General features: G+C 49.3%; 3 protein-coding genes across 7 annotated transcripts in view; all 3 read left to right on the plus strand.

The window, feature by feature from the left end:
* Positions 1–7,411, plus strand: part of LOC144932666 (TBC1 domain family member 9-like) — a 29,384-nt gene extending 21,973 nt beyond the window's left edge. Inside the window, exons 20-24 of one of the 4 annotated variants that reach the window (XM_078856974.1) lie at positions 446–538; positions 3,379–3,462; positions 5,440–5,523; positions 5,757–5,869; positions 6,384–7,411. In XM_078856974.1, the coding sequence (XP_078713100.1) occupies positions 446–538; positions 3,379–3,462; positions 5,440–5,523; positions 5,757–5,869; positions 6,384–7,364 (1,355 nt within the window). In that variant the 3' untranslated portion in view covers positions 7,365–7,411. The remainder of the gene's footprint in view (positions 1–445; positions 539–3,378; positions 3,463–5,439; positions 5,524–5,756; positions 5,870–6,383) is intronic. The other 3 variants (XM_078856975.1, XM_078856976.1, XM_078856977.1) reach the window with 3 other exon arrangements.
* Positions 7,412–17,875: 10,464 nt separating this feature from the next.
* LOC144932668 (cell adhesion molecule DSCAM-like) lies at positions 17,876–97,487 on the plus strand. 2 transcript variants are annotated; one of them, XM_078856978.1, is made up of 40 exons: positions 17,876–18,394; positions 22,862–22,912; positions 32,894–32,948; positions 36,454–36,996; positions 38,701–38,847; positions 47,929–48,075; positions 51,273–51,427; positions 52,406–52,535; positions 53,343–53,504; positions 54,034–54,152; positions 54,901–55,021; positions 55,339–55,512; positions 58,766–58,915; positions 66,817–67,089; positions 68,269–68,577; positions 69,114–69,233; positions 70,561–70,685; positions 71,541–71,595; positions 72,458–72,657; positions 73,392–73,488; positions 74,011–74,139; positions 75,109–75,276; positions 80,531–80,601; positions 81,429–81,597; positions 81,875–82,069; positions 83,201–83,347; positions 84,569–84,724; positions 84,844–84,983; positions 85,929–86,082; positions 86,451–86,568; positions 87,832–87,995; positions 89,128–89,226; positions 89,533–89,721; positions 89,874–90,395; positions 90,864–91,058; positions 91,867–92,040; positions 93,844–93,873; positions 95,766–95,881; positions 95,988–96,116; positions 97,403–97,487. In XM_078856978.1, exons 2-40 carry the CDS (start codon positions 22,901–22,903, stop codon positions 97,406–97,408), a joined length of 6,165 nt encoding a protein of 2,054 aa, XP_078713104.1. In that variant the 5' UTR covers positions 17,876–18,394; positions 22,862–22,900; the 3' UTR covers positions 97,409–97,487. The 2 variants fall into 2 exon arrangements, with proteins under 2 accessions (XP_078713104.1, XP_078713106.1); XM_078856980.1 differs by lacking the exon at positions 93,844–93,873.
* A 113-nt stretch (positions 97,488–97,600) lies between these two features.
* On the plus strand, positions 97,601–110,959 carry LOC144932669 (uncharacterized). The gene is made up of 6 exons (XM_078856981.1): positions 97,601–97,831; positions 98,397–98,603; positions 99,788–99,981; positions 106,649–106,746; positions 107,594–107,775; positions 109,330–110,959. The coding sequence occupies exons 1-6, from the start codon at positions 97,813–97,815 to the stop codon at positions 109,695–109,697; spliced, it is 1,068 nt and encodes a 355-aa protein (XP_078713107.1). The 5' UTR covers positions 97,601–97,812; the 3' UTR covers positions 109,698–110,959.
* The last annotated feature ends 33,220 nt before the right edge of the window (positions 110,960–144,179 follow it).

Genomic DNA, 144,179 nt, shown 5'->3' on the forward strand with positions numbered 1-144,179 from the left:
ACCAATCAGGAGACAGATAGCCGGGCGTAGTGCTGGCCACCTATCCCCTCGTGTGCTGTGCCGTGCCAACCTTTGTAGGTGCTCGCTTAACAGCATTTGCTGTGGCGAGATGTTAAATACCTCGCCTGGTATACAGGAGGACGTGTGTTCGATCCCAACCCTGATGACACCTGCTGTATATTTGGAGTCTGCGTCTCTCTGTCGTGATCGCGTAGATTTTTCTCTAGGTCCTCCGGTTTTTCCCTCCACATTTAGAATCAACTTGCGTTCAGTGTATTTGGTTGGTATAAATTTCCACTTGATAAGCCCCTTTATTAAGCCAAAAAATTGCTTTATAGCTCAGTGGGCCTTACTTGGTAACATAAAATTATTTTAAATACTTGTAGTTTAACTTGCCACAAAATCTGTGAATGCTATATGGGGGATCTTTGTCTTTGTTGTGCAGCTCTCAGTCCCTCGGAGCACGAGGAGACAGAGTCAGCGCTGGAAGCCACGCGATTCTTCTATGAGGACATCACGCCATGCACCCCACAGCACGGTAGGAGCGTCGGCCTGCTCGCGGTGGGGCCGGGAGGGTCTGTGTGTGTGCGGTTGTGTATATGGTTGTGTGTGTGTGTCATTGTTATGGTTTTTTGTGTGTATAGTTCGTTTTGTGCGTGTCTGTGGAGCAGTGGTACAAGGATTAGCACAGGGGTTGGCATTCTGGGGTTCCGGAGCCGCATGCGGCTCTCCAAGGACTGCTTCATGACCTTATTCATTAAGGACCGTCTTGTATTCACGTGCATTGCGGATATTGAAATAGTGAGTTTTATACAGAATTTGAAAAAATGGCTCTTGCTATTTTGGTTGCCGACCCGTGGATTAGCACATCGTGTAACTTTTCCCTGCCATGCTCAGAAGTGGCACATGATTTCCACACCTGTTCTGGGCCTCCTTTAGGTCAACTCAGCCATAAATTTATATATTAATAATATACAAACATCAGCACCAGGGAGACAAAGGTGACTTAACATGGTCGTAGAGGGGTAGCGGTGACAGCACTCGGTCCCCGTGGTGGTGGTGGTTGTGGTGGCCTTTGAGAAGCTGACAGTCGTGGGTAGTTGGTGTGGTCTTTGTGGTGGGTGGCGGTGGTCATTGTAATGGTGATTGTGGTGGTGACAGTTGTGGTGGTCTTTGTGGTGGTGGTGGTCAATCATTCAATAAAACCTTTATTTCTATAGCACTATTTTGTGCAAAAGATGCAATTCAAAGTGCTGTACAGATAAAATGAAACATTGTTAAAATATTAAAGCGCAAGAACAATAAAATAAATTTCCATACAAACAAAATTCCATTATAATAAATTCTTATCGAAGGCATATAAAAAAAAAATAAGTAAAAGAAAGTTTAAAAAGGTAAGTTTTTAGATTTAACTTAAAATTGCTTAATGATTGCAAAGCCCTCAGATCCGCTGGCAGGCTGTTCCACAGGCGAGGACCATGCACACTGAAGAAGGCCGCTTCTCCCTGAGTTTTGGTCCTGGCCCTTGGGACGACTAAAAGATCGGAACCAGAGGATCTGAGGGATCTTGTTGGTTCAAAGTCACGTGATAATGGTGATAATAGTGACCTCTCGTTTGAGCTCATCAGTGAGCTATACCCACTCACAGACTTGCAGTAGCCTACAGTATCACATTGGCCCTGAGTAGCGGTTATTATTGAGCCATTGCCTGGTTACGCTCAACGCCCAGTGTGCTTCTCCCATACACTTACCACTGCGACCTACACCACGACCACAGTACAGGTATTAATAGTATCTCGATGACAGCGCCTAGTCCAACACAATCTAGCCAGGTTAAGAAAGGCAGCCTTTGCGTGTAACACATCATCATCAGCCAATCCATTGTTGGATGAAGGGCTCGGCAAGCCATCGCCATCTCTCACGGTTCTGCGATGTTAAAATCCGTTTAGCACCACCAGCACATGAGCGGCATTGATCGCTCCCATCTCCTCGGTGGACATCCACACATGGGTTGCATTCCCTCCTTTGGCTGTCACTCCATCGTTAGTTACGACCATCGGCAATTGTCCCTTCTAGCGACGTGTCCTTCCCATCATATGCTGCTCTCATTGCTGTTGTGCTGTCCTGTTGCAGTGTAAGGTACCGTGCACCGGTGTGTGTTGTGCTGTACGGTGCTCAGCTGTGGCATGTAATGAATGTAATGAATTAATTAGCCGAAAACATCGTAATCTATGCTGCTCTTTGCTTGCGGATTGTGAAGCGATGTGTGTTGCATTTGCGCAAATTATGCTATACAGTGGAACCTCGGTATACGTCGTTAATTCGTTCCAGAAGGTAGGACTTGTACCGAAAATGACGTATACCAAACGAATCTTTCCCATAAGAAATAAAGGGAAAGGAAATCATCCGTTCCAGAGGGAAAGAAATTATATTTTATATGGCATATTATACATTAATGGGATTGTATAAAATAATTTAGACACTACTTATTACTAAAATGCCTACAGAAGCCACGTGACCGCGCTGCTGCCAGCTGCGCTGGTCACGTGGCGTGCCTCAACCCCGCACGTCGCGCGCGCCTCGACCCGGGGCTCCACCCTCCATGGGGGCAGCCCCCCACGCCCCCCGCCCCTCTCCCCCACGCCACCCCGCCCCTCTCCCCACGCCACCCCGCCCCTCTCGCTTTGTTTTGGGTACTGTACGCGGTGACTCATCCCGACCCATACAAGTTCTAGCAAGCGCGTCGTATCCCAAGCAAGACGTCGTATCCAAAGACATTTTTTCTCGAAAAAACACGACGTATACCAAATTCGACGTATTCCAAAGCGGTTGTATACCGAGGTTCCACTGTATAAAGATTCAATATAATTTTTGTGGCGTGGCATGTGCCTGTATCGAGCAGAGTTGTGCCGTAGTGTGCTGCTGCATGCTAGCTTTCACGCTAACAGAGAATTGTGCACCGTTTTTTTCCCATAAGCATGTGTGCCTTCCTGTGTCTCTCTGCTGTTCTCGCTTCCTCTTGGTCCCCTTCTTCTGAGTGCATGCGTTTCTGCCTTTGTCGCACTCTCGTCGCTTCACTTTTGCCTCCCTCTTCCATTATCCGTCCTGCCTTTTCTATCCCTTGTTTCTGTTCTCTCTCCCACTCTTTCCTACACGCTATCTCAACTCCTCTCTTGAAGACGAATCCCTTTTTCTGCCTTTCCATCTCTTTTCCCGATCCGCAATCCCTGACTGTGCTGCTCTCCTCCCTCCTCTTCCTCTCTTCTTCGCTCCCTGTCTATTGCCCTGTCTTACTCTCGTCTCTCTCTCCCTTCCCCCCGCACCCCCTCCCTCCCCCCCATCCGCCGCCGCCTTACCCCATTTTCCCCGCACGCCCAGTGGGAGTGCCCAAGCGGGCGGGCGACGCTTACAGCGACCTCGACATTAACACCCCCGAGCACAGGGCACTGTGGCACTCTCGTGGTAACGCAGCCGCCACCGCACGCCCGTACCCCACAAACCCCCCCCCTCTCCACGTCACCTGACACTGGGCCCACCTTCCCCGTACCTGACCCCTGACCCTAACCCAGGGGTGGGGAACCTGCTTCCCACGAGGGCCCACGACCTCACTTCGCGTGAGGTCTACCACTTTGAAACGGCCCGCAAACAATAATATTTATCCATCGCTTGGAGGCATCTTAGCGGCACTAATCGGGGTACTGGAGGGGAATATTTTCAATCTGGCGACAACGTGATTCTGATTTTAGTGTGCTCAGTCACCCTTTGTTGTTTTTCTGGTCATGCTGAGAACACAGTGCATACAGTCCTAGCCTGATCAATGTTTAGTGTCAACCGATGTGTGGCCCGGCAATGGTATTTGAAAGTCCCATGGGACCCTCGCTAAGGAAAAGGTTCCTCACCCCTCCCTCAATAACCCCCCTCCTCCCAGCAACCCTTGATCCCCTCCAGCCGACACCGAGCACCCTCCGCCCAACCCCAGCTGCCGCATTATAACCTCCTCGAGACGATCACCTAATGAAAACACTAACGCTTGAGTGGGGACAGCTCACTAACTCACTAACGTAACGCCCTAACCAAGGAGCACCGAGGCTGTTGAGAGGTCATGCCGACCAGCTGAACCGGATAATGGGTAACATGGAACAAAATTATAGCTCTTACTGAACCAGTTGGCAGCTATTAACCAGATAACCAGCTACTACAATAGGACAGCTCTTAACTAGATGACCTTCTTCGACTAAACATATGTTAATCAAATGACACTCTCTGCATTGACCGGGCGACCGTTTCAAGTGAATCTAATGACAGATCCCACTGAACCGGATTATTAGCTCCAACTGAACCAGATGAGCATCCTTTATTTAACTGGATGAGCACCTCTGGTGAACTTAATGGAACGTTTTGCTGGACCAAATGATTGGCTCTTAGCAGATTACAGTTTCTACTGAACCAGACAACTGGCTCTTACTGAACTGGATGGCAGTGTACACTGAACCAGATGACTATCTTTTGATGAAACCGATAACTAGCCCTCGGCACTCGCTAAATGCTCTGGATAACTTAATCGCTGCTCCGTAGTTACCTCCTAATGAACTTCTGAGTCACCCCGATGCTTACCCGTACCTCGCTTGCATCGGTTCACTCGCTCGCTACTGCTGCTATTGCTGTTGCTCTGTGTGTGTGTGCGCGCGTGTCTCTCCGTGCATGTACATACAAGCATAGGGCACCCGGTAACACACTCCTGTGGGCTCTATGCGAATGCCTCTTCACGCGCTCCGATTCCGTGTAACACGCCAGTCTGTCACTTTGCTAGAATCGTTTATATCTCACTGTGTGCATGCGTGTGTGTAAATGTACCTGTTAATCGTTGTGTGTCCCCATTGGTGTCACCCCTGTGTGTGCAATGCACCTGCCTACCCACCTGTATGAGTACCTGCATACATGTGTATCCACCGACCAATGTGCATTTGTACATTTGTGCATTTGTCCTTGTGTGTGTTTGTACCTGTGTGTCTGCATCTGTACATGTATGTACCTGCATACCCTTGCCTAATGCCTGTGTGTCTGTGTGTATGTGCGTATACCTGTGTGCTTGTGTGTGCGATATACTTTTGTACTTGCCTGCCCTTGTGTTCATGTGGTCATGTACCTATGTGTTCGTGTACTCGTGTACATGTGTGTTTTTGTGCTCGTGTACCCTCATGTTCTCGTGCCCATGTACCTGCGTGCCCGTTTACCCACGTGTTTGTCTATCCGTGTGTCTGACTACCTATGGACCTCTGTGTCGTCTGCATACTCACCCATCTGTGTACTCGCGTGTCTGCATATCCGTTTGTTTATATGTCTGTGTACCCGCGTGTCTGTGTACCCGTGTGTCTGTCCCTCCATGTATCCATGTACCCGCGTGTCCGTGCACCATGTACGCGGATGCCCGCACCCCAGGGATGGTGAGCGACGTGGACGACGCTCACCTGGCAGAGTTGACTGAGGGCTCCTTGAGTGTGGACAACACACGCATAGACAAAGGTGCATCATCATCATAGTCCTCATCATCGTTCTTGTCCTCATCTTCATCATCCTCATCATTAGCTTCATCATTACCTTTATCATCCTCAGCATCTTCATCATAATCTTTTAAAGTCATCACCTTTTTTATCATCATGTTCTTCATCATTATTGTCATATCACCCTTTATTGTCATCATCATCATCGCTATTCCTTTGTGCGAGGCCGCACGCCGGCCTCCGTCTAACGTGCAGTCACCGACACAGGTGGAGCAGAGGCCAGGGACTACCGCTACTACCTGCGCAAGTGGGCCCAGGAGACAGAGCTCAAGAAGGAGAGCATCAAGGACTTGCCCAAGATGAACCAGGTGCGTTGTCGCCTGCAGCGTGTGTGTCTGTCAGGCGTGTAACAGTGCAGCGACTGTACACGTCGATTATTCTGCGCACGATAACGCGTGTCAAAAACCTGCAGGTAAACATACATTATTTTCAATACATATACGTTGTATGCATGGCAAAAATTTATCTGTGAATTTAATAGCAAATGTGAATTTTAACAATTCCTCTCCAGCGGAGTGAATCGATACATTGCGTGTATTCAGGTGTTCGTGTCCATGTACAAATTAGGAATGCGTTCCCGATTTTCTTACTAATCTGAAAATCTTGCAAATTGGGTCAAGATATATCAAAAATTCCAGATGATCCAAAAAAAACGAATTGTTTTGGAATGTTCTGAAAATCCCAGCCTTAACAGGTGCACGGGGAACCGCACTTTAAGAGCGACACACACACATGCGCGCGCGCGTACTAGTACACACAATCACAAACACTCACTCCTCCTCTCACCTTCTTGGCCGCCTTAACATCCCCACCCAACCACAGGAGCAGTTCATCCTGCTGTGCAAGTCCCTGTACTCGCTGTTCGCGGAGCATCCACACGAGCAGCAGCTCTACCACTCCATCGCCACGGTGGCCAGCCTGCTGCTGGAGCTCGGCGAGGTCGGCAAGCGCTTCAGCCAGCACCGCAACCGCACCGCCGGCAACGCAGCCACCGCCAGCAACGCTGCCTCCTCCGGAAATGCCGCCGCCGAGATGAACCTCACGGCGAACAGCACAGACGACAGTATCGACCGGATGGTGGACGAAATGGCGGAGGAAGTGGCCTCGGCGTCAGACGTTGCGATCGGGGGCGGCCAGGAAGAGGCTCCGACGATGCCGCGCAAGGACGAGCGCGACCGTGCGTCGCTCAACAACCTCGTCGTGTCGGACGACGAGTTCAACTCCAAGGATGACACGTCGGTGTCGTCCTACTCTGTCGTGAGCGCCGGCTCCATCCCCTGCTCAGACGACGGCTGCTCCTCTGACGACGGCGCCGTCGTGCTGGCGGCACCTACCGCCGGGGGCTCGCGCCGGTCCAGCGGTAACGGCGGGGGTGAGGCTGCGACCGACGGCTCCTGCCCTCTTCGAGCCGCTCCTGCAGCTGCAGGCGCTTCATCGTCGTTGGCGGCAACGGCAGCGCCGACGCCGCCGCGGCGGTCGCCGGCTCGCGGGCGCCCCGACCGCGAGTGGGCCGTGAGCTTCGAGCAGTTCCTGGCGTCGTCACTCACGGAGGCGGCGCTGGTGTCGTTCTTTGAGGAAACGCCTCCGCCCAGCAGCCTCATGGAGCGCGTGCGGTCCGCCAAGACGGGCCGTGCCATCCCCGAGTGCCCCTCGCCATCCCCGACCACTGCCGTCGACGCCGTGAGGTTTCCCGGGGATGGCCGGGCCATGTCGCCAGGGCAGGGAGAGTCCGGTGACGGCAAAACGCCAGGTCGCGGAAGCCCCGGTGTTGCCGATCCCTTCGCTGCCAGCCTAGCGGTTTAGAAGTTTGGGTAAGCTAGAGGAGGGGGGACAAGTGAGAGGAGATTGTATACGGGGAGGAGGGGGGGTGTTAAGGGGGGGGAGGGGGGTGGTCAGAATGTAAAAGGCAGAGTTGGGAGATGAATATAGGAACTTGAATCAATCAGGGCTTCAGTTTGGCCTCCATTTCATTCCAGTGTTGGTGAAGTCCTGTCCAGCATTCCCTTCATGCCAAGGTCGTAGGATAGGTCTGTGTAGCATTGTCTTGAGGCAAGGGGTGGGACCGCAGCAGAAAGTGTGAGAAGGGTTGATCATTGTATCGTGAATGGCGGGATGTAATGAATGTTAGGTTTGCTGCAAAACTTTGTACGTTTCTCTGTTAGTGGTCATAGCCTTTGAAACGGAAGATTCTCTGGATACCAAATGTTAATCTCCTTGTTGCAAGTTGCGCTGTACCCTGGAATTTTTTTTCTCCAGATGCCGTTATACCATAAGTATTTTCAGATGCGAGAAGTTCTTTCAGATTCCGATTGTTGTTTTGAATCCTGTAAATTACTCAAGATTCTGCAACGTGCTCTATATTCCGAATTAATTTCCTGAGAATCTCCGAAGTTACTTCAGATCCCGGAATGCAAATGTGTCTCTTATAATCTGCGCTGTGCAACTGCCTTGCCGATGCCCTCCTGCTGACCAACCAACATTCATCGAGTTCAGGAGGCAAGTCCAATTATGCAACATTGATTGGCTTTTGGAGACTGGTCCGATTGGATATCTTTGATCTGCAATATCAACTTCTTATTAGAGCTTTTTACTCAGCATTCAAATAGATTTGAGTGCTCATAATTGCATTCAATCATGTGTGTAAGAATCGATTATGTACCATTTTCGGTAATATATGCTAATTATATGCTCATGTTAAATTTAGGCTAACAGAAAGTGATTTTTTTTGCAAAATTAGACAAACTGAGTTGGTAAAAAGTAGACGGAAATGTAATTCTTTAATCGAATCATGAAATCGCTGGGAGAATGAACTGTGACTCGCCTACAGTTCACAATGTCCAATCTGAGATCATTATCTGATCTCGGAGATCGATCAAGTGAGAGAGTTTGAGAGTTTGATCTGATTCACAGGGTTCAATTCGATTCAATTGCACAGTGACTTTTCCTTTCGTGTTTCTTGTCTCGTAAAACTGCACGCTGCGGCGATCATTGTTTTTGTTTTATTTTAGCTGAGCTTTTTGGTAATCAGCTAATTGCTTAATCACAATTAACTATCGGTTAAAGAAAACAAGTAATCCCATTCGTATAGAAATTGTGTTTTTTTATTTCACCTGAGATAACGTGTACAGATATAATCGTAAATATTAACAGTGATGTGAAGCGTACAAATTGTCTCCACGTAGAGACTATGATGATATTGTTAATTGCACCATGACAAAATGCTGTTTGCTCAAGTGAGGTGAGGGGGTTGAATTCCTCCCAGCTCCGCGCGTTCCAGCCCCCGCCCCCGTCGTCAACAGAAGACTCGCGTTCATCGGTGGACCGATAAACCTCACGCAGCTCGGTGGAGTTTACCCACCACTTCTGCGTCCCGTGCCGGTTCACGGTTAGATGGCCCACGGTCCGATTTCCGCTACGGCCACAAGCTCCACGTAAAATGAAGAGGGAAGTGTTGATTTGATGATCATATCATCATCACCAATTCAAGCATGCCTTCATCTGTAAAGTGCCACTGGAACTGTCATCAAGTTTCCAAATTCAACACTAAAATTTGTTAGAGTAACTGTTACCATGACATTGCAGTCAAACGGGTAAACTTTCACATGTTAATACTTGTCAGTGGGAATGCAAACCGTTAACTAAAGAACATTTAGTCGCAATTGAAATTTTTTTTTTCATCTGTTAGTTTCTGAAAACTTCCCAATTCCAGTTTATTGGCTCCTTTAGGTGGGTGAGCACCTCCTGATGGGAAGCGAATCCATGGTGGCGTGTGTGCTTCTCTCGCGGTAACCGCGCACACGCAGTGATGTTACACGAAGATCGACGCTGCTGGACACACAACGTGTTGTGTGTTCCTTTTATGTCCCAAGCACTAACCACAAACCTTACCCCAACTATCTTTCTTGCTCTATAATGAACACTAGCTGCTCTACCATCGCAACACGCACCACTCTCCTTCAGTTCAGATTCTAATGTAAACACAGGTCCTGTTCACAATTCTAATCAATCCTATTTTTAACACGAATAGCCACATTCCTAGCCCTATTAAAGCCCTCACATTTACACTAACCACATTTAGACCTATAACCCTAAACCTAAAGAGGAATTCTAAACCTTAAGTAAAAATTTCGTACGAGTATAATTCAAGCATTACCTTTCACCATAATCACAACTGCCACCTTCTTTGCCTTATTCCCAGAACTGGTTACAACCTTAGCCATAAACCTATCCATAAGCCTGCAACATCAAGCCATTACATTTTTCATTTAATCAGGCAAAGCACCTGACACCACTCATTGTTCAGAGAAACGGTCACTGCAACACGAGCAACACCTTTTTAAGCAAATTATACAAACCGCTTTGAACACGTTTTCTGAACAATACGGCACCTTGATGTATTTTTTTGCAACTTTGTAAGCGAGATTAATTGTTTTTTCTCCTCATCCCCACACAGGTGGTTTTCTCAAATGGTGCATCAAACGGCTTTGTTTCTTTCCCATGCACAGTGGCACCGCGGTTCTGTGCCTCTGCCTTAGCGTCTGATTTAGGAGCTGACTCCAGCACTCAAACTACTCAAAGTAAACTTCTGCTGCGCAAAATCAAACTGAGTCAAGGCCGACGATGCTGCCTTCCCTTACCCTATTTCTGTGACCAGTTCCAATTTGGCCAGACCCTTCCCAGTGCCAATGCTGCATTGAGGCCCCAACATTACAAGCGGTGTTAGAATCTCTGCAGAATCTAGCTGGGAGTGTGAAACCCATGGCCTGTGGGCCGGCCACATCTTGTGGTGAGGTTTATACCGGCGCACAAGCGACAGGGTGTGCGAATACTCGTCAAACTACTCGGTGTGCTCTGTTGGCCTCGGACATAAGATCACCCAAATTCCTCTGCAAAGGTTAACACCAGAAAAGAAAAAGCAATCCCACAGCTGAAAAGCCAAACATTACACTTTGGAGGAGGGAAATCAAATGTTGCCCTACACCTAACCAAGTAGATAACCTCCCACTAACTGGTACTGTACTGGTACTTTCATGTCTCTAAAAACCCTTCCCCTAACCTATCCTGTGCACATTTTGTTATTTGTGGGTCAGTCACTGGGTTGCGGTGGGCAAGATGAGAGAGGTGCTGAGATGGTGGACTGATACAGAGGCTCCTTTGACTCCAGTTCCAGTTGTGGTCTCTGCTCCTGCTGTGTCTCTGTCTTGTTTTAAGCCAGTTGTGGTCTCTGCTCCTGCTGTGTCTGTGTTGTTTTGAGCCAGTTGTAACTCCATCTTTAAATTCCGTCCAATTTTTGCTCTGTCCATTTTCCACCTCCGGTTCCAATTGTGATTCTTGCTCTGACTTCAAATGCAGCCCAGCTCGAGCAGTGCCTAATGTTTCAATCTGGTTTTAGTCCAGTTATAGCTTTGGCCCTCTGGCTCTGATCTTTTTGCGATCGTGGTTTGGTTCTAGACTGGTTCTAGTCCAGATCTGGCTGCACCTTTGCTCAAAGAAAACGTTTGTGGAAACATAATTTGTGTCTCATGTGCTACACGACGAATGTGGCTGCTGCACGTGGCATTCAGCCTTGAGTAAATGACGCACAAGAGGGATTCATGTTATGGCCCAAGGTTCGGAGTCGGACTTAAAGCACCTTTAGGATTCTTAAGGTTAAGGTTCAGTGTTATTGCCTGGGCTAGGAGTGCCATACTGAAGCAACATTTGGGATTCTGAGGGTTCATTGCTAATGCCTGGAAATAGGTCAGCCGAGACTAGCACCCTCAGATTTCTTATGGCCTGTTGTTAAGATTAGGGTGCCCTTAGGTTCCCGAGGGGTCAGACAACCTCTTGCATTGGGATTGTTCATTCGGGCATGTCACGACCGCTACACCTTCGTGTAGATGCACCTTTAAACATCGTACCTTATTAATCATTACGGTTCTTTGTACATCATATTAATGTCGGCATCTTGTTATTCATAGCAAATGGCACATGAACGGTAATTAAACTCTTAAAATTATATCTAAAGAGTACAATTCCTGGTCTGCCTTTGTTTTGTGTGGTGGGAGACTGTAAAGGCTGCATGCGTGTGTATGGTTGGTTGAAAGAGGGGTGGACGAACCTGAAATTTGGACTGATGAGGAATAGGTGCATCTGGAGCCAAGTGAAAGAGAAGCAGGAAGACCTGGAGCTGAGTGGATAGTTGAGGAAGAAGGCCTGCAACTGAGTGGACGGATGAGTAGCAGGACTTTGAAGCCCCCTTCTTGTGGGGAGGAGGTTCATTAAGAGCTCCCATCTTTATGTATCAGGAGTTGTACTCCCATCAACAACACCAGGAGGTCGAGGAGCAAGGCTTACAACGATTGACAGCATCAAGCGGTTAAAAACAACCAGGACACCTTGCCAAGAGGGTTGCTTTATTGTCATTGTATTTGTAATCATATGTCCTACATTGATGTAACGACGGCTGAATAAAGATGTGGCTTGGTGAGAACTTGTCAACTGAGATATCATAAGACTCCAAGCCCCATCTTCATGTGGCGTCTTCCTCGCTTCGGCATCATCTGACGCTTCGAGATCACCTGGAAGAATTGGACGTCGCACAGCGATTCGCTGTCGTTTGCAGTATCTTTGGTGACTGACTCGGTGAACAACCCTTTACAAAGCGGGAAGGTCCACGGTTCAGTGTTGGATGAGAGATTTTAATTGAAGCAACTTATAAAGTAGTCTAGGGCAGTGGTTCTAAACCTTTTTTGGCTAATTTACCCCTTGTTGACCCAACATGGTTCTGAGAAATAAACGTATGAATAATGAACATCAATATATTAACCAATTGGCCTTTTGTGAGGTATCCTAACTAGTAACTGCTAGTGAATAGAGACAAATTCAACAAACGTTCTGCATGCGTTGCGTCATTTGTTCACACTCGCTGGTTACTCTTGGAAAACACACGGTTCACAATCATTGAGTTTAGAAATATCTTTTGTATTCTAGGTTACCATATGGATTTACATTTTATCATAGTTATTTTCTATTGGCAGATTCACACATGATTATTCACCAATGACTCGTGTATGATATAATTTCACATTTATAAATCACCTCGCGTACCCCCTGGGACATTGCTACGTGTACCCCCAGAGGTCTGCGTACGCCTGGTTGGGAACCACTGCTCTAGGAACTCGTCTTCTGGGGCTCTTCCCCATTGTGACATTGAGAGGCCCTGTTAACTGAAGAATTCCAAAGAATGTTACTTAACATCAGTTCTAAATCTTCCTGGACCAGTGGGCCACTGTCAACCCTCGAAAGACTGTCGCAGACCACCACGCACGGATACATTAAAATATAAATTACATTGATTTGTGTTTTTTTGCAAATAAATTCCCAAGTTTTTCGGACCACTTCCCATGGCCTTGTGCACCACGAGTCAGTCCTCCAAATACCACAAGTTTCAAACCACTGATTTACATAATAAAATTACTCTGACATTAAAACTGAGGTTATTTGAGTTTGTATGAGTTTATTTTTAACGATGGTGCGAGGATGTGTTGTACTCAATGAGTGCTCACCGATGTTTATTTGTCTGGGTGCCAGGTGAGGAGGTTTCTCAGGAATGTGGAGTTCCTTTTGAAGTTCCATATGCACTGCCTGGAGCTTAGCAGCGAACAGAGGCTCGTCACTGTCCCAAACACCGCGCAGAGCCCCCCCCCAATATCACTCTAGTACTGGTCAGAGCCCCCCCCAATATCACTCTAGCACTGGGCAGAGCTCCCCCCAATATCACTCTAGCACTGGGTAGAGCCCCCCCCAATATCACTCTAGCACTGGGCAGAGCCCCCCCCCCAATATCTAGCACTGGGCAGAGCCCCCCACCCCCAATATCACTCTAGCACTGGGTAGAGCCCCCCCCAATATCACTCTAGCACTGGGCAGAGCCCCCCCCCCCAATATCTAGCACTGGGCAGAGCCCCCCACCCCCAATATCACTCTAGCACTGTGCAGAGCCCCCCCCCCCCCAATATCACTCTAGCACTGCGCAGAGCCCCCCCCCCCCCCAATATCACTCTAGCACTGGGCAGAGCCCCCCCCCCCAATATCTCCCTAGCACTGTGCAGAGCCCCCTACTCCATCACCAACCCCAGCACCTTGCTATAGAGATCCGGATTATTTAGTATTTACAACTCGCCTTTTGCCCGTCCAAGGACTGGTGTATTGCAGTAAATCTGAAACTTGCAAGCGAAAATCAGACCACGACGTGATATATTCATCGCATCAATTCGTGTGCAGTTTGTAAGGGCGCGGTGACACGGACTTATTTCATGTAAAGGTTATAATCTCTTGTTCATCATGACGTCCTTTTTACTTTGATGTCTCAACAGCGCTACGGAGATCACGTGAAGTGAGGGTTCTGCCTTTGTAGTGAGGGTTGTGAGTTGACGCCGAGGAGGGGGGAGGAGGCGCCTCGCCCCCACCATGTGGAGTGACGGCATCATCTAATTATTATTCATGAGGGGGGAGGTGTCCATTTGGAAGACGTCACCTGCTAATAATGTACCTCTATAATGAGCCAAGAATGTCAGTGTGTCTCGCGCGTGACGTCACTCCACGTCGACCAGCCCCCCTCATTAATAATCATGAGCAGGTGACGTCACTCCACATTGAACTGCCCCCCTCATTATTAATCATGAGCAAGTGACGTCACTCCACGTTGAACAGCCCCCCTCATTAATACTCATGAGCAGGTGACGTCACTCCACATTGAACTGCCCCCCTCATTATTAATCATGAGCAGGTGACGTCACTCCACGTTGAACAGCCCCCCTCATTAATAATCATGAGCAGGTGACGTCACTCGACATTTAACAGCCCCCCTCATTAATAATCATGAGTAGGTGACGTCACTCCACGTCGGCCAGCCCCCCTCATTAATAATCATGAGCAGGTGACGTCTCTCACAAAGACGTCACCTCTTCATGATCATTAATGAGGGGGGTGCTACATGTGGAGTGACGTCACTCGATCATGATCATTAATGAGGGGGGCTGGCCGAAGTGGAGTGACGTCACGCCCGGGACACACAGACATTCTTGGCTCATTGCAGTAGTAAACTCGTCATGGCTCCATCGTGCTCAGGGTTATCACTCGCGCTTTACCAATCACCAGTGGACTTTTTGCTGGTTTCATGATCCCATTGTTTGTTCTGACAACCTCGTTCACTTTAGTTGTTTTTTTGTTAATCATTATTTATTTCTTCATTCTAGTCTTCGTGATTTCACAGCGGTTCTATGCAGAGCCGGCCCAGCCACTAAGCGACCCTTGCAATTGCAAAGGGCCCCGTGGCCAGCAGAGGGCCCCCTAGAGTCACTGCTAGCTAGTGGGTGAAAACAATCATACATCAAAGGGGCCTCCAACCAAATTTTGCTTAGGGCCCCCAAAGGTCCAGGGCCGGTTCTGGTTCTATGCATTTCCATCTTTTTTGGTTGTTGTTGGGCATCTCCATCCTCTCTCACCCTGACCCCTGTGTATCTGCACTGTGAGTTTTGTGGTTGAGGAAATTTGGCCCTCGACTTAATTTTACTTTGCCCCCCCCCCCACTTCCAATGCACTGCCCCATTACCAACACATTCCTGCGGAGGGAGCTGGTAGGTCAATGGTCAAGGTCAACGGCGGCGTGGTGTATTCCGCAAATATGCCCGACTGTGAGGGCGGGCACAAGCCGGCGTGAGTAGGTTAAACGTTGAGTTTTATAAGGGCACCACGGGGTGACCAGCCCCTCCACACCCAGCCCCACCCCACCCAGCCCCTCCCCACCCTCCCCTCTCCACCCAGCCCCACCCCTCCCATTTTTGGATGCACGACGGACGGACGGACACAATAATCCGTTGTGGGCTGGTGTAAACCAGGAGGTTCCTACCAGTAACATTCTCGTTATTCTAACGTCACTGTGTATCGTGATGACATGCATTGCTTTGCTTGTCAAGGAAATTAGAACACTGCGCAGAATCAGTCTAAATGTGTTTTTTTGTTCCCTCCTGAACGATTTTAGTTTTTTGTGGGTTTTTTAGATTTTTTTTATTTTAACTGTCTTGGCACTAATAGCAGTGTCGTTCACAAATTATTTGGTGATAATTCGTTTCGGGCAATGACCCTTCTTCATAGCACGTGTGTTATGAAGAAAGGACATTGCCAGAAACGTTGTCCTACATTTCTATTTTAGGCAGTTATTGAAAAATGTTTGTCGTATTTTGGGTCATATATAGTGGTGGGATTGTTGGTGATATGACGTCACCGCACGGGAGCATCGGCCACTTTCCTCCTGACGTCACGCGCGCTTTCCGATGTCAACCATTTTTTTTCAGTTACGCAATGTCGTCGCAATCTGGATCGGTTGGGTTATGACGTCATTTGCGTGTCCCCCTGACGTCACCACGAGATACGGGAGCGTCACGATCCGGGTTGCAATGACGTCAGTGTTCACTCGGCACGACGGGTTCGCCGGGAATCGATTCGTAGAGTTCAAGAATCGATTTAAAATCGGGCGATCGCAATGTTAATGGTTTTATTACAGCGCTGTATTTCCAAAATAAAATATCGATATTTAAATATAATAGAAATAGATTTTAAAAATATACATAAATTACACTTTTAAGGCGTTGCCATTTATTTAACAACACGTTAATAAAATATCAATGCAGTCATGTTTACAATTGACGGAAAAATAACAGTATCATTTTAAACAAATATATAATAGCTGATATTAAATTACACGGCACGACTTCTATCCGGTTAATATCATGAATCCTACAATGCTGTCAATATTTAAAAACAATACACCAAACGAGTCGCACTACCTGCCCACGAACAATTGGCCATTTCGTCGTTAACGATGCACGTGCAGCGGCTCTCTTGCCAATCCACTGCTGGATGAAGGGGCCCACGCACTCCTTAGCAGGTTACTTCACCACCGCCGGTCAGTGCCGGTGGCGAAGCATGGACATTTGGGAAGCACCGGCGTTGCAACGATCACATCGGTGGCTTTTTCCTGCCTTTTTTGTTTAAAATTCAAGGTGGTCGCCCACCCCAAACGCTGTCCAGGTCAAAAAAAATATCTGGCCCAGATTGAGGTCCTGGGTGATTTGGTTATAGGCAACACGAATGACTGACAGGGTTGGAAATTCCACGTTCAAGTGGCTGGGACGAGTCCATCCGTAATAACGAAAACTGTTGGGACCTTCCACAAAATTGACCAAATTTTTATCATCCCCCCCTCCACACACCAAAGTCAGAGTGATGATCATTCGGTAGTCTGTAAATACAGACACTTGTATTAATTTATAATAGCACTGTACTGTAATTTAATTGCAAAATCAATACTTTATAATGGAATTACAATTAGAATTCTGGGCAATTATAATAATACATAAATCAGGTCTTAGGTCTATGTGGCGGTCAGCACAGGGCAGGGCAAACACATCGATTGTTGTACTGTACTCCTATGCTCCCCCCCCTACACTCACCAACCCGCACTGACCAGCGGGGTGAAGTATGGTCAGAAATCCTCTCCGGGACTCCGTATGGCGTAGATTCACTCAGCAGAAGGTTTGTGCAAATGTGACTGGATACAATCACATTTGCTAATCGATAGTTCAAAGTTCATGTAGCATTCTATTTAGGGAGTGCGTGCTATCTTGGTGTGGTCTGGGACTGTTGATGTTTTTGCTGCCTTGCCCAAGGCTTGATGAATGGGACTCATAACTATTCATATTTCGTAACTTGATTACCATTTTCTCTATTTTGCACTCCGATCATTGTGGTTATTATTTCATGTTGTAACTTCTATTAAACATCTATTAAAAAGAGTTTCGTGGCTCAGGATTTTCCAGTCTAAATATTCTGATGCTGAAAGGGCATTGGCAAAAGGGAGCTGTCCAATCTACCCATCTTAAGCGCATATTCCCACGTATTCCACCCCAGCAGTATTCATTCTACGACGGAAATCATGTGCTATGTTAGAAGGGCCATTGCCCGAAACGTCTCCTATTAAGGGCCACAGCGCTGGGTTATTATTTTACTCCTTGTGCACCAAGAAGCAGCAGCATCAGCATCACCAAATGCGTTAAATTATCCAGGAAATCGATCCATTTAACAGAGAGCACGCATCGAAATCGACGCAAACGCACTGGGGAATATCGCCTAAATTTGAATCGATTCCAATGACCGAGCAGTATAATGAGAATCGGTAGTCGACGTTAGTGCGCCACCTCGTGGTGTAGTATGAACAAGGATTTGGCGGCGTGGTGGTGGTGGTAGGGGGGGGGGGATTACCATTGGGGAGGGGGTGGGTGGTGGTGGTGAAGATCCCGGTCAGCAGAGAGAGAGAGATCATCACAGAGGGACGGAAGACACGTCCAAGCTAGCTTCTATTTTATATAAACACCCCCTCCTCCTCCTCTTCCATCACCAACATCGTCGTCTTCGTCGTCGTCACCATCGGAAGAGCAACAAACATTTGAGTGGCTTGAGACACACGGGGCGATGATGCAGCGAGGGGGTGGTGGGATTCGGTCGCGTTTTGTAAATCCTGGCCAGGCAGGTTTTTAATACGAAAAATAAATTATTACGTGAAAGTGGAGAGAGAGAGAAAAAAAAACAATCGTGGGTTTGTCGGCAGCCAAGAGAGAGGGGAGGGCGAAAAAAAAAATTTGTAAACGTTACAAATAAATGTAAGCAATTATTTATATATTTGAAATAAATCCAAATGAATTTCCTATATCTATATATGAACGATTACACAGAGACGAGGGAGTGAGGAGGAAGGAAGCCACCAGCGAGAAGGCGACGTTTTTTTATACAAGGTCGGTGTGGATGTGTCAACATCACACGTGTCTGTGTGTGTGTGTGCCACATACAATCTGTGTGTGATGTGTCACTCTGTGTTCATGCAGTGTGTGGCATTGTGTGTTAATTCGGCGTGTGATGCATCATTGTGTGTGTCAATTCAGCGTGTGATTAATCATTGTGTGTCAATTCAGCGTGTGATTAATCATTGTGTGTGTGTGTGTCAATTCAGTTCGATGTATCAATGTGTGCCACTGTGTCAATTTGTGTGTGATGTTTCATTGTGTCAATCGAGCGTGAGATGTGTCATTGTGTCAATACAGTGTGCTGTATCACCGTGTGCCACTGTTATTTCAGCGTGTGATGTATTGCTGTGTCACCGTGAGTGTCAATTCGATGTGTCATGTATCTGTGTGCCAATTCAGTATATGATGTACCATTGCGTGTCAATGCAGTGTAATGTATAATTTTGAGTCAGTTCATCTGTGTGATGTATCGTGGTGTATGTGTCTGTTCAGTGTGATTTACCATTGTGTCAATTCAATGTGATGTATCAGTGTGTCAATTCAATGTGATGCATCATTGTATGTCAATTCAATGTGTGATGTATTAGTGTGTCAATTCAATGTGATGTATCATTGTGTCAATTCAATGTGATGTATCAGTGTGTCAATTGAATGTGATGTATCAGTGTGTCAATTTAATGTGATGTATCAGTGTGTCAATTTAATGTGATGTATCAGTGTGTCAATTCAATGTGATGTATCATTGTGTGTCAATTCAATGTGATGTATCAGTGTGTCAATTCAATGTGATGTATCACTGTGTGTCAATTCAATGTGATATATCAGTGTGTCAATTCAATGTGTGATGTATTAGTGTGTCAATTCAATGTGATGTATCATTGTGTCAATTCAATGTGATATATCAGTGTGTCAATTCAATGTGATGTATCAGTGTGTCAATTGAATGTGATGTATCAGTGTGTCAATTCAATGTGATGTATGATTGTGTGTCAATTCAATGTGATGTATCAGTGTGTCAATTCAATGTGATGTATCATTGTGTGTCAATTCAATGTGATGTATCAGTGTGTCAATTCAATGTGATGTATCAGTGTGTCAATTCAATGTGATGTATCATTGTGTCAATTCAATGTGATGTTTCATTGTGTGTCAATTCAATGTGATGTTTCATTGTGTGTCAATTCAATGTGATGTATCATTGTGTGTCAATTAAATGTGATGTATCAGTGTGTCAATTCAATGTGATGTATCAGTGTGTCAATTCAATGTGATGTTTCATTGCGTGTCAATTCAATGTGATGTATCAGTGTGTCAATTCAGTGTGATGCATCATTGTGTGTCAATTCAATGTGATGTATCAGTGTGCCAATTCAATGTGATGTATCAGTGTGTCAATTCAATGTGATGTATCAGTGTGTCAATTCAATGTGTGATGTATCATTGTGTCAATTCAATGTGATATATCAGTGTGTCAATTCAATGTGATGTATCAGTGTGTCAATTAAATGTGATGTATCATTGTGTCAATTCAGTGTGATGTATCATTGTGTGTCAATTCAATGTGATGTATCAGTGTGTCAATTCAATGTGATGTATCAGTGTGTCAATTCAATGTGATGTATCATTGTGTCAATTCAATGTGATGTTTCATTGTGTGTCAATTCAATGTGATGTTTCATTGTGTGTCAATTCAATGTGATGTATCATTGTGTGTCAATTAAATGTGATGTATCAGTGTGTCAATTCAATGTGATGTATCAGTGTGTCAATTCAATGTGATGTTTCATTGCGTGTCAATTCAATGTGATGTATCAGTGTGTCAATTCAGTGTGATGCATCATTGTGTGTCAATTCAATGTGATGTATCAGTGTGCCAATTCAATGTGATGTATCAGTGTGTCAATTCAATGTGATGTATCAGTGTGTCAATTCAATGTGTGATGTATCATTGTGTCAATTCAATGTGATATATCAGTGTGTCAATTCAATGTGATGTATCAGTGTGTCAATTAAATGTGATGTATCATTGTGTCAATTCAGTGTGATGTATCATTGTGTGTCAATTCAATGTGATGTATCATTGTGTCAATTCTATGTGATGCATCATTGTGTCAATTCAATGTGATGTATCATTGTGTGTCAATTCAATGTATCAGTGTGTCAATTCAATGTGATGTATCAGTGTCAATTCAATGTGATGTATCATTGCGTATCAATTCAACGTGATGTATCATTGTGTGTCAATTAAGTGTGATGTATCAGTGTGTCAATTCAATGTGATGTATCATTGTGTCAATTCAATGTGATGTATCATTGTGTGTCAATTCAATGTGATGTATCATTGTGTGTCAATTAAGTGTGATGTATCAGTCTGCCAATTCAATGTGATGTATCATTGTGTGTCAATTCAATGTGATGTATCATTGTGTGTCAATTCAATGTGATGTATCATTGTGTGTCAATTCAATGTGATGTATCAGTGTGTCAATTCAATGTGATGTATCATTGTGTGTGTCAATTAAATGTGATGTATCAGTGTGTAAATTCAATGTGATGTATCATTGTGTGTTAATTCAATGTGATGCATCATTATATCGGTGTGTGATGTAGCATTATGTCAATGCAGTGTATCATTGTGTCCGTCCAGTGTTATGTACCATTGTATCTGTGTGTCAGTTCAGTGCGTGGTGTATCATTCTGTAAGTGCCAAATCAGCAATGGGACATGGAGACGCCCTTATCCAGCAGTGGATTGATCATGGCTGATGATGTGCTCTTATCACTTGTCAATGAATAGTGTGATTTATCACTGTACGTTTCGTGGTATCACGTCATCAAGTCAGTGCGCAAGCTATATGTGTGTAATTGTTACAGTGTGCCAATGTATCACACGTGTGTGTGTGGTGCACGTGTGTGTGATGCACGTGTGTGTGATACACGTGTGTGTGTGATGCACGTGTGTGTGTGTGATGCGTGTGTGTGATGCACATGTGTGATGCACGTGTGTGATGTGTGTGTGATGCACGTGTGTGTGATGCACGTGTGTGTGATGCGTGTGTGTGGTGCACGTGTGTGTGATGCACGTGTGTGTGTGATGCACGTGTGTGTGTTGCACATGTGTGTGATGCGTGTGTGTGTGATGCACGTGTGTGATGCACGTGTGTGTGTTGCACGTGTGTGTGATGCACGTGTGTGTGATGCACGTGTGTGTAATGCGTGTGTGTGATGCGTGTGTGTGATGCACGTGTGTGTGAGATGCACGTGTGTGTGATGCACGTGTGTGTGAGATGCACGTATGTGTGATGCGTGTGTGTGAGATGCACGTGTGTGTGATGCACGTGTGTGTGATCCACGTGTGTGAGATGCACGTGTGTGTGATGCGTGTGTGTATGAGATGCGTGTGTGTGAGATGCACGTGTGTGTGGTGCACGTGTGTGTGATGCACGTGTGTGTGGTGCACGTGTGTGAGATGCACGTGTGTGTGTGAGATGCACGTGTGTGTGATGCACGTGTGTGTGGTGCACGTGTGTGTGATGCACGTGTGTGTGGTGCACGTGTGTGAGATGCACGTGTGTGTGATGCACGTGTGTGTGATGCGTGTGTGTGATGCACGTGTGTGTGATGCACGTGTGTGAGATGTGTGTGAGATGCACGTGTGTGTGATGCACGTGTGTGAGATGCACGTGTGTGTGATGCACGTGTGTGGTGCACGTGTGTGTGATGCACGTGTGTGAGATGCGTGTGCCACATGCTCGTGTCATGCCATCGTGGTCAACTCGGAATCTATCCACTGCTGGATGAAGGCCTCTCACGATGTTTTATCGATCCATTTCCATGGCTCCGTCTCCACGTCTGAACCGTGGACCATTATCAACCAATCCAGCCATGCCGTGCCCTGTATCTATCTGTGTATGTAATTTTGTCTTTGTGTCGTGTGCGTACAGTGTGTGTGTGGTGTATCATGTTGTGTGTGCTCAGTGTGTCTATCACGTATGTATCAGTGTGCCATGTGCCATTTCCGTGCTTGTGTGTGTCCTGTATGCATCTCCAGTATACGTCAGGTCTCGTCATGCATGATCAAATGTGCCTGCTTGTATGTCATGTTGAATCTGTGTATTACTGTAATGCATCTTTGCGTGCATAAAATAATAATTGATACGTTCGTGTGTAATTCACAAGTGGGCAATTAGGTGTATGTATTTGATGTATACGTCTCATCAATGTATGTACGTATCCTTGTGTATCAGACCTGCAATTCACGTTGAATCTGTATGCAGTGCATCTGTGCGAGTGTTTAAATTATGCTTCATATGCGGTATGCATCAAGGATCTTTGAGTCGCCGTGTATGTGTAGAAGATACGTTCGCATGCGTTCCATGGAAAGTATACAATTGAGTAAAAACGTGCTTAATTTTGCATGCATCTGTGTGTGTTGTGTTTGCATCTGTGCGTGTATCAGTGCGTGTGTGTGTGCGTACATCAGGGTGCTACAGGGAAAATGTACATACAGGTATGTATTTGTGTGCATATGTCCAAATTCGGAAATGTGTCAACGCAATATTGCGTGCGTGCGTGTGTGCAATTAATTTCAGTAATAAGTGCACGTCTATGCTATGAGCATATATACTTCACGGTATACGTAACATCCTGTAAGTACGTACTAATTTAAAGTAATCACGATGGCTATGCTGTACAGTGCAAACTTAATTGCAGCATAGTGTTGCATATTAAAATGCATTGCAATCATACAGTATGCAATTGCATAATACACATCACTATAAACTGTTGAGCACAATTCAGTAAATAGGTACGCTATGTATTATGAGTACGACGGTATCCCCCGCACGGTGTATGTGCACGTGCAGTATACCGTCACTTGCAAATATACCGTCACGTGCCACGCGTCACGTGACCACGCGTCAAATGATCACGTGCTCTCGTTGTGTGCACGTGGCACGCAGTAGGACACGATGCGATGTGAAATTGTGTACGCACGTGCCGTTTGTGATTGCTTTTCTAGGTATGTAACGCGGTCTTGTGTGCATGTGCTGCTCCATTGTGTACAGTGTTTGTCACACAGGCAACACATTGCGTGTGTGGTCATTTTTAGTCCCAAAAACATATCCCCTGTGTCGTCTTTAACAGTCTGTTTGGGGCAAGTGTTGTCAGCGAGCACTTATTTTAATTATACAGTATACACACACGTGCAATTCTAAGTTTATATACTGTGTACACCATAAAGACCCAATAATATGGATTCCTGCAGTCCTGAAAGCTTTAAGTCGAGACTCTGTACACCGTATGTGTACAGCAGTGGATTATGAAAAGGGCCCTCTGTACAAAGATACCCCAAATAGCCTTAACAGACTGTAGGGGCAAGTGCTGTTAGCGAGCACCTATGAAGGCCAGAACGGTACACGAACGAGGGGGTGGGTGGGCCAGCACCACGCCCGACCGCCTTTGTCTCCCCAGTGGTGTTTACACCGCACCAGGTACTCATTTAAGGCTGAGTCGACCTAGGGGAGGCCCAGGACCGGTTCAGATAATCGTCACTGGTGTTAGCCGTGAGCGTGAATCGAACCCGGGTCGCCAGGTTCATAGCGCAGCGCGCTAACCGCTACACTACCGCTCCCCATACACATACATGTGTACACATACATGTGAACACATGTTTAGACAGCTCTGATGTGTAAAAATATATAACACCATGTACAACATCACACTTCTTGGGCATACAGTAACGATCTTTTTTATTATGCTGATAACATCGTCTTTCGTATTTAAATAAAAAAAACCAGCATAGTCATTTGTATTAATTAGGTGTATACCCATGCCCTGTTGCTGCTGACGCAGCACATTGTTAATGGACACCCGTGGTATCCAACTCACTGCATACACACAATTGCACTGCATCATTGCGTGGGTATCCTCCCATCGTCGTCTTCCAAGACGTGGCACATCGTGGAAGATTTGGCCTCCAGAGCCCCCTCTAAAGGGAGGTGCTTCCACCACCAGCAGCGGTATCACCAAGTGATTGTTCAAGGCTTGCGCCTTTTTATTTCCTTCACAAACACATGTAGCACGCATGTACACTCGCCACAACACACGTGTCTCTGTGCCACATGCAGTGGAGGATTGGTGTGTTGGGTGTTTGCTCATGGTGGCAGAGGTGATGCAGTTTTGCCTTGTGGTAGCGACTGTGGTAATGGCAGTTCAAATTTGTGGGCTGTGATGGTGGTACTGTCATGTGGTTGCGGTGAGTGCCGTGGGTTTTTGGTGGCCGTGGGGGTGGTAATTGTGGTAATGGTAGTTCCTGTATAATTGTGGTGATGGGTAGGTGATCATTGTGATGGTGGTGGTGGCTGCAGTGCCGGCTGACTTTGCCATGTGGGGTAGCTGTGGTTGTCATGGTGACTGGTGGTAATGGGACAGTGTGTGGTGGGTTAAGAGTCATACAGTATTTGGGGTTGAGATTTTTTAAAGAACGTAATGATGGGTAGTTGTGTGTTTATGTCGATGGATATGATGATGTTGCTGTGTTCTTTGCTGCGAGAAGTGGGTAGGATTTGTGCTGTGATGGGTTGTGAGAGTGATGTGTTGGCATGGATTATAACAACGAAGGGCCCGGTCATTGTGGTGGTTGTAGAGAAGATTGTGTGGTGGTGATGGGATGTAGTGGTCCGAGGTTATTATGTTTATGGGTGAATGTGGTGGTTAGTGATGGGTTGTAGTGGTTATTTGTAAATGCAGTGGTCTTATAGTGATGGGTTTTAGTGATGATGGCTTATACTATCTCTTTTTACAGCTCCAGTGCTATGTTAGTTACGTGGATTTTTTTACAGTGTCTAAACACGCTGGTGAGTGTATATTGGTGAAGGTGGGCCCAGGACCGGTTCATAAATGGCTCGCCACTGATGATAGCTATTGCAGGTTCCCTTGATGGCTTACACATATTGGTGAATACAGTAGAGTAATTGTAGTACTGACCGATGGGTTAATATTCGTGGGTTGTGGGTGATTGTGGTTGGTGATGGGATTTGATTAGTGATGAGTAAATGTGATTGTTTCTGATGGATTAAATTCATGATGGGTAATTGTAGTGGTTATGTAGTGATGGGTTGTAGTGGTGATGGCATGGGTTTATAGTGGTGACGGGTTATATTTGGCAATGGGTAAATGTGGTGGTTATGTAGTGATGGGTTTTGGTGATGTCATGGGTTGTAGTGGTGATGGCTTATGTTTGGCAATGGGTAAATGTGGTTATGTAGTGATGGGTTGTAGTGGTGATGGCATGGGTTTGTAATTGTGATGGGCCATTGTGGTAGATATGGCTTCAGTCTCAAATGTAGGTCACGTGAACCCCCCATCTGTGAGCCTGCATGGGGTTTTGTGTTGAAATTCATTGTGTGCGCGCACACGTGTGTGTTAAGTGTGTGTATGTATAGATGTGTGTATGTGGGGAGTGGTAGTGTATCAGTTAGCGTGCTGCACTACGAACCAAGGGACCTGAGTTTGATTCCAGCTCACTGTCACCACCAGTGATAGCAATTATCTGAACCGATCCTGGGCCTCCCCTAGGCCAACTCAGCCTTAAATGAGTACCTGGTGTAGTGTGTAAACATCGTCTCTGGGGAGACAAAGGCGGCCGGGCGTGGTGTTGTGCACCCACCCCCTCGTGTGCCGTGCCAGCCTTCATAGTTGCTCGCTAACAGCAATTGCCCCAACAATCTGTCAAGGCTATACGGGGGATATTTGTCTTTATACATGTATTTAAAATCCATGTGTGTCTATTGTACGTGACATGTGTTGGTGCAGATTGAACCCACATTTTTGGTATACGCAATACAAACTGAGTTTAAAATGATCGTTTGACTCAGTCTATAATCAAGTCTAGAGTGTATAAAATGGGTATAACTTTTTAGAAAAGCAGTTAGTGGTCAGGAGGCTGATTGATTACAAGGTAATGTAGAATTTTCACCACTGGTTCATAGCGGTCAATTCAGTTATCGGAATCTTTATTTAGACTGGAGGAATTGTGGCAGGTCAGCAAGTTACAACAACAAACAATACAAAATAGAGAAAAGGTAAGCGAGCCACGAGTATATCAGTATAAATTGCAGAAGTACATAAATTCCTGACGATTTTCAACACTAAATGCAAGCTTGGGCAAGGCAGCAAAACAACAAAAACAGTCCCAGACCACACCAAGACAGCATCCGGTCCTTCAATAAAATTTTGCATCAAAATGTAACTATCGATACATGGGTAAGGATCAAAGTTCCAAATCACATGAGCAAATGTGGTTATATCCAGCATCAATCGTGCATAGACCAGAAAATCAGATGTCACCGGTTTGATTCGATCTCTCAGCGCAGCAGGTGAACTAATGGAAGGTATTTTTTTTAAATCCCCCTGCTTCTGTCCACACAGAAGTATAAATGAGCAATGCCATAGTCTGATCTATGTATGTACGGTATGTTGAACTTCCTTCGCACCGTACCTACACCACGCGATCTGCAGTTTGCGTGGTGTGGGGTCAAGTGTGGGTACTCATTCCTATGCCAAGACGTCTTGCCGGCATGGAAGAATAGACCATCTAACCTTCTAGACTCGAGGGGGTTTCTCTGGAGCGCCATCAAGTGCCACGGTCGCATGATGTTAACTACCTCTCCTGGTATACAGGAGCCTCCACATTTAGAATCAATATGCGGTTAGAGTATTTGGCTGATATACATTTCCACGTGATAAGCCACTTCGTTGAGCTATCATTCGTGGTCAGGTCGCTTCTGAAAATAAAGCTATACTGTCTAGCTCTGAGGGCCTTACCTGGTACAATAAAATTAGTTTATTTTTCAGTAGGGCCCTTGCACCAGCAGTGGCGTGAACAAGTACTTGGAGGGTTGCATCTTTAATTTGCGTGTCCTTATGTGGAGTGAATTGTATCCTAATTCACAATTGTCCTTATTTAGTACGTACAGTATAGGCATCTCAGTACAATATAAACATCTAATTCTTGACTTAAAGCTTTCGTGACTGCAGGAATTCATATTCTTTGGGTCTTTCGGTAAAGCCTCTTTTTTCACCTGAAAACGATTGCTTGTGTTGTGATCGAAACGTCGTGATATTGTTATTATTTTGATGATTTTTTTTCTTTCCACGTGGCTTTACTGAAAGACCCAAAAAATATCTAATTCTTGGTCTCCTTTATTGGGTAACCATCTGTCAAGTACAGGTACTGAACGACAAGACGTGTATAATAATAGCCTTTTGTCCACCCATTTCTGGATGAGGGCCTCCCCATACTTTACCACGCTGGTCAGTGTGGGTTGGTGAACGCTTGGGAGAACACGTGGGACGCATAGGGGTAGAGTACAACAATGGAATGTGCGTGCACTGCCCTTTGCTGCCCACCACGTGGCCCCTGTATATGTGTTACGCACGGTACAATATTTAAATTGAGTACATGTGTATCCGTCATGTCTAGGACAAACTTCATTTATCTGCGATTGTATCCGCGAATCTATTTAATTTTCTCACAAATCACAAAACATGATGGATAACAGGATACATTTAGCCACGTGACTCCCATTTGTCCGTGAACATTTCGCAGATAATAGGGTAAGGGGAGTTGTCCTGTATTGTCTACGTTTGCACGGATTTATTTTGTAATTAATTGTTGTACTGTACCCTGAACCATATTTTCCCTCATTCCAGATCTCTCTTGCAAAACACTCTGGTGTATCGTGGGAACCCAGATAGTCGAATACAGCAAAATATATATTGGACCACAGTATTGTAGTGCATACATTAAAATAGACCCTGTATTAAATAAATCACCAAAACTCTGGACCGCGCTTGCCATTCTCAAGTATCTTCACGCTTAAACAAATGCTGCTGACAAACATATACGAGTGGAACGCCAGACAACCACCTCATCCAGCAGTGGATTGACATTCTATAAATTAGTACAGTATTGTTCAACATATTCGTATTACAACGTAGGCACATTATCAACGAACGAATAGTATAGGCCTCTGCCCTATCAATTGCTATGGGTAATTGTGATGGTTAGATCATGGGTTTACTTGGTTATGTATGGGTATTATAGTGGTTTTGTAGTGATGGGTTGTTGGTGGTCATGGCATAGGTTGTTCATGGTGATGGTTGTTTTTGGCAATGTGTGAATAGGTGGTTATGTAGTGATTCGTTGCAGTGGTGTTGGATTTCATTGATGATAATTGTGGTTATGTAGTGATGGGTTGTAGTGGTGATGGTGTTTATCAATTGCTAAACCTACTCGCTTTGCATATGGGTGAGAGCCAATGTCTCGCATAGCAAAATGGCTCATCAACCATAACGGTGCACTTGTGTGGTGCATGTGGCTATGGATGTATTTGTCTAATTGTAGAAGTGTGGAGTGAGTGTGAATGTGTGTTTACGGGGATGTCTTTGTCTCTATACGGGTATGAGTGCAGTGGCTTAATTCGAACTGTCACATGGATTGCCGCACGGTATGAACTGCTGTAGCTACATGCTATGCATATGAATCCATGTGCAATACTGGACAACTATAAATTATTGTGCATCATTTATAGTGCAATGCCCGTGTCTAGCACGCACATTGTGCACTTGTACCATTGGAACCTCATTTGCCAGTAAAAAATATAATTGTTTTTTTACCCTTCTATCTGGCAACAAAACTGACACCTTTTTTTTACAAGGAGTCATGTTTACATAGACCACAATACCTGCAGTCATAATGCAAACAAAAAAACATAACTCTGATAATGTGCACTGTCCTTGAAGTTGATTGGTCCACACCCGAGACAGCTTTCCTTAGAGCCTAGTCTCACATGTAAAAAAAGGTGTCAGTGTTGTTGCCAGATAGAAGGGTAAAAAAACAATTATCATATTTTTTACTGGCAAATGAGGTTCCAATAGTGTAAATGCTTACCCCGAGCTCTCATACTCTGATGGTGCATTGTCTTTGAGTTGTGCGCCTTTTGGCGTCATCTGGTCCAACCCATGTGAGACTAGGCTCTAAGGAAAGCTGTCTCGGGTGTGGACCAATCAACTTCAAGGACAGTGCACATTATCAGAGTTATGTTTTTTGTTTGCATTATGACTGCAGGTATTGTGGTCTATGTAAACATGACTCCTTGTAAAAAAAAGGTGTCAGTTTTGTTGCCAGATAGAAGGGTAAAAAAACAATTATCATTGTGCACTTGTGTTCACGATTTACACGCTCTGGATTTCATCGTGAAGGTTGTCTTGGTAATACTGAAATAACTTTAATGTTCAACCAGCATTTATGTTACGCTGTTAATTTTACACTGCACTAATAGTATGCCTGACCCTCAGTTTAAAAAAAACAATAGATGGGGGTTTTAATTGGCTGCATTTATCTCAACTAAAGGGCCCTCTTTTCACACGTGCATGTTCTTAATTCTCAAAATACGTATTTCATAATTTTGTTCGAACCCATAGCACACGTGCAGTCGGGGGGATATTTCATAATGTGTGTGTGTAGGTAGGTGTTCTCTGCGTGACTGGCGTCTCTTAACTCATCTGATGCCACAAATAAAGCGTCCGTCACATTGCGTGGTGTTCGCAAGTAATTGCTATCCAACACCATAGCACGGATGTGCATAAGGGATTCCATTTCATAGTCACGATAATCCGCTTTTAAAATGTTGAACCCTCTATTGTAGACGAGGCAAATATTGCATTTGGATTTCCTAAGGTTGCGTGGTTGAGACCTTTACAGACATCGCAAATTTGCGAAATTTGCCCTTAAATCCGTGATTAATTTGTTACTGAAGTAATGGTATTGCGTACAGATGAAAATAGTAGCTCCTGATCAAACGTGCATCGTCAATTTAATGTACAGTTTTAGAATATTGTACAGTACTGTGATGCAGATAAAAAAAATTGTCATACAGGATTAATACATTTTGCAGTACACATAATACAGCTAAGAATCATTCTAAGATTGACAATCATAACAGAAATCATATAAAAAAAATGATTGTATTCCTGTGTTAAAATACAGTGGTATAATATATTACTACATTGTCCAGTATTGTATGAATACTGCTGTGTTAATACAACGCGAATAAAACATTGTAATGGAAAAAGTACGGTACCTAGGTTTAAGTTCTCTACTAGAAGTAATGAAAGCATTGCATATCTTACAGTATCACAGTACTGCATTGGTAGAGTTATATTAATTACATCAATTATATGCTGTAATATACAACAATAATTAAGGAAACTCCTAACACGGCATTGGAAAATGAAATGATACAATCTCAGACAAGGATAGAGTAAAATTTAAAAGCATTTGACAAATCCTACTTAGATTATTATGATGTTTGTATGCATTACTGGAACATACACCTTAAAAAAAATACTTTAATTAGAGTACATTTAGATTGTCATCCCTGTCAAAGCACTGCTGCTTAGAGGGTCCCTCCTGCCTTGATAACGTTATGCTACAGAGTACAGTACCTGTAATTATTATTTTGAATACTGCACAGTACTGTTATTCATAAAATCTGCATACATTAACACCAAAGATGAATGTACTCTATATAGGGCGCATTAATCCCAGTTGGTAGTCATCTCCACTACCCATCATCGTTCTTCCAGGCTGAATAAAATTATATACCACTTCGTGGAAAGTTCAACGTGGAAACACTGGTGCCCGCCAAAGAAATGTGGAATTGTCACTGCAGTAACCAGCGTTGTCATCTACAACGTAGATGCAATTAAACGTCAGGGCAATTTAGCATCGTGCCTTTAGCAAGCCCTCTCATGCAGGGTTGGGGTGAAGTGTTATCCAAATCGTAGGCCTATTAAAAAAATGTCTGGCTCCTATCCCTTTTGTCTGAGGAGGCTACTGTCCCCGCAAATACAGAGTAAGAAAAGCAGGAACAACTATCCCTGCAGATGTATGTATGTTGAACTTCTTTTGCACCGTATGTAGTCAATCGTGCTCATCGGAGATGTGGTAATAAATGCAGTTTTAGGTACTACTGTCCCTAACCTTTAACCCTAACTATAAACCATAACAACTAGACCCTTAACCGTGAGCCTTTAGCCCATACCTAAACCATAATTCTAACTCCAAGCCCTTTATCCCATTTCTAAACCATCACCCTAAGTTCCCCTTAACCTGGAATCCTAATGCTTACCCCACAACCTTAATACCTAAACCCTAACGCTCATCCTTACCGCCATAAAACCCTAACCCTAGCACCAGAAATAGAGAACGACATCCCTTCATGTTTCATCAGCTGAAGCTACAGAAGCAGAAATTGGAAAGGACCGCTAACGGCTAAGCACAACCCAAGGAGAAGGTCTGTGATTGTACGAAAGTCTGGTCTATGATTAGATACACATCTGCGGGGACGGTAGTTACCAGAGGCTCAGTTTCCTTTCCTGCATTAGCGGTGATGAGTAGTCACGTCCATCTCTATATCCAGTACAAATGTGGTCATAATAATGCAGTGTTCAATATAATCATAAAAATGCAGTGTACCAAAGCTACACAAGTCTGTAAGCACAGGCGCTTTCTCACATTTATGGGTTTACCATGTGTCGTTTAGCACCGCAATTGTTTGGAAGATGCTTGTACCACTTGCTGAACAAATCAAAATAACTTTCTTGTGCTCTGCGACACTGACTCATTCCTCCCGTCTTGTTTGTGCATCCAGATCTTCAGTGTGCTATCGCATGAATCCCCCTGTGGTCATACACTTTGAAAGACTTTGTGCTCTAAATTATAATTATATACTGAAACTTTTAAAATTCAAGACTTAAGTCTTTGCACTGGGGATTTCCATTCATTTACTTGTATATCCTGAGTAAACTTGGAAAAAGGAAGTTAACTTCATTGGCCACGTCTACACAAGCTTGGGCCTGTTGGACAATTAGGCTAACTCAAGCCTACCTGGAGCCACTACTTATGAATCCTTCATTCAGCTACTACTTGTGTTCATAGCTGGCAAACATTCTGCTCAGAGATGGTGATTGTTGCTCACTCCATGCATTTTTTCACTTCAAATTCCTCCACTTCAAAGTCTTCCTGATCATTCAATCCCTCCTCTCTCACCTCCATTCCCTTTACAAACCTAGTTTTACCCTGATCAACTCTATCTTTCTCGCCTCGCTATATGCTGTGAAGAATGGACATTGCCCAAAACGTTGCATATTATCGATATTTTATTTATGTTAAGGCAGTGTCATTGACGTATGTGTTGAGATAGTTTTCGTTTGTTAATTAAACGTGTGCTCCACTGCCAATGAAGCATCACCAAATAGATTGTTTTGTTTTTATTTGAATCACTGCGTCACTCTTTCATCATCATCATCCTCATAACTCATGTGCACTCTTCCACAATTCCTTCCGTAATTTCTCTTTGTTCTCCCTCCCCTGTCTCCCCCCCACCCCGGCCCCTCTGGCCCTTGTTGGCCCATGCAATGACAGGTGACGGCCATGCTTCCCCTCGTGTGCACTCTGCTCCTCGCGCCGGCCGTCATTGGTGAGAGAGCAGCCCACACCGCGACACGGGATGTACACACACGTGTGTGTAAACAAAGACAAAGGTCCCCCCTGTTGCCTTCAACAGGCTGTTGGGACAAGTGCTGTTAGCGAGCACGGCACACGAGGGGGTGGGTGGCCAGCACCACGCCCGGCCGCCTTTGTCCCCCCAGTGCTGAAGTATATACACTGCACCGGGTACTCATTTGAGGCTGAGTCAACCTAGGGGAGGCCCATGACCAGTTCAGATAATCATCACTGGTGTTGGCCGTGAGCGGGAATCCAACTTGGGTCACCAGGTTCGTGTCGCAACGTGCTATCCGTTACTGCATCGCTTACCAGCATATACAAGGTTCACGTTTTTCAAATAATCCAAAGAGATAACAAATATTTTTAATATGATTTTCATATTTAAAGTTGCAATCCTCTAACGGTACAGTTTTCCATGATTACCAACTATCGGGTGCATGTAGTGTGCCGTGACTTAGCGCACCTTTGGGCGTCACGAATTAAAGTTTAGAAAAACTGATCTGCAGTCTGCTACACTTAATCACCATCAGCAATGCAGACGTCAGCAGACTTAGCGACTGCAAATTGTAATGATATGGGTGAAAAATAATCCTATTTCAGGCATAAATAAGCAAACTCCTCCTTGACTTTTTCAGCTTCAGGCAGAGTCCTTCCTGCTGCATTCATTGATGACTGCAATGCAAAGGGAACTGGCAATAATGCAGCAGTGCCAAGCGCTGGTCAGACATATTCTCCTCAAAGCTTCTAAGACTTCATCGTCACTACCACGAAACTTGTGGAAGAGTTTATTTGGCACCTCTCGTTATAAACTGTAGTTGCCCGAACATATAAACTGCCACACATGGACATATGCATGTAAGCACGTGTATTCTAGATTTGAAGTTTTCGTGACTGCAAGGATCCATACTCTTTGGTTTTTTCGGTAAAGTCACTCTTAACACACTTAAGCGGTTTGTGCTTTCGCTACGTTGTCCCCACCTGAAGAAGGACGCTTGTGTTGCGCCCGAAACGTCGTGATTTAATTTATTTTAATTTTTAATCTACGTGACTTTACCGAAAAAACCAAAGAGTATAAGCACGTGTACACAAAGGAACACGTTTATAGAAACAGTGACATACACACATTGACATGAGTGCACACAATAACGAGTAGACAAATATGCCCACGCACATGGATACAATTGATAGTATATTGGCAGAAATGTCTTAAATAGCAAAACCACAGGAATCTCAGCATGATTTGCATGTCCAGATGGCATCACCATTCCTTGCACACATCCTGCACACAGCCTTGTGATGACCACCAGCTTAAAATTGCTGAGATTGTGTTTTTATTGAATTTAAGCAGCAGAAGTACAATGAGACAACCCTAGACTGGTTATACTCTTATTATGGCTCATATGTACGAGGCAGCCACCAAATTAAAGCCCCTCTTCGAGAGGCAAGTCAACATGTGCACACAGTTAAAATAATAATAACAGTAATACTTTACAGTCCTTTGTCAACCCAGCAAACTTACACATGCACAAACAGATCTAGATAACAAATAGACGTTTGCATACATGCAAGTTCAGAAAAAAACATTTAGATATTTGACATTTGTTTATGACCAAGTATGGGGTCCCCATTGACACGAGGATTCTTATTTACTTATTTACAAAGGAGATCTTCGATTAAATAAATATAGCGCAAAAGAGCAAGCAGACATGCGATAAAGGAACACATGCAGAAATGTAAAAACACATTTGTGTTGCCATGACGCTAACTGGGTGTTCGATTACGAGCGAAGGAAATGTAACTCGGCCTTTTTCATAAAAAAAAAATATTCTCAAAAAATGTAGCAACTTACCCATTTTCTAAAACTGAATTGTTTCTTTTTAGCAGCCACTACTTGCATTGTGTGCTGTGATGTGTTATTTATGGTTATATCTGATTGGATGGGATCCGTAACATGGAGCTGTTCACTTCACATTTTAACGTAAAATGTATTCACTTTACAATATATATTTTTATTGAACCCATTTTAACAATCACAGCAGAGGATGCGCGTTCATGTGGGAAGGATTAGTCACTTTAGAATATTTTACTTATTTATTCACGAAAGCCACACTGAGTTGTATGACTCTTTTTCAGGAGGGCCTAGTATTGACTTTTTATTTTAAGATGTTTTTTTAGCCAATTAATACCGAGTGTTTATACACGTGGGAGAAAACCGGAGGTCCAGGAGAAAACCCACGCGCATGAGGAGGCAACACTCCATCCCCATACAGATGGAAACAGATGGCGATTAGGCCACTTGGTGTACTGCCTTCTCCTGGTGAGCCAGGGTATAGCTCATCGACGCCCACGGGAAGAGAGTTTCACATCGTTTGTGTGCGATCCACCAACCCTTGCTGCCGCCATAGTGCTGGATTACAGGCGACGTGCATAACCACTGCCACCCGGCTTGTGTCCTTAATGAGTGTATTCAGCAAAATATTAACACATAAATGAGTATCCTGTTTGCAACTGCATACATTTTATTTGAAGGTCATATTCATATTCTTTGGTTTTTCGGTAAAGTCACGTAGGTAAGACGGAAGCTTCTGTTACCTCCGAAACGTCGTGATTTAATTGAGTTGTTTTTTTTTTCATTACATTTTTTACCTACGTGATTTTACCGAAAAAAACAAAGAGTATGAATCCTTGCAGTCACGAAAGCTTCAAATCTAGGTGATATTCATGTCTATACAGACTATCTATTTTCCAAAGAGTTTTTCAATTCACAACACTTATTAATACAAAACAAAGTTAAGTGTGACCCCAGTCATGAAATACACTTCTGTGATTGTGATGATGGTATGTTAATACCTGCAAATATCACCAGTCCTGTTATGCTATATTGGATATTATACCTACAAGCAGTTGCTCCACATGCTTTTTTGGGCTTTTACTCTCCAATTTGGACAGTATGTGACTAAAATGTAAGTTACGAGTAATTTCCATAAATGCAATGTTACTGTGAATGACTGCACAAAAGCCTGGGACTACAGTACTGTACAAAAAGCTGGATCTTACAAACACGATAAAGTTTCCCAATGAAAATCTTTCAAAAACTTTATTTATTTCAAAAATATATATCATATTTATCCCAGAAAAAGTGAAAACTACATACTATATATTAGCGGTACACTTTACTGAGCTCCTCCTCATGGGCCGCAAGGGTTACGTGACTGCTCCTTTCCCACATACGCGCAATACAAGCTCAAGTTGTTCTGCAAAATTGCTCTGCGTATGATTTCTCATTTCATTAAAATGTCATGCATAATTCACATTTATATTTAATGTGAAAATTTCCCAGTTTACAACTTTTTTAGGGTGCTGCCCGCAGGTATGTATCCACCAGCACTGACGCGATCACACGTGTGCATGTGCGACCCCATGACGCATTCCCTGCCCGTCTCTATTCCCTCACCTCCCACTCCCATCGGCGCCAGCGTCCGACACGAGCGTCCGGTCAACGTTGTTCTTCGAGGATGAACTCGCGTCTCCATCGGCGTCCTCCCCGTGGTCCCTACCGGGTCGCGCCGCCTCCCTGGTGTTCTCGTCGGCGACCGGTGCGTCCGTGACATGCCCTGCCAACGGAGCCCCGCTCGCCGAGCGCCGCTGGTTCACGTACCGCTCGTCCGGCGGTGGTGGCGGGGGGGGCGGCGGCGGTGATGAGGATGGGGACGATGGCGATGATGACGGAGATAGCGATGGGGACGATGTTGACGGAGATAAAGACACTGGTGGTGCCGGCGGTGGCGTCGGTGCAGGAGGCGGTGGGGATGGAACGATGGGAGTCAGCAGTGTCGATAGGAAGGCGGTGGCACTGGATGACGTGCCGGGCCTGCGCAGGGTCCACCCCAACGGCACGCTGATGATGAGTTCATTTGCGGCGGCGGCGTACACGGCACGTGCGCACCGCTCCACCTGCTACTGCACGGCGCAGAACCCGGCGGGGCGCGTGCGCAGCAGAGACCTCGCCATCACCGCCGGTAAACTCCGTGCCGCAGAGCAGGCCGGGAGATGTGAGAGTGGAGTGTGGGTGATAGCGTGATAGTACAGCAGAGTGGGTATGCAAGTAGTGTCCAGGGTGTGAGTAGATGAGAGTGTGGTTGATGTGTGAAACCTTGGATTTGTCATTCTCACTTCTCAATTCAATGCAACATCTCCTGCATCTGCCTTCATATCCCAACTGGACTGTTGCATGTCTTTTCTCTACAGCCTCCACAAGGCCCTCATCTAAAAACTCTGGGTGATCCAAAATTCTATTGCCAGACTTCTAACCGTCACTGTAAATAGAATCACGTGACCCCAATACTTCATGGCCAACACTGGCTCCAAATCCAATCCAGGATAGATTTTGAGGTCCTGCCTCCCTCTCTCCTCTCATCTCACTAATTCTCCTCTGCTGCCTGACTAGTCTGGAATTTCCTTCCCCAAGCCATCTGTGCTGTTGACTTCCTGCCTCTGTTATAGTCCAAATTCAAGACCTTCATTTGTCCTATATATCTGTGACTGACAGCATCTGTAAAAAAAAAATATGCCCACTAAGTCTGTGCAACATCATCACATGTATTCACTATATACATCCACAGTTGTATTGCATTATATATACTTGAGCGGGGGATGTGAGTAGAATAGATTTGGGGCTAGCAGTTAAGTTGGGGCTTGCAAGGGGTGAATGTAGAGGAGGTATAAGCACAGCAGAGTGGATGTAGGGAGGGCTGTTTAATTCAGTGTTCTCCATTCCCTTTTGCCCTCGTAATCACTTGAAGCCAAGTGGATACGCTATATCTGAATGCAGTAATCGCGGCTCATGTTAATATAGGGATCATGTTGATCGAATTCTAATGTGGATCGAACTCGACCTAAATCTACCTAAATCCCGCTGCTCGCCCATCTAGGTGAGGTTGTGACCCCTCGCTCAGCTGCTCGCTCTGCCTTCCTGTGGCTGGTCGTCTCCGCGCCCTTGACTACCAACCCTGGGCACTGCTTCTCCTCCATTGTTATTGTCCTCGCAGTCACTGTTGAGTTCTCAATTCTCCATCTCCAATACTTGTAGTCCCCTCTCTGTGTCCCTCTTCCTGTCTCCTCTGAGCTCACTCTCTCATGTCCGCGTGTTCTCATGGTTACTCTCGTCAAGGTGTCCTACGTCTTCTAATGCCCTTGTGTACCTATGTTTCAATGTTTCCCATGCCCTCTTTGTCTCCGCGACTTGTTGGTGTCACTTTCTCCCATGACTCCAATGTTCCCGTGACTCCTGTTTTCTGTTTCTGCTCTTTCATCAGTCTCCCTTGGACTGCTGTGTTCCCCGTGTCTCTTGACACCCCACGTCCACGTCTCCCATGTCCCCTGCGGGCCCATGACTCCCTGCGTCTCCTGCGTCTCCTGTTTTCCCCTTGTGCTCAATACCTTCTATGTCCCCACGTCCCACTGACTCTCACATTCCCCACGTCTCAATGAAACCTGTGTCCTCACAAATATCGATCGCTCACGTCCTCATATCTCCCTTGCCAATTCATTTCTCCCTGTGTCTCCCATGTCTCCTGTGCGTCGTCCCGTTCCCCATGACCCCTTTGGCCCATGACTCCCACGTCTCCGTGAATCTCGAGTCCCCGTGACCCACGTGTCCCCGTGACCCACGTGTCCCCGTGTCCCCGTGACCCACGTGTCCCCGTGTCCCCGTGTCGTCTCAGTGCTGCGGGAGCCGTACACGGTTCGTCTCGAGGACCAGAAGGCGATGCGTGGATCGACGGCCGTGTTCCGCTGTGTGGTGCCGTCCTACGTGACGTCGTACGTGACGGTGACAGCGTGGGAGCGCGATACCGTCCCCATAGCGCCCGGTACGGGGACCCACGCGCGCTCACTCATACGCTCAACACGTACAAGTAGAGAGATGCCAACTTGCATACGGACACTGCGCCCTACAGCGCGTGGCGCTATGGCAGTATAATCTGCAAGAGCAATTGCTCTTGGTGAGCACCGATAGTGTGGGGTTGAGCCTGGATAGTGCCTGATGTGCTACCACCATGCACAGCAGCTCGTTATAGGCCGTGGTCAATGTGGTGAGCAGCAGAGGGAAGTGCATACAAATCAATTCTTGTGCTGTACTTCTATGCTCCCACGTCTATGCTGCCTGCCTGCCTTCAGCAACCCTCACTGACGAGTCTGGTCATGTGTGGGAGGCTCCTCATCCAGCAGTGGATTAGCAATAGTGCTGTACATTTACATGCATTTAAGATGGTGTCTAAAGCAACCTGCTCTGAGATGCTCACATGACACACACGTGCCAACAAGACTAAGCCGATTCACTTCTTACACACTGTACATAATATCCTGACACACATACTGTACAATCATATTAACATTTAACAAACACGCAAACATAACCAAATGCCAACCAACAGCATAAACATTTCATTTTGTATGTATTCTGTATGTGGCTGCTGTACACACACACACACACGTACTTGTATGTCTATGCATAGAGAATACATACAGCCCTTTGTTATTCCACACGCATTGTGATCGCCATGTACATGGGTGTACATGCACAACAAACACATGTACGTGTGTATATGTACACGCATACATACACGTATACAACAATACAATAACACACATATCTACACACGTACATAAGCACTTGACACGAGCGTTCTGTTTGGTATGTATATGGATATGCCGTACGCATGCACGCACACGCAGGGTTAACCCATTATCATTCCCTCCGCGTGCACGATTGTGTCAAATCCGCGGGGAGTGAGCTTTAAAGGGCCGCTCTATTGAACGCTGCTTTCACTATGCTTGGACCTGTAGATGACGTACACACACACACGCACATACGCACATGCACGCTTGTACGTATGTATGTCGAACTTCTTTCGCACCGTATGTAGCCAACCATGCTAACGCATGCTAGAGTATACGCACATGCACCTAAACACGTATGTATACACATGCAAAGACAAAGACACACTTACACGTGTGTTCGTACATACATGTACAAATGTGGACACTTACGAAAATACACACATGCTCATGTACGTTCACAAATACATACAAAGACACATGTGTGTACATTTACATACACACAACACATGTGCAAGCATACAGAGACAAAGAGTCCCTTTAAAGCCTCTGACATACAGTTAGCGAGCATCTATGAGGGCCGGCCTATGGCACATGATGGGGTGGTGGACCAATATCACGCCCAACCGCCTTTGTCACCCTAGTGCTGATGTTTACGCATTACACCAGGTACTCATTTGACGCTGTGTCAATCTAGGGAAGGCCCAAGACTGCTTTTGCATCTACACACACACCAAGACAAACACATGCACACATATTCACGCTTACACGCACCTAAAGACACACACAAATGCACACCCACATGTACACCCGTGCACTCCCATACTCACACAGACAAAGGTTCCTTTAAAACCTTAACAGGCTTTCGGTGCAAGTGCTTTCAACGAGCATTTATTAAGGCTGGCACGGCACACTAGAGGGTGGGTGGCCGGCACCATGCACACTTAGACATTGCTGTCCAATAACAGGTATGAGGCTGGGATGGTGGAGCTGCATCAGTTGGACTTCCCATCTCTTCATCTCGAGTTCACTGTTTGCGCAGGCCGTGGTGGTGTTGTCCTTACCGCTGACTCGGCTAGAATCATCAAACTCGCTACAAGCGAGAAACTGGCCTCTTGTACCATGTTTGGGGACTGAGATTCGGACCCACGTCTCAGAGGTGCTGAGTCTGTGGCTGCAGCCATGTGAAACCCCCGTGAGACAGAGACACCCTCGTCCCTATGGCTTAAATCTCTTCTACTGTGTTGGCTCCATGGCTCTGACACGGTCATTCTGAAACCCGTAAGCCACTTCTCGTAGAATGGTAATTTTATTGATGCATCTTTATCTTTCACTGCCGTTGGGCTGTCAATATGAATGTGTCCTACTGGACATCTGTGAAAAAAAGCTTCGTAGTTTGTCAGATTCCTCCAGTCTAAATAAAGATTCAGATCTTTATTCATATGCCTGGTGTTACGTATGGTTGTTTGGCCATTATTGTGGTTGTTATGCAGTAAGTTTGGTCATGTTTGTCAGTTTGGAAATCATGCCTACAGTAAGGATATGATATGGTTCGTGCTGTTCGCTTGGTTATTATGCTGCCTGTGATTGGGCTGTCATTGGGGTTATTACATCGTCAGTAAGGGTGTTTCGCTCTTAGTTCGGTTGTTCTGCTACTGTGGTTATTACACTGTCAGCATGGTTGTTGTGTTGTGATTTAGGTTCATTGTCGTTGTGATGTCACTCTTGCTCAGCTTTGTTGCGGCAATGTCAGGGTGGCTGTTCTGCTCTGAGTGTGATTGTTGTGCTGCCATTCTGGGTTTTGTTCTATCAGTGTTATATGGTCATTTTGGTTGTTGTGTGGTTAGTGTGGTTGTGGTGTTGTCGGTGTGCTTATTGTGTGGTCAGTGTGGTTGTGGTGTTTTCGGTGTGGATGTTGTGCAGTCAGTCTGGTTGTTTTCCTATCATTTTTGGTTGTTGTGAGGTCAGTATAATTGTTGTGTGCCCAGTGCTGTTGTGCAATCAATGTGGTTTTTTGGGCTGTCCTTTAGGTTATTGTGCTGTCAGTGCCGGTGTGCCATCATTGCCGTGGTGCTCTAAATACAGTTGCTCTGCTGTTTTTGTGCTCGTTGTGCGAAAACACATTGTGGTTTTGCGGAGCGGCATTGCCTGTGTTTCCGTGGTGATGGATGCTGTTAATTCGCTGTGGATGTATTTTTATAAAGGAACAAGTCCGTACGTGTCAATGGGGACTTAGCATGCGCACAGACACACATCACTCATTTAGCTTTATTGACCGTCAGGGAAAACATGCCGTTAGCGAGCACCGATTAAGCACAGCATGGCAACACAATAGCGTTGTGTGGCCAACACGATGCTCAGCCCGCCTTTGTCTCCCTGGCGCTGGTGTTGGGGCACCGCACCAGATACTCTTCTAAAAGTTGAGTCGACCTACGGGAGGTCTAGGACAGTTTCTGACACCGCTCGCCACGTTTATAACATCGCACAAACCACTGCTCCACCATGCCCCATTGTACACAGACACACAGATCAAGGGGTAGGTCGCCTTCACACGAGGGGTCGAATGATTAACCTCCCCCCAGATTAATAATAAAAATGAGTGATTTTGTATTTAGTAGCGTCACCGATGCCAACTGCATCTCAGAACGCTACAGAATCCTCAACACACGGAGGCACATGTATATTTAGATGTTTTCAACCCATTCATTAGTTTTTTTAAATACGTGCGGGAGGATTATGGCATCTGGACGCCTACAGGAAGGGAGTTGAGCAACGTTTGTGTGATCCACCAACCCTCGTTTCTACAGTGTTGGATTACAGGCGGCATGCATAGCCACCACCGCCCAATTGGTGACGATTCGATTAAAACACATCTTATTTTTAACTCCTTTATATTACGTTCACTTGCTTGCTTGCTTGCGCGCTTACGACCGTGCAAATCTTTCCGTCGTTTTTTAACCCACTTCCCGTGATCCAATCGAGCTGACATTTTGCACACAGACTCGTTGTGCGTGACAATTTATTTTCGTGAAAATTTTTTTCCAAAATGTTCCACTTTTTAGGAAAAAAAACATTATATTTAATTACCAATTGCTTAATGGTGGCAGGCAATCATCTGACCCATAGGTGGCAGCTATCTCAAGCCAGAGGACGAGAGGACTCTAGCCGCCACACATATAAAGGATTTATAGTGAAAAACTTTGTTTTTACGGGTTAATTTTTTAAAAATCCTTTATATTAAGTTCACTTGCTTGCTTGCTTGCGCGCTTACGACCGTGCAAATCTTTCAGTCGTTTTTTAACCCACTTCCCGTGATCCAATCGAGCTGACATTTTGCACACAGACTCGTTGTGCGTGACAATTTATTTTCGTGAAATGTTTTTTCCAAAATTTTCCACTTTTTAGGAATTTTTTTTTTTCATATTTAATTTAAAATACCAATGTGATAAAAATGAAACTCTTACTCAAGAAAAACAGAAATGAATAATAAAATAAAACCGATGCCACGCATATAAAGGATTTATAGTGAAAAACGTTTTTATGGGTTAATTTTTTTAACACTGCGGTGAATATCGTGGCTGAAGGGATCACGTGGGCCTTTTAGATCCAACAAATGTGAATTTTAAGCAGTTGCTTTGTGGATACCAGATTCAATGCATGTATCGTGGGCTTAAGAATCAATATGAATCTATAGATCGATCCATCGATCAGCTATTGAATTCACCTCAGTTTACCCAGAGATAATGTTTGATAAAGGCTCCGTTGTTAGTGCTCACCCCGTGTGTTTTCTGAATGTGTAATAAATGACCTTTAATGTATGTATGCACACATTTATGGAATGGAGATTGCATGTACATCATACATAATACAGAATGTTCTCATGTGGATTAGGGTATGTGGTGTGTGTGTGTGTGCGTGCACGTGTACTCTGTGGGGAGCGGCAGTGTCGTGGTTAGCGCACTGCACTCTAAACTCGGCGATCCGAGTTTGATTCTCACTCACGACCAATAACTGGTGAATATTTGAACCAGTCCGAAGCCTCCCCTAGGTCGACTCAGCCTTGAATGAGTACCTGATGCGGTATTTAGGTATCTGCACTGGAAAGGCAAAGGCGGCCAGGCGTGTGCCGTGCCGGCCTTCATAGGTGCTCGCTAACAGCACTTGCCCCGACAGTCTGTTACAGGCTACACGGGGGATTTTTATCTGTGTGTTCATGTACGTACACACACATGTGCATTTGTGTCATTTTGGCAACATGTTAAGGGGCGTCGTGGTGGCTAGATGTTTACGCCCTTGCCTGATATACAGGAGATTGTGGGTTCGATCCCGACCCTGACGCCTGAGTTTGCATGTTCTCCCATTGGTCGTGTGGAATTTTCTTCGGGTCCTCCGGTTTTCCCCTTTACATTTTAGAAACATGCTTTTACAGTATTCAGCTGCTATACATTTTCACGTGATAAGCCACTTCGGTGAACTATCAGTTGTGGCCAGGTCGCTTCTGAAAAAGTTAGTTTAGCTTTGTCTACATGGCCTGGACCTTACCTAAGTCGACTCAGTCTGAAATGCGATCACGTTGTCGGCAGCAGTGGGGAGACAAAGGTGGCTGGGCAGGCGTGGTTCTGGCTACCCATTCACACGTGTCCTCACTGTTGTATCAGCTGCAATATGTGCTTGCTAACAGCACTAGTCCGATACACTATTCGGCATAAAGGGGGGAACCTATGTTTTTGTTATATTTCTCTATTAGTGTGTGCGTGCGTAGACATGCTCATTTGAATGCGTGTCTATGTGTTCATGGGTATGTTCGTATCCAAATTATGTGTGCATATGTGTGTGTGTGTGCATGGATCGTAATATGGTTATCGTGATTGTTATGCTGTGCATGTGTGTAGACATCTACGTTTTATATGCATACTGTTTGTGGGGAGCAGTTCAATACCGGACCATGGCTAACATCAGTGGTTGAACAATATCTGAACCGATCCTGGGCTTCCCCTACATCAACTCAGCCTTCAGTGAGAAGCGGTGTGGCCTTGTAGATGTCACTCCAGTGCTGGGGAGATAAAGGCGGTCGAGTGGAGTACTGCCCACATCACATTCTGACAGTGCCGTCCTGGCCTTTATTAAGTGCTCGCTAAATAGCACTTGCCACAACAGTCCTTAGAGGCTATACGGGGAATCTTTTGTCGCGATCGTTGTCTTTGTACCGTATATGCATACACTGCCTGGATGTGCAATCATGTGTGAGTTCATGTGTTTTATATGACTACGTGTATATATGTATAACCGTTAAACACATAATATGCATGTATGTGCACTTGCAGGTACATACAGAATTTTGTGTGTGTGCAAATATTAGAATTTAAATGCCTGCGTGTATGCATGCATATTGTACATCCACGTGTTTTTTTGGAGACATTTTAACGCGTAAAATTTGTACGTGCATTTGCTCGTGCACAGCGAGTGATGCTCGTGCATATGTACAGGATATTTATATGCATGTGCGCACATGCGTGCACGAATCCACGTGCAAGCATTCGAATATAATGACCCCGGCCTTGTATGTGTGTGGGTGCGCATATGCACACGTGTGTCCGTCCACAAGCAAATGCTTATGCACATGCATGCGCGTGCGTGCGCATCTCCCCATGTGTGCATGTGCTTGCATACATATTGCACATGTGTGTCCGTACACGTGCCTGCACGCACAACGCTGTTTCGCTGTGCCCTTCCCTCTTTCACTCCTCTTCCTCTCGCCAGTTGCTGACCCAGATTTTGCGGAGCGTTATGATGAACCGCGCATGACGGCTGTCGATGCTGAACCCATTACAGCCCTATTCCCGGTCGTGCCCCCCCCCCCTCCTGCCGCCACCGCCGCCGTTCACGTCGGGACGGGGAGGATGATGGGGAGACTGTGGGAGATAGGGTGGGGGGGGGTAGGCGGTGGTGGTAGTGATGGTGGAGGGAGTGGGGGGCTTAATTAATAGGGCACGATGGCATTTGCCATTCCGGGCCATAGGGTACGGGGTGGGGGGGGAGCGGGATAAGCCCTGTGTCCATCCGCAACCCCCGTTCCTCTCTCCCTGCTTAGGGGCTGCTGCTGCTGCCTTTGTGCCATTCTGTTCTGTGAGACGTTCAGGCTGTGCCATGTGCTTGTCCTAGTAAATAAAAAAAGATCACAGGAAGAATGTGCGTAGTTTGCACTGACTGAAAAAATAAGAATGTGCGTAGTTTGCACTGACTGAAAAAAAATACTTTGCCATCGTAAATAAATACAGCCTTTGAACTTATGTATATATTTTTGTATTATTGTTCTTCCCCCCCCCCCCATTTTATGTGTGCTCGCACATCGGTGTCATGTCCCAAGATTAAGATTTTTATGAGAATTCTTGCAGAGCAGTGAATCACCCCAGATGCTTAGAGAACAGCCTGCAGAAGGAGATGTCACAGAACTGCTTGTGAGATACCTTCAAATAACCTCTTATTCACACTAGGGGGCAGCACTTTCCCACCTGCCCTGCGACAGAGAGCATTACTGTATTAGATGAACGAAAATAAAACTGAGATTTTTTAATCTCGAAGCTGGAACTTAGCAGCTTTAAGTGCAAATACACGTTTAAAATGATGGCATTTTAAGCAGGTCTTCGTGACTGGACTGAAACCATTAACTCACTGAACTTAATACAATCCTGATTTTGTTTAATCATGGGCAAGTGACCAGATTAGAAATCAGGATCTAATAATTAGTACCAGCTCAGCGCTCTGACCTCTGATCCACTCTGTTGCCTCTTGAATAGTTATTTCAAGCTGAATACAAAACACACATTGGCCTGTTTATACGCCAAAAATAATATTCAGATGCATTGGACCAATGTTTTGCAGCAGCGTTTGTTGAAACAGGCAAACCCTGGCCTAATTTCAATATCTGAGTCTCGTAATTACGCATAATTCATCGGCAAAGCTTTTATGCTCCCTGGCTTCACCAACCTCCCCTAACCAACATGGTGAAGTATGCTCAGATAAACCTCCTAGGTGGGCCTTCATCCAGCAGTGGATTGACAAAAGAGCCGTACTCCTGCTATTAAATAGTAACAACAGGCCATTATTGTATTTTATATTTACCCAGGAAAGACTCACTGAGTCTCAAGACTCTTTTTACGGAGGGTCCTGCTTGGGATATTTTTTTGTCCAGTTCTTTTGTGTTTTTTTTTCGGTAATGGCCAAAACCACTCAAAATAGAAGGAACGTTGCTATCAAACAAAGTGCCATTGTTGGGAAACCTCAGCCTGTATGTGATTTACCATTGCAAAGCGGTGTGTCTGTCAATGAGGAAAGCAGTAAAACACTGTAAACTTTCTCCCTGTCCACTGCTGCCAATGCACTGCTTGAACATCGATTTTGTTGCTAATTTTCAAATTGGGCCACTGTGTGAGTTACTGCTCACTCACCTGCATGGATGAGGACGGCGCCCGATGCTTGTGTGACTCCTCGAAAGGATGATGATCTCGAGAGACACCAAACAAACCGACTGAAATGATCGAGTGCTCTATGGATGTTGGAGCATGATGCAGACTCTTAAAGCATGTCAGGTGGAGGCCGGCGATATTATTGCTACTATTCTGCTTGTTTGCCCAGGGAAGCCTCACTGTGTCTCATGACTCGAGGGTCCTGCCAAGTTTTCGCACTTGGGGGCAATGATTGCTACTTAGATTAATTCCAATTAAGTAATTTACAGGGAACTTTTCAAATTTTGCATATTTGGACCATGACACCGGCACACAATGGCCTACTTTTACAAGTGACATCACGGAATCTTTAACGTCCACTGCGAAGCAGACGGCACATTATTATGGTTGTTACACCCCCAGTATTAACAAGGGCGGCTACTGGATTCGAACCATGCACCTCTGCAACAAGCGGTGGATGTGCTACTGCTAGGCCGTGGCACTGCCCTGTGGCAGTGCCACTTCTGCGATTCTGTCTTTGGTATTCCACGTGTGCCGTTTTGGCCTCAAGAGGTGCATTTGGCTCACCATGGAACAAAGACGGCCACTGCATCGCGCGCTTTCAGATGCGCTTCTGCGGCCGTCTTGAACGCTTGTCCGATATTAGGAAGTCACTGGAACTATGCACTTTAAAATGTATATTGTAAACTAATTTCTTTAGAACTGCTTTTTGTCTTTAGTTTGTTGTCCTTATCCCACGCCTCCGATTAGTGTGGTTGGCTATGTACGGTGCGAAAGAAGTTCAACATTCAACATAATTATACACATACATATATAAACGGCGTGGGGGGGGGATCTTTGTTATTGTGCTCGTACGTGTGCGTGCAGACGGACGGTTCCTGATCACGCGCGCTGGCGTGCTCCACATCAGCGATGTGCAGAAGGAGGACGAGGCGCACACGTACCGCTGCGCCACGCGGCACCGCTACACCGGGGAGTCGCACACAAGCAACTCGGCGCGACTCGCCGTCATGGGTACACGTGCACCTGGCACACGCATGCGTACGTGTACGTACGCAGGCGAGCACTTCGCCTGCACCCACGCGTGTACGTGCCACGTGCGGTTTAAATGAGATGGCGGCTGGTACGGGGCCTACACGTGTGTCTAGCAAAAAAACAATTATCGAAGGAGTTACCGTTGGTTTAACAAAGACTCGTGCGGGTTAAAATTGGTGCGAGGAATACTGAAATGTGGAATGCAAGGTCGCACACTGGCCAATATTGGATGGATTTACCAAGCAGTAGAATGAGACCGGGCTGTACTGTACATTATCAATATAGTTCAATGGTACGGACTGGCATAGTTTAAGGAAGAGAGCGAGTTCATGAAGCGAGTGTGTGAGTGAGAGAATCAGAATCAGAATCTTTATTTATTCTGGAAAAATCCGATGAACTATGAAGTTATTTTTTACAGATGTCCAGTAAGAGCGGGTCAGAATGTTACAACAACAAAACGTACAAATAATGATAGGAGTGCAAAGTATAGTAAAGGTAAGAAAATCATAAAAATTAAAAATTAACTCTAACTAAAATTTTTTAGTTTACCAGGTAAAGCCCACTGAGCTATTAGTTATTATTCAGAAGCGACCTGGCCACAAATGATAGCTTAACGAAGTCGCTTATCACGTGGAAATTTATATTGACCAATGATCCAAATGTGCGTTGATTCTAAATGTAGAGGGAAAAACCGGGCGACCCGGAGAGAGAATCCAGGCGACTGCGGGGAAAACACGCACACACGGCCGGGGATAGTCTGCTCAGGGGTGCCTGTGTTCTCCCTTTGGAGACAAGGGTTGGTGGATCACACAGAGATTTACGAGGCTCCCAAACCCCCTGGGGTTGTGAGATGAAGAGTGCGGGCGGTAGAGCGAGGGAAAGTCAGGACAGTAGAGAACTGAGTAAACAAGAAGGAGAGATATGGAGAGAGATCGTGAGAAAGGGAGATTGAAGGTGGTGAATCTGGTGGCTTTGAGATTACGAGGGCTGAGCCGTTGTGTGTGGAGTAACAAATTGGCTCGTTTTGTTTTCGTGAGAAACCTCACTAATTGGATGTGTCGGGTGGTGGCGGTTTCAACGACACATTTATATTTACATGATCTAACTACAATTTTTTATTATTTTGGATAATATTGGTCGCGAAAGCCTGAGAAGTAGTTGCACAGTATCGATGTCCGTGCGTTGTTCTCTAACGTGAAAGGGTTGCAACTGCTCTGCGGGAGATCCTCCCGGATTCTTCGTCTCGTAACGCGACGCTGATAGTGCAGGTGGAATCAATGTGGGGGAAAGGACACACGTAAATAAGTAAATGAAGGGGGAGCGGACGAGAGCTGATCAAAGGAAGAGAGAACACATCTGAGAGGTTGAGTGAACAAGAGGCGGATCAAGTTCCAGGGGAAAGAGTGTGAAAGAGCGGGAGGAAGAGCTACAGTGAGAGAATGAAAGAGGAGAGAATAGGTTGGTGAGTTAGATCGACAGAGGAATACGTCACGGGATTTAATGTAATGTACGGCCATTTTTTAAATCCACTGCTGGATGAAGGCCTTCCCACACCATCCAGTCAGGCCGGTTGATTTGACCATATTTTATCACACTGGTCAGTGTGGACCGGTTCAGAAATAACTCTTCACCGATGTTAGCTGTGGCTGGAAATTAGAACCTGGGTTGCCGGGTTCATAGCATGCTACTTTAACCACCGATCCACCACTGAACCTCGAGAGAAGGTTAAATATTAACAGGGTGACTATGAGGGAGACAATGGCCACGTTTCTGCTTATTTCTGTCAATTTGTATTTTTTTACAAAAAGTTGTAGAAATGCAGTTACTATCGATACACAAATCAGACACCGAGGACTAGATGAATGTGTGGCTGAACGATTATCTTCATTTGATTTTTGCCAAAAACACCACAATGCCTCTTTTGACAACACTGGGTAAATTGCCAAGGCGATGTGTTTTAGTCAAGATGTTAATCTGACTTCTAAGACTCTGTGGGAGAAATAAGCGTGTGTGTGTCTGCGTGCGTGTCACGAGGTTTCCATCAATAAGGAGTAGATTTGATTGTTTTCATTGGAATAAGTCAAGATGCATTTTCCAAAACGGAAATGTTTCTCTTTTCGGTTGCTGATGATTGTGTGTGCTCTGAGTTAGGCATTGTTGTTAAGTTGATCAGGCGAGATTGAGCTGTGGATCTTCAGCAAGAGACGCATTCGTTTTCATTTGTGCTATCATTTTTTCCCCAAAGAACTTTTTGCTTGAAATAAATGGTGCTTGTTCGAAACAAATATATCGATTGGAAAACTGGAACTTGACAGCGTTGTATGTGGGTGCAGGTTGGCGTGTGTATTGTGGGGAGAGTATGGGGAGCGATAGTGTAGTGGTTAGCGCGCTGTGCTATGAACCCGGCCACCCGAGTTCGATTCCCACTCACGGCCAACACCAGTTGAGTGAGCATGGGTCTTCAACTGGGTTATTGAGAGAGCGTTTTAATGTATGTGAATGTCGGTCCTTGTGAGTGTGTAAACGAGTGTGGCTTACGGGTTCTGTACGCGCGTACTGGGTACTATACGCACATTATCTACACTTATGTGAATATTGTATAGTATGTCCTTACGTCTATTTGTGAGCATATTCGCGAGTATGCATATAGCATACTCGAGTCTCATACAGCATTTGCCCCAACTGAAGCCTATACTTTGTCGTTGTGTGCATGTGTGGGCTTGTTAATATAATTGCGTTTGCACAAGTGTGCTTGCACAAGTGAGTATGTGTATATGTATATAGAGTATGTGTGGGGAGCGGTAATTTAGAGGTTAGCGCGCTGCACTACGAACCCGATGACCAGATTTCAATTCCCACTCACGGCCAACATCAGTGGTCATTTTCTGAACCAGTCCTGGGCTTCCCGTAGGTCGCCTCAAATAAGAACTTGGTGCGGTGTATAAAATCATCATCACTGGGGACAAAAAGGTGGTCAGGCTTGTTGCTGGCCACTGACCCCCTCGTGTGCCGTGCCGGCCTTCATAGGGGCTCGCTACCAGCACTTTCCCCAACAGTCTGTTAAGGCTACATGGGGGATCTTTGTATAATGTGTGCCCGTTCGTACGTGTGTGCGTGTGTGCCTGCGCATGCGTTTGCGGTGTATGTGTGTGTGTGCCGTGCGTGTCCATGTGCAGAGCCAGCACGAGCCTCGCCCGTCATCCTGGACTCCATGCCGGGACACACGCAGGTGTGGGCGGGTCAGTCGGTGGAACTGGCGTGTCGCGCCGTGGCACACCCGCCGCCCACACACCGTTGGGTGCGCGATGGCAAGGCCGTCATGCAAACACAGGTGGGGCAGTCGCTCTTGCCCAGGGCAAAGCCACCAAACGGCATGGTTCGGCCAGCACGATCTCAGAAAGGCTCTCTCTCCCGGGTGTCTAAAAGCAGTTGTTGTGAAATTCATAGATTACGTCCCAAGTTTAATATTTACTGGCCTCGTGCTCAGTCAGATTATTCTGCCCATAATGGCTGACACGGCAGCAAGCAAGTTATATGGGAAGGGAGGGTTTACAGCGGTTGCATTGTATAACAAAGGCAGGGAAATGTTTTATATATATGGCTGATAAACAACCAGAACTATTTACGTTGGAAATATATCTCGATTTATAAGTGAGAGAGAGGGGGTGACAGAGAGAGGGGATGCCAACTCGCCATGTCTCGGTCGTGTCTCCCAGAAATTTGGTGGCTTTACCTCCGAGATCGAAAAATGCACGCCCCAAATGCATCGGAGGTTAATGGATCGCGTAGATTTTGTGAAACTACTAATATCGCCGGGTAGCAAGGTTGCCAGGATATAATGACGCAGCTGGTGGGTTTATTCATCCATTTCTGCAGCCCTTTGAGTGTTTTTCCTTCGTATGCTTGGTGGGTTTTCTCTGAGTATACGGGTTTCCTTCCATGTGGAAATCTCTCACTCAAAGTGAATTGGGCAAGCTTAGCATTGTAGAACCATCCTGAAAGAAAGTCTTTGTAATTATTCAGGTTTTTTCTATGTTGACTACACCGGGATCTTTGTTCATGGTGGTATTTGTATTCGTGGAAGCAGCGATCTTCATGGCAATAACTGTTGGCGGTGGTGTTGAAGATGTTGAAGATGATGATGATGATAGTGGTGGTGTTGTTGTTGATGATGATGGTGAAGTTGATGGTGTTGCTTCCAGTGTCGTCGATGACAATGTTGATGTTGACGGTGTAGAAGCTGCTGGTGGTGGTGGCGGCGGCGGCGGTGCCGACGGTCGCATTGTCTCCTCTTTGGTTCCATCGTCAGGGCCGCTACCGCATGGACCAGGCCGCGCTGCGGATCGACAACGCCCATCCGGGGGACTCGGGCACGTATGCGTGCGAGGTGTGGAATGAGCTGGGCGCCGCTCACACGTCCGGCAGGCTCACCGTCACCGGTGAGTCCGGAGCACACCCCGCCCCCCTCCCCACCCAGTTCCCCCTCGCCCCCCCCTCCGCCCCTCCAAAGTGCCGTGCACTCACTGCCAGAAACTCTTTGAAAACAACTTTGTTCCCTAAATGTTGTTCTGTTATAATTAAATAATATGTTAAAGTGTCTCCATGCATACATTCGCATGTGACTGCATTCACCTCTATTGGTTGGCTATACACCCAGGGTGAATATTCTACATTCCCCTGATGGAAGCCAGTTTATCCATAGGAGATTTCCCACAAAGTAGCACTATTTATATCGGCCCCAGAAGGGTGTCAGTCTCTAACTGGAGGGTTGTGTGAACTCTCTGCACATACATTTAGTACCCACAAAAATATGTCTAGCGTATGTATGTGTATACGTGTTTCTGGGAAGTGGTAGTGTAGCAGTTAGCGCGCTACGAACCCGACGACCCGAGTTCAATTCCCGCTCACGGCTGCCAACACCAGTGATAATTATCTGAACTGGTATACAGGGGATCTGTACGTGTGTGCATCTGATACAAATGTATGTATAGTATACAAATGTACATGGTATCTGTGAGTACGTGTGTGTGTACGATACATGTGTATGTATCTGATACACGTGCATGTGTCTGGTATCTGTGAGTACGTGTGTGTGTGTACGATACATGTGTATGTATCTGATACACGTGCATGTGTCTGGTATCTGTGAGTACGTGTGTGTGTGTACGATGCATGTGTATGTGTCTGATACACGTGCATGTGTCTGGTATCTGTGCGTGTGTGCACGCGTGCGTCGCCCCACGTAGAGCCGCTGCGCGTGTCGCTGTCTCCACGGAACGTGCGCACGAGCGCGGGCAGCTCCGTGGTGCTCACCTGCACTGTGTCGGGCGGCGGCGTCCGCTTCTCGCCGGACCCCGCGCTCGGCATGGGCTCCTACCGCGTGCGGCCGGGGGGGGCTCGCTCTGGAGGTGGGCCCCCCAACTCCTCCAAAAATCACCGAGCCTCATACCCACCTACCGGAACATTCAACTCCCCCAACAATCACCTACCCGAAGACTCAATCCCCAACACTCACCCATCCTGTCACCCAACTCCCCCAACACTCACCCACCCTGTCACCCAACTCCCCCAACACTCACCCACCCTGTCACCCAACTCCCCCAACACTCACCCACCTTGTCACCCAACTCCCCCAACACTCACCCACCCTGTCATCCAACTCCCCCAACACTCACCCACCCTGTCACCCAACTCCCACAACACTCACCCACCCTGTCACCCAACTCCCCCAACACTCACCCACCCTGTCACCCAACTCCCCCAACACTCACCCACCCTGTCACCCAACTCCCACCACAATCGCCTACCTTAACATCCAGCCGTGCCGCTCTCTGGTGTAGATATGGTGAATGGCGTTCTGAGTGTTTAATGCGAGTGTTGTGATGAGTGTTGTGGTGAGTGAGTGTTGTGTGCCGTGCCGCTGTCTGTCTGTGGTAGACATATACGCCGCGTCGGACTCGTCCTCCCCGCGTTATCCGGGCTGGGAGCCCGAGTTCCGCATCACCTGGTACCACAACGGGGAGCGCCTGCGGGAGGGTGGAGGAGCTCGCGTGCAGGTAACGGTCTGACTCCGGCCTCTCGTGCAGACACCCGACTAATTGGTCAGTCCACCAGACAGCCAGACATTCACCAAACAGTCAGTATATCAGCCAGTTATCTGGTTAGTTGGTCAATCGGTAAGCCAGATACTCGCCTAATTAGCTCATCCAGTCAGTCAGTATTGGCAAAACAGTGACTCAGTAAACCAGCCAATACGTGCCCGTGTGTGTACACATGTGTGTGCATGTGTACCCGCGTTTGTGCGTGCGTGCTTGCGTATCGGTGTGCGTACACGTGCATGCGTATCCGCGTGCTGTGTGTGTGTGTAGTGAGTTCAAGGAGACGTAGACGACGTAGTCGGAGGCACACTTATTTATTACACACCGGGGGAAATAGACAACTCTTGAAGGGGTAGCGGCCCCTTCACCCGTCTAACAGGGAGACACCACTATCGCTAATCCCGGCTAGTCTGCTCCCGAGTCCTCCACTAGAGAGTTAGGGGAGGCTAGCTCACCCGGCCCTGGTCAAGCTCGGATCTCGGCACCCTTAGCCAACCAGACCGGCTCTTACAAGAGCATCGGCTCTGGAATCTCAGGGCCGCGCCGCTGGCTTGCCCTGGTCGGTCCTTAGAAGGACAGCGAGCCAGGGAAGTCCCAGGGCCTATTCTGCTGGCCTACGATCTTCCCCATGTGTGCCTTACCTTGTTGTGCGCGCGTGCATGCGTACCCACATGACTGCGAGCCTGTGCGTGCATACCACCTGCAGGGGAGCCACAACCAGACGCTGGTGCTGACAAGTGTGACGCGCGCGCACGCCGGCGCGTACCAGTGCTTCGCCGTGACGCCACACGACTCGCAGCAGGACTACGCCCTACTCGCACTCGAAGGTGCGACACACGCAACACCAGTGCAGCTCGCGCCACCGCAGGTGCTCTCTGAGCCTGTGTCTGTGGATCTCTGTGTTCCGTCCCGTGTCCGTACAAGTCCAGACTCAAGACTCTCCTTTTCTCCCCTGCCTATGACGGCTTCTTCAATATGGCCGCTGATGTAGATGCAGAGCGACAACTACAATTTGACATTCAGGTGGTCAAGGCAGATAATCGCGTTAGAAGTAGCGGAGTGTATCGCTGTGATGTCTCCTTCGTATTTGTTGATCAGGCATTGTGTCGACTGACTGCCTCTCTGCGTTTCTCGCTCTATCCAGACGGGACTCCGAAGATCGTGGCGTCGTTCAGGGAGCGTGTGGTGAGTCCGGGCGAAGCGTTCTCATTGGTGTGCACGGCACGCGGGAACCCCGCACCCACCCTCTCCTGGCAGCTTGACGGGGAGCCCCTCCCCTCGGACGCCCCCCGTCTCACGCTCGCCACTTCACCCGCCGGTGAGAGCGCTCGTAGGCACGGACAAGGACAAAGATTCCCCGAGTAGCCACGTAGGCTGTTTTGGCGAGTTTTAGTTAGTGAGCACAGTTGAAGGCCGGCACGGCACTCTAGCTGGTGGTATGTCCAGGACCACACCTGACCTAGAGCAATTCCAGGGTGGGTTCAGATATTCCTTACTGATGTTGACCATGGGTGGGAAGCTAAATCAGTTCGCCAGGTTTGTAGTGCAGTGCACTCACCACGACACTCCTCCATGCATGTACACGCACACATTGCACATGTAGATGTGCGCATGGGTGTAGTAAGATGCGTGTTTGTGCATGTCCATGCGTGTCCATGGGTACACTTGCGTGCAAGTTTGTGTGTGTCTGCGAGTGCCTGTGTGTGTTTGCATGTCTGGTCGACCCCCAGGAACAGGCTTGCAGGTTTGCAGACCATTTCTCTGAGGTCTTGGTGAGGGGAATTACCTCAGCACAGATAACATCATGGGGTCAGGTGGGGACAATCTTCATTGCTGGGGCCGCCATGCTTCAGATATTGGCAGAAGTCGCCACCCCTGTGAGTGGCTGGCTGAGGTGCCATCTGTTAAGGAAGTAAGAGGGGCGATCCGGAGTCTGAGACCAGGAAAATCGCCGGGCAGAGATGATCTCCCAAGTGAACTGCTGAGGAAGGGTGGCGTATTTGTGCAGACTGCCCTATATGACATAATCACAACTGTTTGAACCACAGGATAGGTTCCGCAGGATTGGAAGGATGCCCAGGTGTATGTATGTTAAACTTCTTTCGCAACATACGTAGCCAACCGTGGTAATCGGAGGTGGTCCCCCTTTTAAGAAGGCCAGGGCTCTGGGTGGTTCTTCGTGCTTTTAGGGTCCCTGACTATGTTCACAATCATTAAGGACCTTTATGATGGTGGGCAGACCTGGGTGAAGTTGCGTGGCCAGAAGTCAGAGCCACTCCCTGTTCATGTTGGGTGCGACAGGGATGTCCTCTGGCTCCCACATTATTTAACATTTCTTCGACAAGCTTTTCATGACTGGTACAGATACAATGGGAAGCTGATCGATGCCTGGGTGCGGTCAAGGCCTAGCTCCCTATTGGTCAACCATGTTATGGACACTGATGATCTGGTGGGTGCTGCTCACTGAGAAGGAGTTGCAGGTTTTGCTGCTGAGTCTGAAGTATGCCACTAAGTAGAGGTGGTGCTTTACCATCAGCCCCACTAAAACTAAGCACCTGCCTGAGTATTTTGTGTCATCCAATACTCCACCCCTTCAACTTCCCAGTGACTGATGGGGCAGTCGTGGAGAGAATGGAGACGTTTCTGTACATGGGCAGTGTGCTTATGGCCCAATTCCAGTTTGGTAGGAGAGGTCTCATTCCGAATCAGCCAAACGGAATTATTATTTTGGCAGGCGCAAAACGTTGTGTGAAAGCTACCTGGTCTGGGTCTTCTCGGCCACAGTCTTGCCTTCCCTACTGTTTGCTTGCGAAATGGGGAACCCTCTAATGGAACATCTGAGCTGGTTTGAAACATTTAGGCTGGCCTGCCTACGATCCATCCTGGGTTTAACCAGGCTGTATTGTGTGAGGAGATCATAAATCCTTGAAAAGAGGGAGCTCCTCTGGCAGGCAAGGCTGCATTGGCTGGGTCAAGTATCCTGCTTGTCCAAGCAGCTTCTGTTTGGCCAGATCTAGGGGGTTAAACTGGCACGGCACGGGCTGGAGAAGAGATGGGCTGATGCGGTACAGATGTATGTGGAGCTCAGTGGACTTGTCGAAGACTGGTAGCAATAGTGTCAAGATCAGCCTCGATGAAGACGGCACGTGAAGGACGCTACTGGCCAGTTGGAGGCAGTTGCCCTCCAACAACAGCGGAGAACAGAGGAGAGATTCTCAAAACAACGAGCAGAGCGCCGGGTGGCTAAAATACATAAAATTTGCACAGTAGGGGGCACAGTTGGTGCATCTGCCAGTCATCTCAGTCATCAACCCATGGCATCTGGGTTTGTCCCATAAGCTCCTGTCAGCGAGCCTTCGACACTTCACATGGCCTCGGAGTGCACCTGGCCTGGCACAAGCGCCGTGGTGACGTCACCACCACCTATTGGCGAATGGCGACCATTGTTGTTGGTCGTCTGCTTGGGGAGTGGTGGCTTCATGGTTTGTGCACCGCAATACAAACCCAGCTTATCGTGTTCGATTCCCGCCCATGGCTAACATCAGTGGCGAATTATATCAGAACCGATCCTGGGCCTTCCCTAGGTTGACACAGCCTCAGATGAGTGCCTGGAGCAGTTTATGAGCATCGAGATTTGCGGAGACAAAGGCGATCAACCGTGGTACTAGCTACACCCCATCATGTACCATGCAGACCCTAATAGGTGATCGCGAGCCGCATTTGCCCAATTGCCTGTGTAGGCTTTACAGGGGAGCTTTGTGTTTGTTGTCGTCTGTACCCAATGCCTTCACTGATGTCTGCCCAGGCCTGTCTGCCCGTACAGGCCTGCATGTCCATGCAAGTTGAATGCCCACGTGTGCCTGCGTATGTCCTTCTCTGACTTTGTAAGCCCATGCATGTCTGTGTGAATGCACGCATGCCTGTGTATTTGTGCCATTGCCTGACTGTTAAGAGCACAAATGCCCATCCATGCCCATCCGTGTGTTCTGAGGTTTGCCTACCTCTATGTGCCTGTCTGTGTCCACGTGTGTGTGCGTGTGCACAAGTCTGCCTGTTCATGCATGTTTGTGTGGTCGCCTCTAGGTCAACTCAGCCTTAAATGAGTACCTGATGTGGTATGCAAACATCAGCATTGGAGGGACAAATGCGGCTGGGCATGGAGCTGGCCACCCACACCCTCGTGTGGCACACGCTGGTTTTCATTGATGCTCGCTAGCAGCACTTGCACCAACAGCCTATTCAAGGCTTTTCAGCGGAACTCTGTTTGCACAATTCTGGTTCTGCATGCATGCTGGTGTGCGCATCTGCGTGTATGTTTGCCTGTGTGCTGAAGACTGCCTACTTGTATATTTTTGTCTATGCATATTAGTGTGTATGTGTGCGTGTGTCCACCCAAGCTTTCCTCCCTGTGCATGCCTGTGTGCGTGCATGTGCACACGCATACACCTGTGCATTCTGCTTGTCTGTGTGATATCTGTCCAAACCCTGACCTCCTCTTCCTTTTACTCCTTGCCCTCCACACCCCCCGCACCCCCCATACCCCCTCCCAATCCATCCCGCCCACCCCACAGTGGGCGTTGTGGGCGATGTGGCCGACGTGGCCCTGGTCATGAGCCATGTGAACGTGAGCATGGCGCGCGTCACGGACAGTGGGACATACCGCTGCGTCGCACGCAACGCGCACGGCGAGGCCAGCTACCAGGCCACAGTCAATGTAAGAGGTGCTGGCAAGTTTTACTACTTCTTACGCACTCATGCCGGCCGACCCCGTGCACCCAACCCAGTCGACAGCCTCCCCACCACCTACAGATAGATAGACAGGCAGGCAGGCGGAAGCAGGGATTCATTTCAGCCGAGTTTGCCCGAAAATATTTCCACGTTAAGTGGATTGTTACAGAAACTTTCAGAGCTTTGGGAGAGGCTTTCATCCAGTAGCAGATAGATGATGTATGATGATGAGTCCATTGGGGGTGTATCCGTGGTATAGTGGTTCACGAACCAAGTGACCTCAGTTTGGTTCACGGCCATGGTTAACATCAATGGCAGGTGATATCTGATACCCTGTTGGGCCCACTGCTTCACGAAGCTAATTTCTTCGCTTCATCCCTCAGCTACACGAACAATTCCATGCACAAAAAAACACCACTTGAAACAAGTTATGATACAACCCAAAAATAATTGCAAAATAATAAAATATTGAGACTATGTATATAAAAAAACATTGCAGGCTTCCTTTGTGCTTGTTTTGCTGACTCATCCATTTTCAACCCCGGGACATCACAAACATTTTCACAAACATCAAACTCTGGTACAGATAATCCCTGAGGTACTCCTGAATCTAATATCTCATCTCATCTGTATTATATAAGAACTCATTATGCCGCTGTGGCGAAGAGATGTTATCTCCCTCGCCTGATATGCAGGAGGCCGTTGGTTCGATCCTGACGCTGAAGCCTGTGTATTTGGAGTTTGCGTGTTCTCTCTCTCCCCGTGGCCCTGCGTATTTTTCTCCGTGGCCCTCCGGTATTGCCCTCTACATTTAGAAACATGCGTTTACATTATTTGGCTGCTACTCTAAATTCACACATGTGATAGTGTCAGCCACTTCGATGAGCTTATCATGTGTGCTCTTAGGTTTTTTCGATGAAGTCACGTAGGTAAAAAAAGAATAATAATAAAATAATAAATGAAAATAACTAAATTAAATCACGACGTTTCGGAGGCAGCGCAAGTCTCCGTCTTCAGGTGGGACCGTCACAGGCAAATTTACTGTATCAAGTGAAGAGAAATCCAAGAGACAAGATCGTATATACTGGTTCTGCAGCAGCCATTATAGATCTATTGCTAGATGAATGCCTCTGAAAGCCATTGCCTTCATGGGTAAGCAAAAATAAAATGACTTCCTTTTGTCTCTCTGTGTAAACAATAAATATATTAGGCCATCAGTTTCTTTGCATTCCGAACTAACGTCATCCAGCGGCACTTGCTTAAACAGGAAAACTGGACTGGTTTTGACCTTCTGCGTCTCATTAGCAGAGTCAGATCTGTTGAACGAATACTGCTGGGTTTGCAAGATGTTGGCAAGAGCACTCCGCATGACTGAGGTATAAAGAGAAGCAGCAGCAAGTTCATCCAGGCTAGGGGTCGTACATTTTGTCCAACCCCTTTAGCGCAGCTGCCCCTTCCCTCGACTCATTCCTCCCACCTTTCTTATATTTCGCTGCTCGTTTTGTTAAAATCAACTGGCCATGACATAGCTCATATCCCTGGGTCATTGGCTTCAATGTCGAGATGTAATTCGCCCTCCCAGTCCCCCATATGTTGTGAGATTGGAGCATTCAAATGAATGGATGCATGGATGTTGTTTATTGTTATTTTGATTGCAATAGAAGTGGCCTGAGCAAAATGAGATTTCCTCCAATTTAACAAACACAGACAGACACAAAGCTAGGATCATGCAGGATCTGTAGTAACAGATGTGACTGGGTAGCTCAGGGGCTCTCATTGGCCAGGCCAGAGCACTGAGCCAACACCACTGAGACCTCGGTTTGGATCCGGGTTGCAGACAGCCATCATTAACTCTGGTTCTCAAGTGGAGCGAGCCAATGGTGTCAGCCCCAAGTCACAGATGCCTGCACAAAAAAAACCCGTGTCTAATTTGTTATTGTGCTAACTTTTTGCCCAGCCCAGCTCTGAGAATGCAGAGTCATTAGACGTGTTGCATGAATGCTCCGTGGCAAACACTCTTGATGTAGTTTTTTTTACAGAGCGAGGAAGGAGTGCAGTCTTGTGTTGGTTGAGAGAGGCTAATGTTGAATTGAATCGAAAAGGAGTGCTGTGGTGTCACCTTCTGGGGACATTTCCCGGCAGGATGTTGTGACGTTTGCCCTGCCGAGCCGAAAGAGTTTTAAAAGGACTTTTTTTTGCCTCATGCTAAGACCTGTATCTTCTAGCCCCTCGCATGCAACTTGCTTCCCTTTCTCTTGTAGTACCTAGCTACTTTTTATCACTCTCTCCTTCCCCCTCTCTGTCTTCATCTCTCTCCCTTCCTCTCGCTCTGCTATAAACACCTATTTCTTCTTTGCTACTCTGTAACGGCCCTCTATAGCTGACCATTGCTATCTCTATTCTTTGGGTCTTTCGGTAAAGTCACGTAGATAGGTTCAAAGAAAATAAAAAAAAATAAAAAAACTACGACGTTTCAATCGCAACACAAGCGTCCATCCACGACAAGGGGACGCGGAGGTGGCGATGTTAATGTGAGAGATTAGCATGTTGATGGCAGATCGCAGAGCAGCAACGTCGAGCTCGTCGAGCGAGGTGGCTGTTAGTGTGGGAAATTTAACCTGTTTATGTCAAATTAGATAGCCGAAAATAACATCTAACATCGGAAGGTGGTAGGATGGGAACATCTCAGCCAGTTATGACTTAAACTGGTTGATGTCCTTCCAATGATTACTCAGTTTATACCCATCTGTTGTGTCTGTGTGTGTATATGTGGATGGCTTCATGAACTAATCTTTGTCGATAGCCAGTGGGTTTGCAAAGTACCTTCGTCTTAGAAAAATCAATTTCGTGTGAGCCCACTGCATTAAAACAATGATCAGCCACGGCCAAGGTATTGTTGTCCGACCATGTTTCAGGTCTGCCTCATGTTCACGAACACGGTCCGAGACATGTCGCTTAGTCTCCCCAATGTAACTACTGCCGCAGGCACAGCTTAGTTTGTAGATGCCGGGGTATTGCATGTCAGGGATCACATCCTTCACAGATGGGATCAGATCACGAATTTTACATACTGTGTTAAATCGAACCTGGATCTTGTGTTTGCTCACGATTTTGGAGATCTTTTTGGCTGCTATGTATGGCAAGGCGATGGTATTGTTTGGGTTTTCAAATGTTTATTTCCCAACGGTTGGGGTGATAGCTTTACGGATTGTGTAGTCTGAATATCCATTCATCTTGAGAGCTTGGTGTACGTGTTTCAGTTCACTGGCTCGGTGATGACGGTCGGAAATACATCGAGCTCTATGGTGTAGAGTTTTGATGAGGGAATTATTCTGGTAAGGATGGTGGTGGGAGTCAGGTTTTAGATATGCATCCGTATGGGTGGCTTTCCTATAGACAGAGTGGGGTACCTTCAACTTGTTTGTAGAAAGTTCCATTACAGGTGAAGTAAGTGTTGGTGAGGCAGTGTCTCACCAGGGCCGATACATCAGCATTCAGTCCTTGTTGGACCAAGTCTTCAATGATTGCAGTGGTGTCAGGCACAGGAACTTTGGTAAACAAAGACACTACATCGAAACTAACGAGAAAATCACCTGGAGATAGTGAGATGTCCTTAATTAACGATACCAAGTGAGCCGAGTTGAGTACAGTTGAGGTGGTCTTCTCAGTGAATGGTTGTAAGGTCTCAGACAGAAATCGGGCCAGTTTGTAGGTGGGTGAGTCAATGGTGGAGACGATAGGACGAAGGGGTGTACCTTCTTTATGGATATTTGGTAAGCCATACAACCTGGGTGGTCTCGCAGCAGAGGGTTTTAAGGAAAACCGCTTGGTTGATTCGATTAAAGATGTCGAATCGGTGAGGATATTGTTGGTTTTCGTAACGAGGCTGTTGATGGGATCTCTTTTAATTTTTGTATAGCTACCATCATTAAGTAGGTCCTGAAGTTTGTTATTGTATGTGGTTTTGTCCATGATGACTGTGGTATTGCCCTTGTCGGCTGAGAGGATGACGATGTCATCTCTCTTTTTTTTAATTGAGAAAGCTCAAAGCGCTCATCTTTCTGATGGTGCTAATAGGTATCTTAGCGTTTTTGAGGATTGCAGCGATTTCTGATCTTCCCACATCTGCAGTGATGTGTCCCAAACCCTTAAGGGCTACGTCAACCTGGGCAATGATATCATGAACTGGGATGTGTTTCGGGGTGACTGCGAAATTCAGCCCTTTAGCTAGAACCGATTTTAGGCTGTCGGAAATTAGACTGTTACTCTGATTGATAACATTCTTGTCAACGTCTAACTTTTTTTACGTGTGGATCTGACTTCTTCTTGGAAAGGAGGTTGAACTTGGTAATCAGGTTATCTTTGCGTTTAGCTGACATTGAGGCAGCTGAAGAGGCTGTCATGTTATCTACATGTTCCCAATCAGATGTAGACATTTTTTCCATAAATGTTAAGTGTGATTTCAGGAGACTCTTTGCCTAATTATCTAGTTCAAATCGGAGCAATCTTCTTTGAACCTATCTACGTAATTTTACCGAAAGACCCAAAGAATATGAATTCCTGCAGTCACGAAAGCTTTAAGTCAAGATTTATTGTTATCTCTGTCATTCACTCTTCCATCACATATCTCTCTCTTACCCTCATCCCCACACACATCCCCGATACCTCTCTAATGCTAATACAATCCCAGATCAATTTCAACATCACACTCACTACCTTCAAGATCCCCCATGAACCCCCACCCCTGCCTACCTCCCTCCCTCGCATCTCATTCTACTCCCTTCCACACACTCTCCTACCTACCCCTCTCATCTTACACTACTCCTCTCCACGTACTCTGTGCGCCTGCAATCAAAGGTTTCTCTTAAATACCCGCCACCCCCTTCCCCCCGAGGTGAGAGATTGTTTATTCTCTTCTGGTGCCCCCATAGTAGTCTGGGGGCATATTAATTCCATAAAATACATTTACCCACTGTTTCTGCACAGTATCTTGAGATGAGGTTGGATTTCGATCATATCTGAATCCACATTGTGTTGTTTTAACACTGGGCAACATATGAAAGACTATCTCACTCTGCCTCTAAATCTTCCTCCTCATGCCCCGGTGTCTCTCTGTGTGTGTGTATAGCTTTGCTTCCACCTTGTTCTGTCAGCCCATCCCCCTTTCCCACCATCCCAGCCAACTTACACCCCCAACACCCAACCCCGCCACCCCCCAATGCAAGTCCAATGTCTCGGGAACATACTGTTCAATCTTCCCCCCCCCTACTATAAACCCCTCACCCCCCCTCTTGTAGGTCAATTCTGCTCCAAGTGATGTTTCTCCTGCTGTAGTATCTTAATATCATCACGAACCAACACCCTCTCTCTCTCTGTCACCCGCTTTCTCTGCAGCGATCCCACTTTCTACCTCTCCCACGCTCTCTCATCCTTTCACTCGACACACTCTATCCCTTGCTCTCTGCCACCTCCGTGAAAAACAACCCATGGTCATTTGAAAGACTCTGTGTAATGTCAAGGACTAATATCTTTGCCAACCTCTGCTTCTCCTCCTACACAGCCAGCGCCATGGCTGCTGGATACAGAACTGCTGGCGTTTGTAGGCCTTCGATTACGTGCGAGTGATTGTTTACGTGTGTGTGTACCTGCGTAAATGGGCATGGCACGAGCTAGAGAAAAGATGGACTTATGTGGTACAGAAGGATGTGGAGAGCTGATTGGACTTGCAGATGATTAATACAAGCAGTGTCAAGATCGGCCTCTTTAGAGGAGGTTCGTGAAGGACGATGATGGGGAGTTGAAGGCAGTTTCCCTCCACCAACAACAGAAGGCAGAGGAGCGACGCTCACAACAACTAACAGAGCGCCGGGTCGCAAAAGCACGGAAAGTTGAGGGGCACATTTGGTGCATCTGCACAAGTATCGTGCCATGCTCGGTGGAAAGTGCACCAAGCATGGCACAAGCGTCTTGGGGATGTCACCACCACTGATGTTAGTGATGAGGTATGGGGAGTGGTGGCGCAGTGGTCACTGCACTGCGCGACAAGCCCAGCGACCAGAGTTTGATTCCCGCTCACGGCCAACACAAGTGACGATTATCTGAACTGGTCATGGGCCTCCCCTAGGTCGACTCAGCCTCAAATGAGTACCTGGTTTTTTTATGTAGACTTCGCCACTGAAAGTCAAAGGTGTGTTGGGCGTGGTGCTGGCCACCCACTGTACCGGCCTTCATAGGTGCTCGCTAACAGTACCTGTCTACAGTATAAGGCTACACAGAGGATCTTTGTCTTTGTATGTGTGGTCGTATGGTTGTATGTGTGTGTTTGCATGATTGACGTAGGTAAAAAATGAAATGAAAATTAATGAAAATAAAATAAAATTCACGACGTTTCGGAGGCAACACAAGTCTCCGTCATCAGGTGGGACTGTCACAGCCAGATTTGCTGCATCAAGTGAGGCAGAAAATCTGGCTGTGACGGTCCCACCTGATGACGGAGACTTGTGTTGCCTCCCAAACGTCGTGATTTTTATTTTATTTTCATTAATTTTAATTTCATTTTTTACCTACGTGACTTTACCGAAAGAACTAAGAGTATGAATCCTTGCAGTCACGAAAGCTTAAAATCTAGAATTTGCATGAGTGGTTGTGGTTGTTTATTTGTGCGGTTGTGTGTGCATGTACGTGTTCGTATTTCGTATGATTGTGTGCGTTTGTATGGTTGCGTACGGGTGTGTTGGTATGATTGTTTATGAGTGGTTGTGTATGCGCATGATGAGGTTGTGTGTGTGTGTGTGTTGGAGCGTGTACGTGTCTGTCTCTCGAAATTTTTCCATCCCGCCCGCAGGCACGGGCGACCACATGGGAGTGCTCATGATGGAGTGGCTCCACACGCACTCCCTCTCACTCCCTCCCTCCTTCTCTTGCTGTCTCTCGTAACTGCTGATCTCGGGTATTTTTTGTGTTGACACCATGTCAGTGTTCCAATGAGCATTTTCTTTTTAATAACCTTCAATACCCCTCCCCCCGCCCCCCCTCCTACTCTACCCTGCCTCCAACACCCCTCTGCATATCCCCATGCATTCCCTTGTGTTCCTCTCCGTGTCCTCCGTATGTCTCCCAAATATTCCGTTATGATCCCCCTGTCGACCTCCCCTCATCTCTCATGTGTCCCTTTTCACTTCTGTGAGTCTCCAATGTGTCACATTTTTTTCTGTCTTTGTCTCCAACTTCTCCCCGTGTGTACCCCCCTTCTTCTCTTCACTGTCTTCCATTTACCTCCCTGTGTCTCCCATGTCTCCCCATGACCCATCTATTGTGTTTCTCCATATTTCTCCTACCTCGTATCTTCACTGTACTTCCTCACTTCTCCCACGTGTCTCCTACCCCATTCTGCTTCTTCACACACCTCACACGTATCCCATCGTACTTTTGTGTCCCTTCCTCTGTTATCCATGTGCTGCCACGTACCTCCGCGTGTCTCCCACCGGTCACATATATATATCCCTTTGAGTTCCTTCTTTGTGTCTCCACGTGTCCCTCCTTGTCTCCCATATGCCTCTGATGTGCCTGCCCGGGTTCAGCCCCTTGTCTCATGTCTATGCTCATATGTCTCCTACCTGTCTTCCATATGGCTCATCGTGCCTCCCATGTATTGCATTATTTACATATTCATCTCGCTCATGTCTTCCGCACACATTCCCTCCTGCACGGACGCCCCTTCGTGTATCTCTGCACTTGTATCCTGCGACCTCCCTTGCATACCACCGCATGTCCAACGTACCTCTACTTGCCTCCCACACGTCTCTCCAACATACCCCACCGCCCCCCCACTCCCCAACGTACCCCTCCCGTACCTCCGTGTTCGCGCGTCCCCCCCTGTTTCACCGGCGCCCAGGTCCCCCGAGCATCCGGCCGATGCGCAACGTGACGGCGCTGGCCGGACACGACGTGTTCATGCACTGCCGCGTCGTGGGCTACCCCTACTACTCGATCCGCTGGTTGCGCGACGGGCTGCCGCTACCCGTCAACCACCGGCAGAGCGTGTACGCCAATGGCACACTGCGCCTCTCCGAGGCTCAGAAGGGCCAGGACGAGGGCGAGTATGTGTGCAGCGTGCTCGTGCAGCCCCAGCACAGCATCCACGCCAGCACACACCTTGGCCTCCGAGGTGAGAGAGAGAGGAGGGCGGCGGGTAAGGGGCGGGATGTGAGGGTAGGGGGTGGGGAGGTCGCCATGCTGCACAGGTAAGGGGTTCGTGACCGCACCTATGGGTCGCGAGGGGCAACATCTTTCTCATGGAGGATTTAGGGAGGTAGAACCTCGAGGTTAAGTGTTAAGGTGCATGGCAGATGTTGGTTTGTGATTAAAGGGCCAGAGGTCAGGGCTTGGGGCAGTGCCTATGATTTTGCGTTGAGAGAGACAATACATACGGGGCAGGGGGTTAGGTGGTGGCACCTCTGGGTAGGAGGTTAGAGGGGAGGTACCCACAGGTTTAGGGGCTAGAGAGGGCACCTATGGTGAGGATTGGGTTGGTAGCTCGCACAGGTCAGGGGTTAGCATTCCCAATCTCTTCGTATCTCAAAAGCTAAGCAGCGTTGAGCCTGGATAGTGCTTGGATAGGCAAGCACCGGACAAAACTTGTGTCGTAGGCTGCTGTGGTGCCGCGTCAGCAGGTGGCAGGGCAGAAAAATATATATTTTACAGTACTATGCTGCAACCCAGACTGACCCAGTGGTGAAGTATTATTTTGTCGGTGGGTTTGTACATGTACAGTACATACATTAAGACACTGGCTTTAGATCATCACCCACTCATACACACGTACATACCAACGCATTTTAATACGACAACCCACAACGAGTATCATCCTTATCGTACAGCTCCCCTGTGTGTTTTAAGGTTGTACCGCATGACCCTAAAAATTTTACTCCATGTGCCTTTAGCTTCAACACACGGAGCGAAACGTCGGACATCAAGCCGAACAACACACGCAGAAACAACCCGAAACCACATCAGAGAGACATACAGCACAACCTCGAAAACCTACGCAGCAACATCCCTATCCATTTATCTTCACTGTGTTCCACCGTGTGTTCCCCGTGTGTTTGGGAGTGGTAGTGCAGTGGTTAGCGCGCTGCGCTACAAACCCGACGACCCGAGTTCGATTCCCGCTTATGGCTAACACTGACAAATATCTGAACCAGTCGTAGGTCTCCCCCTAATTCAACTCAACCTCAAATGAGCACCTGGATGCGATGTGTAAACATCGCTCACGGCACTTTCCGTAACAGTCGGCTATACAGAGGATCTTTGTCTTTGTCTCCGTGTTCCCCCCTACCCCCGGCAGTTCCGCCCATCATCCAGCCGTTTGAGTTCCCGTCGGTGTCGGTGGGGCAGCGGGTGTTCGTCTCGTGCGTGGTGGTGTCGGGCGAGCTGCCCATCCTCATCTCGTGGCGTTGCGACGGGCGGCCGATCCGCGAGCACGGCGCGCCGGGCGTGGTGTCGGGCAGCGCCACGGGTGTGCGTGTCGAGACGCTGGAGTACACGAGCTCGCTGCGTGTCGCCAGCGCGTCGCCCGTGCACGACGGCAACTACACGTGCGTGGCGAGCAATGCCGCCGCCACTGCCACACACTCCAGCCGCCTCACCGTGCGCGGTACGGCCGAGGGCGAGTCTTTCACGCTTTTGAAATGCAAGGATGAAAGCGGGGATTTGTTTGTCGCTGAATATTTACCGACTGGTTTTACTTTACCGGATTTGGCCCAATGAGCTAGATTTAGCTCTTTTTCAGAAGTGACCTATCTCTACTAGGTAGGGGCGCACGCAGCAGTCAGGTAGTCAGGGTGAAACAACCCGTGCTGACCTGCGGAATCAATTATGGTAAACCCCCCCACCCCACTCCCTGCAAATGTACCTAAACCATAGCATCCAGTCCCCGGTGGCCCCAGACATGCCAACTGTGATGTCGGTTAGGATGGCGAAGGACGATGGGGGTGATGATAATCACTGGGTCAGTTCATGTGCGGGTGCAAGGTGGAGAATTGTTACATCATGGCCCGGGGTGACTTCCCCTAGCTGTGGATAAAACATGGCTGATGATGATGAATGGACGAATTGTTCCGGCTCTAACCGTCTTCACTCTTGCATCACCTCTGCCCGCGCGGTCCCGCCGCTGACCACCGCTACACTCAGTCCCCCCGCGGTTCGTGGTTCCGCCCGGGGACCAGGACGGGATCTTCGGTCGCCCCGCAGTCCTCAATTGCTCCGCTGAAGGATACCCGGCCCCCTCCATCACCTGGAAGTACTCGGCAGGTGAGGGACCCAGGGTGGACGGTGTGGGTCCTCCGGCCTGGAGTGCGTGTGTGCGTACGTGGGTGGTGGTTAGGCACTTAATGATTGGCGAGTGTCCGTGTTGCGTGGGTGGTGGATGTCTGGTGGATGTGAGTATCTTTGGTGAGGGTCAGGTCACGGTCAACACCAGTATCGATGATCTGAACCGGTCCTGGGGCTCCCCTAGGCTGACTCAGCCTCAAATGTGTACCTGGTAGCAATGTGTTAACATCGCCAAGAGGGAGGCCGCCGGGTGTAGTGCTGACAACCTACCACCTCGTGTGCCATGCCGGTCTTCATTGCCCCAAGAATCTTTTAAGGCTATACGTGGGATATTTGTCTGTGTGAGGGTCAGGTGAGTGTCTTGTTACTCCATTCTTTAGGATGGACTGCGTGTATGTATACATGCTCGTTAACAACACATGCTACAAAAGTCTATATGTGGTAGATGGATCTTTGTGTGTTTGTGTGTATATTTGTGCATATCTATGTGCATGCATATTTATACACATGTAGTGTGCTAATTCAGAGACACTAGTAGGAGGCATTCTCTGTCATTTATTTCGGTCTTCACAGTCATAGGGGATAACTACACACCGGGTCAGGACAGCCAACATGCTTCCTGACCCACAGCTCGAAGAGGCGAAGACCATGACGACGGCAGCACAACGAGTTCCACTCCAGACCATGGCAGCCCCGACTGTGTGTCGGAGCTCGCCTTTTATCCTCCCCAGCGTGGCCAGGCTCCGCCCTCGGGCCATGCCCCCTTCTGGATTCCCCCAGAAGGCTCCAGGCTTCGCCCATGTGTCCCACTGGTAGACCGGGCTGCTACCCATAATCCCACTCTCTACCAGTCCCCAGCGCTACATGTTCCAGTGACTCATTTTTTGTCACTACACACATATGTAGATCCGTGTATGTGGGGGGGCAGCGGAGGTGCGGTGGTTTCGTGGTCCAAAAACATCACCGTCGGGTAATATCTGAACCATTCTCCCCTGATTCTTCACCAACCTGTTGTAACCAGTGGGGTGAAGTACGGTCAAACGGCCAAATGACTGACACGGTATGGGAAGGCCTTTATAGAGTCGTGGCTTGACAATGCCCTGTTGGTTGTTACAATAATATCTATTATTAATATTATATATGTGCATGTATGTATGTGACGTGGATTATTAACATCGCAGGATCGTGAGAGATGGCAGTGGTGGCTTTGGGGAGGGAGTCCCCTTCATCCCGTGTTAGGTTGCCTACGGCTGATGACGATGGTGACGATGGTGGTGACGATGATGTGTGTTTGTTTGCGTTCCAGGCGGAGGAATCCCCAGCTTCCAGCCGCTGGCGCTGGGCGGCGGGGGGCGGCTTCAGCTGCTGGCGAACGGCTCCCTGCTGCTCACGCGAACCCTCGAGACGGACGCCGGTCACTACCTGTGCCAGGTGATGTGCAGTCCCACCCAGCAGGGGGCGTCCCCTACACAATACAGGGGGAGGAGGGGAGTTGTGAGTGAGTCTTCCACGGGATAGCTGGTGGACTGGGAAATGTTGTTGGAATGTGTGTGTATGTATGGGCACACGTGGGGAGTGGTAGTGTAGCGGTTAACGCTTTGCGTTACGAACCCGGCGACCAAAGTTCAATTCCCACTCATGGCCAACACCAGTGATGATTATTTAATCTGGTCCTGGACCTTCCCTAGGTCGACTTAGCCTTAAATGAATACCTTATGCCGTGTGTAAAACATCACCACTGGCCACCCACCCCTTAATGTGCCGTGCTGGCCTTTATAGGTGCTTGCTAACAGCACTTGCCCCAGCAGTCTGGTAAGGCATTCCGGCGGTCCTTGTATTTGCATATTTGGGTACGTGTGCATGTGTGCTGCGCTATGAACCCGACGACCTGAGTTTGATTCCTGCTCACGGCCAACACCAGTGACGATTATCTGAACCAGTCCTGGACCTGCCTTAGGTTGACTTAGCATCAAATGAGTACCTGCTACGATGTGTAAACATCGCCACTAGGGAGAAAAAGGTGGCCGGGCGTGGTGCTGACATTTGGCCAAGGTAATATGTGGTGGGGTGAGCTGCGCATTGTGTGATGTGAGCCACCTGGGTTAGATTCCTGGTGCACGTCATCACCACTGGAAAATGGTATCTGACTTCACAAGACCTCCTGTAGGGTGCAGCCCTCCAAGATTATACAGGGGATCTGCGTACGCATCTGTGTGTGTGGACGCGTGTTTGTATGTGTGTGTGAGCGTACATACATATGTGTGCGTCTGTGCATCTGATTAATAGGTCAGCAATGGCGTGGGAACAGACATCAGCAAGGCCATGTTGCTCTCTGTGAGATGTAAGTGCACAGGCTACATACGCACATGCCCCACACACATATCTATCTCCTATTTACTACACAAAATGTACCGTTATTAATAACAATGTGATTGCGAAACATCTGCTAGTTACGTGCACCTTTGGGCTGGTATGTACACAGTTCCGCACATGAGAGCAATCCTCATCTTGAAAATGTTCCACGTGCATTTACACTTCCCATGGTCCCCTCTGGCTCCCCTTCACCCCCACCCGCTCCTGCGTCTCAACATGGCTCCTCGTAACGTATTCTCTCCACGGCTGTTGCCTGCTTTCACTCGCTTTCTCCATGGCTTTCCCATCAATTATGTCGGCTCTATCCACTTTCTCTCTCTGTTGCTTCTTGTCACCTCTGCTGCCTCTTCCTGCATCCCCCTTTCTCTCACTCCCCATGACGCTCCCTTAATTCCTCACACTCCGAATGACTCCCCACATGTGTCTCTCACTCCCACTGGTTCCTCTGGCTTTCCCACTCACTCCCTCTCATTCTACTTGCCTCCGACATCACTTAATCTTATTTCCGCTGATATCCCCATGCCTTTGCCCTCATTCCCCTTGCTCTCGCACGCCTCTTTCTTGTATCTCCCCAACTCCTCTCCGCATGCCTGCCCTTCCTTCTACTGCATTCTGACTCACCATTGCTCTCCTTTGCGCCACGCTTTGATGCCATGTCTCCGCAACTTCTCCCATGCTTCCCTCTATATCATGTTACTCACCACTGCTTTCTTTTCCTGCCCCACTGTCCCACGTGTGTCCCTCCACCTCCTGTCCCTCCTCCTTCTCCATCGTCCTGCGCCACCCCCTCTTTCTCTACCTCTCCTTGGCGCTCCTCTCTCCCCTGGCAGTGCCGGCCATGATCACACGGCACCCCAACGCGTCTCTCGCGGTGCTCGGCCGCCGCGAGGAGCTGCAGTGCTCGGCGCGCGGCGACCGCCCGCTGCTCGTGCGCTGGGAGAAGGACGATTCGGTGATCCAGCCGGAGCGCTCGTACCGCTACGCCATCGACACGCAGGGCAGCGCCGGCGAAATGACCTCCACGCTGCAGGTGCTCGCTCCTGCACGTTGCTCCGTCCGTTGGTCTGTCTGTCCTTTCCCCTGTCTATTGGTCTGTCTTTCTCTCTGTCCCTATGTTTCTCTATCTGTGCCTCTTTCTGTATTCCTCTCCATCTGTCTGTCCATTCATCCATGACATCATCATCACCAGCCATTGTCTTTCCACCGCTGCGTAAAGGCCTCTCCACACCCTCATGGTCCTGTGATGCCACAATCCATCTCACTCCTGCACAGGAGTTTATCCCATAGCTCCGTCTCCATGTGGTTATCTTCTCACATCGGTTTTCTTCTTTGGCGACTATTCCGTTACCTATCTCATCCATTAGCCATCAATCCTTCTGGCCATCATGGTGTGTCTTATCCAAGCCCACTTTCATTTGTGTTTGTGAACAGCATTTGTACCTCTGGTCTATAAAATAAAGAGTATATATTTGTGTGTGTAGGTGTGTTGGACCTGGCGACCCAAGTTAGATTCTCCCTCACGGCCAATGCCAGTGACGATGATCTGAACCGGTGCAGAGCCTCTCCTAGGTCGACTCGGCCTCAAATTAGTACCTGGTGCGATGCGTAAACGTCGCCACTAGGGATACAAAGGCGGCCAGGAATGGTGCTGGCTACCCACCGCCTCGTGTGCCGTGCCGACCTTCACGAGTGCTCGCTAACAGCACTTGCCCCAAGAATGAATTCAGGCTATACGGGGGATCTTTGTCTTTGTTTTTGCTCCAGATCCTTCCAGCCATGCGTGGAGATTCGGGCTTTTACTCGTGCCACGCGGTGAACTCATATGGGGAGGACCGCGCCATCATCCAGCTCACCGTGCAGGGTATGTTCAGGACACGCCGACACGCGCTAAGGCACACTCGCCACGCATGCTCGTCACAGAGTTCATTCAAGGAATTCTCCTCTTTTGGTACGTTTTTATTTTTAGATGTTTCCCCACGTGTGGGTGTCAATTTCTTGATGTATGTTGAACTTCTTTCGCACCGTACATAGCCAACCATGCTATTCGGAGGTGCGTATTTGTGCGTGTGTGATCGTATCGTGAGCGGAAGTGCAGTGGTAAATGCACTGTGTTACGGACCCGGTGACCCGAGTTCGATTCCCACTTGCGAATCTTTAACAGTGGTGAATGTCGAAACCGGTCTTAAGCCCTGAAATGAGTACCTGGTGTGATATGTAAAAATCAGCACTGAGGATACAACAGCGGTCAGGCATGGCAATTGGCTGGCCACCTCGTCATATGCTAAGCCAGCCTTCATAGGTGCTCGCTAATAGCACTTGCCCCAACAACCTGTTAATGGATATGTGGGAGATCTTTGTCGTCTTTGTTCATGCCGCCCATCAGAGCCTCCAGACCCCCCGGAGGTGAACGTGCGTGAGGTGACGTCACGCAGCATCACGCTGAGGTGGAGCGCCGGCTTCAACGGCAACAGTCCAATCACAGGCTTTGACATCCAGTACAAGAACGCCAGCGGTGCGTGTCCACTAACGAGCCCTCCCACCAACAAGCCCCCCACTCACAGGCCCGTATAATGAGTCTCTCCATCACAGGAATCTCCACGCATGAACCCACATCACGGAAGTCAAAATCCAGTACAAGAATCCTGTACGTGTGCTAACGAACTCTCCACTAACTAGCCGTCCACTAATCAGCCACACGCCCTCCACCTACGAGCTCCAAATCACGAGCCCCCCACTCACAAGCCCCCCCCCCCCACTCACAAGCCCCTCCCCCCCACTCACGAAACCCTCACTAACCGGCCATACACCAACCAGCCGCACACCAACCAGCCCTCCCACTTCATAGCCCAGTGTACAAATCACTGCGCCACCACTCCAAACCACTAACGAGGATTGTGGTGATTATCATGTTAATATGGTGATCATGGTTATGATAAAGGCAGTGATGACATTGATGGTAGCGATAGCAATCATTTGGGGGGTGGTGGTCACTTTCATGTTGATTATTTTGATCATGCTGTGGTGATGATATTGGTGGAGATGATTTTGCTTGTGCTAGTGTTGGTGTTGATGGTGGTGGTGTTTTTAGTGATGGTGTTCATATGGTTGATGTAGGTGGTGATGTTGATGAGGGTTATTTTTATGGAGGTGGTCGTGTTAATAGTGGTTATGAGAAAAATAGTGTGGCTGATGGTGGTGCATTAGTCGTGATATTGATGACAATTGTATTGATGTTGAAAATGGTGATGTTGATGATGACGATGACGGTAGCAATTATGTTGTTGATGTTGACGACGATGATGGTGATGGTAATGATGATGCTGTTGATGTTGACAATGATGGTGACGTTGACGGTAACGACGATGGTGTTGATGTTGACAATGACGTTGACAATGATGATGGTGATGCTGACGGTAACGATGATGGTGTTCATGTTGACAATGACGATGATGACGGTGACGACAACGATGATGTCATTCAGAGCCGTGGGAGCGCTCCCAGCAGACGAGTGGCATCTCTCCCGAGATCTCTCTTGCCACCGTCATCGATCTTCACCCGGCGACCTCCTACCGCCTCCGCGTAGCCGCTCGCAACCACATCGGCCGTGGCGATGCCAGCTCCGAGATCCTAGCCACCACGCAGGAGGCCGGTACGCACCGCTCACACGGGCAGCTCGAACTCGCATGGACAAGCACAGCTCGAATAGGGTTGATAGAGTTTGCACGGGTACACACAGCTAGTGTGAGGCAGCTATAGCTGACGTGGGTACACACAGCTCGTGTGAGACAGCTATAGCTGGCGTGGGTACACACAGCTCGTGTGAGGCAGCTATAGCTGACGTGGGTACACACAGCTCGTGTGAGGCAGCTATAGCTGGCGTGGGTACACACAGCTTGTGTGGGGCAGCTATAGCTGACGTGGGTACACACAGCTCGTGTGAGACAGCTATAGCTGGCGTGGGTACACACAGCTCGTGTGAGACAGCTATAGCTGACGTGGGTACACACAGCTCGTGTGAGACAGCTATAGCTGGCGTGGGTACACACAGCTCGTGTGAGGCAGCTATAGCTGGTGTGGGTACACACAGCTCGTGTGAGGCAGCTATAGCTGGCGTGGGTACACACAGCTCGTGTGGGGCAGCTATAGCTGGTGTGGGTACACACAGCTCGTGTGAGGCAGCTATAGCTGGCGTGGGTACACACAGCTCGTGTGAGGCAGCTATAGCTGGTGTGGTTACACACAGCTCGTGTGAGGCAGCTATAGCTGGTGTGGGTACACACAGCTCGTGTGAGGCAGCTATAGCTGGTGTGGGTACACACAGCTCGTGTGAGGCAGCTATAGCTGGTGTGGGTACACACAGCTCGTGTGGGGCAGCTATAGCTGGCGTGGGTACACACAGCTCGTGTGAGGCAGCTATAGCTGGCGTGGGTACACACAGCTCGTGTGAGGCAGCTATAGCTGGCGTGGGTACACACAGCTCGTGTGAGGCAGCTATAGCTGGCGTGGGTACACACAGCTCGTGTGAGGCAGCTATAGCTGGCGTGGGTACACACAGCTCGTGTGAGGCAGCTATAGCTGGCGTGGGTACACACAGCTCGTGTGGGGCAGCTATAGCTGGTGTGGGTACACACAGCTCGTGTGAGGCAGCTATAGCTGGTGTGGGTACACACAGCTCGTGTGAGGCAGCTATAGCTGGCGTGGGTACACACAGCTCGTGTGAGGCAGCTATAGCTGGTGTGGGTACACACAGCTCGTGTGAGGCAGCTATAGCTGGCGTGGGTACACACAGCTCGTGTGAGACAGCTATAGCTGGCGTGGGTACACACAGTTTGTGTGGGGCAGCTATAGCTGGCGTGGGTACACACAGCTCGTGTGGGGCAGCTATAGCTGGCATGGGTACACACAGTTCGTGTGGACCAGCTATAGCTGGCGTGGGTACACACAGCTCGTGTGGGGCAGCTATAGCTGGTGTGGGTACACAGCTCGTGTGGGGCAGCTATAGCTGGCGTGGGTACACACAGCTCGTGTGAGGCAGCTATAGCTGGCGTGGGTACACACAGCTAGTGTGGGGCAGCTATAGCTGGCGTGGGTACACACAGCTCGTGTGAGACAGCTATAGCTGGCGTGGGTACACACAGGTCGTGTGAGGCAGCTATAGCTAGCGTGGGTACACACAGCTCGTGTGGGGCAGCTATAGCTGGCGTGGGTACACACAGCTCGTGTGGGGCAGCTATAGCTGGCGTGGGTACACACAGCTCGTGTGAGACAGCTATAGCTGGCGTGGGTACACACAGGTCGTGTGAGACAGCTATAGCTGGCGTGGGTACACACAGGTCGTGTGAGGCAGCTATAGCTGGCGTGGGTACACACAGCTCGTGTGGGGCAGCTATAGCTGGCGTGGGTACACACAGCTCGTGTGAGACAGCTATAGCTAGCGTGGGTACACACAGCTCGTGTGGGGCAGCTATAGCTGGCGTGGGTACACACAGCTCGTGTGGGGCAGCTATAGCTGGCGTGGGTACACACAGCTCGTGTGAGACAGCTATAGCTGGCGTGGGTACACACAGCTCGTGTGGGGCAGCTATAGCTGGCGTGGGTACACACAGCTCGTGTGAGACAGCTATAGCTGGCGTGGGTACACACAGCTCGTGTGGGGCAGCTATAGCTGGCGTGGGTACACACAGGTCGTGTGAGACAGCTATAGCTGGCGTGGGTACACACAGCTCGTGTGAGACAGCTATAGCTGGCGTGGGTACACACAGCTCGTGTGGGGCAGCTATAGCTGGTGTGGGTACACACAGCTCGTGTGAGACAGCTATAGCTGGCGTGGGTACACACAGCTCGTGTGAGACAGCTATAGCTGGCGTGGGTACACACAGCTCGTGTGAGACAGCTATAGCTGGCGTGGGTACACACAGCTCGTGTGAGACAGCTATAGCTGGCGTGGGTACACACAGCTCGTGTGAGACAGCTATAGCTGGCGTGGGTACACACAGCTCGTGTGGGGCAGCTATAGCTGGCGTGGGTACACACAGCTCGTGTGAGGCAGCTATAGCTGGCGTGGGTACACACAGCTCGTGTGAGACAGCTATAGCTGGCGTGGGTACACACAGCTCGTGTGAGGCAGCTATAGCTGGTGTGGGTACACACAGCTCGTGTGAGACAGCTATAGCTGGCGTGGGTACACACAGCTCGTGTGAGACAGCTATAGCTGGCGTGGGTACACACAGCTCGTGTGAGACAGCTATAGCTGGCGTGGGTACACACAGCTCGTGTGGGGCAGCTATAGCTGGCGTGGGTACACACAGCTCGTGTGGGGCAGCTATAGCTGGCGTGGGTACACACAGCTCGTGTGAGACAGCTATAGCTGGCGTGGGTACACACAGCTCGTGTGGGGCAGCTATAGCTGGCGTGGGTACACACATCTCGTGTGAGGCAGCTATAGCTGGCGTGGGTACACACAGCTCGTGTGAGACAGCTATAGCTGGCGTGGGTACACACAGCTCGTGTGAGGCAGCTATAGCTGGTGTGGGTACACACAGCTCGTGTGAGACAGCTATAGCTGGCGTGGGTACACACAGCTCGTGTGAGACAGCTATAGCTGGCGTGGGTACACACAGCTCGTGTGAGACAGCTATAGCTGGCGTGGGTACACACAGCTCGTGTGGGGCAGCTATAGCTGGCGTGGGTACACACAGCTCGTGTGAGGCAGCTATAGCTGGCGTGGGTACACACAGCTCGTGTGAGACAGCTATAGCTGGCGTGGGTACACACAGCTCGTGTGGGGCAGCTATAGCTGGCGTGGGTACACACAGCTCGTGTGAGGCAGCTATAGCTGGTGTGGGTACACACAGCTCGTGTGAGACAGCTATAGCTGGTGTGGGTACACACAGCTCGTGTGGGGCAGCTATAGCTGGCGTGGGTACACACAGCTCGTGTGAGACAGCTATAGCTGGTGTGGGTACACACAGCTCGTGTGAGACAGCTATAGCTGGTGTGGGTACACACAGTTCGTGTGGGGCAGCTATAGCTGGCGTGGGTACACACAGCTCGTGTGGGGCAGCTATAGCTGGCATGGGTACACACAGTTCGTGTGGAGCAGCTATAGCTGGCGTGGGTACACACAGCTCGTGTGGGGCAGCTATAGCTGGTGTGGGTACACACAGCTCGTGTGGGGCAGCTATAGCTGGCGTGGGTACACACAGCTCGTGTGAGGCAGCTATAGCTGGCGTGGGTACACACAGCTAGTGTGGGGCAGCTATAGCTGGCGTGGGTACACACAACTCGTGTGAGACAGCTATAGCTGGCGTGGGTACACACAGCTCGTGTGGGGCAGCTATAGCTGGCGTGGGTACACACAGCTCGTGTGGGGCAGCTATAGCTGGCGTGGGTACACACAGCTAGTGTGGGGCAGCTATAGCTGGCGTGGGTACACACAGCTAGTGTGGGGCAGCTATAGCTGGCGTGGGTACACACAACTCGTGTGAGACAGCTATAGCTGGCGTGGGTACACACAGCTAGTGTGGGGCAGCTATAGCTGGCGTGGGTACACACAGCTCGTGTGGGGCAGCTATAGCTGGCGTGGGTACACACAGCTCGTGTGAGGCAGCTATAGCTGGCGTGGGTACACACAGCTCGTGTGGGGCAGCTATAGCTGGCGTGGGTACACACAGGTCGTGTGAGACAGCTATAGCTGGCGTGGGTACACACAGCTCGTGTGAGGCAGCTATAGCTGGCGTGGGTACACACAGCTCGTGTGAGACAGCTATAGCTGGCGTGGGTACACACAGCTCGTGTGAGGCAGCTATAGCTGGCGTGGGTACACACAGCTCGTGTGGGGCAGCTATAGCTGGCGTGGGTACACACAGGTCGTGTGAGACAGCTATAGCTGGCGTGGGTACACACAGGTCGTGTGAGACAGCTATAGCTGGCGTGGGTACACACAGGTCGTGTGAGACAGCTATAGCTGGCGTGGGTACACACAGGTCGTGTGAGACAGCTATAGCTGGCGTGGGTACACACAGGTCGTGTGAGACAGCTATAGCTGGCGTGGGTACACACAGCTCGTGTGAGGCAGCTATAGCTGGCGTGGGTACACACAGCTCGTGTGGGGCAGCTATAGCTGGCGTGGGTACACACAGGTCGTGTGAGACAGCTATAGCTGGCGTGGGTACACACAGCTCGTGTGGGGCAGCTATAGCTGGCGTGGGTACACACAGCTCGTGTGAGGCAGCTATAGCTGGCGTGGGTACACACAGCTCGTGTGAGGCAGCTATAGCTGGCATGGGTACACACAGTTCGTGTGGAGCAGCTATAGCTGGCGTGGGCACACACAGCTAGTGTGAGGCAGCTATAGCTGGCGTGGGTACACATAGCTCGTGTGGGGCAGCTATAGCTGGCGTGGGTACACACAGCTCGTGTGAGGCAGCTATAGCTGGCGTGGGTACACATAGCTCGTGTGAGGCAGCTATAGCTGGCGTGGGCACACACAGCTAGTGTGAGACAGCTATAGCTGGCGTGGGTACACACAGCTCGTGTGAGGCAGCTATAGCTGGCGTGGGTACACACAGTTCGTGTGGAGCAGCTATAGCTGGCGTGGGTACACACAGCTCGTGTGGGGCAGCTATAGCTGGCGTGGGTACACACAGCTCGTGTGAGACAGCTATAGCTGGCATGGGTATGCTCAGCTGGCACGGGGAAGGCAACATTTCTCACAGCAATGTACACTTCACATAGGCCAGTACAGTTCACATGGGCAGGTGCAGCTCACACGGGCCCTCATTCGGCCAAGATTGCTCACGTACACAGGCACGTGGATACGCACGCATGCACATTCGCTCGCGTGTTGTGTACGTGTCGTGTTGTGTACGTGTCGTGTTGTGTACGTGTCGTGTTGTGTACAGCCCCGGACGGCGCCCCGCTGGAGGTGGTGTTGGAGCCGGTGTCGTCCCAGAGCATCCGTGTTTCCTGGATGGTGAGATGTTCCTCTACCCTGACCACTAGCACTAACTCTCACACTCGCCCTACCTTTACCCTTATCCACTAGCCGTAACACCAGCCCTAACACCAGCCCTAACTCCAGCCCTAACACCAGCCCTAACACCAGCCCCAACACCAGCCCTAACACCAGCCCTAACTCCAGCCATAACACCAGCCCCAACACCAGCCATAACACCAGCCCTAACACCAGCCCTAACTCCAGCCCTAACACCAGCCCTAACACCAGCCCTAACACCAGCCCTAACACTTGCCCTACTTGTACCCCTATCCACTAACTCTATCACCAGCCCTTACACAAGCTCTAACGCTACCCCTGACATTTATCACTATCCTATATCTACCCCTAACCACCTCACTCTAAGTTTAGTCCTCTATCTATCACTAATCTTAAACCTATCATTAGCACTCTCCCTAACACGACAACTACCCTCACATGATTCCTAATCCGCCAACACTAACCCTAGCCCTATCCATAACTCAACCCTATTCCGACTTCTGTGCTTGGCTTAAACACTTGTCCAAGCCATATCATTAGCACTAACCAAAACCCTCACAATAATACGAATCCTAGCCAAAACCCTTGAGTTTAGCGTAATGTCTGCCACAGTGGTGATGGTGATGATGGTGATGACAACAATGTATTCACTTGACTCATCTTCACTAAACATATCGATCATCCTTCCATCAAATAATGTATCTCTCAACTGCACTGTAACTAAAGTGACTGACTAAACCCCCATTCCTGGTACCCCCAACGCCTTCCTGCCATGCCTCACCCCCCGCCTCACCCCTTGTGCCCAGGCCCCGCTACGCGAGCTGCGAAACGGTCTCATTCGTGGGTACCAGGTCGGTTTCCGCGAGCTGGCGCTGGGCACACACTTCATCGTGGTGGACGCGCTCACGGCCAGCGGGGCGGCCGCGGCGCCCTCAGACACGGCCTCGCTCGACGGCACCACCACTGAGGGAGGGGGTACGTGGGTGTGCGCTCTCCCTCTGATCCCTCAGTCCGACCCCTAACCCCGACTTTAACCCTGACCCTGTGTCTAACTTAACGGTGACTCTGATCCTGTGCCATGTGCCATGTGTGGTCTGTGTGTGTGTGTGTCCTCCCTACGCGGTGCGCTGTGTATGCGTGTCTTGTGCTTGCGTCCCATGAATCTTTCACATTTGTGCCTTGCACGTGCACTCGGTGCATGTACACGGTGTTTACGTGGCATACCCGGTGTATGTGTGCACTTTGTGTGCAGGTGGCGTGGGCACTGTAGGCGCTGTGGGAGGTGCCGTCGGGGGTAGCCGCGTGACCCTTGACCCCGAGACGGGTGGCTCGGTGCTGCTGCGGGGCCTGCGCAAGTACGCGGGGTACGCGGTGGTGGTGCAGGCGTACAACCGTGCCGGCACCGGCCCCACCTCCCCCGAGGCCACTGCCACCACCCTCGAGGACGGTGCGTTCCCCAGTGTGTGTGCGTGTGTGTGTGCGTGTGCGTACCCCAGTGTGTGTGTGCGTGTGTGTGTGTGCGTGCCCCAGTGTGTGTGTGCGTGTGCGTACCCCAGTGTGTGTGTGCGTGCCCCAGTGTGTGTGTGCGTGTGTATGTGCGTGTGTGTGCGTGCCCCAGTGTGTGTGTGCGTGTGTGTGTGTGTGCGTGTGTGCGTGTGTGCATCGCGTTTGTGTATGCGTGGAGGATGAGGCTCGTCAAGGCCTCTACTGGCCAGTTGCAGACAGCCGCCCTCCAGACAAACGACGCTCACAACAACGGGCAGAGCGCCGGGGCGATTAAAACACAGAATGGTGGCGCAACTGGGAGCACACGTGGTGCATCTGCCAGTCAGCTCAGTTGGTTAGCCCATCACACTGGGATCTGTCCCGTGATCTCCTAATCACGAACTTAATTTGCTGCATGTTACCTCGAATTCCATCGAACCTGGTGTTAGTGCAGGGTTTCATCACTGCCACTTAGTAGTAAATGTCAGCTGTTGTTGGCTTGTGTGCGTGCATGTGGTTACTTGTGTTTGTGCTCCCTCCTCCCTGTGCTCCACTGTCCCTGTGTTCTGCTTGTCCCCACGTTCCCATCGTCACACTTTCCCCATGTCTCTGCATCCGCACATATTCTTGTGTCTGTGTACTTGTGATCCACTGTCCCCATGTCAATGTTGCCATGTGCTTACTTCCCCCATGTCTTCCTAGTTCCTTTGGTACCATCGTTTTAATGTCTCCCACATCTGTCTGTGCCCATGTCCACCATGGTCCTTTCTCTCTCACATCTCCATCTGTGTCTCCTCGGGTCCCCTTATCCCTGCATGTCCTGTGTCTCCATCTCCCCTTGTCCTCATATCCTTGTGTCCCTGCATCGCCACATTTCCGGTGTCCCTGCCTGCGTCCCCACCCTTGTACTCCCGTGTCCCTGTGTCTCGCATCTCATGTCCCCACATCCCCGCATCCCTTTGTCCTGCGTGGTGTCCCCACATTCCATGTCCCCATGCCCCCGTGTCCCACGTCCCGATGTCCCCGTGCCCCTGTGTTCCAAATCCCATGTCCTCCGTGTCCCCACGTGGTGTCCCCTCGTCCCTGCGTCCAGTGCCGAGCCGGCCCCCTGGCACGGTGAGCGTGGTGGCCTTGTCGTCGGAGGCCGTGGAGGTGACGTGGGAGCCGCCCCCCAGGGACGCCTTCAACGGGGTCCTCACCGGTTATCGCGTCACTTACTGGCCCCTGTCAACCGACGGCGGTGAGGCCTGCACGCCGCATCGTTGCGTCGCACCGTCGTGCCGCTCATGATACTCGCAAGACCGTCGTGCCACACCAACACACCACACACCGCACCATTGTGCCCAGGGTTTCATTTCTCACCACGTGTTTTCCTGGTCACCGGTAGACCTCGAATAGGCACGTGGCTGGTCACCAGAGCCACAGCAAGAGGTGTACTGCATGTGGTGTGCCGAGAGCAGAAGTATTCTCCAGGTCCCCCAACCAGACAGACCTGGCTGAATTGCATCTGTGAATGTGCTACATTGGCGCAACATAGAAGAGGCATGCGGCACACTGCAGTGCCACTCCATCACGCCCCATGACTCACATTCCCGTGTTGACTCATCGTTAAACCGCACACCGAGCTTCGCACCCCACTAGCATGCTGCGTACCGTGGAGCCACACCACACGACATAAATCGGCACACCACGCCCGCACCTCCGATGAGCATGATTGGCTAGGTACGGTGCGAAATGAGTTCAAAATACATACATCGCAGGACACTCCCCAAACGATTGCAGCATTGCAATTGTCGTGCTTAAAGTTGTTGTTTCAAATATTACTGTGTGGTCGAGTGTATTTAATATTGTTGCATTTAATGTTATAGTGCTTAACGTTGTTGTTGCTTCTTTTCGATTTAAAGCTTTCGTGACTGCAGGGATTCATCTTCTTGGTTCTTTCGGTAAAGTCACGTAGAAGGGAAGTAATAAAATAATAAAAATAAAACATAATAAAATAAAATAATTCTCACGACGTTTCGGCTACAACGCAAGCAGCCGTCTTCAGGTGAAGAATGAGAAACTACCAAGCTAGGAGCTTATATATATAGCTGGGTTGGAGGTATATAGCTGGGTTTGAGGTGGAAGAGCGCCATATGCACATTCTTTTTGTTAAGGCGCTCTTCCACCTCCAACCCAGCTTATATATAAGCTCCTAGCTTGGTAGTGTCTCATTCTTCACCTGAAGACGGCTGCTTGCGTTGTAGCCGAAACGTCGTGAGAATTATTTTATTTTATTATGTTTTATTTTTATTATTTTATTACTTCCCTTCTACGTGACTTCACCGAAAGAACCAAGAAGTTGTTGTTGCTGCGAGGTTGCTGTGTTTAATGTTGTTCTGTTTGCTGTTGTGTGTGTGTTTCTGTGGCATTAATGTAGGTGCCGCTATTGTTGTTATGATTGTTGTTGTTTACGTGCCAGACCCCGGCGAGGTGAGCAACGTGAGCACGACGGAGACACGCGCGCAGCTGCGGGGGCTGCTCAAGTACACGGAGTACAGTGTGCAGGTGGCGGCGTGCACACGGGCCGGGGAGGGTGCGCGCAGCCCCGCCACGCAGGCCCGCACCGCCGAGGACGGTAACACCGCACACCGATCCGCAGCGCAGTGCTCCACACCGCACCGCAATACACCTCCTGCGGACGGTAACACCAACGCTGTTTGTCTATTTCGCCGTTTCTGCGTCCCTGCGTCTCAGTGCCAGGGAGTCCGGCTGGGATTAAAGCGGCCGCTGCGTCGGCGAACGCTGCCATGGTGTCGTGGCTTCCGCCCCTCACGCCCAACGGCCTCATCCGCAAGTACACCATCTACCTGAACTACCAGGGCCAGCCACACACGGTACACACCATCTACCTGAACTGCCAGGGTTAGCCGCACACGATACACACCCCACACCATTTAACTGAACTACCAGGGTTAGCCACACACGGTACACACCCCACACCATCTACCTGAACTACCAGGGTTAGCCACACACAGTACACACCCCACACCATCTACCTGAACTACCAGGGTTAGCCACACACAGTACACACCCCACACCATCTACCTGAACTACCAGGGCCAGTTGCACACGATACACACCCCACACCATCTACCTGAACTACCAGGGCCAGCCACACACGGTATACACCCCACACCATCTACCTGAACTACCAGGGCCAGCCACACACGATACACACCCCACACCATCTACCTGAACTACCAGGGCCAGCTGCACACGATACACACCCCACACCATCTACCTGAACTACCAGGGCCAGCCGCACACGATACACACCCCACACCATCTACCTGAACTACCAGGGCCAGCCACACACGATACACACCCCACACCATCTACCTGAACTACCAGGGCCAGCCGCACACGATACACACCCCACACCATCTACCTGAACTACCAGGGCCAGCCGCACACGATACACACCCCACACCATCTACCTGAACTACCAGGGTTAGCCACACACGGTACACACCCCACACCATCTACCTGAACTACCAGGGCCAGCCGCACACGATACACACCCCACACCATCTACCTGAACTACCAGGGTTAGCCACACATGGTACACACCCCACACCATCTACCTGAACTGCCAGCCTTCATAGGTGCTCTCTAACAGCCCGGTATGTATGTATGTTGAACTTCTTTTGTATCATATGTAGCCAACCGCACTAATCGGAGGTGTGCTTGCCCCAACAGTCTGTTAAGGCTTTCCGGGGAATCTTTGTCTCTGGGTGTGTGTACACACAGTAACGGCAGGGGTGTGTGTGTGTGTGCAGGTGGTGAGCGAGTTTGAGTCGGCGCCCGACACACTGCTGTACCGCGTGGGGAATCTCCGCACGGGAACGCGCTACGTCGTGAGCGTGAGCGCCAGCACCGCGGCCGGGAGAGGAAACGCCACCCACAGCGTCCCCGTCGAGGCCATGCACAAGGGTGAGGGACACGGGGACACGGGGACGGAGGTGGCACGGGAACACTTGGGAGACACACACGGACGGAGACACGCGGGACACGTGAAAAATTTGAAAACACGGAAGCGCGTTGAGCGCACGGGGAAATGGAGGGCGCTGGAGACACAGGGACACCGCCACGTGCAGGAACACAATGCACACATCGAGTACATGAGGACGTCGGGGAAACCGGGGACTCACAGAGACATAACGGACGTGGGGACACACGGGCATACGTTGGGGGAACGTGAAAGACACAGGAGACACGGACACACAGTGGACGTGCGTCGACGTTGATTGCTGCTGTTGCTGAAGGTCCCTGTGGCGGGGGTTGTTGTTGTGGTTTCTCAGCGCCGGCTCGGGTGCTGTCGTTTGGAGGCCGCGTGTCATCGCCGTGGATGAGGGACGTGCAGCTACCCTGTCGCTCCGTTGGCGAGCCCGGCCCCTCCGTGCGCTGGACCAAGGACAGGTCCCGCCCGCGAAACAACAAACAGCACACACGGCACGACGATAAGGAAAAGTCCATCACCTTCCTTGGGCAGGCAAATCGTCAAATCAGCTGATCTCATGAGGTCTCAGAAGCTTCGCAGCGTTGAGCCTGGTTAGCATTTGGATGGCCTTGAGCTGCGAGGTGGCAGTATGGCGATTGACTTCCGGTTGCCGAACGATACGTTATAAGGTCGCACTCATTACACACAAAGTGCTTTCCACAAATGAACAACAGTACCTTGCTGATCTCGTCAAGGAGCATACACCATCATGCGAACTCCGGTCATTCTCGCAGCGACTTTTGGCTGGCCATTGAACAAAGACGGTTACCGCATCGCGTGCTTTCAGGTGCGCTTCTGCGGCGGTCTGGAACGCTCTTCCTTCCGATAGGAAGCCACTGGAGCTATGCACTTTTAAATATAGATTGAAAACTAATTTTTTTTTAACTGTTTGTTGTGTTTAGTTTGTTGTCCTTCCCCCGCACCTCCAATTAGTATGGTGCGAACAATGTTTAACATATATACATACAAGCCGTCTGCACGGAGCTTTGAGTGTCATCCTCTCCTCGTATGCGTGATGGGTTATTCTCCGGATACTTTTCGTTTTGCATGATGCCAAAGGCTCATTTGTGGAATTGGTTCAACATCTCAATGTGGGATCCTTCTGAAAAAAATTGTCATGAGGCTCAGTGAGGCATTCTTTAATAGATATATAAATTAATTACACTTCAAAGGGACCATGTAGAGAAACAATACGGACCTTGCTTTCAGTGAACGATTTGCATATTTTCGTTATGCAACACACGCTCTCCAGATCGGATCATGCCTTCTCAAAAAACAAACTCGTATTTTTGAGAGGGTGGATATCGTTTACTAATTTGTCGTGCATTGCTCATACTTCTGTACTCCGCTTGTAAGCGGAAAAACGGGCGAACAACTTTCCAAAAGCCAGCGCGGCCTTACAACTGGGAAGAGCTGGGGCGCAGTATTTAGCAGACTGCATGATGACCCCGCTGACCTAAGTTTTGAATCCCAACCGTGGCTGACATCAATAGCGAGTGAAAGCGGAACCGATCCTCAACCTCCTCTCACCGCTCCTCACTGACCAGCGTGGTCAGTGCGGTCAGACACCCCCCCTATGACTGACACGGTGTGGCGACGACCTCAATCAGACAGAGGCCTGGAACTTGTCATGATGATGTTGACGGTGTGTGTTTGGTGTGCGTGTGTGTGCGCGAACACAGTGACGGCGTGCCTGTGGCTCTGTGGTCGGATGCGCGCCGTCTTATCCACACCAACGGCAGCCTCGTGATCCGCGCCGTCAAGGCCGATGACTCCGGCTTCTACAGCTGCGAGGCCTCCAACTCGTGGGGCTCTGACCGCATCACCCTGCAACTCACTGTGCAGGGTGTGTGTGCGTGCGTGTTGGCGCACTACGCTACTAAGCCGGCGACACGAGTTTGATTCCTGCTATACTTTTAGTTCTTTCGGTAAAGTCACGTAGGTGAAAAAATAAATGAAAATTAATACAAATAAAAACAATAAAATCACGACGTTTCGGAGGCAACACAAGCTTCCGTCTTCAGGTGAAACTGTCACAGCAAAAAATCTGTATCAAGTGGATGTTTTGCTGTGACAGTTTCACCTGAAGACGGAAGCTTGTGTTGCCTCCGAAACGTCGTGATTTTATTGTTTTTATTTGTATTAATTTTAATTTCATTTTTTACCTACGTGACTTTACCGAAAGAACTAAGAGTATGAATCCTTGCAGTCACGAAAGCTTCAAATCTAGAATTGATTCCTGCTCCCAGCTAACACCAGTGACGAGTATCTGAAACGGTTTTGGGCCGCCCCTAGGTCGACTCAGCCTCAAATAAGTGCCTGGTGCGATGTGTGAATATTGCACCAGGTACTTATTTGAGGCTGTCCTGAAAAAAAAGATGCTCTTGCTGAGCATGATGAGAAGCTCATGAAGCCACAATATGGGTACTGGCAGGGGTAGCAATGCACAGAGGCCATATTCTCAGCCCATCTGCTACAGCAGACGTACATTCCATCCGGGGTTTAACCAGACTTGATTCTGTGAGGAGCTTGCATATTGTTAAGAGATTTAGATATATAATGAAATATTTTTCCATCGGTGAACTCCTTGAACAGGTGAAGATACTGGGTCACATGACCACATTTAAAGATGGGCTGATTTGGTATGGGAGAAATTGGAGCTGAATGGACTCGTACCAGCAGTGTCAAAATTGCACCATGTGGAGGATGCTTGTGACAGTACGGAGCAGTTGGGAAGCAGCCAGTAGAGCGCCGGGTGGCTCATGGCGCATTGGCGTAGGGGGGGATCGTACATGGTGCATCTGCCAGTCCTGTCAATAATCTAGCCCGTAACACTTGGGTCTGTTCCCGTGACCACTTTCCAGCTAGCTTGCAACATTTCACATGGCCTCGAAGTTCACCTATCCTGGCACAGGAGCTGTGGTGATGTGGGTGCCACTTAATGGTGAATGGTGGCTGATGTTGTTGTGTGTGTTCAGTTCCGCCTGATCAGCCACGACTCTCCGTCTCCAAGACAACAGCCAACTCCATCACCCTCACTTGGGTCACCGGGGACGATGGAGGCAGCAACATCCGAGGTGAGTGGGGACGTCCCCAGAGAGCAGGTGATGAGTTCGACTCCTGGTGGGATTAGAATTACATTGCTGCTATTACTGCTGTCATTGGTGTTGCCTTCGGTGTTGCTTTTAATGCGATTGGTTTTGAAACATTACTGCCGTTATTGGTGCTATTGATGCTGATTTGTCATTGCTGTTGCTGCTGCTGTTACTAGTGCTGTCTCTGCTGCTGCTGTTGCTGCTACTATTGTCTCTTGCTAACCGTTGCTGCTGCTGCATCTCCTGCTGATGCTGCTGCTTCTCTGGTCCCTGGCGAGCCGTGTGCAGGCTACGTGCTGCAGCTGTCGTCGGAGCGGGGCGAGCGCTGGGACGAGGTGCGTGTGGGTCCGGGCGAGCGCTCGCTACGTGTGCAGCAGCTGCGATGCGGCACGTGGTACAAGTTTACGCTCGCCGCGCGCAATGCCGTGGGCACGGGGAGGATCAGTGAGATCCTCGAGGCCAAGACGCAGGGCAAAGGTGAGTGGGTGCAGACGCGACGTTCACGCGGATTCGCCGGCGCACAGACGTGTGAAGACGCGCGTACGCACACAGACGCACGGACGCACACAGACGCACGGACGCACACAGACGCGTGCCTCTGACCCTCCGCTGTCCCCGTGCCGCCCTAGCGCCGTGGTTCTCGCGCGCGGAGCCCGACTCCCACACGCTCTCCTTCGTCAACTCCACGCACGCCGCCCTGCTGCTCTTGGGCCTCTCGGATGGCGGTTGCCCCCTCACGTCCTTCTCTATCGAGTTCCGCCCCATCGGCACGCCGGGCACCCCCGCCTCTTCGTCATCATCCTCCTCGTCGTCCATCCCGAAACTCCCGGGGCTCACCAAAGACTCGGACTTGCCCGGCTCCGCGCTGTCTCTCGGCGGCGGCGGAGGCAGCGGCGGCGGTGGAACGAGAGTGGCCCCGTGGTCACACCTGCCTCCTGGCGGGGCCGGCGGCGGAGGAGGCGGAGGCGGCGGAGGAGGCGGAGGCGGCGATGGTGGCGGCGCCGGGGCCCCCGAGGGTTGGGGTGCGGCCACGGCCGGGCAGCCGGGGTGGTCGCGGCCGCCTGGGCCTCTGGCGGGTGCCCCCTCGTCCGCCGTGGCCGCACCTGACAGTTGGACCCGGCTTGCGCCGGCCACCGCATCTGGAACAGGCGGTGAGGGGCAGGCGCGGGTGGATGGCTGGGAGCCTTGATGCGGTGTCGAATGATTATATGGTTGGGTGTGAGTGTTGCGTATGAGGGGTTGGATAGGTGGTTGCTTGGATGAATGGTTTGATTAATTAGTTAATTTATGAATTGTTTAAGTGGATGGCTGGTTAGCTTTATGATTGGTTGGTTGGTTAGTTCAGTGGCCAGTTGTATGATTATTTAATTGTATGGCTGGTTTACTGCATTATTACTTGGTTAATAGTTTCACGGATTTTTGTTTGTTTGTTTATTAACTGAAATGTTGGATGATTTGGCAGTGTGTCTGGTTAATTGGCTGGCTGGTTGAATGGTTGACTGTCTAATAACTGGCTTTCTGCATCATTGGCTTTCTGGTTAGTTGGATGAAATTGGTTAATTGATTGATTGACTAATTGGCCGGGTGACTGGGCTATGTGTCGGCGGCGTCCCTGGTAGGCATTGGCGGTGGTGGCGGGGGTGGCAGCGCCGGCGGTGGCGAGGGCTGGTGGCGAGCGGACGGGTGGTCGCGCGTGCACGCCGTGCTGGCGTCGCTCCGCGAGGGCACGTGGTACGAGGTGCGGGCGCGTGCCTGCAACGCAGCTGGCTGCTCCGAGCGCCTCCACTCCTTCGCCACGCTCGACGCCAATGGAGGTGCTCGCTCATTCACGCGCGCGCACACGCGTGTATTTGCGTGTGCCTAGTGTGGTGGTTATCTCACTGCGCTAACAACTCGGCAACCCGAGTTCGATTCCCATTCACGGCCAATAACGGTGACGAATATTTCAACCAGTCCTGGGCCTCCCTTTGGCCTCAAATGAGTACCTGGTGCAGTGTGTACATCTCGCCACTAGGGGACAAAGACGGGCGAGAGTGGTGCTCGCCACCCACCCCCTCGTGTGCTGTGCTGCCCTTCATAGGTGTTCGCTAACAGCACTTGCCCCAACAGCAGGAAAAGGATATACAGGAGATCTTTGTCTTTGGTTATATATATCTGTATATGTGTGTGTTTGGAGAGTGGTAGTGTTGTCATTAGCGTTTCGCACTATGAACCCGGCTACCCGAGTTCGATTCCTGCTGATGACCATCATCAGTGGCGAGAGATATCTGAGCCTCCTTTAGGTCGACTCAGCCTTAAATAAGTCCATGGTGCGGTGGGAAAAAACATCAGCACTGTGGAGACAAATCTAGTAGGGCATGGTGCTGGCTACACAAGTCTGTTAAGGCTATATGTGGGATCTTTGTCCTTTTTGTATATATTTTTTGGTAAGAATGTGAGTCTCCGATGTGCCAGTGTACGCGCGTGCGCACACGCGTGATATTAACATTTACACGCGTGTATCTTTATACACACACACATGGCTACTTATCCCGCCATGCGTGCGTGCACGGCGATGGCGCATGTCGCAGCGATTCACACGTTGCTGTGCCTCCCGTCGCCCGCCCCCCCCGCTCCGTGCAGGCACGGTGCCGCCCCTGACGCGGCTGAGTGCCGATAATTCGCTAGTGCCGGACGGCGATGGCGTCGCGCTCACCGCGTCGCTCTGCTGCGGTCTCCTGCTCCTCTCTGCCATCTCGGCGCTCGCCTGCGCCGTGCGCAAACACCGCCGCCAGCGCCGCCTCAAGCGGCTCAGAGGTGCTCAGCCTCACCGCCCCGATCATCCTCGATTCCCCTGATCACCCCGATTATTCCGCTGGCCTGCCTAGCTCCCGCTATCCTGAGTACACACAAGCTTTGCTTGACACTCGTTTGAACCGCACAGACATATGTGGTGAATTGTACACGCATGCTTATGTGTGTGTGTGTGTGCACGCACTGCGCTACGAACCCGGCGACCCGAGTTCGATTCCCGCATTCCCGCTCACGGTCGACACCAGTGACGATTATCTGTACTGGTCCTAGGCCTCCCGTAGGTCGACTTGGCCTCAAACGAGTACCTGGTGCGGTGTGTAAATATCACCACTAGGGGACAATGGGTGTGGTGCTGGCCACTCACTCCCTCGTGTGTCATGCCGGCCTTCATAGGTGCTTGCTAACAGCACTTGTCCGAACAGTCTGTTGAGACTATATGTGAGAGTGTCCATTGTGTGTCTACCTGTCAATGGTGAGTGATATCTAAACCGGGGCTGGGCTTCACTTATGTCAGATGTGTGAGTGTGTGTGTATGTGTGTGGAGGAGGCTTGTGAAGGACGCTACCGGGCAGTTGGAGGCAGTCGCCCTCCAACAACCACTGAGGGCAGAGGAGCGACGCTCACAATGAGCGGAGTGCCGGGCAGCTAAAATGCAGCAAGTTGGCACAGTAGGGGGTATAGTGCATCTACGAGTCATCTCAGTCAGCCAACCCATGGAACCTGGGTCTGTCCCGTGACCTCCTGTCAGCGAGCCTTCGACACTTCACGTGGCCTCAAAGTGCACATCCCCTTCACTTAGTGGCGTGAGAAACTGTGGCACAAAAAGGGTAGCACTTTGCAGTACAAACCCGGCAACCTGATTTTGATTCCTGGCCATGGCTAACATCAGTGGGGAGTGATATCTGTACCTCACCTAGGTCGACTCAGATATCTGAGCCTCCCTTAGGTCGACTCATTGTTAAATTAGTACCTGGCGCAGTATGTAAAACATCAGCACTGGGGTGAAAAAAGGTGGCTGGCCCAGTGTGGTGCTGACCACACCACTCTATTATGCACTGTTGCAATCTTTAAAAGAGCTCGCTAATAGCATGTGCCCCAACTACGTATGGTACATGGGAGATCTTTGTATGTATGAGAGTGTGCACTGGTGTCTACATGATTTGCCAACTGCGCTACCATCCTGCCAACAGAATGAAACCACACAGCAGTGGCCAGAGAGGCGTAAAGGTTGGGAACAATGATCCGTGATTAAAGATGCCGTTGAAATGAAAATTCTCTCTCTGCCTTTTCTCCCACGTGCCCCCCTCTCCACCGGACGTCTTTGTGCCTCCCGTTCCATCCTTTTCTCTGTCTTTTGATTTACCCAACGACTATTCCAATGCCAAAACACGTTTTTTTGTCTTGTCTGTGCGCTCCATGAAAATGACCAAAATTCATATCACTTTTGCGTGCTAAACCCAAAAATGAAACGACCAAACATATTCCATTTCCTACATTCACTTTTAATTTTCTGTTGCGTTTTTTTCTGGGTTATTTTGTACGGAGACAATCGTATATATATATATATATCTGTTGTCACTTATCGTGTATTAATCCATCAATAAATGTATCCGCTGTCCCCTCTTTGGACTCGTTTGTGTTCCATTATCTTGAGGTTGCATTGCCTCTTCATTCTCATCTGTTGTGCGACGCTTTCGTGTCTCCCTTTACCTGCCCTTTGTGTCACCGCCATCGTGCTCTCATTGTGTTTACCCGCATCACACCTTTGTTTGCTGCTACCTTTATTGAATTATCTGTTCATTAAAGATGCCAAAAGTCTTGCGGAAATGCTGATGAGGTGAGTGTTCATCACTACGCTTTGGCAAAACCCTTTACGCACCAACCAGCAATGCACAGGCGCTAATTCCGCCTTCTCTGTGTTACACATTTTCGAATGTATGCGGTTCACCTGTGTGTAGTACACATATGTGTTGTACGTCTACATTTGTCGTACTTTGTGTCAAGCCGGGCGATGACGCAGCCCAATGGTAGCGCGTTCGACGTTTGTTGTAGAAGTTCACGGTTGGAATCCCGCGACCGCTCCTGGTTATCACTGCGGGTCTCAGTGGCGTCAGCTTCACAGCAAACGTTAAAGACCCCCTTGACGTCACTCACAAGAGTAGGCCATTGTGTGCCGCGTCAGGGTCCAAATTCGGAAGTTTTACCCGCAAATGACTCAATTGGCGTTATCGTTGTCTACACCTGGCAGATTCATACCCCAGGGCACTCTTGCAAATGAGACTATGCTGGTCTGTTGAGTTTTCAGCTGGTTTGGGAAAATTTACTTAAAACCTGAAGCCACTGCAGGATTAGGGCCTCCTCCCCTTGCCTGTGTGGGTCATGGGGCTTATGTGACCATACTTCACCGACCCAAAATAGATGTTTTTCTCTCTCTCTTGGATTTTTCTAATATTTAAGCAAAGACTCGACTGTATTTGTGCCAAAGTTCGGCTTACAAACCTTTGTAGAATATCATTCGAATTTTTGTCAATCACTGACAACGAGCTTAATGTATCAACTATGCAGCTTATTTGCACTGCATATGAACATGTACAGCCCTTTGTCAGTCCACTGCTGGATGAGGTCCTGCCTGCGCGGTGCGAGTCGTGGGGGTTATTTGACCATACTTCACCACGCTGGCCAGTGTGAGTTGGTGAAGGCGGGGAGCATAGGAGCACAGTACAACAATGCATTTTACTGCAGTGACCCCAGCTGCCCACAACGTAGGCAGCGGGGGTCACCATTTATCCGGGCTCAACTCTGCTTAGCTTCTGACATTTGATGAGCAATTTGGACCGCTTATCTATTTGTGTATGTGCATATATATACACATGTCACAAATACTGAAGTGTGTGTATATATATTTACGCGGTACCATGTTACTGCTGTATTATACATTAACACACAGGCACGGATGTGAATGCATGTCCATGCGTGCGCGTGTGCACGTGTGTGCGCTCACGCATGATGTGCACATGCGACAGGAGTGGCTGGGCCCTTCTCACTGCACACTGCATGCCTCAGCCACTCTGAATGTGCTTTGCTTATCCTGCGCCTCTGCGTGGTGTGACAAAAATGTGCATGTGTACTGCACATATTAATCCTTTGTGCTGTGTGTGCCGTGTGTGTCTCGTGTGTGCTGTGTGGCTTGTGTGCGCTGTGCGTGCTGTGCGTGCTGTGCGCCGTCCTGTATTTGCCGCGTGTTATTTCTGTACACGCTGTGCGTGATGTGTGCTGTACGTGCCTCATGAGTGCCGTGCCTGATGCGTGTGTGTGCGTGTGTGTCTTGTGGGTGCTGTATGCGACGACCCTTCGTCCTTGTGTGGTTTGACCTGTGCTGTGTTGTGTGGACTGTGCTGTGTTGTATACCCCGCGTGCTGCGTGTACTGTGTATGCGCTGCGCACTGTGGATATGTTGTGTGGTCTGCGTGTACGCTGCCTGCTGTGTATCATGCGTACTGTGTGCGTGCTGTGCATGCTGCATGTCCCTCTTGTACCGTGTGTTTTGTGTGGTGCGCTGTGTGTACTGCGTGTGTGCTGTGTGTGCTGTTTCTCCCCCCCCCCCGCCTTGTCTTGCGTATTCTGTGCTGTGTGTCGCGTGTCCCCCTGTGCGCGTGCTGCGTGCGTACTGTGTGTGCTGCGTGTACCGTGCATGCTGTACGTGCCGTCCCCGCGTGCTGTACCCCCAGTAAGAGCTCCCGGGCCGGGGACCCCCCCAAGTGGCAGCCCCAGACCCCACGCGTTCACGTGGACGTCCCCCGCGCGCAGCTCCTCATCGACGACAAGGGCAGCACGGAGCGCCTGGGTACACGCCGCAACACGACGACGCGCAACATCGCCGCACACAATGTCTGGGTACGTGACGACACGTGTATCGCGTGTGTTGGTGTCGCGTGTGTCGTGCTGCGTAGACGTGGACGACAATGCAACGGTGCTGCTGGGCGACGGAGATTTTGCGTCGCGGCCTGAGCCGTTCCCCTGCGGCCTCGGCTCGGCCGCCTCCGCCTCCGCGCTGGAGCCATCGCTCTCACCGTCGCGCGGTGAGCGGCGCCACCCCGTGGACACCTTCGCCACCACACTAACCGCACCACACAGTGACGACACACTGGCCGCCACTATTCCAGCTACCACACCACGCTCCATCACGTTCCACCACACTCCGCCACGCTCGACCACGCTCCAACACGCTCTGCCATGTTCCATCACACTCGACCACGCTCCATCACGCTCGACCACGTTCCATCACGCTCTGCCACGCTCCATCACGCTCCATCACGCTTTGCCATGTTCCATCACACTCGACCACGCTCCATCACGCTCCATCACGCTCCGCCACGCTCCATCACGCTCCCCCACGCTCCATCACGCTCCCCCACGCTCCATCACGCTCCGCCACGCTCCATCACGCTCCATCACGCTCGACCATGCTCCATCACGCTCTGCCATGTTCCATCACGCTCCCCCATGCTCCATAACGCTCCATCACGCTCCGCCACGCTCCATCACGCTCCCCCACGCTCCATCACGCTCGACCACGTTCCATCACGCTCCATCACGCTCGACCATGCTCCATAACGCTCCATCACGCTCCCCCACGCTCCGCCACGCTCCCCCACACTTCACCACGCTCCATCACGCTCGACCACGTTCCATCACGTTCTGCCACGCTCCATCCCGCTCCCCCACGCTCCCCCACGCTCCATCACGCTCTATCACGCAAGCCACACCGCACAGTGACAACACACCGGTTGCCACCATTCCATGCTCCGCCACGCTCCACCACACTCCGTCATGCTCCACCACTCTCCACCATTGTGTACAACCACACAGCAGCAATTACATAACGACTACGTTCAGGCACACCACACCATTACTACATACAACCAAATAAACTACTGCTGTCACCACACCCAGTCACACCACACCACTATGAATCCACTGTGATCCTTCATGCACAGCCATCACATTCAACCACACTTCGCCCTTACCACACTAATCCACACCACGCCACTTCCCACCACATTTATACCACGGCCCACTCTACCCAACCACACCGCACCACTACAACATCCAGCCAAACCCCCCTGCACGGCCAACCCTTTACCACGGAGTCACAATGATTGCTAATGCTCTCCGGCCAGTTTCATGACGGTGGTTTGTGTTCATGTTTAGAACGTTTTGCAAGTGAACAACCTCGTGGATGTTTCATTGCTCACCCAGAGTGACATGTGACACTCTGTCTTTCACTCCCGCTTTCCCCATCCATGCCGACCCCCTCCCGCCCTCCCCACCTCACTTTCCCACCCACGCCCCCTACTCGCTAAAGGGGTGAAGTCGGTGCTGGGCACGTCCCTGACCCTGACGCCGTCCTCGGGCGGGGGGCCCGGGGCCCCCTCCGCCTCGGCTGGCACGCTCACGGCGGCCGCGGCGGCGGCGTCGTCCGGGGTGAAGGCGGTGGGCTGCACCCTTTCCTCGTCGTCCTCCTCCTCGGCGCTGGGGCCCGCGCTGGGAGCCGGCGGGGGGATCGGCGTCGGGGGCATCGGGGGCGGCGTGGGCGGCGTGGGCAGCGGAGGAGGTGGGGGGGTGTTCCTGGGCACGAGGGCCCGGCGGTGCTCGCACGCGAACGCCAGCGCGCATCACACGCTGCCCAGGCTCCACGGGGGAGCCAGCGGTGGTGTCGGTGGCGTCAGTGGCGGCGGTGGCGGCGGCAGTGGAGTCGGCGGTGGCGCCGGGGGAATGGATGCATGTGCCATGGGTGCGAGACCTTCCACGAGTGAGCGCCACTTGATAAAAAAAAGTTAAATGGAAACGATCATTCTACTATCGTCGTCATCTTCATAGCACTACCACGGGTAAAATGAACGATGGTCATCTAACATTATGCTCATAGTCCGAGACGCAAAAGCAGTGCAAGGAGGGGCAGCAGCAAAACTACAATCTGTTAAACAAATTTCCTGAAACGTGAGGTTGTATTTTTGAGAGGGTGTGATGTGACCGAGGAAGCGGGCAAAAAGTTTTAACGGAGAGGGACTAACCGTTTGCTGCAACTGCCTCTCTGTTACCATAGAGTCACAAAGCAACAAACGTTGAGTGACTATTTCAGGCTGAATGTGAATGTTTTTACAAGAAGAGGAGAGGACATTGGATATTTCAGACCATTGTCCATCCACAATTGCTGGATATGGCGACAAATGGTAGCCAGACAGCGTTGCCAGAGCTGCCCGTAACATATTGCTCCGATGGTGCCCTCATGCGCTTTTGTGCCCGCATGCCCGCCCGCGTACTCATGCCTGCGTGCGCGTGTGCCTCGTGCTTGGCAGACCCGTCGGCGAGGCGAGGCGGCGTGGTTCGCCCGCGCTGCGTGAGTCAGTGGACGCTGGGCACCACGCTGAGCCGGGGCCACACTCCACACGGTGGTGGCATTGGTGGCGGCGGCGTTGGTGTCGGGGGTGGCGCTGGGCATGGCGGGGGTGGCGCCGCCGCGGGGGAGAGTGACAGCCACAGCGTGACGCCGTCGCAGGACACGGGTGAGGACGCGGCGGTGCTGGAGCCGACGGCAAAGGCCGGCAGATCCAGAGAGACGAGATCAATAACTTTAAGAGAGGGACCAGATGAGGATTATATATATATAGCAAGGGTGGGTAGCCACGTGCACGGTTAAATCAAAGCCGAGTGAAATTGATTCTCAGAAGCCCCCCCCCCCCACCATGAGAACAATGGCGGAGTCGGCCATTGTGAGCCGTAACGGGGTCCACCCCACGTGATGGGAGAGCGCCTCCCGCTAAGATCTAAGCCGCGTTACCAGCAACGCCCCATACCCCTTGCGGTCGAAAGAGCAGCAGCTGCAGAGATCAGAGAGGTACGCTTGGTGAGGTTATAGAATTACATTTACCAGGAGAGCAAGGAAGAAACAGCATGGTCAGGTAACCAATAGCAATGCCGAGATGGGACAGCTCTTCTGTCAGTTCCCGACTGGATGAGGGCCTCGTCTTGTTGTGCAGGTCATGGGGGTTTGTTTGACCTTCACCACACTGGTCGGTGTGAGTCATGGATGCGGTGAGAGTAGCCGCAGGAGTACAGGACAGCAATGGCGTTTAAATCACTACCCTCTGCTGCTCACCATGTCACCCCTTAGTCTGGAGCTGATCACAAGCTGCGCGCGTGATGGTCGTCCATCCAAGCGCTGTCCGGGTTCAACCTTCCTGCTTAGATTAGATCCTGGCTTGCCTTAGCTCTGACAATTTCGGGCACATTGCGAGCGATGTGGTCACAGGCAGACAGAGACCAGGTGGGCATTCTCTATGTACGGAGACCAGATGACCGCTGTCAGATGAGGGTGTATTGAGACTCGATAAAGGTACACGCTAGGGTAGCGGTGGCCAACGTGTATCAGACCAAGAGCCAAAGAGTACCACATGAGTTCTACAAAGAGCAAAGTGTACATATAAGTGTATGTATAATTCAGTTTTCGGCACAGCACGGGAGACATTTATTATTCCCTGCTACCGTCATGCCCCTTCGATAGAGCCGCGTGTGGTGGAGACGCCAGTTGGCCACCGCTGCACTTGGGAGTCCATACAACGCCTCGAGTAAGAACGCGAGCCCTGGCAGCACCGTGGCGGTGACCATCTCGCATTAACACGAGCACCCTCCCCCCCCTTCTGCCGACTCCCACCGGCGCTGTGGGTAAACCCCCCAATCCTACCACCAGACAAGGGCCGCAGCAGCCTGGTGTCGGAGAGCGCCTCGTCCACGTACGAGGAGCTGGCGCGCGCCTACGAGCACGCGCGCATGGAGGAGCAGCTTCGCGACGCCACCTTCCAGATCACCGAGTGCTTCGTGAGCGACCGCTCGTCCTCGCGGGCCTCCTCCTCACCGCTGCCGGCGCCACCGCCGCCGCCGCAGGTGAACGCCGAGGTCGCGGCGGTGGTGACGGAGTCGTGGCGTGCGTGTGTGCCTGTGCGCGTGTGTACGTGCGTGCATGGGGAGCGGTAGTGGAGCGGTTAGCGCGCTGCGCTGCGAACCCGGTGACCCGAGTTCGAGCTCACAGCCAACACCAGTAACAATTATTTGAAGCAGTCCTGGGGATCCCCTAGGTCGACTCAGCCTCAAATGACTACTTGGTGCAATGCGTAAGCATCGCCACTAGGTAGACAAAGGTGGCCGGGCGTGGTGCTGGCCACCCACCCCCTCTTGTGCCGTTCCGGCCTTCATAGGTGCTTTTTACCAGCACTTACTCCAAGAATATGTTACGCACGCGGTGGGGAAGAGGGCACAGGTTTGGGTCGTACCGTCGCCAGGGTTGGGTGGGCAGGGGGGTGGGCAGGGGGGTGGGGCGTTCACCCCAGGCCCCCCTCTTGAGGTGGGGGGGGGTGCTGCACGAATGGGGGGCTGAATTGTCGGTAACAAAAGCGAGCAGTGGCAGCTGGTGGCTCAAATGTTTTGAGGGGTGGTGCCGACGCCACAGCGGGTCTTGGTGGGGGGGGGGGAGGGATACCTGGGGATTTTAATAAAGTTGGCAACCGAAAAGTTTTAGAATTGATCAGTTCATAGGTATTCTTGGTTCTTTCGGTAAAGTCACGTAGAAGGGAAATAATAAAATAATAAAAATAAAACAAAATTCTCACGACGTTTTGATTGCAACACAAGCAATCATCATCAGGTGTGAAAACCACAGAAAGAACATTTTTGAAAAAAGTGGCGGTTTCTTCTTAACGTTAGCACCACGGACAGCGACTAGCGGTTGCTCAGATGGACGAGTCCATCTATGCTCGGAACGGAGGAGGGGGGAGAGAAGGAGAATGGAATGCGGTCTGAAAGTCACCGTAAACGTGAACACAATCAATAAATATACAAATGTGTCGTTAAACCCGCCAACACACCTGTGTGCTGCACTAGTGTAGTGGGTGTTGATGGCGTTATACGCGGTCACCGCTACTTACCTGGTGTAGCGCCAGCCACGGGTCAACAGGGGGCGACAGCGAGTACGGCCTGTATCAAGTAACGCCGTTAGGCCTGGGAACCCAGAGGGCAGTTGGGAACCGGAGGTACACACCCCAGGCCCCCAGTGGGGGCTGGGGGATTGCGCAATAGTCCAGGTCCCTCCAGAAGGTTCCAGAGAGTAGGCGTGGCCAGGGGCGGAGTGACCTTGGGAGCTGTATATAAGGCGGACCCCTGGACGGGTTTGCCAGTCGTCAAGCTGAAGACCCGAAAAGCCAGCTTAGACTAGGACCCTGGGAACCCCCGGACCCGCCGTCCTTCTGAGGGCCAGGACTGAGTGGGCCAGTGGCCGGGACCCGATGACCTTGGCTGGGTCGGATCAGCTAGCCTCCCCTAGGTGCCCCGAGCCGGAGGGCTGATATCTAGAGGAAGTGGTCCCAGTGAGTAGGACACGCATGCCCCGAGGCTATACATCCTCAGGGTATCGGGTGGAGGGGCCGATACGCCTTTGTGCTAGGGACCTCGTGTCCTAGTTAAAGACTGGGGCTCCATTCATTAACACTGGACTAGTAACGAATTGGCATGTTCTGTTTACGTAACAAACCTTACTAATTGTCTGTGTTGGGTAGTAGCGGGTTTAATGACACATTTATAAATGTACGCGATCTAACCCAAAAAACCTGTTATGGAGTTCATAGGTCTTCTTGGTTCTTTCGGTAAAGTCACGTAGAAGGGAAGTAATAAAATAATAAAAATAAAACATAATAAAACAATTCTCACGACGTTTCGGCCACAACGCAAGCAGCCATCCTCAGGCGAAGAATGAAACACCCCAAGCTTGGAGCGTATATTTAAGCTGGGTTAGAGGGGGGGGAGGTGGGAAGAAGAGCGCCTAAACAAAATAATTTGCATATCAAGAGGAATTCAGCATATGGAAAATGCGTAGGAGGTGGGCGGGGGGGGTTCCAAATCAATACTATGCCCGTGCATTATGCAGGATTAGCAGCATCAAAGGGGGGGGGGAAGGGGGGGAGCATTAACAAAGGAAAGGAATGTTAATAGTATGTAGCTGTAGTTACTAAACAACCACGTAAAAAACTACAGTATAAACTGCATGACAAACTAAAGTATAAACTACATAGCATCATCAGTTAACTTACTATACTCTACAATAAGCTGAGTTACTAAACAGTAAGTAATACATGAAAAATTCTACGTTGTAAAAAATTATATAATATGCTTCCATCTAAACTTTATTCTCTTACATCACACGCGTCTATACCGTACTATATACTTCCATAGGCAAAACCAACATTAAATTACATACTGTATTGCTATAAACCACCCTATACCTTATACATTTTTAATATAACACTATGTATTATTCTACCCACCCTAATGTGTATCAAAATGGTTTATTACGTCCTTCCAGTGATTGCTAAGCCAGAATCCATCTTCTCGGTTAAAATTGTCTCTGTGTTTGTAAATGTGGATCGCCTCATGTACGAATCTCTCATGATAGCCAGATGGCTTGCAGAGAACCTCTGTCTTGGAGAAGTCAATGTCATGTGAGCCCACTGAGTTGTAACAGTGATCTGCCACGGCTGAGGTGTTTGTCCTACAGTGTTTCAGGTCAGCTTTATGTTCACGGATGCGGTCCGAGACATGTCGTTTGGTTTCCCCAATGTAACTGCTACCACAGAGGCAACTTAGTTTGTAGACACCAGGGTACTGTATGTCTGGAACCACATCTTTAACAGACGGTACCAGATCACGGATTTTATGTACTGTGTTGAATCGGACCTGGATCTTGTGTTTAATCAGGATTTTGGAAATCTTTTTTGTGACCCCAGCAATGTAGGGTAAGGTGATGGTCTTGAAAGGCTCCTCAACAGGATCTTTCTTGGTGGTTGGAGTGATGGCTTTGCGGATTGTGTAGTCGGAGTAACCATTAGCCTTAAGAGCTTGGCGTACGTGTTTGAGTTCACTGGAAATGTGTTCATGGTCGGAGATGCATTGGGCTCTATGATATAGAGTCTTGATGAGAGAATTCTTCTGGGATGGATGGTGGTGGGAATCCGGTTTTAGATAAGCATCCGTGTGGGTGGCTTTCCTGTAGACAGAGTGGCTCATTGAACCATCAGGTCTCCTTTTGATTAGGACATCCAAAAAGGGTAGCTTGCCATCATTTTCGACTTCCATGGTGAATCTGATGGCTGGGTGTATGGAATTGATATGGTCGAGAAATTGGTCTAGAGCAGGCCGGCCATGTGGCCAGATGACAAAAGTGTCGTCTACGTACCTCTTCCATAAGGTCGGGCGTAGAGTCGCAGTCTGGATGGCGTCCGTCTCAAATTTCTCCATGAAGATGTTGGCTACAACCGGAGATAAGGGGGAGCCCATTGGGGTGCCCTCAATTTGCTTGTAGAAGGTTCCATTCCAGGTGAAGTATGTATTGGTTAAGCAGTGTCTCACCAGGGGGGGTACCCCAGCATTCAGTCCTTGATGAACCAAGTCTTCAATGATTGCGATGGTGTCAGGCACAGGCACCTTGGTGAACAAGGAAACCACATCAAAACTGACAAGCAGGTCGTCTGGGGACAGGGCAATCCCCTTGATTGTTGATACCAGGTCAGTAGAGTTTAGTACTGCAGAGGTGGTTTTTCCAGTGAAAGGCCGTAGGATTTCGGACAAAAAACGAGCCAGTTTGTAAGTCGGGGAGTTGATAGTAGAGACAATGGGACGAAGAGGTGTATCTTCTTTATGTATCTTTGGCAAGCCGTACAATCTTGGTGGCCTGGCTGCAGAAGGTTTCAACGAGAACTGTTTGGTCTGATCAATTAATGCGGTTGAAGCAGAAATGATGTTGTTGGTTTTGGAGACGAGGCTGTTGGTGGGGTCTCTTTTTATTTTTGTATAGCTGCCATCGGTGAGTAGTTCTTGAATTTTGTTGTTGTATTCTATTTTGTCCATGATGACAGTGGCATTGCCTTTGTCGGCTGAGAGGATGACAATGTCATCCCTCTTTTTTAATTGAGCTAATTCAAAACGCTCATCTTTGCTGATGTTGCTAGCTGGCATCTTAGCGTTTTTGAGGGTTACAGAGATTTCCGATCTTGCTACGTCTGCAGCGATGTGACTCAAGCCCTTGAGAGCTACATCTACTCGAGCAATTATATCATTAACTGGTATGTGTCTAGGTGTGACTGCAAAGTTTAGTCCTTTAGCTAAAACGGATTTCAAACCTTCAGAAATAGGACTGTTACTGCGATTAATTACGACTTTGTTAACATCTAGCTTTTCAATGTGTGGGTCCGGTTTCTTGTTTGAGAGGCGGTTGAATTTGGAAATCAAGTTGTCCTTACATTTAGTCGACATAGCGGCAGCTGAAGAGGCAGTCATTTTTTCCACATGTTCCCAATCCGATGTGGACATTGTTGCACTCAAGGATAAGTGTGATTTGTAGAGTGTCTTGTCTAACTGATCTAGTTCGGTGCGCGTAAGTCTGATTTTCTCTGAGATAAGAGCTAAGCTAGTTCTAGACAGAATTCGTTTCGCATTAGAAGAAGTTACAGCAGCAGATGTTAGTGTAAATGCGTTCGGTATTACCTTAGAGTCGCGGCATCTCTTCAGAAAGGTGAGAGACTCGATTAGCTGAGCCTTCTTGTCCCGGAGCTTGTTGAAGGATCTCAAAGTTATGTGGAAACCCTCCCCGTAGAGGCTACCCTTTTTGGATGTCCTAATCAAAAGGAGACCTGATGGTTCAATGAGCCACTCTGTCTACAGGAAAGCCACCCACACGGATGCTTATCTAAAACCGGATTCCCACCACCATCCATCCCAGAAGAATTCTCTCATCAAGACTCTATATCATAGAGCCCAATGCATCTCCGACCATGAACACATTTCCAGTGAACTCAAACACGTACGCCAAGCTCTTAAGGCTAATGGTTACTCCGACTACACAATCCGCAAAGCCATCACTCCAACCACCAAGAAAGATCCTGTTGAGGAGCCTTTCAAGACCATCACCTTACCCTACATTGCTGGGGTCACAAAAAAGATCTCCAAAATCCTGATTAAACACAAGATCCAGGTCCGATTCAACACAGTACATAAAATCCGTGATCTGGTACCGTCTGTAAAAGATGTGGTTCCAGACATACAGTACCCTGGTGTCTACAAACTAAGTTGCCTCTGTGGTAGCAGTTACATTGGGGAAACCAAACGACATGTCTCGGACCGCATCCGTGAACATAAAGCTGACCTGAAACACTGTAGGACAAACACCTCAGCCGTGGCAGATCACTGTTACAACTCAGTGGGCTCACATGACATTGACTTCTCCAAGACAGAGGTTCTCTGCAAGCCATCTGGCTATCATGAGAGATTCGTACATGAGGCGATCCACATTTACAAACACAGAGACAATTTTAACCGAGAAGATGGATTCTGGCTTAGCAATCACTGGAAGGACGTAATAAACCATTTTGATACACATTAGGGTGGGTAGAATAATACATAGTGTTATATTAAAAATGTATAAGGTATAGGGTGGTTTATAGCAATACAGTATGTAATTTAATGTTGGTTTTGCCTATGGAAGTATATAGTACGGTATAGACGCGTGTGATGTAAGAGAATAAAGTTTAGATGGAAGCATATTATATAATTTTTTACAACGTAGAATTTTTCATGTATTACTTACTGTTTAGTAACTCAGCTTATTGTAGAGTATAGTAAGTTTACTGATGATGCTATGTAGTTTATACTTTAGTTTGTCATGCAGTTTATACTGTAGTTTTTTACGTGGTTGTTTAGTAACTACAGCTACATACTATTAACATTCCTTTCCTTTGTTAATGCTCCCCCCCTTCCCCCCCCCCCTTTGATGCTGCTAATCCTGCATAATGCACGGGCATAGTATTGATTTGGAACCCCCCCCGCCCACCTCCTACGCATTTTCCATATGCTGAATTCCTCTTGATATGCAAATTATTTTGTTTAGGCGCTCTTCTTCCCACCTCCCCCCCCTCTAACCCAGCTTAAATATACGCTCCAAGCTTGGGGTGTTTCATTCTTCGCCTGAGGATGGCTGCTTGCGTTGTGGCCGAAACGTCGTGAGAATTGTTTTATTATGTTTTATTTTTATTATTTTATTACTTCCCTTCTACGTGACTTTACCGAAAGAACCAAGAAGATGAATCCCTGCAGTCACGAAAGCTTTAAATCGAGTTCATAGGTAACACCAGAATTGTAATTGGAAAACAAAAACATGTGCAAACTGTTTTAAATTAAGAAGATTAAATGAAATGGAAGAACTGCATCATGGGAAAACCGATAATGTATTTCAGTAACTGTGAAAGGCCCATCTTTAATTTTATTGGCACAAACCTAGACTCTGTGCCCCAGGCTGCTTAATCCGAGTTTGAAGCTGTGTTAATGAGATTAAAAGACTTTGATGTTTCAGTCAAGTGTGCGATTACAGTGGTTTTGTGAAATCGATGACATAGCTGGAGCGCTCTGACTGGAGTGCCTGTCGACCTCTGATTGACCTTTAACCCCCCTTGCTGTCATTGACCTCTCACCTTTGACATATGCACCCTACACCCCCATCGCTACACCGCTGCAGGCTCAGACACTGTCCGGCTGCCACCTGCAGAAGCAGCAGCATGGGCAGCAGCCGCCACAGGGAGGCGGTGCAGACGCGACGGCCACGGGACTTGCCGGGTGAGGGGGGGGGTAGAGGAGAGGGGAAGGGAGAGGGTAGATGGGTGATGGCAGCGGTCATATCAGCAGCGATTCCATTGGGGAAGACCTCGTCTGCGTAACGATCAATGTTTTTCTATTTTTTTTGTTTATGATATTCAAATTGTATTGAACGTCATGGAAAATGCGGCATTCAAGTTCAAGTTAAAGAGGTCATCACAGCCGGTGTTGTTAATGCCACCCGGCCTCGCTCACCATCGCTTCCTTCTGCCAGTTCTCGCAGCTATTGCACAGTCGACACCTCGTGACCTCTAAGGCTCAGTCATTGCTCTTAGTCTCATCCCACGCATGCAATTTCACATTGAGGGTGTGGACATGGGAGCACCCCCCCCCCCATCATATTAGGTGGTGGTGCCCTCTGCTTACGATCATAGAGTGAAAGAATGAACCGTGCCGTGAAAAGTAATTATAGATGTTTGGGTTAGGCCATAGGATGAACCGATGAGCTATGAAGTTCTTTTTCACTGCACATTTGTGAAAAAGAGCTTCATAGCTCATCGGATTCCTTCAGTCTATATAAAGATTCTGATCTGACCAAATTTGGCCTGGCCCAAAAAGCTATTGCGGAAACCTTCGTGTTAACATGACGTTGAGTTTGTTTTTTCACTTAATTTGGCAAAATTTCCTACCAGCTAACAGAATAAAGAATATCAGTATCATCACCACGTGCGACAAGGAGGGCTTGTGGGAAAGCGCATCGCCGCCCGGCGCCTACGCCGATTGTACATTCGTCACGAAAAGAGAAACGAACCTCATCAAAGTTGTAATCTCAGAGCTCTCCCGTCTCCCTCCTCCGCCCACGCATCAGGGAGACTCCTCTGTCGGGCTCCACGTCCGGCTCCGAGTCGGGAATCTGTCGCTTCACGGCATCGCCGCCCTCGCTGCTGCCGGTGACGCGAGGGGGCCCCGGTGGGGGTGGCGGCACCTGTGGGGGGCCCACGCTCCGCACCAGCGGCAGCGCCATCTCCGTTCCTGTGCCGCACCGCGCCGGTGAGACGGCGACGAGCGTTTCCAGGACTGCCGAGGGTTAACGCGCGCGTGCGCTTGACACTGTGTAACGATACGTGGACTCGGGCGTTGTGCCACCCAATTCCAGTGGCAATCCATGGCCCCGGGTTTGATTTCTTGCTGTGATGCCAGTGACGGCGTCTGGGGAGTCTCGTGAATGATGCCACTGGGCGGCTGCCAACAGCTGTTCTCTAGCAACGCAGGTGGCAGAGGAGCAACGCAGCGGTGCTCAAAGTAACAAAGACAGCATTGGGGGGTGGGTGGTGGGAGGGAATGCATGAGTTGGCGCAGTGGGGAATACAAGGGGTTCATCTGCAGGTCACCCTGATCTTTTAACCGTAACACCTGGGTCTGTCATGCGTGCCTCCTGCCAACAAGCCTTTATCCCACTCCACATGGCCTCGGAGTGCACCTAGCCTGGCACAAAAGGTGTTGTGGTGCTGCCGCCACTTAATGCCTACCATTGACCGTTTCTCTTGTGCAAGTGTGGCCGTACCCTTTAGTTCTTTCGTTAAAGTCACGTAGATAGAAAAATAACTAATAAATCACGACGTTTCGATAGCAGCACAAGCCATTGTCTTCAGGTGAAACAACACAGCAGGCGGCCCCTCCCCTCCCTTCCCTCCCCCCCTGGGATTGGCCGAGGTGTGCTAGCGCTGCGATCTTGCATTGACTTGCAAATTCCATCCTTAGCCCCGCCCACTTTCCCTTGGGTTGTGCCCACCACAGGCGTATGTGGCCTCTGGTTTGCGGCGTCTCTCTCGCTACATTTCCTCCTTCCTCAGCAGTCCGCCTGCTGTGTTGTTTTACCTGAAGACGATGGCTTGTGTTGCTATCGAAACGTCGTGATTTATTAGTCATTTTTCTATCTACGTGACTTTACCGATAGAACCAAAGAGTATGAATTCCTGCAGTCACGAAAGCTACAAATCAAGTGTGGTCATGTTTATGTGCTCGACCTAAAAATGTATCTGTCCTGAGTATACTGTACTCAATGTTGAATGTTACATTTCATATGTTTCCTAATTATGCTTTGGGTTTCATGTAATGAGATGAAGAATTCATTGGGATTTTTCACAGACCAGTGCAACCCTTTGCGTCGGAGAACAGCCCACAGAAGCGCATGTCACGGTGCCGCCTCTTGAGATCTTTCCAAGTCGTCTCTGGTCCACACAGCACTAGGCAGCACTTTCCCACTCGACCTACTGCAGAGTTGTTCATTGCACGAGAGTCATAACGAATGTGTTTAATTATCAGAGCTGAAATTTTGCCAAATGAAGTGTAAATCCAAATTTAATGGAATATTTTTTTGTGCAGTCCTTGGTGATTGGGCTATGACCATAAACTCACTACACTTGAGAATCCAGATTTATCGCAGGTGGCTGACACCTGAATTGGAACCTAGGATCACTGATCCACCTGGCCAACGCCTCAAAATGTTGGTTTCGAATGTTTTGTGGTTTGTGCGATCGTCTCTCTGATGCCTGTGACCCCTCGGCCCCTCTCCCTGCCCCTCCTCCTCCTCACGTCTCCTAGGCGAATACTGTAACCTGCCTCTCTACCTGAAGGTGGACACGCCGCATGGCGTCGCCACACCCGCGTCCACAACCCGACCCTTCCAGCCCGCACCACGTCGCTCATGTGGGCCTCCTCGGCCCCAGCCCATGCCGCAGGCTCCACCGACCACCACTCTGCAGCAGCAGCAGCAGCAGCAGCAACAGCAGCAACAGCAGCAACAGCATCAGCAGCAACAGCAACAGCAGGCGGCGGTGCCCATCATGCAGCCCCAGCTAGTTTCTCTGCCTCCCGTCAGCTCAGCGTCGCGGGACTCCCTTCTAGGCGAGGCCGGAGGGCCCTTGGGCACCAGAGCGCAGGCCTACCCCAAGTCGTACACTCTCGTGTGAGCGAGCGAGCGAGTGGAAAGGCGGGTGGGCGACGTGTGAGCGAGCGGGCGACTGCTGCCGAGATTGTGACGGCACCGGGAAGTGGTGCCGGTGGTCGGTGTCGGGCGAGGGAGGATCTTGGAACCTCTGTCCAGCAGAGGCACCGTCGAGCCACGTCGACCATAAACCACAGTTAGCGAGCGACGCTCTTGTTAAGCAGCTTCAATCTCATCTCGTGCTGGTCCTCAGCTCTCTCCCTGCCTGGTCGCCAACTCAATCTCAGCTGGTTCTCGACACGGTTTCAACTCGGAACCATTCACGGGTTGAACCCCGGTCTCAGACTGGTCCCATTCTAAACCCGGAGCCATTCTGACATAAACTTGGTTCCATCGTGGCTTCAACGCAGTCTAAACCTTGACCCATTCTGGTTTTCATCGTCTAGGCCTGGTTTTAACGTGGTCTCCACCAAGAGCCACTCTGGCCCAAAGCCAGTCTCCCTCCTGTTCCGTCACACCCGCAATCTTCATCCGAAAAGACGTGGCTTTTGATTAAGAAATTAACATATATTTATTATATTTATTGTCATTATTCTTATTACTGTATGATCATTATTGTTATAATTATTATTATTATTGAATGCTTGTTCTGGCTGAATGCCACAGTTTTGAGCCGGGAAAGGTGGCTACTGTGGGCCCGCACCTAGCTGCAGGGCAATACCCAGCTCGCGGGGTGACGACGTTCATTATTATTAATATTGTTTAAGGGAATGCGTTGCTCGTGTGTTAGGTGATTTGTTTATCAAGGGTTTCGCGGCCTCCCACTTACAAGCGTCTCCCCCCCCCCGTCGCCGGCAAGCGTCGTCCGTGTGGGGTGTGCGGCATGACTGTGTGTATGCGCGTGGCAGTGCGAGTGTTGTGAGGGGCGCTGTCCCAGTGGTTGTTAGTGAGCGCACTTGTGCTGTGATCCCGTCGACCCGGGGTTCGATTCCCGACCAACGGTGCGAGTGGTTGTCGCTGGTGGCAAGATCGTTTTTTTGAAACAGGCCTGAGCCTCCCGCTTGGTCAGTTAAGCCAAAAATGGTTACCGAGCCGACGCGGTGTGCGGTCAACATCACTGGAAAGCGGGGAGGTAACGGGCGGCGGCTGGGCGAGTGTGGTGCTGGTCACACCACCCCATCGTGTGCCACTGTGCCAGCCTTAATAGGTGCTCACTAATAGCACTTTCCCCAGCGGCCTAAGAGGCTAAAGGGGGATCTTTGTCTTTGATAGGGGGTAGGGCAGGTGTTGGGGGAGTTTAGGGGGAGGAGCTGCGTGGTGGTCAGGGGGGGGGGGGAGCAGCACCTGGGGGGGGGGGGGGGAGCAGGTGTGGTGGAGTGTTTTACGTTATCACCGCGAACTTCGTTTTTGCCATTTAAAAACAAAGTGAAGAATCGATTATAAAAAGACAGATGGCTACAAGAATCTGTTGACGCCTTTGCAGCCCCCGAACAACATGAAATAAACCTTTTGCTGATTTTAGCTGGCTCGTGTCGGCTCGTGTTTGGCGCGTTTTGGCTTTTTCGCGTGCACTGTGCGCACGCACGCACCCACTGCACGTGTAGGTGGCGATGATGTCTGGATGTGTCGGGACATTTGGCTGGCGAGTTCTAACCGCTTTTTGAGGGCTTATTGATTCATGGCTTAAAATAGAGCTCGTGACTCAGTGTTAAATCATCATAGAACTTTTAGACAAAAGGAGCAGGAAGAATAGGCAAATAGCAAGAAAAGGCATTTAGGGAAAATCTGCAATGTCCAGCTGAGCTATATGAATCATCATCCTCACATTGTGGGATCTCCCTGGAGGTCCCCAGTGATCCTGCTGCTGCTGCTGCTGATTTTCCTGCATTGATGTTCAGCACCCACGTAATCCTTCAGTGAGCACATTCTCCCTGCCACTTTGCCACTTGCTACTGCACTGCCTAAGAATCCAAAATCGTGGAGGCACCACTGCCGAGGTTCGTGGACGGCTATCCGAGCCGTAGAGAGTAGGGATCGATGCGGAGTCGTGTGTATTAATGCTGCTGATCTATCGCATCGGTGGTGCGAAGTTGATGCCACTCTGTGTCTCCGCGTATAACCGCATGAAGGAGGCGTGTATTTACCAGCGCAGCTGATTTAAGCGGTAGGCTGCCGATTTCTAAATCCTTTTACCACCTGGGTTTCAAAGCTAATCGCACCGCTGCATAAAAAGCAATGTCTTAAATCAAATCCTTTGGCGCACTATTCGCTTTAAAAAATCTGCACACAGTCATTTGGGTTTAAAAAAAAATCGGCAGCCTATCCCTTAACATCGGTGACGTTGGCAAGTACGCAAGGGATCCACGGCTCTCCTGTTGCAGCACGGGACATGTTTATATTTTGAGTTAATATTTGAGTGCCTTAGGCAGACAGGCAGGTTGTGTTGTTAGCCATGGCACAGTATTTATGACTTGTTGACCCTGCTGCTGCCGCTGCTGTTTATACTTCACGTGAACTGTAGATTGGGGGTGCGAGCGAGCGATCCTGATCTCTGTTCATGGGTTTGTGGCAAATGTCCTTTACTTCCATAGCAACCGCGTTCCCCGCCCTCCACCGATGGAACATTCTATGCCCTTGGCAATTCCAGAAGAACTGGGTAGAACTGTATTATATTGGTGATACCGATATCACACCGCAATTGACATCGTGAATTAGATGCGCATGTCATCTTTATATGTGTTTGATGTCATTTCAGCTGGGTCTCCGCGGTACACCGCATCCAGTATACATCTCGCTATGGACATGGCTATGAGTCACGTGCTTGCTGTAGTCTGCTACTGACCCAGAAAAAATGATCGGTAAGAATTATGGCCTGGTGATATGTCACAATGATACCACTACGATACACGTCTCAGAACGCCAATAGCTGGGTTCGCCACCTCTCTGGGGTTTTAAACTGACAGCTAGCGAAGCGGCTATCTTGTCAACGTCGCAGGAATGAAACAACAGGAGACAATGGTTGGCTTTTGTACTCCGAAGGCAAAGGCTTTGCCTAAGTGTTTGCCCATGTGAAGCCACCTGACCCTTGGTGCTGTGCCCAGGATGAGTGCTACACCATGCATGACTCGTTTTAGCAGGGCACCGTGTGGACTTAGTGCCTCCGAAACGTCGTGATTTTTGTTTTTATTTTATTTTACTTTCTACGTGACTTTACCGAAAAAACCTAAGAAGATGATTCCTTGCAGTCACGAAAGCTTCAAATCTAGAATACAATTAAGAGGCAAAGACGGTTAACAGCATTCGCCAAAACCTAGAACACGAAATCGTTTGTTCCACTGCGTTTTGAAGGCTGTGCATTAAATTATTGGATCACCGAGATTTGCGAAACTCCAAAATCCTCTGGGTTGCGTGGCACTCGGCAGATGGCAGTGCAACAAGTCGGTTCGCTCAACCTTTGCCCATCATCCTGGTATTCAGCATGCGTTTCCACCGGGTTCTCTCCGGTGTCCTCCCGGCTTGAAGCCAAGCTCTCATTCATGGAATTGGCCAAACATCCCTATGCTCAATCCCTCAGGGAGGTATTCTTGAGACTCATTGAGACGTCCCTGAAGAAATACGTGACAACCGAGACGCTTGAACGAGGGACAATGTTTGAGTTCCCCAATATCTAATTTGACGATGAAGTCATTTTGTGGAAGATTTCTGCCGGCTTGCCAGAGGTATTATCGGCATGAGCCCTAAGTGAGCATTTTGGGACCTATTTAATGTAAAACTATAAGCTTCTTTACAGAAGCTCATTTTTCCCAGTCACGGAAGATTACGAGTAATAATTATCGATAATAAAGGATACGTCTATTTATTTAAAATATTTTTCTCCATCAGCTTATGGACCTTTTGCACGAATGGCAACAGAGCAGCATTTGTTTTATCGGCTTAACACCGCTGATGAGACGTTGAAAAGTGGAAACCGGTCCACGGGAAGTGTTTAAACGAATGCATCCGGGACACATTTCTCCTGAAGGGCTAAAATGTGGTGGACTACAATGTTGCATTTTTTTGTATGTGGACAAACAAAACATTTACCTATATATTTCTGTGTCTATTATAGGATTACCTATAAACCTACACGGTAGCACATGATGTGTTTTGCTACCTGTGTATGCAACCCTTGGGAAGCGGTTAGCACGCTGGACCATGAATCTGGTGACCTGAATTTGATTAACAGTCACGGCAAACATCAGTGGCGAGTTATGTCTGAGGCGGGCCTTGGGCTCCCCCTTCTTCACAAACCCGCACTGACCAGCGTGGCGAATTATGGTCAAAACTTAACTATACTGCTGTACTATTTTATCTTACCAGGTAAGGCCCACGACAGTTTTTTTTCAGAAGCGACCTGGCAACAAATGATAGCTCAACGAAATGGCTTATCACGTAAAAATGTATAGCAGCCAAATACTATAAACGCATGTTCCTAAATGTGGAGGGAAAAACCAAAGGAATTGGAGAAAAATCCATGCCACCAAATATACAGGCGTCAGGATCGGGATCAAACCCACGATCTCCTGCATAACATCTCGCCATCGCGGCACCATCATTCACGACTGACGTGGCACAGGGGAGGCCTTCACACAGCAGTGGATAACCAAAGGCCTGTAAACATCAAACATGCACGCGTACGAACGTCATTGAAGACAGTGACAGCGCCGACACAGATATGAGGCTGTTCATTTTATTGACGCGTATTAATAAGTGTGCGTGAATACAAATAGCCCATGCTCGGGTGGGAACAGCGAACACACAAGACATTGCAGGCAAATCGACATTTTTAAATAATTAAACAACTCGCACTGAACCCCAGGAAGCTGAGTCATAAAGACACCAAAAGAGCTGACAGACACCCAGTCCCTGGGCTTGAACCTGTACCCTCAAAAGGTTACAGGTTTGGTGTCTCTGCCATGGCCAATAGCTTCATGAGAGACACCCAACCCCAGGGCTTCAACCTTTAACCACAGACGTTACTCGATCATTGTCTTTGACACAGCAATGCGTTCCATGAGAGACGCCCAGCATCAGGAATGGAACCTGGAAGCTCGGAGGTTTTGAGTAATGTTTTTCTGATACGGTTATCATTATTGTTCATGCGCCATGAGAACACCCAGTCACATGTCTTGTGCCCGAAGCTCCCGAGGTTGCAAGTTTCGTGTCTCTGACAAAGGTACCCGTCCATGGGAGACAACCTGCCCCCGGGCTTGAACCTATTGCCTCAGTGGTGTGTGGCTCGGTGCCCTGAAATGACCGTCAGCCCCCGGAATGAAAACTGAGCGACACAAAGCGACACGCCCGGTGGACGGCACGGCGATCGGCGTCCGCGACAAGAAGCAGAAGCGGCGCTTGGTAAACGAGAATTCAAATTGGGAGCCGTGTCGCGACCAAGGCTGGAGCCAGGGCCCGTTTCAGCCTCGTCTGTCCGGGTCGGCAACCGGCACACCACATCCAATTGTGCCGGCCTCTCCCTCTGGCTGTGGCAACTGTGCCACGTCGCCACCTCCCCGTCTACTGGTAACCGAAAAATAAAATTCAAAGTGAGAAATTTAGCCCCGAGAATATGGATAGCTTTCTGTTTTTTTTTCTTCCCAACATGGTAAAGGGGAAGCGTATATTTATATTGCGCAAATCTATTTATTCCTTGCAGCAGAGCTAGTTCTGGGCCCTTGTTATGCCACCAAACACGCGACTCGGGAGGGGACACCAGAGATGAGCTTTGTCAGCAAGACAGGTCCTGGGACCCAGAGACATCAGATTTGTTTTGATGGCCTCTGTAAAAAAAACCCCCAAGACTTTGGCTCAAGTAGAAAAATCCAAGGCATGGTGTCTTGTGGAAACCAAGACTGGTCATTTGTAAAATAAAATTAGATGTGATTCTACTTATGAAACCCAGATTATCGAAAACTATCGAGAGTTTGCTTTTTAAAAAAATGTTGCTCCATAATATTGGTCTGGAAAGCCAACATAATGACAGGGCAGAGTTCTGCTTATAGTCTCTGATTTTGGGTAAAAGCTCTATGAGCCTCCTTCATTTACGTGAAGTGCGCTACATAGATTTAAAAACTCGGACTCTGCCTTACAGAAGCCCAGGACGTGACCTTTTGATAAACCCTGGACGTGGTGAGCACAGTACAAGTAGGTAACACATAACGCTATCCCGCTGCTGGATGAAGGCCAGCAGGTGCCTGCTCTTGCACAGGGTTCACAACGGACGTCTCGATTAGAGAGGCGTAGGTCGGCAGCGATAAACAACATCATCATCAGCAACAACAGCAATAACATTGTCAAGTTTAAAAGCATATCCGTGAATTAATCATCATAAATTAGTTGAAACACGACACTTAACGGTTCAAGACTCGGGGTGGGTGACACAGATACATTTCACGTTGCCTACAGCCTACAGTATATGATTGTACAGCGACACACACATCATCATCATCGTCGTCGAGCAAGAGGGACGCTAGAAAGGCAGACATCTACCCGTGCAGTAATGGACTGGAGCAGACAAAGTTCAGTAAAGTTTGGCAGGTAGCTGTATGCATATACTGTATATAATCTATTATCTGTACATGTGCGCAAAGCCACAGGAGATGGGTGATTGAAGAGGGTCGACTATGTTGGGCGACACGTGGGGTTTGTGTCACAAACCTGTCACGTGATTCCTCCGTCACCTTCACGACTGTGGCTCGCATGCACAATCAGCTGAGTGCAGTGACCACTGTCACAGAGTGTGGCTTCTCAAGAAAACCCAACCTCCACAGCACAGAACTAGGACTCAACCCTTACTCCATAGCCCAGATAGATAACTCGACGTTTATGCTATTTCCCAGACCTAGAACCAACTACCCACTCGATATCCCACGTATAGGATTCAACATCCACCGTATAGCCCAGATATAGAATTCTACATCCACTCTATAGCCTGGGTATCTAAATGAAGTCTCACTCTGTGGCCCAGATACAGAATTCTACATCCACTCTATAGCCTGGGCATCTAAATGAAGTCTCACTCGGTGTCCCAGATATATAATTCAACATCCACTCTATAATCTTGGCATAGGACTGAAGTCCAACTCTGCGGCCCAGACTGACCCCCAGCACCTGCTGTGTGGTTCGTGATCGTGGGGACATTGGTTTTCAGGTGATGAGTCGCAGGAGGCTCTGGTGGCTACAGTGACATCGCTCTCTTTCCCCGTTGACTTCAGCGTGGAAGAGATGTGACGAGGTGAGTTGGAGAGGTTACACTGGGTAGTATTGAATGAAGTGTGGGTTTGTCTCTTCAGAGATGTGCCCAGGTATAAGTTACCTTTCTAGAGTCCCATGTACATAATTTAAATATGCTCTCCTAGACATCATGACCGTCAACATAAGCAGCACCATCATCATCATTACTGGAATCATCATCATCATCGGAACAATCATTGTTGTAATTCTCATCAAAATCATCATCATCATTGTAATCATCATTACCATTGTAACCTTTCGCAATAACCGCTTTAGGAATTTAGTGAGAGTTTTTGGTTCACCCTGAGTAAGCTACAGGAAGACCTGTCGTCATTATCATCATCATCTCTTAAACTTCGTTATCATTATTATTTTCCATGCAGGTAATGGTGTTATGGCCATCAAAGCGTCGACCGATATTTTCAATATAATCACGAGCATCGCGATTAATTGGAATTCAAATCACCATCATTACAATCATCAGCAGCAGCAATATTACTACAATCATCATAATCATCGTCAGGATATTGGTATTCATCTCTAGCCCTCCCCCACCCACTCAACCAAACTCGTCCACACAGCTGCCTTTGGAAATCCGCGGCAGCACCTTGCCTTCGGATATTAGAAATCTGCGACCACACGAACTGGCAGGCAGATGTTGGCGTGCGTCCCCCTAAGTAGCGTCGATCTCTCTGGGAGACAATGCCGCGCGCAGCCGCGTCTACCCCTAATTGCGCCTGTCTTAAGTCCAGATTAAATCCTAGGCTATCTGTCTATTTTTGGAAACGTGCTCAGACTTTATTAACGCCGTCATTCAGGCGGCAATGCGGTCGTCCCTCGGGCACGCATCGATTCAGCACCCATCACGCGGCGATTCAAACATCATTTGTCACGATTCGATTTTTTTTTCAGATACATGATCTGTTTTTTAACCTTAATTCTCTTTTTTTTTATCTCTTGCACTCCGTGTCGCGTGTACAGCATCACGCTTGCTCCAGGAGGCTAGACGCGACGCGAGGATGTCATCTGAGTTACGCTCGCAAATGATCGAGCGATTCGGTGCGAGCGTCGTGGGCGTAATCGATTTTTACTCGGACGGAAACGATAGACGGTGCATCGCTACCTCGCCTAAAATTTTTCCCCGTCGATCTAGACTCATCGATTGACAAACCACATTGGTTTAATTGTATTTTGGTCGCAAGGTAGGATGTGATGGGGATGGAGAGTGATATATATAATTGGGGATGTGTGATGGTACAATTGCGATGGGAGGAGGGAACGGAAGATGCGGTCAGAGAGAAATGCTGCGCGACGCCTGCGATGGGAGAGAGATTTCACGGCGAGAAGATGCGACAGAAGCCAGAGATGTGAAGGTTAAAGGGATGCGATGGAAGAAACAGACGTGGTCGTGCGTAAACGCTGTGATGGAAGAGATACACGTTATGGTGGAGGTGCAAGAGCGGAGAGTGATGGGAGAAAGATGTTCATGCAAGTATGGACGTGATGTAATGGGAGGGAGGGATGTGGTGGGATGGAGGGCTGAGATGGGAGCGAGTGAGGGGGAGAGCGGAGAGGAGGAACGGGAGGGAGAGGAGGGACGGATGGATGAGTCTCATCGGTGCCATGAGAGCGATCTTTGTTATTGCGCGCGACCATGACTCGAGCTCGTGGCGAGGAAGATGAAGGGAGAGGGGGGGGGGCAAGGAGCAGGTGGTGGGAGAGGGAAGGAGGAGGGCGAGACGGTGGGAAAGATGAGGAGGACGTCTCCAGCTAATGCACGACTTCACGCAGGATCGGTAGTAGCAGCTGCTGCCAGTAGAATTCAGTATCCCACGAGGCTGCAGCACCACCCATAGAGATCCCCGTCACAGCCACAGAGATCACGCTCACTCATTCTTGGTTCTTTCGGTAAAGTCACGTAGATGAATCTAATTATAAATACATTAAAAATGAAAGCAAAAAACCCACGACTTTTCGATCGCAACACAAGCGGGCATCTTTTCTCTCCGCCTGACGAAGACCGCTTGTGTTGCGATCGAAACGTCGTGGGTTTTTTGCTTTAATTTTTTTATTTAAATTGTATTAGATTATTTTTATTTTCTATCTACGTGACTTTACCGAAAGAACCAAGAATATGAATTCCTGCAGTCACGAAAGCTTAAAGTCAAAATTACGCTGAATTACCTACAGCCTACCTTTACGATATAGCATTATAGACTTGAAAAAAACCCTTTAATAGACTATAGCCTGGGCTAGATTAGGATTATAGACTAATATCTATAGACGTTCCCTATACAATGTAGGCGATGCCTTTATAGACAATACCTCCATACCTACACATCTCGGCAGCTCTATAAACTACCTCGACAGAGCAGGCTTCCAGCCAGTCCTCGGAGTGCTAAACCATATTGACTGGTCATCGTCCGCTTCTAGCGGACTCGGCACCCGAGTCTCGAGTCTAACCACTGCTTCATTGCAGCCGGAGCAGTACGGAACACCGTGCAGGGCATAATTTCGTCACGCCACGTCCATATCGCGTATTATTATTATTGACGAGGTGTACCTTGAACTCTAGTGGTAGTGCCTTACGCCGATAATCAGTACTCCAAGCCAGCCAATAGGACAATACCCGAGTGAGAAATGAAGCCCCGTGTCAAACCGGATAGCACGGGCGCGATGGGCCCTACCAGGGGATGGGCAAGCACAATAACGAGAAGAGCCAGTTCGTTCGAATTCGGTAACAAAACATAAAAAAACCCCACTCAATATTTCAATGCACGCGAAAACCAGACGGTCCTGAAAAAATGACGTCCTGAAGCTGTGCTTCGAATAGAGCCACAGGTTGCAGACCCCCCCCCCCCCCTGTGTTTATACTGGCACAACGTAGCTGGCGTTGCAGTCTGTATCGTCACCCGATATGGGACCAACTCTGTAATAATACGAACACTACTCACACTCTAACCCCCACCTTAGAGAATACTCGCACGCAAGCGGTCCAACTCTCGAGGACTCGCGCTGAGCACTGCGCGCTCACGCAATGCACTCGTCTCTAATGAAATTGTGTGGGCAACACAATCACTGCGGGTGATGACATTAGCTGTCATGCGGGACCGGATCATTATTCTTGCGTAGTGGGGGGGGGGGGGGGTTCTTGATGGGGTTTATGAGGGGGGGGGGGGTTAGGGATTGCCCTTAAGAGTCTTAGAGAAATTAAGAATCATTATGAGCGTTTCTTCTCCCCCCGATCGCCCCTCCTTCTCCGCTACCCCCCCCCCCTCTACGCGCTCTTTAATCACGTAATTAATCCGATAATGAGACTGATGCCGAACAGAGGCAGAGCCATCAACAACAAGAAGCGACCGTGCTCCCAGCCAGAGCGCCACTCTGTCCCGCGGATTCGATAGCGTTCGTGTTCACTCTCTCAACTCGTCACATTCCTCTGAATCGGCTCCTCTTCCCTCCGATAATTTACATTCTCTCGCGTTAATTAGTTGGTAGCGACGTGGCATTGTTACGGTGACATTCAATTGCGAGTGGACCGTGACCACCGGCTCGCTGCGTTGAGGTGTGGTTTGCGTTCTGTTATGCTTATCAAGCAATGCACGAGTATGTTTTGCATTGCAGGCCCACACACGTGTGTGTGTGTGTATATATATAATTAAATCGTTCAATTTTTATAAAAGGCTTTAAATGTCGTTCGGTTTTTTTAATTAATCGTCGCGCATTTCATTAAAATCAATTAATGATAAACGCGGCTTGTATGAGATTTCTTCGTATTTGTCCCATTTTTTTCGATAATTAAATGTTTTCAATTCTAAAATTATTGAAGGTCATTAAGCAACGCCGCCTCATCAGCACCCGCACGCCGTTGCCACATTCCCGAAGCTAAACCGGGTTTTGAGCCTTGATACGTGGCTTGGATGGGCCACCACGATGCCGCGAAAAAAACATTGTTCTTCTTGGTTCTTTCGGTAAAGTCACGTAGAAGGGAAGTAATAAAATAATAAAAATAAAACATAATAAAATAATTATCACGAAAGCTTTACATCGAAAAACATTGTTGTACTGCACGTCTATGCTCCCCTCCTTCACCAACCCCGCACTATTGACTGGGGTGGTGAAATATGCTCAAATAACGCCCCCCACCCCCACGGACCATGCACGGCGTGGGGGATGCCCTCATCCAGCAGTGGATTGCCTGACAAAATACCTGATTGTGTGGATTGCCTGACAAAATACCTGATTGTGTTATTTCCTCGTCACCCCTCCCGCCGCGCCCGTGGTTAATGTAATGTTCTAATTTCACCAGACAAATCTCTTCTGAGCTCTGCAGCTGCTCTCTTAACCGGCACCGTGACGCGGATGTAATCCCTGCTGCAGGAGACGCTCGCCAATCGGCGCGCACGTTGGCCTGGCGCCGTGCGGTTCACGATGGCCGACTCCATCATTTGTCACCGCGGAATCTGAGAATTGGATTTATTTTGGCATTTGATGTACACCCCCGTGCAATCGGCTCCCCCACCACCTCTGTGGACACAGGTGGGATGTTTACACCACCGTGCAAAGACAAAGATCCCCCGTGTAGCCTTAATAGACTGTTGGGGAAAGTGCTGTGAAGGTAGGTGGCCAACACCACCGCACCAGGTACTCATTTGAGGCTGAGTCGACCTAGGGAAGGCCCATGACTGGTTCAGATAATCGTCACTGGTGTTGGTGGCCGTGAGCGGGAATCGAACTCGGGTTGCCAGATTCGTAGCGCACCGCGCTAACCGCCACACTACCGCTCCCTATACGCGACCGTGCACACGCACCTGTACAGACACAGGTGCGTGTATATATATTGGAATGTAGAGATATGGCTAGACGCGTGTGTGTGTGTATAGATATGCACACAACTGTGTACACACTCAGGATGCATCCATCCCACATGTACCTGTGTGTATACACGCGTGTTCACTGCAGACACCGCGTGGTGCATGTTCTTGTATGGGGGGAGCGTTGGTGTAGTGATCCGTGTGCGCGGCGCTATGAATCTGGCGACCTGAGTTCGATTCCTGGCCACGGAAAGTAAAAATAATTATAATAAAACCCAATGGCGAGTGATGTCTGAACTGGTTTTTAGGCAACCCTCACCAATCCGCAATGAACACCAGAATGGTGAAGCATGGTCAAAACTACTCCCTTGACCGACTCGGCACGGGGAGGCTTTTAACCAGCAGTGGATCGCAATGGTTGTTGATAATAGTAATAATGTTATATGTACGTGTATTAGCACACAGGCACAACAGAGGCAGCTAAATCGATTTGATATTGAGAGCTCGGCTATAAACTAAACTAGAATTTTTATTGTATTTTACCAGGTAAGGCCCACTGAGCTACATAGCTCTTTTTCAGAAGGGATTTGGCCACAAATGATAGCTCACCGAAGTGGCTATTCGTGTGGAAATGTATAGCAGCCAAATACTCGAAAGGCATGTTCATTACAAATGTGGAGGCAAAAACCTGGAGGTCCAGGAGAAAATTCCACACGACCACGGGGAGAACATTCAGACTCCAAATATACAGCAGGCGTCAGGGTGGGGATCGAACCCATAGCCTCCTGTATACCAGGCGAGGGAGTTAACATCTCGTAGCCGTGGCGCCCCCCTCTGATAACAAACATGGAACAAATGTCAGTGACTTTCCCGCATCACCACATAGGAGATCCCAGCATGACCAGCCTCACTCTATGTTCCCAAAAGAGGCCCATGATCCTGCATAGAGATCCTAGGATCACCAGCCTCACTCTATGATCCCACAGAGATCCCAACATCATCAGCCTCCCGCTATGGTCCTGTAAAGAGACGGGACCTCATCATGAATTGGGCAACGCGGCCCTTTCTGGAATTGCGATGACGTGGGGGAGGTGGGGGGGTCTGAATTTGATTCAAGATTTTTGCGCGTAATATTTTCCCCGTCTCGTTTTGTATCTTTCCCCCACGTGTTGTAGGTATTTTTTCCCGTACCAATTTTTTGCGTGTCCTTATATTCGCTCCTGGAGCGTCACTGCGAACGTAAGTTCGAATTTGCCTTCCCGTACCATCGTCGATTTCATCAAGTCGACGCGCGTGTGCCTCCGGCGTTACAATCGATTTCTTTTGATGGGACCCACGATGAAGCATCGTCACCCGCCGAGCCTCGGCGCAGCGACTTAATCTCAAACGTTGCCGGTGGCCCCTCGTTGTGTGTGCGTGCAGTACTTGTATATACGTTGACACGAAGACAGCAGTAGCGATAATAATGTGTGCAGCGCGCGCGTGAATCAGCCCGTACTCGGCTATGCCTACAAACAATGAAGGTGATCCACATATAGATACCCCACTCAAATGAAAAGGGAGATAATGGAGAACAAAACGTTTTAATTAAAAGTCTCCGCGTGTCTCGCGCCGATCTCAATGCACGTATTAAATCTTTTAACACTCTCCTGATACGCATCGCCCCAACATCGCCGGTATAATTTCGCTTGCGGCGTTCAATTGATGGTCATTGCTTTTGGAAGAGGCTCATTATACATCGGTGGGGTATCTATAAACGGATCATCCCGTATAAAATAAATACAATTCCAGACACTCGACCCAACAGTGGATGAGCGCCACTCCACACCATGTCGGTCTTGGTGGGGGAGGGGGGGGGGAGGTTTGAGCATACTTCACCAAGCTGGTCAGTGCAAGTTGATGAAGGGGGGGGGCAGAACAGGTTCAGGTATCGCTCGTCACTGATATAAATGTCCACATGATGGGCCACTTTGTTGAGCTATTATTTTTGGGATAGGTCGCTTCTGAAAAAAAAGTTAATACCTCATAGGCTTTGCCTGGTAGGATCACCTTTTTGTATCGTTTCTTGTTGTAACGTTCTTACCCGCCACCTACTGGACATCTGTGAAAAAGAGCTTCATAGCTCATCGGATTCCTTCAGGGTAAATACACGTTCTGATTCTGAGCCTCCACCGCCCCTGCCCTCACCCAGCCCGCACCGACCGGTGAAGTATGGTTAAACAACACGAGATTGACCGACGCGGCGCTGGGAAGCCTTCTTCCAGCAGTGGATTGTCAAAGGGGTGTGCGTGATGTTCCTTGTCTATTAATACGCGTGTGCACTACTGATTACCGCGCCCAGACTCGACCTCCGCTATTCCCCACTGATATGGAGGCTCGATCGGCAGATCCGAAAATAATCCGCGCTTATCCGTGTAGTCTTTCTCCCTTTTTCCGCTAGAATACACACGTGGAGGATAAACGCGGATTCTAGGACGAATTCACCACCGCTTTCCGGGTTTTTCGTCTTATCTGTCCAAAAGATGCGGATAAGAGGAAGTATCGTCGGTCGGATAAGAAGAAGCCCTGCAGATGATATGTGATATTAGTGAGGGCGGATAAATGGAGGGCGGACACTAGCAGTGAGTATCCACGCACGCGCGCGCGTACATTTTGATGCAGGGGTACAGGGGTGGGTTAACAGATGAGACAATTTATAGATAAGCGGATGACAGATAATCGGAGTGGTACTTTAAACATGTGTTTTTGTGTCTGTGGAATATTTGTATGTGGGTGCTTGCACTGGATACGACACCGAGTCTGAATATATGATCGTAATCTCGTGAATATTTTGCGGATAAAACAGCACCTGTCCCTATATCCAGAGAACGTCGCAACCTCTCCGACAACAAATGTGTGCAGCCCTTTCCACACGAGATGAGAAGATACAACGGTTTTAGCTGGTGGGGCGGTAGGCGGGTGGAAGAATTAAGGTGACCGTCAATTTGAGAAGCTGTCATAATTCAGATTCCATACTCCATTCAAGAATACAAATCTTTGTCTCGTCGTTTTTTATTTTATTTTACAGCATCGTGTTTAGCGTTGCTCGTGGTTTTTTTTCTGTCTGCGTTTCACAGTTCTGTTCGACTGTCACCTGAATGTAAAATTGAGCCTACAGCGTTCACAATTAGAAAAACGTTTGCGGAAATCTAAAACCATCGATTTTCTTTTTTTTTTACACACTCGCAATTCGATTGCAACAATTAAAATTCAATATTCTTTGATGAATTCATTGATGAGACATCGTTTACCACCATTTTTACTTGATAAGTTTAATAAATAACCTGCTTCCTTTAAATGTCGGGGTAAAAATTTGCGACCTTTTTTTTACGGAACAGTCCGCGCCTAGCTGGTTTTTGCACATGAGCTGTTTTTTTTTCTTACTAAAATCCCGCTGCGCTAAAACCGGTTTATTTTCCTCCGCGCAACAAAAGGTAACAACAGCGGCTGTGACCATAGCAACAGTGACGCACGTTACGTCCGAGGCAGAGTTCTCAGCTGGGAGACCGTTAGCGCGTGAGGGTGACAAGCGGCTGGGCGTGAGATTGACTGCTGTCTGCGGTGAGGCCTGATTGGCAGGTCACCAGCGGATGGTGATTCTTAACCGATGAACATTTTGCTACGTCTGCCATTTCAACAGCACCGATTGTTGTTGCGTACACCTGTGGAGACGTGCGAGCATCGCTCGCACAGCCGTTTTGTGAAAGCGGTGGCAAAACACGTGGCGAACGGAAAGGATATCGCAAAATGTTGCTTTCCTTTTTTCAAAAAACGAAAGGGTTTGTGATAGATATGTGGACACAAGACCGCCTTTCGCCGATCACATTCATTATCAAGTTTTTTTAAACGTACAAAGTATTAATTTGCAAAATTATATAAGCAAGAAAAAGTGTCATCGTGTAACCAGTGTCATTGTTCAATTCGCAAATTTCGAAATAAAACCCACCCCCCAAAAATTACCAACAAAAATTAAATAAAAACAACCCTTGTCTGAGAAACACGGTCTCCTAGGCCTCCATCACAAAAGGGATCACGAATCTCATTAGGCTCTCACTTGTGGTTAAATAAAAAGGACATTGGAACAAACTGGGTGAGGCCTAAGTGCGCGAGGCATAGTGGGCTGCAAAGGCCTGGCCAAGCCTGCCTCAATCCTTCTTCTTGCGCTGCAGGCGACGGAACTTGGACTGGATGGCGAGAGCGGCCTTCTCCGTCTCGGGGGCCTCCAGGTCGATATCGACCACCTCGTCCGCCTGCCAGAGGTCACGAGGTCATTAGGTCACAGGGTTGCCACCTCTGAGGCACATAAAAGAAACCGGGACATATCGTGGTAATCATAAGAATAAAACTGACATTTTATAGAGCGTCAAATTCATGCTAATAGCATCCCATAACGCTGCACATTAATTATATATAAGGACAATGGCGGAGCCAGGATTTTCAGGTAGGTGGGGCAACCCCTCCAGCAATGAAAAATGATAGGAGTTGTTAGTTAGTAAGAACTTGTCCCTTGCTTTTTATTCGACGCGTGTGCGGCGATGGCACAGCCATCGATTGAGGGTCGAATTCGAACCGTGTGTGATCGGCATCGCGCTTGCTGAAGGTGAATGCCTTCAGGGAAGTCGTGTACTGTATACGCAACTGCGCACACTTCTGTGAGTCACTTATAACTGCTTTGCTGTTACTTATTGTCAACAATGTCAATTATGGACTCAGACTATTGTCCTATCATCTCATAGAGTCCCTGGCACATAATAATAAGCTACACAGTGGCAGTGGGGGTCGCAAAATGCCGATTTATTACTAATACATTTCCAATGATCCGATCGAAATTAGGGATTTCGATCGTATAATTGGGGGGGCACGTGCCACCCCACCCCCACTGGCTCCGCCAGTGTATAAGGACTGAAATCTCATATACAGTCACTACCAAGCAAATGACAACCCTGGCATCAAGCAAAATCAAAGAAGAAAAACTAATTAAGAAATGGCACCAAAGGAAAAAGCACAAACAACCAAAAATGTATCACAACAAAAGAAGAATATCTCACAATACCGGGAGAGGTAAGAACTCTGCATGTAATTGCATTGCCTTTGGTGCTGTGTTATTACACAACGGACAACAAAGGGGACTTTTAATGCCCTGCGAACACTTACAGATTTCCCAGGACAGCAGCTACCTCAGAAAAAGGACGATTCTGGGACAACCGGGACAAATGGCAACCCTAAGCCAAAGAGGTCACAAGGATCATGGAGTTAACCACTGGGCACCTTGGGCCTGGTAGATTGCCAGACCTTTGTGGTTAGGTGCGGAGGGAGTTACTTTGCAAAAGTATGCAGTGTCCGATGACTGATTACACGCATTTGAAATAAACGCATAACCCAAAAATAAGTAGTTAAATGGTGGCCAGGTAGGTCGGATGACAGAGCCTTGAGCCAGCACTGCTGAGATGTTGGCTTCGAACGTGAGCGTCAGCTGCCTCTGATTAAACTGGATTCTCAAGTTTAGCGAGTTGGTGATCTCAATCTGCTCCCCAATGGCTGCACAATAAATATAACATTAAATATGTTTTTGCATGTCAATTGGCTAAATGGCAGTTGTGAAAGTACTGTAATGCTACAAATGTTATCTCACAGCAGTATGTGTGCAAAAGTGCACACCCCGACTGTGTAAATGATAAAAAGGCGACTTGGAAGATTGTTTTGGATATCCCTTGAAAAACCATGATTCCGAAGGCACAATTGGAATATATTTGTGACACATACCCATTTTGTAAAAAAAGTTATGCTAACGAGTATCAATATATAACCAGGCAGTCAGATATAAATACAAAGCTTTGATAGTACAAAAATCAAACACTTTAAATTCGGTCAGGAAAAATTGTGCATTAAATGTCGTGGCCATGTTCGTAATGCGCTAGTAAAATCCTTACTTCTTAATTCTCAGAGCCAAGATGTTGCCAAATTAAGTGAAAAATCGTGTTATTGGTCATCGCGCTGCGACTATCAACACGCTTCACTTGAGAACAACCATGCGCGGCCAAAACCCGGATTTGAACCCCAGATTCTCATCATTGGCAGCTCAGCGCTCTGACCCCTCTGACCTCTGAGTCACTCAGGCAGGCAGGCAGGCAGAAACGCTAACTTTGAATTTAAACAAAACCCAACAGGTTCTCAACACGCGACGTGCGACAGCGGTGAACCCTGTACCTCTTTGGCATTGGCACCCACGCACGCCGCTCCACCTGTCTTCTCCACGACCGCATCTGTTCCCAAAAGATCCACGACATGCAGAGGAAGAGAGTCAAGTTACCGCCCTTTGTCACTTTCATCGCTGGATGAAGGCCTCTCCACGTTGATTGTCGGTCACAGAGGGAGTGAGTCGTTTGACTTCACCGTATATAACTGTGCTCGTTGGTGCGTGTTCGCGAAGGGGGGAACATTTTTAGGCTCCACATGATCGTTTGGATGGGCCATCGCCGTGCGTAACGCAGGCGCTACAGACGGCCGCGAGGCCACTGTCACAATGTCCTATGTTGTGCTGTACTTACTATGTTACCGGGTGAATGCTGCCTGGCTAGACCAACTTTATTTACCACGTGCTGACCAGCCTAGTCAAGTATGGACGAATGCCCCCCCCCCCCGGCGCCTCCCCCCGGCGTCCCACCCACCCCCGCCCATAAACCGCATGGTGTGGGGGAGGCCATCATCCAGCAGCGGATACCCAAAAGTGGTCTCGACAGCAAAGGCAGAAGGAATCCTTCTGATACCCGTCATGTCAAATGCGGGTGCTTAATTTGAATATTTTCCAGGTCGCTTGGTAATCCCGGAGTAGGCACGTGACCAGTAGTCGCAGCAGCAGCTAACGGTATACTAGATGTGGTGTGCCGGGTGCCGAAAGATCTTCCAGGGTCACTGACTCGGACAAATCCGGCTGAAATTGAGCCCTCTATATCCAAGTATATATGCTGAACTGGGAGACAGCATGTGCGAGCTCCGAGGGAAAGATTGAGAGATGGAAAAAAGATGCACGCACACAGGCGGCGCGGTCTGGGGGGTGGGGAGAGAAAAGAGAGGGAGGCCAACCAAGCATGGAGCGTAGAGAAAGCGAGAGATGTGGAGAGAGCTGATATGGGGCTGGAGAGTCACAGTGAGGGCCCTTCTCAACTCACAGGGCACAATTTAGCCTGTGGTGGTGGAACCGAAGATCTAAAGCCAGCGATAGAGTGAGAGTGATTAAGAAAGATCAAGAGGCAGAGAGCACCCTGCTGAGCCCAGAGGGCAGCGAAAGAGAAAGAGATAACAGAGAGATGTGAAAGATAGAAGCAAACAGAGTGTTCTCATCTCAAAAGGCAGTCAGGACAATTTGGAGAGATAAGGGACCGAGGGAGAGCGGTGGCGCAGCCATTAGCCCATTGAACTCGTAAAACCGTTGACCTGCGAGGTTCAATTCCCGCCCATGGCTACCAGTGGTGAGTGATATTTCAGAACCGGTCTTGGGTCCCCTTCACCTTAAACGCTTCTATACCACTTGGCAATTTTATTTGATTCTCCATGTATAGAGTATTAATGGCACACATTATTGCCAGATCATTACGTGGCCTAACCCAAAAATCAACGCTGAATCATAACATTGGGCTGTGAAAAACCTGTGTGTTCACGACGACCATTTGTTCATCCATTGATGGATGAAAGACTCCCACGTCACGTCGGTTGTTTGGGGAGGGAGGGGGGATTGTTTCACCATATTTCACCATGGTGGACCAGTTTTCAGATATCACTCGCCACTGATGTCAGCAGCGAAGGGGGAGGGGCTATGCCCCTCCCAAACTGGGCACCTTTATTAATTTATTTTCGGTAGTTTACAATTAAGATAAAAATAATAATAACATGCCCCCCCCCCCCGCAAATATAGAAGTCAAACTCCACCTATGGAATTATTCTGAGTGCAGTCTACGGAGCCACGATGCCACCGCTCCACGACGGATTGCCAAAGGAAATGTAAATTCCAAACTAAATTATACATTTAGCAGAAACTGTTCGAGACAGCGTCGCAGATAAGAACCGACAAGACAGCGAGAAATGCGAGAGAGAGAGATGAGAATGAGGGGAGACGGAGATATGTGAGAGATGGGAAAGATGGGAGATGCGAGGGGGCGACAGAGAGAGGTCGGGAGAGTGAGAGGTGGGAGGGCGAGCGGGGAGAGAGACGTTAACGGCAGACAGGGGGGAGATGGAGGGAGCCGTAGAGAGTCCCCCCCGGGGGGGAGAGGGTGAGTATTTTTAATGCGAATGGGTGAGTGCCGGAGAGACCTGGGCTCCGGAAAACCCCGAGCTCCTCACCTGACGACGCCACGTCATCGGATCCGGCCTTCTTCTTGTTTTCCTGTGAGACAAAAACAGCAGCAATAGCTCAGCGGTTCCGCTCACCACCTTGCTCACACAGCCACTCGCACAGCCGCTAACCCAGCTGCTCACCCAGCCACTCACCTGCTCGCTCTCCCAGTCGCTCACCTAGTCACTCACCCAGTTGTCCACCCGCCTGCTCAACCGGTCGCTCACTGCGACAGCCAACACCGATAATGTTAAAACATTTACACCGATTCTTTTCTCAACTCGACATTTTCCGGAACGTTGTGAGGCTGGTTTGCAGAAGGGATTATCGGCGTAGAGAAACTGATTAAACTCTAGACTCGGGTGAGGGAGTCCTTTAGGCAGAGGTGGGACAAAGTCATTGTTATGCAAGTCCAAGTCGAGTCGCAAGTCATCAAATTCATGACTCGAGTCTGACTCGAGTCCAAGTCACATGACTCGAGTCCACATCTCATAGGTGGGACAAAGTCATTGTTATGCAAGTCCAAGTCGAGTCGCAAGTCATCAAATTCATGACTCGAGTCTGACTCGAGTCCAAGTCACATGACTCGAGTCCACACCTCTGCCTTTAGGCTTGGACGAGTTACAAGGTGCGCCTCATCCATAATAACCCTACCTTCCTATAGACCTGTAGGCAGGTTAAAACCTCTCTCCACGGTGGCGAGATGTTAACTACCTCGTCTGGTATACAGAAGGTCGCGGGTTCGATCCCGACCTTGACGCCAGTTGTATATTTGAAGTTTGCATGTTCTCCCCGTGGTCACGTGGATTTTTCTCCGGGTCCTCCTGGTTTTCCCTCCACATTTAGAATCGACACGCGTTTAGACAATTTAGCTGCTATAAATGTCCACGTGATGAGCCACTTGGTTTGAGCTATCATTTGTGGCCAGGTCGCTTCTGAAAAAGAGCTGCATAGCTCAGTGGGCCTTGCCTGGTGAAACAAAAAAATGTTGTTTCGTTGAGGTTTTTGTCCGAGGTGAAATCGCGAGGCAAAGCGATGCCTGCAGCAGTGTTGTGGACTACTCCCTGTCAATCCACTGCTGGATGATCGCTTCTTCACGCCTGTGCGGATTGTTGAGAGCGTGTTTGATCATTTAGACGCTATATATATATAAACTTTCTATATACAGTACAGTATATGAAAACCCAAATGGTATTTGTAATGAATTTGGAAATATTTAATCACACTGGTCATTGCGGGTTGGCAAAGGCGAGGAACAAATATGTGAAAGCATATAAGTACCGTACAACTACTCTTTACTCACCCCCCCCACCCCCTCCTCGAAATGCACGGGATCTCGTGAAATGGCAGAAGCTAAGCAGGCTTTAGCCTGGCGAGCGCTTTGGACGGGTGACCACCGTCGTGCGGGGTTACACTATGGTCAGCCGAGGGCAGTGTGGCAAAAATCCATTGTTCTGCATTTCTGCGCTCCCAGCGACCCGCGCTAACCGGCGTGGTGAAGTATGGTCAAATACAATGCAATCCAATTTGGATGCATGTTTCGCGTCAAACTGTGACGGCACCTCAAGACGCTTCAACAGAAGCTGTGGGAATATTTATTTTGAAGCGATAAATAGACGGTCCGAGGCGGAGGAGAAAGACGTAGTCTTGAGCCAAGACTCGAAACACGGACAGGGAGGCGACAGCACAGACGGTGGAGGGGATAAAGGAGTGACCTTTTACACGACCTGCACACAATGGGGAGGCCCTCATCCAGCTCGCCGTGGATTATATGATGATGATGATAATAATACCTTGTGCCCTGCAGCGATGTAAAGTTACCTAACCAGTGGGGTCTGATAGTGGGAGGGGGGGATTGAATCCCCGCATACAGTGATGGGCGAGTGTGTGCGCGTATTTGGTGTGTGTTCCACTGCTCCACGTGGCCGGGGTAATGGGCTGGCATTTGAATTCCCCTTTGATGTCCTTTAATCAGTCATGTGCAAAAGGGTTCCGAGATTAATTACCATCAGAGCTGCGGGATAACCGGGGAACAAACGGGCCCGGGGCATCGCAAGTCTGGGGCTTTGGAATCTGGCTGGGCGGTGGACATTCCAAATGTATATGACGAGGGTAAGTCCATCCGCATAGGACAACCTCTGTTGAATTTCTAAAAAATTGGTGGTAAATAATTGCGTGTGGTAGGGGCTAGCTGGGTGGATTGTCGCATCACGAGGCCGTGAGCATTGACGATGGCTTTGGGGAGGTCTTCATCCACCATTGGATAAACCATGGCTGCTGCTGAGCTCATATTGCATGGCCAGTATACAGGGTGGCCCACAAGTTAGGACACATAGGGTTATTTCGTTTTCCTTAAGAGGTTTTTTGGTTAGATCGCTTAAACATAAATGCGTCGTTAAACCCACCACCACCCGACAAAGCCAATTAGTGAGGGTTGTCACATAAACAAAGCATGCAAATTCGTTACTAGTAGAGCACACGAAAGCTGCAAATCAAGATTCAAATCAAGATTGGCACAAGACATTTTAATCGTTTATTATTTAAGTTAATATTCTATCTGTTATCATTATTCATGAATATATTTATATTTTTCTTCCTGTGGGGTCACGTGAAATTCATTGTTGATAAAACGTGACCAACAACCCGCGAATGAATTACGACAAAAAAACACAAATTGACGAATGTTCACAGATGACACTCGCAATGTTAACAAAAAAGTCCGAAATGAATTTCAAACAAAATGCATGCATCGTGCATAAATGTTAATGGTTGTCAGTTTGAGCACCTGTTAAAAATAAGTGAAATAACCCTCGCTTGATTTGTTTAAATAAATATAACAACTCTATGTGTCCTGACTTCTGGGCCATCCTGTGTATATGGTAGGATGCTAATTGAGTCGGGTTCCGTTCCGCTTGCTCTGCACCAGGTCTCTGTTGCTGCTCATATCCAGGGCATACCTGTGAAATTCACCACTGGACGATTACCATATTTCACTGCAACTGATCGCAATGGGGGTTGATTATGGCACTGGGAGATGGGGGGGGGGGGTAAAACACTCGCTTTTTTGCCACACTGAATCTCCGCTGTCTCGCACGAAGCCCCCGTCGCTGCCCGTGACTAGCCGTGTGCATTGGCGGTCGCTCGCCCAGGTACAACATCCGGGCACTGTATCCAGGCATGCACTATCCAAGCAGAGGTCCTGATTAGCTTGCGACATTTGATGAGGTCGGTGCATTCTTGCGTGATTCGATGACAGGCGAGGCATATATAGGCTGACAACGTTACATAACTCCACAACACGCGCGTACGCACATGTGCAGCAGCAGCAGAAGGGGCAGCATTCACGCGCGCGCATTACGTAACGCGTCCGTGCGCGTGTGTGACACCGTGGCATTTTGGGGAATAAGCCAGACCTCCCCTCCTTCTCCTCCTGCTGCTGCTGTAGGTGCTGCTGCTGCTGCTGCACATTACGGTGGTGGCGGTTGGTGATTGCACATGGGCGGGCCCAGTGCCAGAGAGAGAGAGAGAGAGCAGGAGGATTCGGGCATCATAATTGCTGGCGTCATTCAATTATCTTTAAAAATAACGCAGGGTTGCGGCCAAAGCTACGCATGTCCGCTCTTTGGCAGCAGTGCGACTGGACTGTTTGGCTTTGCAGAAGGGAATTTGGTATATACAATGCGGTGATAATAACGATGATGATTATTATTTATATTAATAATTTACAGGACATCCCTTTTGTTCATCAACCGCTGGACAAAAGCCTCCGCAAAGCCGTTGTTGTTTTTTGACTTCACCACGCTGGTCACTGCGGGTTGGTCAAGGGGTGGTTGTTGCTCCGCGTTTAAGATATCACCCGCCACAGATGTTGTCCGTGACCGGACATCGAACTCGGGTTTACCTTGGTTCACAGAGCAGTGCGCTAATCATTGCATCACCGCTCCTCTCCGCGCGTGTTCGGTGTGTATATATAGCCCGTCGAAACGGAACGGCAAGACGATGAGATAGCCAATAGGCAGGGGCGCGCACACACACAAAGATCCCTCGTGTAACCTGAACAGACTGTTGGGGGCAAGTGGTATTAGAGACCACCGATGAAGGCCGGCAAGGCACACGAAGGAGGTGGGTGGCCAACACCACGCCCGGCCGCTTTTGTCTCCCCCAGTGGTGATGTTTTACACACCGCACCAGGTACTCATTCGAGGCCGAGTCGACCTAGGGGAGGCCCATGACCGATTCAGATAATCGTCACTGGCGTTGGTGGCCGTGAACGGGAATCGAACTCGGGTGGCCGGGTTCGTAGCGTAGCGCATCTCCGCTAACCGCTAAACTGCAGCTCCCACCCAACAAGACACAACACTCACACGTTCGCGTGTACAGTACGCGATGGATACAACCTTGGAGCGCATTGTGTTGTATTGCAATCACGCGCTCGGGATGCAGAACTCACGCCGACACGCGCACGCGAACACACACCCGTGCGCACACACACACACACACGTGCCGCTCATACAACGCGCGCGCGCGCGCGCCAGAACACACGCGCGCGCGCGCACGTACACGTGCATTAAAACAAAAGACAAAGGTATGCCGTATATATTTGTTTTTTCAGGCTGTTGGGGCAAGTGCATGTCAGCGAACACCATACACGCGAGCAACACGCACGCGCACACGCGCGCGCACGCACACGCACACGCGCGCGCACGCACACACGAACATGCAAATACATACTCGAACATGCAAATGCACACACGCACGTAGACACGCATGAGCACACACCGGCGCGCACACAATTGCACGTGCATTCACACAGAGCGTGCATTTCACGCACACGCCCAGTCTAGGTACACACACACACATCCAAGTGTGTGCGTGTGAGAGTGTTACACACGGCGGCACTGCATGCACGTACGCTGCACAAACACACACTCATATGCATTCACACGTCTTGCGATTTCCACAATGAGCCACACGCATTCTCATGCATTCAGACGCTTAACCGCTGTGACAAGGACAACCACATGTATTCACACACACGTGCACGCACATACACACACGCGAACGTATACATCCCACGTCATACACTCTCATTCACTCATACAAAGACAAGGGGCACACGGATAGCCCTACAGAATATTGGGGCGCTTGCTGTCAGCGAGCACCTATGAAGGAGTAGGTAGCGTGACCCCCTTTGTTTCTCCAATGATGATGGTTTATTTTTTTCACAACGCGGGTCAGGCAATCGCCACTGATGTTGGCTGTGCCCGCGACAATAACTCAGGTCACCAGCTTCGTAGCGTAATGCAATAGCTAAAAAAATACAAAGATCGCCCGTATAGCCTAAATATACTTTTCAGGCAAGTGAGTGAGCACCTATGTACGTATGCTGAACTTCTTTCGCACCGTATGCATCCAATCGTGCAAATCCGAGATGCTTACCTATGAAAGTAAGCACAGCACACGAGGTGGTGGGTGGCCAGCACCATCCCCGGTCGCCTTTGTCTCCCGAGTGACGATGTTAATACACCGCACCAGGTACTCATTTGGGGCTGAGTCAACACAAGGGAGACCCAGGACACGTTTACATAGTCACCAGTGGCGTTGTCCGTGAGCGAGAATCGAACTCGTGTCACCGGGTGTGTAGCGTAGTGTGCTAACCACCACGCCACCGCTCCCACACACATTGCACGTAGACACGCGCGCACACACGTGTCCACTCACGCGCAAACACTCAGAGTGAGCCACGCGCGCGCACGCACACTGAAGGTGTAACAAGCCTCCGATCAAAGATTAATATTGATTCTCAACGCTCACGATTCTCGCATCGAACCACCTGAGTGTGCATTTTATGTGATGGGTACGCGTGACCCCTGCAGCCGCTCGCGGCCGCTATATTCACCACAATAGAAAAAAAGCCCCACGACTCCTGAATCTATAAGTTCGACCCTCGAGCACGACGGTTCAACACAACTCGTGTGGTGCGTATGTATCGTTACGGTACTAACACTGCACATATGTGCCCTCTCTCTCACACACTCGTACACGCACCCACACTCGCATGTACCCAAATGCCATCGTGGTAACCCAGGTCACTCATGTAAATGAGGCTATTCTGGTCTCTTGAGTTCTCACCTGGTTAAACAAAACAAGCTAGAAATTTGAATACCCACATGAAGTCAAAAGACAAAGACACCCCGTACGGCCTTTACAGACTCGTGGGGCAAGTGTTGTTAGCGAGAACCTCAATTTAAATCCTGCACGGCGCACGAAGGGGCAGTGTGACCGGCACCACACCGGCCGCCTTTGTCTCCAAAGTGCTGACGTTTACACACCGCGCCAGGTGATGGGACTGTGTCCGTATATTTCAAAGATTTGTGAGCTCTTCACGCACTATGCTGTAGCAGACGGGCAGATACTATGACGTCTGTGTAGGACTACCCTTGTCTTCAGCCACACTGGGACTCACCCAGCGTGCCCTCAATGTGCCTGGCAAGACGAGGTTGAACAATCCAGCCGAACCTTTCCAGACACGCTGCGGAGGGAGATGCCCCTATAGTTAATACAATCAGTCGCCCGTCTAAAAAATGATTCACTGAAACATCCTTCCAATCCTTTAACAGCCCCGCCAATTGTTCCAAGCAGTCATAATGGTGTCACCCAAGACAACTTTCACACAATCACCACCCTCCCTAAGACATTCACTTGGGAGGTCATCCCTGCCTGGCACTTTACCCGGTCTCAGGCTCCGGAACAGTTTTCTCACCTCCTGGTAGATGGCATATCAGCCAGCCACTCAAAGGGAGTGGCACCTTCCTTAAATGTCCGAGGCTGTACGGCCATTGTAAGATCAACCCTGCCGTTGCTCCTTGAAGTTGTTTGTGCTGGAGGGTTCCCCTTCCCCCAAGACCTCACTTAGAATTCCAAATAAATCTGCAGGCTTGCTTCCGTGGGGGGTTTGATATATAGCATTCATCCTCTTCATGATGGTAATAGGAGCGGTGCTGTATGTTACCTGTCTGGTGGTAATAAATAGTGATTTGCGAATATGGGCCACTTAGGCAGTTTCCATCTCCTCAGCAACCGGCAACCCCAACTCATCCATCCAGCGCCGAACAGCTCTCCAAACATCTGAGCAAAGGTTGCAGGACGCCTCCTCGTTCTCGGGCTTGGGATATTGTAGAACCTGATATTTCTCTCTCAGCCAGCTGGAAAAAAAAACTTCCAATCGCCATGGTTTCAAGGGATGTCTTCATTGGCTATTCAGGGCAGTCGTAGCCAACTGCAGCTGCAAGATATGTTCAAATTATCAGTTGCAAAGTTCAACAGCCAGCTAAGCCCAGACGATTGTGCATTAAACTGGGATCCTATGTGGACGCCCACCCAACAGAGGAAGTGTGGCAGGCGCATCTTAGAGATGTCCTGGTGTCAAAGACCTGTTCTCTCATTCGCCGTTGTGTTATCGCATAGTCCAGCAGACATTTTTGTTGGATTCAGGATGCACCCAAGTAGTTGTGTAGATATGCCAATAACAGAAAAGTATTGGTTTGTAACTCTGTCATGGACCGCATATTGTTGTACTGATCTGTATCATGCCATCCAATCACTCCCTCCAAAGTGCGAGGGTCATGAGCCACTCAGATATTTATCACTCAGAAATTAATCACTCAGATATTATTCTCAAGGCTGATGACACTCACCAGCTGATGACACTCATCAGCCTTTTCTCGGCCTCTCTTTGGATATTCAATTTCAGTAAAAACATCAGCAATCACAACCACCATCATTCCCTGCATGACTTTGATGGGGAGGCCTCCCTCACCTCGCCACGATGCTCTAACCCCCTAATTATTATACCCAGAAGAAGAGCCTCTCCTTGTTATCTAACATGATCTTGCCTCAGGTAGAGTACTGTTCGCCCACGTGGTGACAGAAGCCATAACCAGTTCACCAGAACTCCTGTATTATACAGAAGTCTGGGCAGTACCAGTCCAGCTTCCGGCAGAGGAATGGCAGTCTCTCCTTCCCGGCATGCATCCTATTTGGTGGTAGGATCCACCAAATAGGATGTGAGCAGGGCACTTCATTGAGCCTCTAGCAGCACATTCTCACTTTCAGACCCTTTTCATGGTTGTCTGGTGTATAATTTAAGGTGGAGGAGGGGTTCCCAAACCCCTTGCACCGAACCAGAGCCCCGTTTTGCCACTGTGGTGGATATACGAGCACATCACGGAGAGTAATCAGACGACTAACGTCGGCCATTCCCCATATGGCATTTGCTCTTGTCTGGAAACACGAGGTTGGTGGGAGTTGGGAGCCAGACATACACCCGCAAAAAATGCAAAGGTTATCTCCTGTATCGCCTACAAAGGTCCAGATTTGCCAAATTTTAATATATTGGCCATGAATTGCCCTACATGGCAATCATCGCCCCCATACTACTACGAAACACCTGGCAGGACCCTCATCAAAAACGAGTCACGAGACTCAATGAGAGGCAAACAATCATTGCCAAATTAAACATTGACTCTGCAGCACCACGTCCTATCACGTTTATCTCCCGAGTGCAGATGTTGACACACTGCACCAGCTTTCTGTTGTGTAACCATGGGCCTCGTCGAAAATGGGCATTAATTTGCTCAATGGGTTTTACCTGTGCCAAAGCAAACTAGATACGCCACTTAGTTAAGGTTGAGTCGGCCTAGGGGAGGCGCACGACCAGGTCGGATATCAGTCGTCACTGATAATAGCCGTGGCAGGGCATCAAACTTTCGAAGTGCAGTTTAATAACCACTGCGGCACCGCTCCCTACTTACACTCATCCTCTAACAACAATAACAGCCGCCGTTCGCCACTCAGTGGCGGTGAGGTCACCACGGCGCTTGTGCCAGGCTAGGTGCACTTTGAGGCCATCGGGCGAAGTGTCGAAGCCTCGCCGTTGTCGGGAGGTCAGCCCCAAATGACATACACATTCACCCAGACTTTACACATCCCCCGGACGCCCTCTATCACCCACGCACACTCACTTACACACACGCACACACACACGTGTCCCCACGGTCTCACAACGCACACAGCTCTCTTGTACACACTATCTCTCTCACGCACACACGCGAAATTTCTCTTACAAATGCCATACAATCCCTTTCTCACAAACACTCCACGTGTATCGTAAATATAAATGTGTCGTTACTTGACAAACCGTACTAATTGTGTCGGGTGGCGGCGGGTGTAACGACACATTTAGGTCTAACCCAACCCTCCCACCTCTATTATGGACCCTGAGTCTCACACACACACTCTCTCGAACACACAGACACGCAGTGTTATGCTATCTCTCTCACAAAGATACACCCTCCCATAGGGGGCAAGTGCTGTGAGCGAGCACCTGTGAAGGCCGGAACGCTACACGAGGGGGTGGGTGGCCAGCACTACGCCCGGCCGCCTTTGTCTCCCCAGTAGCCATGATTACACACCGCATCGCGTACTCATTTTAGGCTGAGTCGACCCAGGGGAGGCCCAGGACCGTGTCAGATAATCGTCACTGATGTTGGCCGTGAGCGGGAATCGAACTCGGTTCGTGGGTTCGTAGCGCAGCGCGCTAACCACTACACCACCGCTCCCCACACACTAAACACTTACACACCTATACACACACCTATACACACACACCTACATACACACACCTACACACGCACGTATATATACACACACACCTATACACACACACCATACACACACCTATACACACACCTGTACACACACACCTATACACACACCTGTACACACACACTTATACACACATCTACACACACCTATGCACACACACACCTATATACACACTACTACACACGCACTTATATAAACACACACACACACCTATACACACACCTCCCCACTCTCACACGTTCTCATGCATTCTTACACTCCCTCACGCGAACTCTCCTCGCACACCGCACTCAGCGCGCATACAAATAGCACGACACTCACACTCCCCCTCGCTCCCTCACACTCCTCCCAACACTCCCCTCGCTCGCTCTCTCCAACACTCCCTCTCGCACTCCCCTCGCTCCCCCCAACACTCCCTCACACTCCCTCGCACTCCCCCTCGCTCGCTCTCCCTCGCACTCCGCGCGCATACAAATGACGCGACCCCTCACACACTCGCTGTCGCCCACGCTCCCTTCACACTCGCTCACTCTCGCGCTCCCTCACACTCTCTCCCTTACGCTCCCTCACACTCCCTTCACACTCGCTCACTCTCTCTCCCTCCCACTCTCTCACGCTCGCTCGCACGCTCTCCCTCACACTTTCTCACACTCCCACTCTCTCACTCACACTCTCTCCCACTCGCTCACACTCCTTCACACTCTCCCACTCGCTCGCACTATCTCCCTCACACGTTCTCACACTCTCTCCCTCACTCTCTCTCCCTCACTCTCCCTCACGCTCGCTCACTCTCCCTCACACTCCCCGCACTCTCTCCCACTCTCTCACACTCACATACTCACACACTCTTCCTCTCGCTCACACTCCTTCACACTCTCTCACACTCTCTCCCTCACACTCCCTCTCGCTCACACTCCTTTACACTCTCTCACACTCTCTCCCTCACACTCCCTCACTCACACTCGCTCACACTCTCTCCCTCACACTCTCTCCCACTCTCTCACACTCACACTCTCTCCCTCTCGCTCACTCTCCTTCACATTCTCCCACTCTCTCACACTCCTTCACACTCTCTCACTCTCGCTCACTTTCCTTCACACTCTCCCACTCCCTCCCACACTCTCTCACTCACACTCCCCGCACTCCCCGCACTCCTCTCGCATACAAATGACGTGACCCCCCACCCCCTCCCCCCAGCTCACGCACCATGCCGCGATGTCGCCGCGATGTCGCCGACGATTTCTCGACGCACTCGGCAGCTCCCGCACTCGGCTGCTCCGCGGCGCTCTCCTCGTCAGATTCGCGGCTGCCGCCTCTCGCGTCCCCTGCCGGAGCTGCCGCGTGCGCTGTGCGAGTGAGTGAGTGAGCGTGGGGGGGAGGTAGTCGGTGAGTGGTGCGTGAGGGTGAGCGAGCGAGTGAGTGTGAGCGAGTGTGCGCTTGTGTGTTGCACGATCCCCCTACAAGGCAATGTTATTCTAAACGTTCCCTCGCGAAGCGGCAACAGACGCCGGTGAGGGTCGCGCGTTTCAAGAGGAGAAGTCGTTGACTGAGATGCGCGCTCTTTCTCCCCCCTCCTTCTCCTCCTCTGTGTGTGCGTGCCTCTCTCGCTCCCTCCCTCCCTCTGTCCCTCCTCTCTCGCTCTCTCTCCACTCCAGTTTGTTTCTCCCTCCTCCTCCTCCCTCTCGCTATCTCTCTCTCTCTTTTTTTACGATCAGAGGAAACAAGAAGATGCTCGGTGTAGTCGGCACTTTGCTTCGTTCATCATTTCGTGTTTTTTGTTTTTTTAAATGCTTTGCTTTATGTGCCACCACTTCCCCCCCCTTTTTAAATGAAACATTTCACAAAAGATTTCACGCTCTGCTTTCCTCCTTACCCCTTCCCTCTATCTCTCTCTTTTCTTTTTTTGCGATCAGAGGAAACTCTCCATTTCACCCCCTCTTCCTCTCTCCACTCTCTGTGTGGGTACTGTAGATCTCTCCCTGTCATCCACTCCTCTCGACTGTTCCTCTCCCCTCTCTCAGTATGTCTCTCCCTCTCCCCCTCTCGCTCTCTCCACAATATTCCCTGCGACTCGACCCTCTGAAGCCCTCGCTCAGACGCTCTCTCAGTATTCTGCTCTCTCTCTCTCCAGCGCGATAATTGCTCATCTCATGCGCTCCCGTCTCTCACTCACACTCTCTCGCAATCTTTCTTTCTTATTCTGTCTATTGTCTGTTACTACTCTTCACTTTCTCGCTCTCCCTCTTTCTCCCCATCTCGTCTCTTCCTTACTCTCTCAGTTGAAGCCCCCAGGGCAGTCAAGACCCGCAGGTTGAACCTCCAAGGCAGGGAAGACCCAGGTGGCGCTCTGATGGCAAAGAATACCCTAGTGAAGTCCCCAGGGTAAGGAAGACCCAAGTGGTGCCCCCAGGGCAAAGAAGACCCTAGTGGATCCCCCAGGGCAGGAAATACCCTAGAGGAGCCCCGAGGGCAGAGAAGGCCCTAGTGGAGCCCCCAGGGTAAGGAATATTCAGGTGGAGCCCTGACGGCAGAGAAGGCCCTAGTGGTGCCCCCAGGGCAGAGAAGGCCTTAGTGGATCCCCCAGGGCAGGAAATATCCTAGAGGAGCCCCGAGGGCAGAGAAGGCCCTAGTGGAACCCCCAGGGTAAGGAAGATTCAGGTGGAGCCCTGACGGCAGAGAAGGCCCTGGTAGAGCTACCAGGGTAAGGAAGATCCAAGTGGTGCCCCCAGGGCAAAGAAGACCCTAGCGGACCCCCCAGGGCAGGAAATACCCTGGAGGAGCCCCGAGGGCAGAGAAGGCCCTAGTGGAGCTACCAGGGTAAGGAAGATCCAAGTGGTGCCCCCAGGGCAAAGAAGACCTTAGTGGATCCCCCAGGGCAGGAAATACCCTAGAGGAGCCCCGAGGGCAGAGAAGGCCCTAGTGTAGCTACCAGGGTAAGGAAGACCCAAGTTGCGCCCCCAGGGCAAAGAAGACCTTAGTGGATCTCCCAGGGCAGGAAATACCCTAGAGGAGCCCCGAGGGCAGAGAAGGCCCTAGTGGAGCTACCAGGGTAAGGAAGACCCAAGTTGCGCCCCCAGAGCAAAGAAGACCTTAGTGGATCCCCCAGGGCAGGAAATACCCTAGAGGAGCCCCCAGGGCAGAGAAGAATCTAGTTTCAGTTTCAGTTTTCAGTTTCATTTATTAGGTATAACCCTGTGAGCCATGCGGCTCTTGACTCGGGTCAAGAGGCGCATGGCTCTTGACCCTGGGAGGAGCCCGCGGGGCAAGTTTGAGTCTCGTAGATCCCTATAAGGAATGTGTCAAATAACCCAAGCAGGACCAGACTCACTCAATCACACGGTTTACATTTCGTTCTTGTTTTGCTCGCATGAGATATATGACCAAAAAAAACAGGGGGGGGGGGGGGGTTGGAAAATCGATTTGATGTCGAGAAACAATGCACGCTCTCTCGAGAACGCGTCCCTCTCAAGCCCAGGATAAATATTTATGACACTCGTTTTTCTGTTCGTTTATCTACGAATAAGTGAATTAATTCCTCCGTGAGCGAGAAGGGGACAATTGTGATGAGTGTTCTTATTTTTTAACCAGGGAAGTGAGATGCCCGCGGGAATATGGGTCACCTGGTTCGATTCGATCTCCCCGTGCGCCAGTTGAATCGATTGGCAAGTTGATCAAATTCCCTCCGCCCTCCACACACCAACCACCACACCTATGTCCACCCAGCAGCATAAACGCGTACACCACATTTCGTATTTAGGGTGCCGCGGTGGCGAGATGTTCACTACATCGCCTGGTATACAAGGAGGTCGTAGGTTTGATCCCGACCCTGATGCCTGTTGTATATTTGAAGTTTGCATGTCCTCCCCGTGGTCGCATAGATTTTTCTCCGCGTCCTACGTTTCCCCCCTCCACATTTAGACACATGTGTTCAATGTTTTTGGCTGCTATAAATGTACACGCGATGTGCCACTTCGTTGAGCTATTATTTGTGGCCAGAACGCTTCTGATAAAGAGCTGTATAGCTCAGTGGGCCTTACCTGGTAAAATAAAAATTGGTTTAGTTCGTCGATCTCATGTGGTGGGGTAAAGTGTGGGTTTTCGTACTTCTTCCAAAATGTCAAGAGTCAATTCCAAAATACCCTTCCGCCAGCAGTGGCGTGAGCGAGCACTTACAGGGCTCCAGCCTTTATTTCCTTCTCCAGGAATCCAACTCAGGCGACTGTGCTTGTAGTGCACGAAAACCACTGCGCCACCATTCCGTGTTTACTCTGTAGAGTACGCACACTAGTATCAACGCATTGATCATCTTCACACGTGCCAATTTGATGCTTGGATCGTCAACGTTGAGAATCGATGTTCATCAATGGGTCAATGCGTGGTCACACCC

Source organism: Lampetra fluviatilis, chromosome 5 (assembly GCF_964198595.1).
Source record: "Lampetra fluviatilis chromosome 5, kcLamFluv1.1, whole genome shotgun sequence".
Taxonomy (NCBI): domain Eukaryota; kingdom Metazoa; phylum Chordata; class Hyperoartia; order Petromyzontiformes; family Petromyzontidae; genus Lampetra; species Lampetra fluviatilis.

Bases quoted from the DNA above. Each gene is read 5' to 3' on its own strand.
- LOC144932668 (XM_078856978.1), top strand. The intron at 70,686-71,540 runs GTGATGTGCAGT...TCTGATTAATAG, and splicing joins CCGGTCACTACCTGTGCCAG to GTCAGCAATGGCGTGGGAAC. The intron at 84,984-85,928 runs GTACACACCATC...GTGTGTGTGCAG, and splicing joins ACCAGGGCCAGCCACACACG to GTGGTGAGCGAGTTTGAGTC.
- LOC144932669 (XM_078856981.1), top strand. The intron at 99,982-106,648 runs GTGAACGCCGAG...ACACCGCTGCAG, and splicing joins CGCCACCGCCGCCGCCGCAG to GCTCAGACACTGTCCGGCTG. The intron at 107,776-109,329 runs GTGAGACGGCGA...CACGTCTCCTAG, and splicing joins TCCTGTGCCGCACCGCGCCG to GCGAATACTGTAACCTGCCT.